The sequence below is a fragment of the Felis catus genome, chromosome X (assembly GCF_018350175.1).
Source record: "Felis catus isolate Fca126 chromosome X, F.catus_Fca126_mat1.0, whole genome shotgun sequence".
Lineage (NCBI taxonomy): Eukaryota > Metazoa > Chordata > Mammalia > Carnivora > Felidae > Felis > Felis catus.
Genome location: NC_058386.1, coordinates 94,896,289 through 95,040,467, shown reverse-complemented (window position 1 = coordinate 95,040,467; position 144,179 = coordinate 94,896,289). Strand labels below are relative to the sequence as shown.

The window sequence follows — 144,179 nt, the reverse complement described above, 5'->3', positions numbered from 1 at the left end:
GGCCACGCTTCTTAGGTTTAGAATTCTGCGTGAGAAGAGTTTCTGCATTTTTAACGATGTTATTGCATTGGCCCTTGGCTCTCATAGTTTCTACTGAGATGTCATTTTTCCATCTTTCTGTTCTTCTGAAGGTCTTCTTTTCTCCAAGTTCGTTGAAGATTGTACCTTCATCACTGGTTCTCAGCAGTATGACTGGGATAAACCTAAGTTTTTTATTTGCATTTATCCTGCTCCGCGTTTGCAGAGTGTTAGAAATCTGGAGAGTGAGGCTTCTCGTCATCTTTGGAAAATTTGGGGCCGCGATCTCCACAAATACCGTTCCTTTCTTATCTCTTCGGTCTCCTCTGTAGGACAATCATACGTATTTTGACAATGTGATTATCTTCTACCTGCCCTGTGTCCTTCCCCCACTCCTCATTCTTTGTTTGTTTCCTTGATTCTGTTCAAATGTAGTATGCTGTGAAACTATCTAATCATTTCCTAATTTAGACATTTTTTTTCACTTCTAGTATGTCCATTTGATTTTTTTTATATAGATTCCCATTCTCTGTGTAATTATCCATCTTTTCTTCCCTTTCCATCTCTTCCCCTCCCCCCCCATCTGCTTTAACCATTCACTCATAGTTACTTTAAAGTGCTTGTCCACTGAAACTAACATCTGGAGCCTCTGCAGTTCTGCTGTAATTGCCATGTAATTTTCTCTGTTTGCAGAAATAACAAAACATTTTGAGCGCCATTAAAGAAGACTTCAAAAATAGCTATATCGTGCTGATGGGTATATTGAGAATCATCAACATTTCAGTTCTCCTGAATTTGATCTATAGATTCCGTCCGACCCTGTTTAAAATTCCATTAACAATTTTAGTGGCGCTTACTGAGTTACTTCATGTGCCTCGGTGCATATACAAGGCCATGAATGAAAGGCTAAAGATAGCGAAGACATTTGAAAAAAAGGAACGAGATGGAAAATCGTGCACAGTGCGAAGAAATAAAACACTAACAGATTAGAGAAACCAGGTTATAATAATTGGTGTTCTACCCAGAAACATGAAATTGGATCCTTCCTTACATCGTTCACAAAAATCAGTTTCAGATCGACTAATGACTCAAACGTGAATGCCAGCATGTAAAAGTAGTTAGAAGAAAATCTAGGAGAATAAATTTCTCAACGCAATACAACCCGCTGATGGTTCCTTTCAAAAAATGATAAACTTGATCGCATCAAAGTAAGAACATTAGGGGTGCCTGGGTGGCTCAGTCGGTGAGGCATCTGACTTCGGGTCAGGTCATGATCTCGTGATTCATGAGTTGGAGCCCCGCAGCAGGCTGTCGGCTGTCACTACAGAGCCTGCTTCGGATCTCTCTGCCCCTCCCCGGCTCACGTGCTCTCTCTCTCAAAAATAAACATTAGAGGGGCGCCTGGGTGGCGCAGTCGGTTAAGCGTCCGACTTCAGCCAGGTCACGATCTCGCGGTCCGTGAGTTCGAGCCCCACGTCGGGCTCTGGGCTGATGGCTCAGAGCCTGGAGCCTGTTTCCGATTCTGTGTCTCCCTCTCTCTCTGCCCCTCCCCCGTTCATGCTCTGTCTCTCTCTGTCCCAAAAATAAATAAACGTTGAAAAAAAAAAATTTAAAAAAAAAAAAATAAAAAAAAAATAAAAAAAAAAATAAACATTAGAAAAATAATTAATTAATCATGAACATTAGTGTATTTTGGTACATCGAAGTTAATTTTATTTATCAAATTGCGTCCTAAAAAGAGTGAGAAAACAAGCCACTACCCGAGAGAAGATATATGCTACGTAGCTTGTAAAAATCAACGTAGAAAAGAAAGAACAACACAGTAGAACGCAGGAAAAGATATTAGCGTGCATTTCGCAGATCAAGAAACAGAATGACAGATTGACATGTGAAGATACGCTCAACTGTATTAGTAAACAATGAGATACAAATTAAGACCATTACACCTACTAGACTGGTAAAAAATGAAAGAAAGTATGACAATACTTTGGAGAAACGCTTGCACGTGTGCACCTAAAGAAATGTACAATTGTGCTTCCAACACTCCTGTTCCTAAAAGCAAAAAATAAAAACCTAGAGTAGCCCTGATATCTCTCTTTTTCAATGTTCTTTTTTATTTTCGAGAGAGAGAAAGCAGGCAAGGGAGGGGCAGAAAGAGAGGAAGACAGAGGGTCCAAAGCGGGTTCTTCACTGACAGCAGAGAGTGCGATGCGGGGCTCGGGTTCTTCACTGACAGCAGAGAGTGCGATGCGGGGCTCAGACTCACGAACCACCAGATCACGAATTGAGCCGAAGTCGGATTCTCAACCTACTCAGCCACCCAGGTGCCCCTGACCGTGATATCTCTTAACAATAGACTAGACAAAGACATTGTAGCATATTAATAATTAAGTGTTGTGCAGCAGAAAAAAAATAAATGAAGAATTACTACACACAAAAGCATAGATAGAACTTAGAAATATCCTACTTCATGAAAAAAAGAAGGCACAGCATAAATTATTTCAAACACTGAAACATATGCAAAACTACATATTTGGGGCATGAATGCAAAGTGGGCAGGAGAATATGAAGTGAAAATTCAGGATCATGGTTCTTTCTTTTTTTTTTTTAATGTTTATTTTTGGCAGAGAGAGAGAGAGAGAGAGAGAGACAGAGCACGCGCGGGGGAGGAGCAGAGAGAGAGGGAGACACACACTGGGAAGCAGGCTCCAGGCTCTGAGCTGTCAGCACGGAGCCCGACGCGGGGCTCGAACTCGCGGACCTCGAGATCATGACCTGAGCCGAAGTCGGACGCCCAACCGACTGAGCCGCCCAGGCGCCCCGATCATGGTTATTTCTTATGGCGGAAGCAAGGGAAAAAGGTGGAGGAGGAATCATAGGTAGCCATGTTGATAATACATTCTAGTTCTTAGAATGGGGCTAGCTCTTAGTGGAGGGCACAAGGGTTTTCATTTTATTGTGCTTTATAACTTACATGTGTTTATATGTACATATTTTGTACGAAGTACTATGTCAAAACAGTCATTTAAAAAGTCAAACCCTGGGGCGCCTGGGTGGCACAGTCGGTTAAGCGTCCGACTTCAGCCAGGTCACGATCTCGCAGTCCGTGAGTTCGAGCCCCGCGTCGGGCTCTGGGCTGATGGCTCAGAGCCTGGAGCCTGTTTCCGATTCTGTGTCTCCCTCTCTCTCTGCCCCTCCCCCGTTCATGCTCTGTCTCTCTCTGTCCCAAAAATAAATAAACGTTGAAAAAAAAAATTAAAAAAAAAATAAAAAGTCAAACCCTTAAAAAAAAAACCAATCTGCAGATACTCATACGTTTGAATGTGGGCTTCCTTAAAAGACAGCTAAGGGGCGCCTGGGTGGCGCAGTCAGTTAAGCGTCCGACTTCAGCCAGGTCACGATCTCGCGGTCCGGGAGTTCGAGCCCCGCGTCGGGCTCTGGGCTGATGATGGCTCAGAGCCTGGAGCCTGTTTCCGATTCTGTGTCTCCCTCTCTCTCTGCCCCTCCCCGTTCATGCTCTGTCTCTCTCTGTCCCAAAAATAAATAAAAATGTTGAAAAAAAAATTAAAAAAAAAAGACAGCTAAGAATAAGGTCTTTGCTGGAAGGGAGCAAAGGACGTTATATAGAGGTAGCTAGCTAGCTGGTAAAGGGGTCCATCACAGCCCCCCCCCCCCCAGGCTACACCTCCTTGTTATGCGGACTCTTTTGAGCTGAAGGCAATCAAGACCCTGTGAGCTCCAGCGAAACTTTGCCCTTTCCTTAACTACCTCGAAGAATCTACAGTGGGGGTCTGTCCCCAAATAAAGGTTATTACCAGTGATCTGGTTCGTCTGAGGGACCCATCTGCATGATATCTGATAGGACAAACGTTTAATGACCAAGCATTTGCTCTTTATTGCCCCGTGAATTGCCCTCTTCCCCTTTGAAACTCCAAGCCCCTAACCCGTTCCGTAGCTCAGGATGGCATATATACCTCATTTTACCTGTCTGTCTTGGAACCTCTCACGTATGCGGAGTGCTCATCTGTACAAAATTAAATTTAATTCCCTCCGGTTCATCTGTCTCACGTCAGTTTCATTCTTAGGCCAGCCGGTACAACTTTGGAAGGGTAGAGGAAAGTCTTTCCTCCCCAACACTAGATAGAGAGGTAGAGAGAGAGTGATAGAGAGATAAGAAACAGGAGGGAAGGAAGACGAATAGAAAGGGTAATAGGGGACCAATAAAAAGCACTGAGTAAAGAATTTGGAAGGCACCAAGGCCAATTTGCCTCCCATTCCAACCTCCAGTAAGAGCATTATAATTAATTATAATTAATAATTCCACAATTATTAATGGCAAATGAGAACAGTGAGATGCCAGCAAAGAAGATGCATTGTTCAAGAATATAATTAGAAAGAGCTAAATTTAAGGAGATGGAGGAAGACGGCAATGTCGAGCTGTCTTGAATTTTCAATCTGTTGAAACTTCTGAAAATGTGCTTAAGCTCCCAAATGACTTTAATTAGTGAAATGCCAAACTCGATTAGCCTGAAACGAGTGAACAGCAGAGTGTCTTCTAAACTAGACAGAAATCTGTTTTACAAAACTCGTTTCTTAATCAGAAGTTCTTAAAAATCAATCCTGCTGACTTTTCAGAGCTTCTCAGGATGTTGAAATTCTATGTCTTCAAACGTATCTGGGCTTATTTTAGGCCGGGCATAATAGCAGCACACCCACGCACAGATTGCTTTGTGCTATCACGCAGCTCAGCTCTGTCTTCCTCTTTCTCTTGATTTCTGTGTGTGTGTGTGTGTGTGTGTGTGCACGCACCTCTCTCTCCTGATGTACCATAGGGATTTTAAAAACTGACTATAATCGGTAACGGAGCAGTGGGGAGAATCGATCTACGCAGTCAATGCTGGTTTAGCCTGCTATTATTCATAACGCCCTGTTGAGAGTAGCATGTATAAATCTAAGACAAGGTAATGGGTCTCTTTATATTTCTATATTCCCTGAAGACCCACGAATGTGAAGGGAAACTGCCTGGTTAAATATTCAACCTACGAAGGACACCTCTTGGTTAACTTCTGTCCTTTGAACAGTCCCAAATCATTGCTTTCTCTCCCAGCAGTTGTCACAATCAGGACTCATTCAAATGAGCAGGCGCATGTTTTGGGGTGGCAACTTTTGCCAACTGTTTTCGGCTGATCGGTATATTTTTTAATGTCTATTTATTTTGAGAGAGAGAGAGAGAGAGAGAAAGCAAGGAGGGGAGGGGCAGAGCGAGAGAGGGAGACAGAGAATCCCAAGCAGGCTCTGCACTGTCAGTGTGGAGCCAGGGGCGGGGCCGGAACTCGCGAACTGTGAGATCGTGACCTGAGCCGAAGTCGGACACTTAACCGACTGAGCCACTCAGGTGCCCCTGAGCCGATTATTTTTAAGAAATGGTGGACAAAGGAGAAATTCCAGAAAGTGAGTAGAAGTGACCTTTTGTAGGAGACATTTACTCTTACAAGGGCAATCTCCATTTGTAAGGGTGTCCTTCCAGTTGTACCGGGAAGAGGAGAAAGACTCTAAGTCTCTAGAAACTCCTATCAGTGGAGAAGACAATTGGCTTAAGTCCGCCTAACAACCTTACCCTTGTTTACTGTCTTTTCCTGACGGAAGGCTCTCAGCCAAGAACCTAGAAGGGTAGAGGGAAAACCATGTTTCCTTCCTAAGCAACATGGGCAGATTTCCGGGATCTGCCTCTTGTCCCGTCACACATGTGCAAAGGTGCTCCTGTCACTGTCCGGAAAAAGGCCAGATTGCATCATTTCAGGGTCCGCTTGTGTTTTTCTCTACCCTTTTGCAAGATCTGTTTCCAGCTCTGGGTTCAGTTTTCTGCTGCGGAGGGTCTCATCTCATTCCCGTGGAACTTCGAGGCAAATCAATAAAATGTCATATCCACAGAAAAAAGAAAAAAAGGCTTTTCCATGCAAACGGATTATAAATGACTTATACGTTGAGGAGAAATGCCATAAGAAAAAATCGCCATTCTGAATACGTAACAATATGTTGCCTTCATCAGACACAGCAACAACATATGATATTTACAAGGCCTTTTTCCTTCCCTTTCGGCATTGGAAAGTCAGCAAACCCAGGTCAGTTCGTTCCTTCTCCTTTTCATTCATTTGGATGCTATCAATTCTGTATCTATTGCAAAATAACAACTGTTAAGTCTCTGTGTGCATTTGCTATCAAGAAACTAAATCATGCATATGTATCAGAAATATTACACCCGGGAAGATTAATTGGATCATTTGGCTCTTTTTTGTGTTTGGGGTCAGCAGCTACTAGGCTGTATAGAAAGGACACAAACTGCATTTATGCGTCCCTAGTGATCTCTGCTGTAGTGGGAGATAAGCAGTTAGTTAGAAGAGTGTTCTCTGTCTCCACCCAATTTTATCAGTTTCTGTTTCTCCGCTGGTTCCTTCCTCCTTCAAACATATCCAAGCTTCCTCATTCTGTAATTTGTTTCCTTGACCCTAATCTCCCACCTGGGGATTGTTCTAGTTTTCTACCGTAAATTGTTCTAGTTTTCTACGATAAATCTTGCGATACATGTGCCCTTGCTTCATTTCGTCATGATCTATTCCTTTTCAAAAATTGAAACGTGGGGTGCCTGGGTGGCTCCGTCGACCTCGGCTCAGGTCGTGATCTCGCGGTTCGCGAGTTCCAGCCCCACATCGGGCTCTGTGCCGACAGCTCGGAGCCCGGCGCCTGCTTCGGATTCTGCGTCTCCCTCTCTCTCTGCCCCTCCCCAGCTTGTACTCTGTCTGTCTCTCTCTCAAAATAAACAGACACTAAAAAAATTTTTTTAAATAAACATTGAGATGTCATTTATTATAACGTTTGCCATTTTAAAGCGTACAATTCAATGGTATAATTCTGGATGTTTCGAGTACGTGGAATCACACAATATGTGGCCTTCTGTGTTTGGCTCCTTTGACTTAGCATAGTGTTTTCAAGGTTCACCCCTGTTGTAACACCAATCAATACTTCATTCCTTTCACGGTTGAATAATATTCCATCTTACGCATGCACGGTATTTTGTTTGTATGTTTATCAGCTGATGACGGTAGGATTGTTTCCACATTTTGGCTGTTGTGCGTAATGCTACTATGAATCTTTGTGGACATGTTTTTGGGTGGACATGTTTTCAATTCTCTTGGCTGTCATGTGCTAACCAGGTTGAAAATTTAAGGAACGGCCAAACTGTTTTCCTAAGTGTTTGCACATTTTTACCTCCCCATCAGCTATATATATATGAGAGTTCCAATGTCTCCACATCCTTGGCAGTGTTTTTTATTTGTCATTTTGACAGACGTGCCTGGTAGGTGTGAAGTGAATCCCGTGGTGGTTTTGATTTACATTTTTCTGATGACTAAGGATATTGAGCATCTTTTTGTGTGTTTATTGGGTATTTGTATAATCTGCTTTGGAGAAATGTCTACTTGAATCCTATGCCCATTGTCAGATCGGGTTATTTGCCTTATCATTATTGAGTTGTAAGAGTTCTTTATATACTCTGGATACTAGATTCTTACTGGATATATGATTTGCAAATATTTTCTACCACCCTGGGGGTTGCCTTTTCACTTTTGTAATAGTGTCCTTCGAAGCACAAAACTTTTAACTTTGAGAAATCCCAATTTATCTATTTTTTTCTTCTGTTATTTGTGCTTTTGGTGTCGAATCTAAGAATTCATTGCCAAAGAAATACATTGCTAAGTCCAAGTTCATGATGATTTCTACTTACGTTTTTTAAATTTTTTAAATGTTTAATGTTTGTTTATTTATTTATTGTTTATTTATTTATTGTTTGTTTGTTTATTTATTGGGAGAGAAAGAGAGCACAAGTGGGAGAGGGGCAGAGAGAGAGGGAGACACGAAATCCGAAGCAGGCTCCAGGCTCTGAGCTGTCAGCACAGAGCCCGACGTGGGGCTCGAACTCATGAACTGTGAGATCATGACCTGAGCTGAAGTCGGATGTTTAACTGACTGAGCCCTCCAGGCACCCCGACCCTTATGTTTTCTCATAGTTTTAACTCTTACATTTAGATCTTTGATGCAAATTGAGTCAATTATTGTATATTGTATGGTAATTAATTTTTTAATTTTTTTAACGTTTATTTATTTTTGAGAGCGAGGGAGCACACCCACATGCAAGTGGAGGAGGGGCAGAGAGAGAGGAGGGCAGACAGAGGATCCGAAGAGGGCTCTGCCTTGACAGTAGAGAGCCCGATGCAGGGCTCGAACTAGAGAACTATGAGATCATGACCTGAAGTGGAATCTGACACCCAACTGACTGAGCCACTCAGGAGCCCCGAGAATATTGTAATTTTTTTTAAAATTTTTTTTGACGTTTATTTATTTTTGAGACAGAGAGAGATAGAGCATGAACGGGGTGGGTCAGAGAGAGAGGGAGACACAGAATCGGAAACAGGTTCCAGGCTCTGAGCTGTCAGCACAGAGCCCGACGTGGGGCTCGGACCTACGAACTGTGAGATCGTGACCTGAGCTGAAGTCGGGCGCTTAGCCGACTGAGCCACCCAGGCGCCCCCCGAGAATATTGTAATTTTAACAGTATTAGTCTTTTAGTCCTTGATTCACAAGCTGTTTTTACATTTACATGTTTCTTTAATTTATCTCAATGATGTATTACTGTGTAAGTTTTACATCTCCTTAGTTAAATTCATTTCAAGTATTTCACGCTTTTTGATTTCTTAAAAATTTTTAATGTTTATTTATTTTTGAGAGAGAGAGAGAGAGAGAGAGACAGAGCATGAGGGGGGAGGGGCAGAGAGAGAGAGGGAGACACAGAATCGGAAGCAGGCTCCAGGCTCCCAGCTGTCAGCACAGAGCCCGACGCGGGGCTTGAACTCAGGAACTGTGAGATCATGACCTGAGACGAGGTCAGACACTTAACTGACTGAGCCACCTAGGCGCCCCCTTTTTGATATTTTTAAATAGAATTTTCATTGTATAGGACTCACACTGGAATACAGTATCGTTGCATACAATTGTATATAGTTGCATAATTTTTTTGTGTATATTGATCTCGTGTCTTGACACTTTGCTGAACTTGTTTATGAGTTCTAATAGATTTTTGTGTGGATTTTTTTTTTTTTTGGATACGAGTTCCTGTAATCTATGAACAGAGATAGTTTTACTTTTCTCTGTCCAATTTGGATGCTTTTTATTTTTTTTTATTTCCTAATTCTTTCCAATGTGGATGCCTTTCATTTATTTTTATCTCCTAATGCTCTGGCTGGAGCCTCCAGGACAATGTTGAATAGAAGCGTGAAGAATGGGCACCCTTGTCTTTTCTCTGATCTTGGGGGGGACGCTTTTGGCCCTTCACCATTAATTGTGATGGTATCTCTGGGTTTTCCATAGATGCCTTGTATCAGGTTGAAGAAGTTTTCCTTTTATTCCTAGTTTGTCGAATGTTTTTATGACAAAAGAACGTTGGATTTTGTTAAATGCAGTTTCTGAGTTTGCATTACTGAATGGAATAGATCCTGTGTGGCTGTGGTATATAGTCCTTTTTTTTTTTTTTATTTTGCGTGTTGCATAATTCGGTTTTCTAGAATTTTGTTTAGGATTTTTATGTCTATATTCATAGCGGATATTGGTCTAGAGTTTGCTTTTTTTTCTACTGTGATGTCTTTGTTTGGTTTTGGTACATTCATTCTCTTTTAACCTTCCACTAATAGGTATCAAAGTTCACCTTTCCATTGAAATTGCTCTAGCAAAGATGATCAAGTTGAATGTCCACATCCTTTGTCACTGTCTCCGAAGCATGTGTCCTTATGAAACACTATTCGTTTTCACCTCCTCAGAACCTTCTCTTCCATCAGCATTTACCCCGTGGAGAACTTAGCGCAGGGATGCTTCTTACTTGTTCCTCCTCACAAGGAAGGGAGTGGGGGGGCGTTGGTATTTAGGGTTAGGAAGGCTTTTTGCGGACCTCCAACCAAATCAAAGGGTCTCTGCAACTATTCTGACCATCAGAACCAAACAGAAAACAAAACGAAAGATGCTTTTATTAGGCAATGACTTCTGCTCCTTCCGCACCATGCTATGGAATCGAATTGCCTGGATTCACACCCCGCTTCCGTATGTCTGGGCCGTGTCGCAAGTTATTTGACCTTCGAGTCTTCATCTCTCATTGGTGAAACGGGAATGATGATAGTGCGTATGTTATAGTGCTGGAAATGTCTTACAAGATGATGCACGCAAGGTCCCCATCGCGCACCCAACACTTCATAAATGACGGCTACCGTTCTCGTAAACACAATCTAAGAGAGACGCGCCCGTGTGTGTGGCGCAAATGATGCGATTCGAATGTTCCGCCGTTGCTTCGGTTGCTTCTCCAGCACTGAGTCTCTTCCAGTCTTCTTGTTCAGGCTTCATGACTTAGGTGTCTCAAAAATGTAGGATCACTGTAGTTTTTGCCAGCATGGAGAGAGAGAGAGAGAGAGAGAGAGAGAGAGACTGCACGCCTTCACGTGCTCAGGGTAGCCTTCATTCACTCATTCGTTCAACCGATATTTATCGAGCATCAATTACGTCCCAGACATTGTGTGAAGGGGAGGGAATACAGGGATGGACGAGATGTATATGGTCCGTGCTGCCATGCCACTGACTTTCTGGAGGGGCAGGACAAGGGTATTATCACGTAGTGTGGAGACAAGGAAGGAAAATATTTTCAGTGTTGCCGGCTAGACGGTCTCTGTCCCAACTACTAAAAAAACCACGCGGTTGTGGAGCCAAAGCAGCCAGAAAGAATGCGTAAGTGAACGGCATGGCTGTGTTCCGATAAAACTTTACGCAAACAGGTGGTGGGCTGGATTTCGCCTGGGCTGTAGTTTGCCGATCCTGGCCTAAATACATAATCGTTAAGTAAAGGGAATGGCAGGGAAACAAAATAGAGCTTTTTTTTTTTTTCTTTTCTTTTCTCCATTACGAAAGCAGGCTTACCTTTACCTCATCCTTCGCTCTCTATCTCAAAACCAGAATGGGCCTGCAAAGTCTAGTTCCTTCAGGGCTCTGAATCTTGCGCGGTGGTCGCAAATATAAAACCGCATGCTTTTTCAGGATTTAGGGAATGATTTGTGACTAAGGTGTGTAAAGCTGGTCACAGAAGATTTACTTTTGTGTTCTTACTACCAAACAAATCGGTCTCGAACTTTTAATAGTCTGAGTCAAAATACTGGTGGCTTTTCACCTTTGCCTTTATGTAGCAAAGTATTATAATGTCTACTCCCGGGGTGCCTGGGTGGCTCAGTGGGTTAAGCATCCGACTTCCGCTCAGGTCATGATTTCACGGTCCAAGAGTTCGAGCCCCGTGTGGGGCTCTGTGCGGACAGCTGGGAGCCTGGAGCCTGCTTCGGATTCTGGGTCTCCCTTCCTCTCTGCCCCTCCCCTGCTTGCTCTCTCTCTCTCTCAAAAAAAATAAAAATAAAAATAAAAACATAAAAAATTTATAATGTCTACTCCCCACCCTAAAACTGGCCTCTGCCTTTTTGTTCCTTTGTGGGCCAGCGGAGACAAAACTCATGTTACATCCAGGGTTAGCTTCGAGAGTAGATAAAGTTTAGATTTGCTTTTATTTTTTCCCACTGGTTATATAAAATACATTATTTGAGTACAGCCGGGAAGAAACAAGCTACCTGACACTTCGGAGATTTTTTGGAAACACTAAAAGTCGCTCTTTGGCCAGAACTGTTGCAGACGATGTGGAGTGTCTGTAAAGGGACATTTTAAGTAAGGGGACCGCAATCATAATCGTAAGATAATTTCATCTTCAGGGCTTTCTTCTAGATGCTGTCCTTTTGAAGCCACGTGCTTTGTTCTCTGGTAGCTCCTTTCCACACACAGGTCCTACTAGCATGCACAAGTTTCGAAGCATTGCACTTCGTTCTTTAAGGCACGATCGTCTTTGTTGATCTGTTCTCATTCTTGTTAAAGGTTTGGCTCTCCAGCTGTAGGAGGTTTTCTTCCCCCCCCCCCCCCCCCCCGTCTCGTTTTCTCTTTTGGTTGTCCTCTTTGAGATGAGCATAAAGTATCTGAATTTTCTTGTTTGATATATTGTGTGATGTAGGGTGGTTTTCTGTAGTGGTTTGACCTTTTCAGTGTTCGGTCTGTTGGTAAAGGTGGGAGCTGCCTACCTTTCAGGGTCCCGAGGAATTAGTTTGTGGAAAGGGTGCCACCTTCAGGTAATGGTGAGGAATAGAAAGAAAGCCTTCCTATCCTAACAGCACACGGGGAGCAGGGGGGCTTTCTATCTGCAGCAAACTTTGATATGAATTCAGGGTTTGTTTTAAGTAATGGTGGTGACCCTAGGCTCCCCATCCTCCAGGCTGCGATGAAAACTTTTTTATTTCTAAAGAAAAGATTGATCTTCCAGTGAAGAAGTATTTGTGCCTGTGCTTGGCACATGATGTAAATTGAGGAGACCGTAGACAGGTCTACCCACAGCTACACCCACGTAAGTATGAATAATGAACCGCTGAATTTTCTACGCTGTGCCCACTGCCAACGTATTAAGAGAGGAAGAATTCAGAAAGTGATTCCAATTGCTTCCCTCCACCTCCTCTGATATTTACCCTCAGAAGAATCCTAGTTTTAAATTCCTTATCTGAGACCAGTAATCAGCAGGGAGAGTCCCAGGAAGGCAGACACGAGCAGTGTGATTAACGAGAAAAAAAAGGTCACGTTGCCTACAATGGACAGCAGAGAAAACAATGTCTAATTAGCCATACGTAGTAGGTGGACTAAAGACAAACGAATGGGTCCGGGAGGGACCAGACATGGAAGATGGAGAGAGTGCGGGCTCATAGAGCACATGGAAAGGCCCTGTGTGTATAAGGAAGAGGGGAAAGAATTTCCCTCCCACTACAGACCTCACTGTAAACAGTGGCAATCCCAATGGAATTTCCTTCTGAGCAACCTGTCCGCACTTTCTCTTGCTAAACCAGAGGGAATGGAGAAGGAGGGAAATGATCCGTTTTCAGGTCACAGGTGTCCAAATACGAAATGAGTTCCTTCTAAAAGTGGTTGAATCGCCTGTTACCAGTGGGTCCAGCTGTAGGTCGGTGAGAAGCCACTTGGGGGTGGTAAGAGCACATGGCCCGATCAAGCTCACCTCTAGTCTCAGCAACATGAGGGAGAAGCAACACATCGGCTACAATCAGAAAGTGGTGGGAGTGAAGTCTTTTCTTAATAGCGACAGGCACTGGATAAATTTAAGACTGAATTTAGTTGGTTGGTCCCGAGTAATTTCCTCATGTTCTTTAAGATAGTGGATCGTGAAAAACAAAGAAAAAAAAGTGTCCTGCTCCATATAGATTCAGTCTTCTCCTGGGTTAAAAATGAATTTGGGGCCACCTGGGTGGCTCGCTCAGTTGAGCGTCCCACTCGGCTCAGCTCATGATATCGGGGTTCATGAGTTCGAGCCCCACGTCGGGCTGGCTGCTATCAACTCAGAGCCTGCTTCGGACCCTCTGTCTCCTTCTCTCTGCCCCTTCCCGGTTCACATTCTCTCTCTCTGTCAAGAATCAATAAAACCTTAAAAAACAGAAAAATGAATTTGATTTAGAAAACCAACCAGTTTTTAAAATTTACTTTCTAATTTAAATTCACGATAAAATCTAATGCACTTTCTAGTTCAGAAGTCTACAAATAAATAAACTGATGCTGCTTTCTATCTAGATAACATAAATAAAGAGATCTTAACATCAGCAGACAAATATAATTAGGAATGTAGGATGTAAGAGAGGATGTTTTCCAGTGATCTCACAGGGTATCTCTGATAAGGTTTCGTCTGTACAGAGAGAATCTCAGAATGCAGTAAACAGAAAGATGTGATGCACTTAGCGTTTTATTTTTCAAGTATTTTCCAGGTATCTTTTCACCCGTGGCTACCGACAATAAATACCATACCATGTAAAAATTCTCTTCTGCTGACATGAAAAGACAATGCTCCAGGGCAGATGCATAAATGGCCAAGAAACGCACCAAAAGATGCTCAACATCACTAGTCATCGGGGAAATGCAAACCGAAGGTACAATGAGTTAGCACTTCACACGCGCTAAAGACGTGGTGAATTTAGAACAAAAGACAAAAAGACAGACGGAAAGAAAGGAAGAAAGAAAGAAAGGAGGGAAGGAAGGAAGGAAGGAAGGAAGGAAGGAAGGAAGGAAGGAAGAAAAAATAACAAATGTTGGCGAAGTTGTGGAGAAATTGATAACCTCTTACCTTGCTGGTGGGGATGTAAATTAGCGAGGCCACTGTCAAAAACAGTTTGGCAGGTCCTCAAAGTTAACTGTAAAGTTGCCGTGTGACCCAGCAGTTCCATTCTTTGTAGATTTTGGATACTAACCCTTTTTCCGATATGTCATTTGCAAATATCTTCTCCCATTCCATTGGTTGCCTTTTAGTCTTGTGGACTGTCTCCTTTTCTGGGCAGAAGCTTTGTATCTTGGTGAGGTCCCAATAGTTCATTTTTGCTTTTGCTTCCCTTGCCTTCGGAGACGTGTCAAGTAAGAAGTTGCTGCGGCTGAGGTCGAAGAGGTCGTTGCCTGTTTTCTCCTCGAGGATTTTGATGGCTTCCCGTCTCACATTTAGGTCTTTCATCCATTTTGAGCTTCTCTTCGGGTATGGTGTAAGAAAGTGGTCCAGGTTCATTCTTCATGTTGCTGGCTAGTTCTCCCAGCACCATTTGCTAGAGACTGCTTTTTTTCCTTTGGATACTTTCTGGTTTGTCGAAGATTACTTGGCCATATATTTGTGGGTCCATTTCTGGGTTCTCTATTCTATTCCATTGGTCTGTGTGTCTGTTTTTGTGTCAATGCCATACTGTCTTGATGATTAAACCTTTGTAGTACAAGATACAGTCCGAGATTGTGATGCCTTCAGTTTTGGTTTTCTTTTCCAACATTACTTTGGCTTTTTGGGTCTTCTGTGGTTCCATAGAAATTTTAGGATTGTTTGTTTGGGCTCTGTGGAGAATGCTGGTGCTATTTTTAACTTTTTTTAATGTTTTTATTTTGTTTTTGAGAGAGACAGAGAAAGGGAGAGAGACAGAGAGAGAGAAAGAGAGCGAGCCTGAGCAGGAGAGGGACAGAGAGAGAATGAGGCACAGAATCTGAAGCAGGTGCCAGGCTCCAAGCTGTCAGCACTGAGCTGGCCCAGGGCTCAAACCCACGAACCGTGATCATGACCTGAGCTGAAGTCGGACGCTTAACCAACTGAGCCACCCAGGCACCCCGGGAGTAGACATTATAATACTTTGCTACATAAAGGCAAAGGTGAAAAGCCACCAGTATTTTGACTCAGGGCATGGCATGTTTTTCCATTTCTTTGCGTCGTCATCAATTTCTTTCATAAGCTTTCTATAATTTTCAGTGTACAGATCTTTTACCTCTTTGGTTAGGTTTATTCCTGGGTATTTTATAGTTCTTGGTGCAATTGTAAACAAGATCAATTCTTTGATATCTCTTTCGGTTGCCTCATTGTTGGTGCATGGATATGCCACTGATTTCTGTACATTGATTTTATATCTTGTGACTTTGCTGAATTCATGGATTAGTTCTGGCAGCCTTTTGGTGGAGTCTTTCGGGTTTTCCACGTATTGTATCATCTGTGAAGAGTGAAAGTTTGACTTCTTCTTTGCCAAGTTGGATGCCTTTTATTTCATTTTATTGTCCGACTGCTGATGCTAGAACTTCCAACACCATGTTGAACAACAGTGGTGAGAGTGGACACCCCTGTCATGTTCCTGATCTCGGGGGAAAACTCTCAGTTTTTCCCCTTGAGGATGATATTAGCTGTGTGCCTTTCATGTGTGGCTTTTATGATGTTAAGTTATGTTCCTTCTATCCCGACTTTCTTGAGGGTTTTTATTAAGAAAGGATGCTGTATTTTGTCAAATGTTTCTTCTGCATCCATTGACGGGATCATATGGTTCTTGTCCTTTCTTCTATTAATGTGATGTATCACATTGATTGATTTGCGAATATTGAACCAGCCCTGCAGCCCAGGAATGAATCCCACTTGATCATGGTGAATAATTCTTTTTATATGCTGTTGAATTCGATTTGCTAGTATCTTATTGAGAATTTTTGCACCCGTGTTCATCAGGGAAATTGGCCTGTAATTCTCCTTTTTTTGTGGGGTCTCTGTCTGGTTTGGGAATCAAGGTAATGCTGGCTTCATAGAATGAGTCCAGAAACTTGCCTTCCGTATCTATCTTTTGGAACAGCTTGAGAAGAATAGGTATTAACTCTGCTTTGAATGTCAGGTAGAATTGCCCTGGGAAGCCGTCTTGCCCACGACTCTTAATTGTTGGGAGATTTTTGATAACCGATGTAATTTCTTTGCCGGTTATGGGTCTATTCAAATTTTCTACCTCTTCCCTTTTGAGTTTTGGTAGTGTGTGGGTGTCTAGGAATTTGTCCATTTCTTCCAGGCTGTCCAGCTTGTTGGCATATAATTTTCCATAGTATTCTCTAGTAATTGTATTTCTGTGGGGTTGGTTGTGATCTCTCCTCTTTCATTCATGGTTTTATCGATTTAGGTCCTCTCTGATCAAGTTTTTTTCAAATTTTACTGGGATGATTAGGGATGACTTAGCAACCAATTGACCCATAATTATTTTCTTTTAATTTTTTTTTTGTTTGTTTAGAGAGAGAGAGCACTAGTGGAGGAGAGGGGTGGAGGGGGGAGAAAGGGAGAGAGCGAGAGAGCGAGAGCGAGAGCGAGAGCGAGAGCGAGAGCGAGAGAGAGAGAGAGAATCTCAAGCAGGCTTCATGCTCAGCGCAAAGCCTGACTTGGAGCTTGATCCCATGACCCTGGGACCAGGACCTGAACTGGAAATCGAGTTGATCAATCAACTGACTGAGCCACTCAGGTGCCCCCCCATCATTTTTTTCTAATTTGGCATAGACATCAATAAAGGTACAGATTATATAGATAAACAGTTTCCATTCATTCTTCTTTCAGTTACACATGGACGTATTTTAGTTTCGCAAAACATAAATATTTTCAGTCCGGTATCACAAGGTCCCTTCATTGTTATTGTATTTTTTTCCCTCTCATTATCATCTTCAAAATGATCTTAGCAACGCAACGAAATTAGCACTTAGAGATAATATTTATAACCTGCTCGTCACATTCTCTTCCTGTCAAACAATGTCATACATCTTTTTATTTACTAAGCATTTTCTCTTTTATTTACCAAAAATAAAGTTTGATGGTTTACAGAGATCCTGCACAGTTTCCCAAGTTATTCTGAGGTATTTTGTAATTTTTGTTGCTGGCGTAGTTATTTTTTAAAACTATGTCCTTTTCTGGGGCGCCTGGGTGGCGCAGTCGGTTAAGCGTCCGACTTCAGCCAGGTCACGATCTCGCGGTCCGTGAGTTCGAGCCCCGCGTCGGGCTCTGGGCTGATGGCTCAGAGCCTGGAGCCTGTTTCCGATTCTGTGTCTCCCTCTCTCTCTGCCCCTCCCCCGTTCATGCTCTGTCTCTCTCTGTCCCAAAAATAAATAAACGTTGAAAAAAAAATATGTCCTTTTCTGTTGATATTTAATATTTGAACAGAATATGCGTTTTCTGGGACAATATTGTATATTTTAGAACAAGGCGATTAAATTAATTTTCTAAAAGCACAAAAATCTTACGCATTTTTGGTTACCTTGATGTGTTCAATTCTAAGAAAAAAAATCTATCCCCTGATGTAGCTTTTTCTGCTGTTTCTTCTTGCACATCTTATGAACTTGAAATACGGCTTTTGGCCCAGTTTACTCTTTGACTTTTTTGGATACTAACATCACAACACCTGCTTTCTTTGTGTTGTCAATTTGTTTGTATTTTTCTCACCCCTTTATTTTAAAACTTTTTGTTTATCATGCTTTAAGTATTTATTCTTTATTAAAGAAGAGAAGGAGATCGATTCACTGTGCCATTCGAGAGAAAGATATTGATAAAAATGACTTTGGATTTTTAGACCGACTAATTGGGTTAACGCGACGCCAGTTACTAAGCGAGGGGACACTTCTAGAACAATAGGTTTTGGAAGGCCGGGTATAAGACCATTTGGGACACCCTAAGCTGGCGGCAGAGATGTTGAGTAGACAATTAAATCAATCTGGTGTTCGAGGTTAGAGGTTAGGGCAGGAGATATAATGTTGAGAGTAGCCAGTTTAGGGATAGTATTTGAACCCACGAGACTTCGTGTGATCACCTGAGGTAAGGTATAGAGTGAAAGGAACAGAGGTTTTGGGATTAAGCTATAAGACATTCTAACATTTTTATGATGGAAAGAAAAGACTCCACCAGCAGAGACCATGAACAGGCAGCAGTAAAGTAAGAAGAAAACCAGGAAAGTATATTTTCGTAGAAGCGAGGAGGGGAGGCTTTCTTTTATTTTTATTTAATGTATTTATTTTAAAATTAATTCATTCATTATTATTTTCCTTTTTTTATTTTTTTAAATTTTTTTTTCAACGTTTATTTATTTTTGGGACAGAGAGAGACAGAGCATGAGCGGGGGAGGGGCAGAGAGAGAGGGAGACACAGAATCGGAAACAGGCTTCAGGCTCCGAGCCATCAGCCCAGAGCCTGACGCGGGGCTCGAACTCCCGGACCGCGAGATCGTGACCTGGCTGAAGTCGGACGCTTCACCGACTGCGCCACCCAGGCGCCCCTAAAGCTCTCCATTTTCTAATAGCATAGAAAAGTACAGAAATGCCGAAAAAGAGATATAATATACTAAAAATCAACAGGGGTTATGTTATCTCTGAGCAGCGGGATAATGCTTGATTTCTATTTTCTTCTTCACACAATTTTCATATTTTCTACATTTTTACAACAGTTATGTGTTATTTGTGTCACTCTGAAAATGCAATAAATAGTATTTGAGATGCAAATCTCAGACATTGAACAATTTGAACGAATTATTTCATGTTCGATGAAATTGAGGTATTTGAATATGATTATGTCAATGATCCTAAATGTATTAGGCCAACACATTATGCTTTTAGAAAAGAGAACTAGAGAGAAATTCAAACACATGGTAAGATCTTTGACCCGTCATTAAATCATTAGCTGAACAGAATATGAATCTTTCTGAAGTGAAAAGGCTATTAACGGACATTTTTGTACATAGATTCAGTATAATTAAATTTTGTAGTTCGCCTGACAATTTTTTTTTTAATTTTTTTTTCAACGTTTTATTTTATTTTTGGGACAGAGAGAGACAGAGCATGAACGGGGAAGGGGCAGAGAGAGAGGGAGACACAGAATCGGAAACAGGCTCCAGGCTCCGAGCCATCAGCCCAGAGCCTGACGCGGGGCTTGAACTCATGGACCACGAGATCGTGACCTGGCTGAAGTCGGACGCTTAACCGACTGCGCCACCCAGGCGCCCCTCGCCTGACAATTTTTACTCTAGATCTAACTTGTGGTGGTTTTGTTTTTCTTTTTCTTTTCTTTCTTTCTTTCTTTCTTTCTTTCTTTCTTTCTTTTTCTTTTTCTTTCTTTCTCTCTTTTTTTTTTCTTTTTTTACAAATATGATGGTTTAGGAACTGATCCCATATTTCAATGTATTTAAATATAATTACAATTTTCAATTCCTGAGAATTCTTGACGACTCTTAAATATGAAGTAAGGTTAATATCCCCATAAATTATGGAAGCTCTTTTTAAACAAGACTACAGCTGATTAGCAGTTATCGCCAGAGACCAAAAATGTCTAAATACCGTAAGACTGGTATTCTATACACAGACGTTACTGTTGATTAAACTCTAATCTCTTCCTACTTTTTTTTTTCAGTTTTATATTTGTCTCCATTTCCCTGAGCACTGGTATACTTTTATACGAACTGTAATATTGCTTTATTGCCTATGATATGAAAAGGAAAAAACTGAGATTTGATTAATTTTGTGGCCTTTTCCTTTGTGAATCTGCCATAGGGGTTGTTCTGAGATTGTGGGCAAAAGATGTTTGGCGTCTGAATATTCCGAAAGATTTTGGTTTCAAAGCCATTGAATTCATTTTCTCTTTTTTACATGCTTATTTATTTATTTTGAGAGAGAGAGAGAGAGAGAGAGAGAGAGAGAGAGAATCCCAAGCAGACTCCACAGTATCAATGCAGAGCCCAACAAGGAGCTCGAACTCACGAACTGTGAGATCATGACCTGAGCTGAAATCAAGAGTCGGACGCTTAACCGACTGAGCCACTCGGGCCCCCCTCATTTTCTGTTCATGGTCATTTTAAGCAGAAATGAGAGAATGGTATCAATTCGGGTCCGATAAAGGAAAAGTTTAGACCACTTCGTTGTGCTTGTGCACAGCATTGCAAACGTAAGTTAACTTTGTCTCTCATCATTCTTCACATTCAAACTCCAGAATTCTCACTGCTACTCTGGCCAGAAGCATAGGACCAACACCCAGCTTGATCCTAAACTGCACAGGAAGGGGGAGTGTGCTGTCCATGACTTCTCAAGAGAAGTCTTCTCACAGATTGTCAGATGTGAGATAGAAGAAAGAGCATCATCCTAGGGGTAAGAATACCCAGATTATGTTACTGTGTTTCAGCTTGCTTCAAGTGTATGTGACGATGGGCACATGATTAGATCTCTTGGCATTTTGGTTTCGTCATAGAAATATATGTGCCTGTGAAACGGAGGCCATAATGTTTCTTACTTCACGAACCACAGTGATGATGAAATTTGGAGACGATTTTGTAATACACCTAACAAGAGTTTCTAACTGGGGCACCTGGCTGGCTCAATCAGTTAAGAGTCCAACTCTTGGGGCGCCTGGGTGGCTCAGTCGGTCAAGCGTCCGACTTCGGCTCGGGTCATGATCCTGTGGTTCGTGAGTTCGAGCCCCGCGTCGGGCTCTGTGCTGACGGCTCGGAGCCTGGAGCCTGCTTCGGGTTCTGTGTCTCCCTCTCTCTCTGCCCCTCCCCCCCCCAAATAAATAAATATTTTAAAAGTTAAAAATAAAAAGAGTCCAACTCTTGATTTTGGCTCAGGTCATGATCTCACGGATCAGATCATGGGACCAAGCCCCACGTTGGGCTCTGCACTGACAGCATGGAGCCCGCTTGGGATTCTCTCTCTCTCTCTCTCTCTCTCTCTCTCTCTCTTCGCCCCTTCCCTCCCTTGGCCCTGCTCACACACACTCTCTCTCTCTCAAAATAAATAAACTTAAAAAAAAAGCCCAGAGTTTCTAACTTATAAGAGGTGTTAAATAAACATCATCTCACTCCTGCGAGAAAGACCCATGGAGCTCATCAAATCCAGGATCCACTCCCACTGTGCCCCTTTCAGGTCCTGTGGTTGAGTAACTATTTAAGTAGAGCTATTTAGCTATTTACGTTGAGCTATTTAACTCCTCCAGCCCCAAGCATTCTGTTAAAAGAAGATAATACTATTTAACTCCTCCAGCCCCAAGCATTCTGTTAAAAGAAGATAATACGGTTACCTACCCATTGACACTCTCCTGAGGATTTCACCATAGTGTGGTATAACATATATATAACATGTATCGCCAAGTTTCTCGCAAGGCGATAAGTACAAAATATTATTATTAATGGTTTATCTAAAGCTTCCTTTAAATAGGTACCGACACTAATAGATGCAGGCTGTGAGCTACACAATTGTTCCCATTCCGCCTTCTTTGCTTTTTTCAGCAAACATTGTGAAGCCACCCAAACCTTCACAGAAAGGCACAAAAGAGCCGTCACAGTGTATCGATTTGGGCTGGATGGGGACAATACTTTATAGATGATTGTCATGATCCAAGGAGAGAAAGATACAGAAAATAAGTTTGCGATAGGAAACTCAGTAAAGTTTGCCAAAACCCTTCCTCTTCCTTTGAAAGATCAAATACGTTCCCATTTTGAGTGAATACAATGGGATGAATGGGTCAACTTCCTGGTTTATTCATATTCTATGACAAAGTGTTTCTCATAAAAGGCTGTGTGCCCCGGGGCACCTGGGTGACTCATTGGGTTAAGCCTTGGACTTTTGATTTCAGCTCGGGTCATGATCTCCCGGTTCCTGAGTTCAAGCCCCCATGTTGGGCTTGAAACAGCACAGAGCCTGTTTGGGATTCTCTCTCTCCCTTCTCTCTATGCCCCTCCTCCCCCACCTCTCTCTCAAAATAAATAAATGAACTTTAAAAAAGAAAAGTTGGGATGCCTGGGTGGCTCAGTCAGTTGACCGTCCGGCTCTTCATTTTGGCTCAGGTTGTGATCTCATGGGTTCATGAGTTCAAGCCCCGTGTTGTTTTCTGTGCTAACTGCAGAGCCTCTTTGGGATTCTCTCTCTCTCTCCCTCTCTCTCTGCCCCTCCCCACCTCTCACTCTCTCAAAATAAATAAACTTAAAGTAAGAAAAAGGGTATATGCCCACATATGTCACATATACAGTCAAGTGAAATGCTGAAGTACTTACATGGAGCATTCTGGCCCATTCTCTTACGTCATTAAAAAAAAATAAATATATAGCTACTAACTTAAAGGGAAATCTTTCAACCTGAACTTTGTACAAGTCTGCCTCAATTTTTTCTTTTAATTTGCACGTTCAGATACTTCATAATGACAAGTGGCTTTAAAATACTGACACTGCGGAATGACAGAGATTTTAAAAGGATGAGTTCGACAGCAAAATGAAAAAGAAATTCAGCAATTTGATTTTTCTCTAGCTTTACTGAGGTATAATTGACCCCCCAAAAAAGGTATTTATTTGAGGCGTCCAATGTAATGGTTTGATATGTGTATACACTGTGGAATGATCACTATAATCATGTTAACTGACACATTCATCACCTTACATAGTTACTGCTTGGGGTGTGTGTGTGTGTGTGTGTGTGTGTGTGTGGTGTGGTGAGAACACTTAAGAAGTACTCTCTTAGCAAATTTCAAGTATGCAATCGAGTATTGTTAATTACAATCACCATGCTGTAGATGAGATTTTCAGAACTTACTCATCTTATAACTGTAAATCTGTACCCTTTGACCAACATCTGTCCATTTCCCTGCCCCCAATCCCTGGTAACTACTGTTTTGCTCTCTGATTCAACATGGTTGACTTTTGCACCTCCCACCTATGAGATCATCCAGTATTTGTCTTTCTCCGTTTGACTTATTTAATTGAACTTAATGTCCCTGTATTTATCCATGTGGTCACAAATATATATATATATATATATGTATATATATATATATATATATATGAATATTTTTATCCATAAAAAAAGGAAAAAATCCTGCTATTTTTTATGCAGGATTATATTATTTTATATATATATACATATCACATTTTCTTTATTCAGACACGTAAGTTGATTCTGTATCTTGGCAGTTTTGCATAAGGCTGCAGCGAACGTAGAAAGGCAGTTATCACTCTGAGATATTGGTTCTATTTTCTTTAAATTTTTTTAATGTTTTATTTTATTTTTGAGAGACAGAGACAGAGACAGAGCATAAGCAGAGGAGGGGCAGAGAGAGAGCAAGAGACCCAGAATCGGAAGCAGGCTCCAGGCTCTGAGCTGTCCGCACAGAGCCCGACGTGGGGCTCGAACTCACGGACCGTGAGAACATGACCTGAGCCGAAGTCGGACACTTAACCGACTAAGTGATTTTATTTTCTTGAAATAAATACCCAGGAGCACTTGGGTGGCTCAGTCAGTCAGTTGAGCGTCTGGCTCTTGATTTGGGCTCAGGTCGGGATCCCATGGGTTCACGAGTTCGAGCCCCATGTCAGGCTCCCTGCTGACAGTGCAGAGCCTGCTTGGGATTCTCTCTCTCCCTCTGCCCCTCCTCCACACAAGTGCTCTCTTTTTCTCTCTCAAAATAAATAAATAAATCAACTTTAAAGACATACATACATACATACCCAGAAGTGAGACTGCTGAATCATATGGTAGTTCTGTTTGTAATTATTTGAGGAGCCTCCATATTGTTTTCCACCGTGGCTGCACCAATTTACCTTCCCACCAACAGTGCGCAAGGGGTCCCTCTGTTTCACATCCTCCCCAACATTTGTTATTACTTGTCTTTTTGATCATAGCCACCCTCACGGGTGTGAGGTCATATCTCATTGTGGTTTCTATTTGCATTTACCTGACGCTTGGCAATGTGGCGTACCTTTCCATGTACCTGTTGGTCATTTATATCTCTTCTTTGGAAAAATGGTCCGGTCCTTTGACCATTTTTAAATCAATTATTTGGTTATTATTAGTATTATTATTTGCTATCGAATTGTATGAGTTCCTTACCTATTTTGGGTATTAACCTCTTACCCGATGTATGGTTTGCAATTTTGTTTTTCCCATTTGGTAGGTTGCATTTTCATTTTGCTGATGAATTCCTTTGCTGTACAGAAGCTTTTTAGTTTGATACAGACCCATTTGTCTGTTTTTGCTACTGTTGCATTTGGTGGCATACCCCCCAAATTATCACCAAAACCAATGTCAGTGAGGCTTTTCTCTGTGTTTTCTTCCAAGAGTTTTGAAGTTTCCCATTTTACATTTAAGTCTTTAACCAAGCCTGAGTTGATTTTTGTATGTTATACGATAAGGGCCATATAACAAGGCTACAAAGGAATTTCCTTCCTCTGTATGTGGATATCCGTTTTCCCAGCACCATTAATGAGGAGACTATCCTTTCTTCCATCATATATTTTTGGTGCTTTCATCACAGATTAGTTGACTGCATATTCATGGGTTTATTTCTGGGTTCTCCATTCTGTTCTCATGGTCTATGTGTCGATTTTTATGTTTTGATTACAGTAGCTTCATAATACAGTTCGAAATCAGGAAGTGTGAGGCTTTCAACTTTGTTCTTCCTCAAGATTGCTTTGGCTATTCAGGGTCTTTTGTGGTTCAATGTGGAAAAGAGAATCTTTTCAAATAACGTTGCCTTGTTCTACTGTTTATACACACTCGGTGAAAAAAAAAATAGAAACTGAAGAGTGTGAATGGAAAACATCCCTGGCAAGTCAGTGATACCTACCATTAGCGTAAAATATGTTTAGAAAAATAAAAAAGCATTAGTTTGCATTTGTTGACAAGGCAACTATAATTGTAGTATGGATGATTCGACAAATTACTACACAGAACTCATTCAAATAGGCAGTGGTTGTGCATAAATTCCTCCTGAAGTTAATAAAAACAACTTTAGTGGTGCCTGGGTGGCTCAGTCAGTTAAGCATCTGACTCTTGATTTCAGCTCACGTCATGATCTCACCATTGGTGAGTTCGAGTCCCATGTCAGGTTCTGCACTGACAGTGTGGAGCCTGCTTGGGATTCTCTCTCTCTCTCTCTCTCTGCCCCTCCCCTGCTCATGCTGTCTCTCTCTTTCTCTCTCTCTCTTCTCCTCCCCCTTCTCCAAAAACAAATAAACATTAAAAAAAAAGGGGCCAGCAGGAATATTCTAAGGATGTTGAATTTTTTGATTTGTTACTGTCTTGATTCTGGTGATGGCTTTATGGATGTGAACATATGGCAAAACTTACCAAACTGAACACTTTAGAAGCCAACATTGCAGTTTATTACCTATCAATTATACCTCAATAAAGCTATTAAGAAAAGAACGTGTTCTATGTCCTGTCTATATTAGTGAACCATAGCAACACGGACCCCAGATGGTATGGTTCACACTTGATAGACAGGATTTCCTTAATGTCCCTTAAAATAAGGCACCAGAATTCTATTTTCAGGGAGTCATTATTTCAGAGTTCAATAACTCCTCCATCTCCTAACACAATCTAAGCCTAGAAATATCTGAAGAGCAAAGGAATAATTTGTGGAGTGAAATTTTCAAGTAATTGTGTATCTGTCGTTGGCCACAATCTATGTGTGAGAAATTTGTACATATTTGGGGAAGTGATAGGTAGGAGCAAGCCGTCGTAGGAACAAATGCACCTATTTAAGAGCAAAGTATTAGTTACTCATGCATGACTGTTTCAACAAGTGTTTGGTCAGCACCTACTATGCTCCAGCCTGTTCAAAGCACTGGGGATTCAAAGTTGCAAGAAACAGGCTAAAACTTGGTTCGTTATAGGGGATTTTTTAAAATGTTTATTTTTTTATTTCTTTATTTATTTAGAGAGAAAGTATGAGCAGGGGAGGGTCGGGGAAAGAGGGAGACAGAATCCCAAGCAAGCTCCACGCTCTCAGTGTGGAGCCCAAAGTGGGGCTCCAACTCACGGGCTATGAGATCACGACCTGAGCGGAAATCAAGGGTCGGTTGCTTGACCGACTCAGCCACCCGAGCGCCCCCAAAATCGGGGATTTTGAATACATCCCGTTTTCCTCAGAATTTTAAGCTAGGAAAAATTAAATAAGAAACCAACCCCATAAGAGGCGAGGTCTTGAGGATAATCAGAAAGGCAAGGGTTGCAGAGCCCGAACAACCCGAGTTTGAAATCGGCCTCCATTCGCTACTTGTGTGACTTTGGGCAAGTTAGTTAACCCATAGAAGTTAGTTAGGTGCTTTCTCTAAAGCATCGACTTCCTTACCCATCAATCAGAACTGCTAATGACGACTTGGAAACGTTATTGTGAGCGTGTAATGAAGGAACGTCCGCATGTCATCCTTTCCTTACGGAAATAGCAGAGGCGGCCATACTTCTGGTGCTTTGGCACAGGCCCTCTATCCTGTTACCTTGGCTCTGAACTGGCCACCTCTTTCCCTCTGAGTTTGCTGAATTCGTTGTCACTGCGTTTTTAGGCCTCCAAATGCAGTGTCCCTCACAGGTATTTATTGAGCATCTACTCTCTCCCAGGACACATGCTAAATTTCGAAAAACACACACGTAAAAAGCTCATTTCTTCCCCCAGGTTCCTCACGGTCTAGGAAGAGAAGCAGGCAAAACAAAACAAGACTAAACTAAAAGCACCTCGCCCCAATCCTGTGCGATATGGTACCTGCCGTGGTACACAGAAACGCAGAGTGCTGTGATGAAACACGGGAGGGGCATCTAAGCAAGACTGCAAAGCAGGAGGTTCAGTGATGGCTTTCCGAAGCAGACGATATGAAGAACGACCAGTAATTTTCTACAAAATATGGAGATTCATGAAGCCGGAAGTCGTCTCGTTGTAAGCCAATGGCTGACCATTTCATGTCTGGGACAGCCCCCCAACATTCTTTTTATCACCATTCCATTTGGTAGCAACCCCTCCAACATACTTAATCAAGAGAAGGTCTTCTTGGATTCGTTCAAGAGAATAGGCATTTCCATTGTAGCCTCAAAGTCAGGGATTTACGTTTACACTTTTAGAGAGGCGCCATCACCTATTTTGGTGGCTCTCATTCTTGGCTGCACACAATTGCCTGCGTGAGGGGCTTAACACTACAAATTCCTTGCTCTCACCCCAGACAGATGAAATCAGATTCTGAGGGGATGAGGCCCAGACATCCGTATTTTGAAGAGCTCCCCAAGCAATCCCAATGCACAATGGATGTTAAAAATAAATGCTATAGTAGGATAAACAGCTTTCACAGGACATGTGTTCTCTTCTCATGGTTCAGTCCTTGAACTGGCCCTGTGACTGGAGTGAATCATTGCATTTTCCTTGTCCTTAATTTCCTTGCCTGCAGGACGAGACGATCTCCAAGGTCTAACATCCTCATACCATGGCTCTCTTACTTTATTTCTGGACAGTGTTTCTTCTGCTTGTTTACCAGAGTACAAACTTTGGTATTTTGATTGCTGTTCTATTTACTTCATACAAACACATGGAGATTCTCAAATTGATTTATGCTGTGGATGAAAATTAACATTCTCGAGGAAAAGATTGGGCCAAAGAAAATTTTTCAAAGGCTTATGTAATGAAATCAAATAGAATAACACTTGAGAGAACAGTTTTTCATGTAGTGAGAGAATCCAGATTGTGATATATTGGAAGGGGTTACTCTCTAAGGGGCAGCACGGTGATAGATGGGGGAGCATTAGAACAGCCAGACTCACTACCTATTTCGAACTTAAGCTAAAGGAAAACTGAACTTCTCAGGTGCTACATATGCTTTGTGTTTATATCTCTGGAAAGGTCAACTGACAGACCCCGAGAGGACTTGTTGGTGAGGACCAATTTCAGTTTTCCTTCTCATAAAAATACACCTGAAATAGATGCAGCGTATCACAGACAGGTCATTGTGGCTACAATTCCGTAGAAGAAGTTAGAATGATCTGAAAACCGGAACCTCTGTGGCCTATAAAGTGCCGTCAGTGTTACGAACATCATCACCTGTACTAAAACTTTTCACAAGACAATCGAATGCCCTGAAATGGCTAGATCATCGTGAATATGATCCCAAGGAAAGTATGGCTGATGAGTCAGAATGCCTGTCAGTCATTCTAGTCTTTGAGGTCAATAGTCAGTGAGGTTCATACACTGATCGCGGGGGAAATCATGGATGGGACCTGCAGCATGACTGGAAAGAAAGAAGAAATGTCCAATCCCTTAATTTGCCTTGGTCCCCTCGTTCAACGTTATCCACACTGGAAAAAGCACAAGAAACAATGGAACCGAAATCCAGGATAATTGAGGACATAGGAAGTACCTGGCTTCTTGAAGGGAACTCGAGTTTCCAGGCCCAGATAAATTGGTTCCCAGCTTGAGAGACCAGCTTATGGACTCCGCAAGACAGGTGTAGATGCTGAAGGCCATCTCCAAGTTCAGAGGGTTGAAAAAGAGTGAATACATGTTCTCATTCTCTCCTGCCGCAGGGGAAAGAAAACATCCAAAGCTCTACACACTTAGGAAAAAGTTGCCCAGTAGAGTAAGAAAGGACTTTGGAATGGCTTCAAATCTCCGCCGCATCACGGCGGCCTGGAGGGGATCTTTGCTCTGCGAGTCACAGTTTTCTCGATTGCAAAATAAAGATAAAACATCAATCTTACGGTTTTGTGGTGAAGATGGAGGGTGCTGTATGAATGGCTCATCAGAAAGCTGGGTGCCTCATAGGTGTTCAATAAATAACAGCCCCTCTATTACTCAAACAGATTGTGCCTGAGGCTTGATTATCTTGACACTCATTCTTGGGTTTCTGGGAGCCTTGAAGAATAGCTTTATTGTGAAGATACGTTGTATCATCACCAATGCTGATGCCGTCCCGGGATAGGTAGATTTTCACCGTCTGGGGACAGACGTTTTGAGAGAGGTATTTTTTTTTTTATTAATAATGCTAAGCGATGTAATGTTTTGGATTCTGTCTGTAGTGAAAAAAACCAAAACCCTCCCAAGCTGCCTGTTTAAAAGAAAACAAGAGTTAGCGTTTGTTTCATCTTGTTTCGTTTTCTAGGTGACCTCACAACTTCTTTTGCCGTCCTTTTTGGCCGGTTTTTTTGGACACCTGTGCGTCCTCTATCCCGTGAGGATGGCACTCAACGGTGGTGATAAGTGCGTGTATTTTGGAAACGGAGCTGGGAGGAAATGGGCAATAAAGATGCAAAATATTGCTCACAGTAATCTCATTCTGAAGCTGTAAGGCACACAGGTCTTAATGACACAGTACACGAAGAGGGTTCACAGCGCCAAAATAGAGGTGATGGGAAACAGACTGTGTTTTTTGTTCTCTAAAGTTTAGCTCTGTAACTTGGGCCGAGGGCTAGAAAACTCCTTCCTTCTGAAGTGTAGGTAACTTGTTATTGAACAAAACAGGCAGGCACCCCAAATAAATATGCATTTAATATATACATGAATGAATGAAGAATATATTTCATAATCTGGTGCAAACATACACAGCGTGTACAACAGGGTAGGAGATCATCGTTGACTTAAGTTAAAGGCACGATTTAGTGCCCAAACCTAGTAAACGCTCAACATACTTTGACGTAAGGATATTGATAATCTAGATAAGTTGCCCCTGAATTAAGGTAAGCAAAACAAATTATTCGAAACATTTGTTGGGATGCATCTGAATTCAAGACATGAGCACCTGGCATTCGTGTCTCGAAAAAGACAAACTACCAATAGTCCTGGCCTTTGCCAACAACTGGCTTTGTAGCGATTCACTCGATATCTGAGCCTCAGAGTTCCTATCTATAAAATTAGGGACTTTCCCTAAATCATCCTTAAATTCCTTTCTGGCATTCTTTGCAAGTCTATAATTCTATGTAAATAACACATAGGCTTAAATGTTATATAATTTATATATGCAACCCCCTCAAAGCAATACAATGTCAGCCAACTTTTCTTAAAAATAAATTTTACGTATATATGTGTGTGTGCATGTATCTATATGTGTAGATATAGATATAGATGTAGTTATATCTACACTATACAGATATAGATCTATATCTACACATACAGATATAGGTATGTTATAATTCTGTAATACCACGAGGTAAGTGTTGTGTACTTGTTTGCATGTCATCAAAAATGAAAGCTAAGGGGTGTCTGGGTGGCTCAATCGGTTAAGTATCTGACTTCGGCTCAGGTCATGGTCTCACAGTTCGTGAGTTCGAGCCCCGCGCCGGGCTCTGTGCTGACAACTCAGAGCCTGGAGCCTGCTTCGGATTCTGTGTCTCCGTCTCTCTCTGCCCCTCCCCAACTTGCGCACGCTCACATGCTCTCTCTTTCTCTCTCTCTCTCGCAAAAATATTTAATTTTTTTTAATTAAGAATTAAAAAAAATGAGAGGTAAAGTTTCTGGTGATTCGGCCTGTCTGCTGCCTTCCAGTGAGTACGGTGTGCCCACATTTATGGTGATGGGACTACATTGGCCTCAGGAGTCTAAAACTGAATAAAGTCCAGAAGCCTGCTTTTTTGGCTCCTTCCAAACAAGGCTAAATTCGATGTTTCATCTTATAACTCTAATGTGAGGAAGTGAGAGGCAGAAGTACCACCTGCCGTCTGCCCACGCCTTCTTAAACCAAGGTAACAGACCAGAATTAGGGGTTCTGATGGCTCTGAACCGTCTACCCTTTGTAAATGTGGACAGGACACAAGTGGGCACTATGCTGATAGATGAGTCCGCCGACGGATATGGAATTTTCCTAGTACATAAAGTACAACAGAGAGGACACCTTTTGATAGAGTCCCGTGACAGTTCATACAAGTCTGATGAAAGCAGTTACAAACAACGCTGCTTTTGCAAAAGTATTCTCTTTGCTGAATCAGTATAGAAGTTGGAAAATGGTTTGGGGTCCATTTCGTTGAGTGTTGGCTCTTAACAACGGTCCTGGGTTCATAATAACAATGGTATTCTGGGGTGCTTGGGTGGCTTAATCTGTTGAGCTTCTGGCTCTTGGTTTGGCTCAGTTCATGATCTCAAGGTTCGGTTCGTGAGTTCGAGCCTCGCATCTGGTTCCGCGGGAGCCTACTTAGGATTCTGTCTCTATCTCTCTCTCTCTCTCTCTGCTCCTCCCCCGCTTATTCTCTCTGTCTCTCTCAAAATAAATAAATAAACTTAAAAAAAATAAAGAAACCACAACGGTATCCTAATAAAACATTGGACATATCCGTTAGTTATAGAACGTTTGTCGTTTTTAAAGAAAAAAATATCGAGCTTAAAGAATCGTATGCTTTGAAAATACAAAAGCAGAGTAACCAAATATTGTTTAAATCTTCCATTTTACCAAGGAAGAGACTGAGGTCTAGAGCCCTTTAGTGATACATGTGAGACCATATGGGAAAATACTTTATGGGGATTTTTTTTTTTTTCATTACGCATATAATGGACATGGCTCTCATTCAAGGAAACAATACATCTCAAGTCATCGCTTGGGGAACACAAACATCTTAGACGTCCGAACCTTTTATTTATTTATTTTTTATTTATTTATTTTTTCAACGTTTATTTATTTTTTGGGACAGAGAGAGAGAGCATGAATGGGGGAGGGGCAGAGAGAGAGGGAGACACAGAATCGGAAACAGGCTCCAGGCTCCGAGCCATCAGCCCAGAGCCCGACGCGGGGCTCGAACTCAGGGACCGCGAGATCGTGACCTGGCTGAAGTCGGACGCCCAACCGACTGCGCCACCCAGGCGCCCCTGACGTCCGAACCTTTTAATTTAACATGCAAAGGCATTAACTATACTTACATTCCAAAAGCTTTTATTTTTGATGTTCTAATTTATGTGTTGTGTACAATGCGACCGTATATGATTCGACAATCGTCACAAAGATTCAAGCTCGCAGCTTACTCAAGTCATATTTCTCCCTATGATGAGATCAGTGTGGTAGGCTTTCAGGCAGATATTTTCAATTCTTGACTCTATCTGAAATATATAATCAGAAACATAAGGGTTTCATCCGTCCACTGCTCTGAAACGTGTATAGTTTCACATACAAAATGACAAGGAAGTTGTTGTTTCTATGCTCAGTTTTACTTACACCTTTATCTTTTCCTATCCACCATTTCGTCTTTTTTTCCTCATCAACAAGCCCACAATAAACACGGGTATTTGGAAGCTGGGTTTTTCTATCTTCTCTATATTACTCATTTCTAATTAAAGTGTCTCCTTTTATTGACACATGCATTAATCTCACATGCTAGCCAATCACAGAACTATACCCACGGAGACGGTTCACGAAGAGGTGGCTTTTCCCCTGAAATATACCTGTGAAATACTCAGCCCTCTCTTATTTTTCTTTTAGAATCACATACAAAATAATCTTTGGGGAGACGCAAATTAGCTCAGGTACGGAGAGCGAGCACCTCATTAAAATGTTCCTGGGTAATAAGCATGCTGAAATGCCTCATGTGTAAGTGGGTGGCACAGATGGGTAATTTGAATATGCATATATTCCTGCCTTGATGTTGCTCTGCCCTACTTAAACTACCATTCATTTGAGTTAACGCCGCAGCGTATCTATCCTTCTCTACACTGCATCCAGAGTTCAGGCGGAAATTATTCCTCTGTGCTGTATTATGGATGAAAGATTTGAGCAGGATTTTTTTTTTTTTTTCGGTGCCAGTCTTAATAACATGCAACGGAAGCATCCACACTCACCATTACACCTAGGGAGCGTGGGTGTTCTCAGATCATCTCAACACCGCCTGGTATCTCTTTTTAGCCCATAAAACATCTGGCCTGGCTGTTGATTACCATGGTTCCAAACCCACAAACAAACCTGATGAATTCTCTGCATGCTAGATCATGTCAGATTTCAGTAAATTATCATCTTGTGACACGTAGGCATTTCCGGCTACCCAGCAGCGATTAAATCCCAAATGAACCAGCGCACGGAAGGAAATTAGCTGAACTCTTACAACATGCTGAATTCCTCAAAGTCGTACAATTCTTTCTAAAACAAACAGACACAGGACGATGGCATGAGTGTACAATAACGAAACTTGATGTGAGTCTAAATCCATTTGCTCATTTAGCTCATCCCATGTCTTTTCTTTTTTAAAAAAAAATTTTTTTTTCAACGTTTATTTATTTTGGGGACAGAGAGAGACAGAGCATGAACGGGGGAGGGGCAGAGAGAGAGGGAGACACAGAATCAGAAACAGGCTCCAGGGTCTGAGCCATCAGCCCAGAGCCCGACGCGGGGCTCGAACTCAGCGACGGCGAGATCGTGACCTGGCTGAAGTCGGACGCTTAACCGACTGCGCCACCCAGGCGCCCCCCATGTCTTTTCTTAATAAGAAATAGAAAAAGTTGGGGGAGCACCTATCCCTATATAACAAATTACGGAGTACCTTTTCTTTGTCTTTCCTTTTCACAACACGAAGAGAAAAGAACATTGCCCTGGCTCTTCTCGACATTTGTTTTTCCTTGCGATTTCTAGAATTCCTACTGTGAACCAGAATGGTGAAACAATTAGCGTGCACACTTTTGTTGTACACGGTCTCACGTTTCATTAAATCAGTGTTATTATCACATTGCGGGATTTGTCTTTCTGGAAAATTTCTGTCTTTTCCTCCTGTTCTCCTCTGTCTTTTATACTTTTCCTAATGCTGATACACGTTTCTACTTAGGTCTCAGGTTTTAATCCAAGGTTGAACAGGTGTTGGTGAAGATTGTTGTTTTGTTGGGGCCCCTGGGTGGCTCAGTCGGTTAAGCGTCCCACTCTCGATTTCGGCTCTGGTCATGATCTTGCGGTTCCTGAGTCCCAGCCTCACATTGGGCTCTGTGCTGACAGTGCAGAGCCTGCTTGGAATTCCTTCTCCCTCTCTATGTCCCTCTCCCACTCCTGCTCTCTCTCTCTCTCCTTTCTCAAAATAGATAAGTAAACTTAAAAAAAGATTGTTGGGGCGCCTGGGTGGCTCAGTCGGTTGAGCGTCCGACTTCAGCTCAGGTCATGATCTCACACTCTGTGAGTTCGAGCCCCGTGTCGGGCTCCGCGCTGACAGCTCGGAGCCTGGAGCCTGCTTCGGATTCTGTGTCTCCCTCTCTCTCCGCCCCCTCCCCTACTCATGCTCTGCCTCTCTCTGTCTCAAAAATAAAACATAAAAAATAAAACATTAAAAAAAAGATTGTCGTTTTGTTGGTATTTTTAAAAAATTTACATTTTTTTAAAGTTTATTTATTTATTTTGAGAGAGAAAGAGAGAGGCAGAGGGAGAGGGAGACACAGAATCGGAAACAGGCTCCAGGCTCCGAGCCATCAGCCCAGAGCCTGACGCGGGGCTCGAACTCACGGGCCGCGAGATCCTGACCTGGCTGAAGTCGGACGCTTAACCGACTGCGCCACCCAGGCGCCCCTAGAAATTCAGTTTTCAATAAGAATGCAGTGATAACTTAGTTCTTCTTTCAAGTGTGGGAGGTTGGGTTCACTAGGAAATGGAGTTGGAGATGTACATGTGCTGTTGAAAGTTAGGGATAGAACGCACATTTGGCGGGGGCAGGGGGCAGGACTGGGAAAAGGGAGAAATTGGATCGTGATGACGTCACAGCCAAGGCGTCAGCCGATCTCCCAGGGAGCTCTGGGGCAGGAATGGCTTTTCAGAACGTTCTCAAGTTGACACAAGACGGCATGGCCCTTGGCCCTTGGACCTTCACACTGACCAGTCATTGGATGCCAGCTGACCTTGGGGAGAGGGTGTGACTTGGGTGAAATGACCTTGCCCAAGACCCAATCCCAAAGAGGGACTTACTTGGAAGCCAGCTGGCTGTTCCATCCTGCCAGAGCTGGGGGAAATGAGTGCTTCAGTATTAAAAGGGAAGTGATCTAGGGGCGCCTGGGTGGCGCAGTCGGTTGGGCGTCCGACTTCAGCCAGGTCACGATCTCGCGGTCCGGGAGTTCGGGCCCCGCGTCGGGATCTGGGCTGATGGCTCGGAGCCTGGAGCCTGCTTCCGATTCTGTGTCTCCCTCTCTCTCTGCCCCTCCCCCGTTCGTGCTCTGTCTCTCTCTGTCCCAAAAATAAATAAACGTTGAAAAAAAAATTAAAAAAAAAAATAAAATGGAGGTGATCTGAGCTGCTGACCCACAGCATCCACTATACGAACCCACAGGAGTCTATTTCATCCTTAATATACTTAATATACTTGCACTATGGTACAAATGATACTGTCCCTCCCCTCTCGTTGACACCTGGTGACTCCTTCCTCAGAGAGTAGATTCTTTTAAAGTCTGAGACTACTCTCTGGTACCTCCACGTCACAAACACCCCACAGCGTTCCACTCTTGCAGGCTCTATCTCCTCCCGGGCTCCAACTCGCCAACTTCCATTTCACCCTCAACCTTGCCAAGTCTCGGACAGGCAGCGCAACGGAGTTCAAAGGGAAAGCGATTCTACTGATGACATCCACTAGAAGGTAGGTACACTGGCGAGTGTTCCTTCCTCTCACAAACATTTCCACTTTTATTTACTTATTCCTAAAGTATAATTTGTTGCCGGGGCGCCTGAGTGGCTCAGTCGCTTAAGCGTCCCACGCCGGCTCAGGTCGTGATCCCGCAGTTGGGGAGTTCGAGCCCCGCGTGGGGCTCTGTGCTGACAGCGCAGAGCCCGGCGCCTGCTGCGGATTCTGCGTCTCCCTCTCGCTCTGCCCCTCTCCACTTGCACTCCGTCTCTCTGCCTCAAAACTAAACATTAAAAACTGAAAAACATATATATAATTTATTGTGAAGTTAGCTAATGTGTTGGATAAACCAGACTGAGTCCGTAACTGGTGGAATCTAAGGCAGTATAATTAAGTGAAATGAAGATCATAGAGATTTAGTTTAAAAGTACCTTCAGAGATCTTTTTTAAAATTTTTTTTTAACATTTATTTATTTTTTGAGAGAGAGAGAGAGAGACAGCATGAGCAGGGGAGGGGGAGAGAGAGAGAAAGGGAGACACAGAATCCGAAGCAGAATCCAGGCTCTGAGCTGTTTGTTAGCGCAGAGCCCGACGCAGGGTTTGAACTCACAAACTGCCAGACCATGACCTGAGCTGAAGTCGGACGCTCAACCGACTGAGCCACCCAGGTTCCCCAAGAGATCTTCTTAAGAAGACTTCACTCAAGGGGCGCCTGGGTGGCGCAGTCGGCTGAGCGTCCGACTTCAGCCGGGTCACGATCTCGCGGTCCGGGAGTTCGAGCCCCACGTCGGGCTCTGGGCTGATGGCTCGGAGCCTGGAGCCTGTTTCCGATTCTGTGTCTCCCTCTCTCTCTGCCCCTCCCCCGTTCATGCTCTGTCTCTCTCTGTCCCAAAAATAAATAAAAACGTTGAAAAAAAAATTAAAAAAAAAAAAAGAAGACTTCACTCAAATCTCTGCAGAAATATGGCTGAACTGGGATGCCTGGCTGGCTCATTCGGTTGAGCCTCGCCCAACACTTGATTTCGGCTCAGGTCATGCGTTCGTGGGATCGAGCCCCACGTTGGGCTCCTTGCTGAGTGAGGAGTCTGCTTAAGATTCTCTCTCTCCAGGTGCCTGAGTGACTCAGTTGGGTGAGGGTCCGACTTCAGTGAGTTCCAGCCCCACATAGGGCTTGCTGCTGTCAGCCCAGAGCCAACTTCAGACCTTCTGTCCCCCTCTATCTGCCCCTCACCCGCTTGCACGCTCTTAAAAATAAACATTAGAAAAAAAGATTCTCTCTCTCTCTCTCTTTCTCCCCCTCTGCCCACCCTCCCGGCTTGTGCTCTCACTCTCTCTAAAATAATAAAAAAAGAAATATGGCTGACCTTTCTCTCAAATTCTTAAAACATAATTCTTCAGTTTTATAGACTGGTAGTTAAGAATCACAATAGCTTTTCTCTTTTTTTAAATTCCATTTAGTTAACATACAGTGTCACATTAGTTTCAGGTGTACTGCTTGTTCATTTTGATTCGTAAATGACACTGATGTGACATTGGGTGTCAGCTCTATCTCAATTTTTTTTTTAACGTATATTTATTTTTGAGACAGAGAGAGACGGAGCATGAACAGGGGAAGGGCAGAGGGAGAGGGAGACACAGAAGCTGAAGCAGGCTCCAGGCTCTGAGCCATCAGCCCAGAGCCCCACGCTGGGCTCGAACCCACGGACCGCGAGATCGTGACCTGAGCCGAAGTCAGACGCTCAACCGACTGAGCCACCCAGGCACCCCAGCTGTATCTCAATTTTAAAAAATACTACCAAGGGGCGCCTGGGTAGGCTCAGTTGGTTAAGCGTCTGACTCTTGATTTCGGCTCAGGTCATGATCTCACGGTTGGGGAGTTCAAGACCCGCCTGGGGCTCCGCGCTGATAGCGTGGAACCTGCTGGGGATTCTCTTTCTCCCTCTCTGTCCACACCCACCCCCCCCTTCCCCGGCTGCTCACCCTCTCTCAAAATAAACATGAAAAAAAAAAAGAAAAAAAATACTACCAATAGCTATTTTTTAAATGTTTATTTATTTATTTTGAGAGAGAGAGAAAGCCTGAGCAGGGGAGAGGGGCAGAAGGAGAGACAGAGAATCCCAAGGGGGCCCCACGCCCAGCATAGAGTCCAAGGCAGGGCTCGATCCCCTGAGCCCACGACCTGAACCGAAATCAAGAGTCGGATGCTGAACCACTGAGCCACTCGGGTGCCCCTCTATAGCCATTTTTTTTCTCGTTGAGGTATACTTGGGTGTGCAACATGGTGATTCAACGAGCTTATACCTAGTGCTCCGCTCACCACACACGTAGGTACCATCTGCCCCCCATACGACACTGTTGTAATATCATGGACCGTATTCCCTATGTTGCACCTTTATCCCCATGACTTAATTCATTCCATAAGTGGAAGCCTGCACCTCTTCACCCGTTTCGTCTTTCCCCTACTCCTCTGGCCTTGGGCAACCATCAATTTGCTCTCTGTACTTATGACTCTGTTTCTGCTTTTGTGTTTGTTTACTCATTTGTTCTGTGATATTGACAGTATTTCGGTTTCGACACACAACTCTGTGGTTTTAGTTACAAAAGTATTTTCTAGCAAGTTCGGTGTTAAAGACTGCCCTCAGCCAGTGGTAGTAGTTCATCTACAATGAGAAGTCAGGTGACAATTCTGCTGTGGACCTAATTAAAAATGTTGTTGGGGAAATTGATTTTTAAAAGCCTAACCTTGCCCCTCGCCTCTTCAATTTTTAAACACATGAAAATATGATAAGAGATTAATTTCCAGTGTTCCACATATGCCATTCTGTTAATAAATTTCAGTGAGCCTATGATTCAATCTCATATATAAGAGAATTATGAAATCAACCAAAAAAAAAAACCATACCCGCGATTTTAATTAATATTCGCCCGCAGGGTCTTTATGCTCACACCTTTCTGCACCATCACGTACCTTTTTGGTTTAAAAATAATTGCACAACCTTACGTCTTCTGAGGATACTGCAAGAGTAGCAAAATCTCGCGGTAAAATTCATTCATTGTTTAATGTAACACACATTTATTGAGTGCTTATGTATTCTTTTGGGGGAGGCTGTGGATATTAGAATAACCCTATACTAGACATAATTACAGCATCATTTGGGTAGCTGGGATCACTAGGTGAAGATCGCACTCAGCACCTTAGAAAAACACCCAAATATCTAAGCAAAACTGAGGCACGTAGCTATATACGAGCTTTTATTGTAGAGGAATAACTATACAACACAATAACCATCATTCCAAAGGTTCTATGAGTATGGTCAATAGAAATCACTTTTTCTCTAGCATACAGTCAAAACCATAAACCTGCTTCTCTGTCACCTGTCCTTCGTCTTACTTATAAACATTTATAAACGTAGTTTGCATACAGGATAATTGCATTCATCAGTCACTATAGGCAAAGGACCCAGGCCCTACTAGTTTTTAAAGAACTCCTCAAATTCATTTGCAACATTAAAGATAAAAACTGTTGGCACCCAATGAAGAAGGAAAAACTTCACATCAAGATGATCAAATGCTTAATTAAAGCGTTCACAAAATAAAGAATTAAGTCAGCTTTATTAATTGTTAAATTTAGTATTCATAAAAATTTAATTGTGTTTGAAAAAAACCTTATGGGTTAGATCTTCTCTAACCCATTTGCGAGTGTGGATAATGATTGCAGAGAAATCATAGTCAATAAATAAATGCATCATTTGCAGGTAAATAATTTCCATGCAAAATTAGTTAAAAATTCTTTTAAAATTTAGAGTGTTTGGGCTCCACAAAAGTATTAAAATTATCCCGTATGCGTGTGCAAACCTGTTCTAGATAGCTTACATAGATTATCTCATTTGGTCGTAACACTTCAATTTAGTTCAGTTTGAGGAAACTTTTTGGGACACCCATTAGAATTGCAAAACAAGCTCCCCAGGTGTATACGTTATCTCAACTGAACTTCATAAATTCTTTTTAATTCAATTGAACAGCAATGTATTATCTACTCTGTGTCTGGCACTGTGTTAGTTACTCCGGGTACAGAAACAAAATGGTTATACACCCTGCTCTCAAGGAGCTCAAAGATCAACAAGAAATGAAAGCAAGGAAGTAGACATGTACATGAGCATGTGATAAGTGCTATTGTCTAGGTAAGCATGGTGGTCTGTGCCATCATCTAGGAAGGAAACTTATTCCAGATTCGGAGGAACAGAATAAGCTTCATGGAGGAAGTCCCCTCTACAATTGAAGCCAGTAGGATAAACTGACGGTAGTCAAGGAAAGGGAGTCAGAACAGCTCGAAATTTCCAGGAAGAAGCAGGGAGAACATGTGCCAGCCACAGACCAGAGAGAAAAGGGCACACGGAGATAACAGAATGATCAGTAATAAGGTGTGCTCCTGTGTCCTCTAAATAGATACAAGGGGTGCTGACCATGTGACCAAAGGCAAACAGAAATCCCTGACAACCCATCAAAAGATTTTTGCATCAAAAACTGCCTTCGATGCAGCAGAACCAAGCCCGTGAGAAGAAAACCTGTCAAGATCGGCATCGGGCAAATAGATTTTCGTAGCAAGAAACTAATGTCTCCACCCATGTATCCAAATTTGTGCCTTCTCACAATGTCAGCTGTTATGTAAACTTGACCTTTGGAAGAAGTGATTTGACTAAGGATTTCAAAATCATTCAGTGAAACCATGATACAGCTGCATCATTGGAATGAAAGTGAATGGCCCATGCAGAGCCACTAATATAAGCCATTAGCCATATTGTGCCTTCAGGAGAATTATGTGACCTTCCAAAGTCAATCCAAGTGTTTAAATGTTCTAGGTGCCCATCATGTAAAGCGTTACTGACAAACAGCTTGTCTAAGGCTCACATTCTTAAAAAAACATACTCAGATGGTGATATCTGATACGAACCAAGTTGTTTACATTACGATGTCAAGCTTTAAAATAGCAACTTGAAATAAATATGATTAACAAATGACCGCCGGAAGACAATTCTTCATGGGTCCGTTGCATTTCTGCACATTTTGAGAACCGAGGAACGATTGCCTTTGATCTATCTATACTATCCTTTTAGATACGTTTGTTTAGCAAATATCTTTAGAAGATAGTTTCTCCCTCCAGAGAAAAGGGCAGGTTTGTTTACTCTCCAGTAGCATAAAGAAAATGTCTTTCTCTAAAGCAAGTTGGAGCAGGTTTGCCTGCAGCCAATTATAAATGATAAGGGCTTCCTAAGCTTGAGGTTCCTCTGGTGTGAAGGAAAATCACTATGTGGGCCACCCTGTGTTCACTCCTGTGGGCCTCGGGGGGAGGGCAATGGGCAGTGAGGTGAACAAGATGCTCATGCTGCCTCCGGTACGGTGACTTAAAAAGTCCTTTGTCTCGGGGCACCTGGGTGGCTCAGTTGGTTGAGCATCCAACCTGGCTCAGGTCATGATCTCGCAGTTCGTGAGTTCGAGCCCCACAGTGAGCTCGCTGCTGTCAGCCTGTCAGTGCAGAGCCCGCTTCAGATCCTCTGTCCCCCTTCCCTGCTCTCTGCCCCTTCCCTGCTTACACTCTCCCAAAAATAAACTTTAAAAAAAAAGTCCCTTGTCTCTGACCCAGGAATCTCATGTCTTCTATCAGCATCAGTGAGACGGTAGCAGGCTAACTTGTTAGCTTGCGTGCAGGGTAAAATCTCCGACCCTTCACCATTTTCAATAATAACCCTTTCATTTTGCATGGGTTTGTTAACAAATCCATATCGATAGGATTCATACATGTTGATTAAAACTCGTGCTCGGTTTAAATAGGTTAAACCTTTGCCTGAGCTGAACTTTATGACGTCACAGTTTGCAAATGAGCCTTATCTAAGATGATTAGATATTCATTATAATTGGACAAATTTATTTCTGCATGGAGATAAATCATAATTAGTAGCAGTATCGTGAAGTAATGGTTTACCAAGATCAAGTTGTAATTTAAGGAAGAATTCTTGCTTTCTCTCCTGCCATGGAAGGATTCTTGGTGTCACATATCAGAATGATTCAGAAAATACTTCTTGAAATTTAATTTCTACCCTTAAGTCAGGTTGTACCACGACTGTAATCAAGTTCTAAAATTTTATGGGATTTTTTTTTTCCCCTGGGGTAAATCATGGGCTTCTGAAAAACAAAACCAAATTAGCCCAGGCTCTGAGTTTTTTCCCCAAATTTCCAGTCACTACTTATTTTCTAATACGAAGTATCCAGTCAGTTAGCTTATTTTCCAAGTTGACTTTAATACCTTAAATCTACGCATAAAGCAGTGACCGATCTGAGGGATCTTGTTGCATTCCGGAGCGTATATCCATCCTATAATGGGTCCTAGCAATGGTATGAGACTCTAGTTTCTGTTATAGGGTAGCTGCATACCAAAACTTCCGCATTGTATGAATCGTATATCAAGCAAGATGCACAGTCATAGAGGAGCGGCCAATATCCTATGGGAGAATAAAATCTTCACACAGGAGTCAAAACGTGTGTCTCAGGCTACTGGCTCGGGAGCCAATAAGCACCCTCGCAACTTTGATCCTGACCTTCTTTCAGAGAACTGAGTTTCAACCTAATTTTGAAAATGACATGAAGTGGACTGAGTACATATCGATGTTAAATACCTAAAGCCAATGAGGTGTTCATTATTTCATATCCAACAAGGTGCTGATAAAAAGAACTCCAGCCCAATCATTTTATGACAAAGCCTGAAATGTTTAACTTCCAAGAGTTTACTCATTAAATACGTCTGCCTGCCTTTCTCACATCGCAAATAGCTTTGTTTTAATTAGTTACCTTGAAAAAGTCTATATAGACCAAAGCTGAAATCGTTTTTAAATAACTTTTCAATTGAGAACACAATTATGGTATTTTGAATTGAAACACAATTTCTCATCTCATTACCTTTATTTAAAAGAGATATGGTGGGATCTCTGGGACGATAACTACTGAGTTTTTTTTGACACGAGTAGCTTGCATTTAAAATTGGCCCAAGAGTATGACAAACTTTGAGGTTAGGTAAGCTTACCAAATTTATTCTCTGAACAACTGGTCCAACATTCATATAAACATGCAAAATGTACAACTTCTGGGCCAATAGCACATTCTAAGCTTTCACAAATCGGTATATGGTGATGGTATGAGTTAAAATTTTTAAAAAATATGGGGCCCCTGGGTGGCTCAGTCGGTTAAGCTTCCAGTCGGCTCAGGTCGTGATCTCGCGGGTCCTGAGTTTGAGCCCCGCATCGGGCTCTGTGCTGACAGCTCAGAGCCCGGAGCCTGTTTCGGATTCTGTGTCTCCCTCTCTCTCTCTCTGCCCCTCCCCTGCTCATGCTCTGTCTGTGTCTCTGTCTCTCTCTCTCAAAAATGAATCAACATTAAATTTTTTTTTAATTTAAAAAATACAACTCAAGTCGCTGAATTCTATGGGGTAATATATTTTATTTGCAATGCAAAATAATATCTTTTTAATTCATTCAACAGCTATTTATCGGATATCTGCTATGTGCCGGAAACTATACAAAGTTTTAAAGATCTAGACATGAGCAAGGCACTGAAGATACTCTCTTGTCCTCAAGGAGCTTGTAGAGATTAGGACAACGAGAGAGGTATGATCATTTTTTTTAGATGTTTATTCATCTTTTAGAGAGAGAGGCAGAGCGTAAGCGGGGGAGGGGCAGAGAGAGAGGGAGACACAGAATCCAAAGCAGGCTCCAGGCTCAGAGCTGTTCGCGCAGAGCCCGACGCGGGGCTTGAATTCACACACTGGGAGACCACGACCCGAGCCAAAGCCAGATGCTCGGCCGACTGAGCCACCCAGGTGCCCCAAGAGAGGTATGATAAAACGCGCTTAGGAAAGCATGAAGTAGGGTCACCCAACTCGGCCTGGGGTAATCAAATGAATGGTTTTTGTGGCTCTGAGTCTTTAAGGATGAGTTGTCCGGCAGGCAAAAATGGACAAGGAAGCATAAAGGAGTATCCGTGCAAGAAAGCAGTTGAATCTGTTTTCAGTTAACAGCCTAGCTTACCTCGGTAAAGTAGGGGTGAAGTTAACTCCTAAGAAGTAGGAGGCAGTGTGTTGTCTAGTGGGGTCCTCTGAGGAATGGCGTTGGCTAGGGTCTTCAAAGACCTATTAGTCCCTTACCGAAAGAAACGTGGTTGCAGAGTATATCTGCCAATACGTCTTGTACCTGGTTCTGTTTTAAAATATCGTCGGTTTAAAATAAAGCCGGCCTCGCTCATAGAGTTGGGAGAAATGAACTCTGCAAAGAGAAGGGCTCTTGCAATATTAAGTAATTAAAATGCCCGTAATGTTTCCAGGTTTGCCTCCATCTAAATTGATGTGTGCCCTTGCACAGATCATTTAACCTCGCTGCTACAGATGTCATCGGTAATTTGGGAGTAATATCACAAATGTTACAAAAATGTGAGGCTTCATAAAGCACTCTGAGAGACTCCCGTGAAGGGATTATATATGCATAAAGTGCATTATGATTACGAGAACTAATAATAAATCGTTGCTTGGCACTTTGCACACTAATTAGAAGTGCAACCTGTTCCAGAGTATTAGAAGAGTAGAAACTAAGTTGAGAATTCTGTTTCTCATCCCCTTGTGGCTTATAAGTAGGGCGATCACATAATTTCTGCCCGAATTGGGACATTGTTGGTAGTGCAAGGGTACCCGAAGCAGGTAGGGCGCTCAGACGACAGGCAGGAATTAGGGCTGTCCCAGGCAAATCAGGGTGTAGAGTCAGCCTACTTAGCGATTTGTCCCTTCGTCGTTTGGACATGTGTAGCATCTCTTCTAAAGCTCCAGGTGCTCCCCGGGAAATTCCAAATGGGATGGTTGCCATTTATGGAAGCGTCCATGATGGTGTCAAAGCCAGGGCAAGGCAACTACGGACACAAGTGGCGGAGGCGTATTATCGCCCTCCCCACCCTTAGCCCAAGCTTTGAAATGGAGCTCTAACAACGAGACAGTCTCTAATCATGCATTCAGCTCACCCTCGTTTTCGGAAAAGTCCCTTGACCTAACAGAGGCATTCAGCGCATTGACATAATGCATCCGCTCCACCCTCGGCATATAAAATCGTGGCATATTTGAGCTTCGGTCACCCCATGTGAGAGCCCACATGTTTTCTAAGCCTCCTAATGGCTGCGACAATGCTGGATTTTGTGTGTATCTATTTATTTTGAGAGAGAGAGAGAGCGCGTGCACGCACACGCATAGGGGAGGGGCAGAGAGAGAGAGGTAGAGAGAGAACACTGGGCTGTCAGCGCAGACCCCCCCACTCAGGGCTCAGTCCCTCAAACTATGAGATCATGAGCTGAGCCGAAATCAACAGCCGGTTGCTCCACTGACCGAGCCCTCCAGGCGCCCCTGTGATAATGTTGGATTTTATGTTTTCTTTATATGTAAGGATGAGAAAAAATATAAATAAGGAGATATATATATATATATATATATATATATATATATATATATATTCTGTTTAGCTTGCAAATTCCTAGAGGCTGAAGACCTTGTTTTTCTCACTGGTTTTCCTCTCCCCCCCAACAGACACGCACACACACACACACACACACACACTCACCATATTTAGAAGCAGCAGCAAGGCGAAAAAGCAAGATGGTGAATGTGCTCTATAAAAATGGAGGGAGGAAAAGAAGATTGGGAGGGAAGGAGAGGGAAGCAGAGTCACGCACAGTACAGCGGGACGCCTGCATTGTCACGCACATTCACGATTGCTGGTCACGGTCATGGGCTGTGAAGGCAAGAAAAAAGAAATGCCATTAAAAGTCCTTTCCATTTTATACTCTCAATCTGTCCAAAAAAAAAAAAAAGTTTAATGATGTGCAATCAGTCAATAATTTGCAAGATCATTAAACTCCTACAACGGAAGGAAAGAAGTCGTTAAGTCTCACAGATCCTCTTAGCGGCAATTCTCCAAAGAACCAGCAATAGAAGGTGGTTACGAGGTGCGGCCAGCAAACCCTGAACTCAAGTTCAGAAGACAGCTCTCACCAGGGTTCTTCCAGGGTAACAATTGCCGAGTCATGGGCTCGTTCAAAGTAGAATGACCTGATTTCTGTTCCAGAAGCACAGCTTTCACGTAAAGCTAAATCGCCAGACGTGGAAAATGGCATATAATGATATGATTTGATCAAAGAGATAAGCATGTCTCATTCACTTGTTTCCAGGCTAACCATTCACTATTGTTTGAATAGAGCTGGTAATCACAGACTAATGAGCCTTGAACTGAAGACCCAAAGGCAGAGAACTGTTTTGGCGTTGACGCTTGCTAATTAAGAAGCAAGACAGAGTAGGAAAGAAAAAAAAACAATACATACAGCAGCAAACGATGCTTTGAACTAAGTATCAGGGTACCTCTGCGTTATACTTGGTTCCTTAACTTAAGTCAAGAAGCGCTTCTTCAACACCTAATGTGTGCCGGACACGATGTTTCGTGTGAGGGAGATAAAAAGTGATGGGATTTGGCTAAAGCATAGAACGGATGGGATGGGGGTGGGGAAGGGAAAGGAAAAAGCTGGCAAGGGTACGAGTTGGTGGCACATGCCTTCGTAAAGCCATTTAAGGGGTTGAGGGTTTATTCCGAGAGGATCAGGGTGTTGCCGGATGGTTTGTAAGCAGGTAAGCAGCAATTCTTTTTGCAGATTTGAAGGTATTTCTCCAGCTAGAGTATAGAGGAGGTATGGAGGGATAGAGTCTGATATTGTACGGCAGGAGGCCAATCAGTAGGGGATTGCAGTGGTACCGGCAAGAGATGATGATGGTGCTGAAGTAGTTCCCACAGATCTTGCTGAACAGTTGGACGTTTGGGGAGGGTGGGAGCAGTAAGAGAGAAGAAGGGGTCAGAAATGATTCCCGGGTTTGCAGTTTGGTCAGCTGGGTTCAGTACGTGAAGCCGTGTACCGAGACGGGGGTACGGAGGACAAAGAGAAGCTTCTTGGTGGCCCAGTGAATTCAGTATTGGAGCCACTGACACTCAGGTGTCTGTGGGACCCTGAGGTGGAGCTGTTGAGTAGACATTTGGACATAAGGAAAAAGCTCGCAACCTAAAATTTAAGCCATTAAGGGGTAGTTCAGGTGACCAAGGAACCGCACGTAGAGTGAGAAGAGAAAACAGGCTAAGTCACAATCTGGCGGACACCAGCGTTTAAGAGATGCGCAGAGGAAAACAAACCTACAAAAGAAACCGAGAAGGAACTAGAGGAGAACCAGGTGGGTGTGGTGTCGTGGAAATCCAGAGAAAGGACCGCTTCAAAAAGAAGCTAATCCAACTTTTCCGTCCACCACTTTCCTTTCTTGACCTCGCTATCATCTCCGTACAATAAAAACATTGGACTAGATGTACGTCAAAAGTCATCCCAGAATCATCTCCCGTTTTTTCATAGGAAACCTGAAATGTTTCCCCTTAGTTTGGCTAATTCTTTTGTTTTTCAATGTTTATTTAGTATTGAGAGACAGAGAGAAACAGAGCATGAGCAGGGGAGGGGCAGACAGGAGGAGACACAGAATCCGAAGCAGGCTCCAGGCTCCGAGCTGTCCGCACAGAGTCCAATGCGGGGCTCGAATCCACCAACCGTGAGCTCATGACCTGAGCTGAGGTCGGACGCTCAACCGACTGAGCCACCGTGGGCGCCCCTGAAAGCCTCACCTCGATTTCGTTTTGTAGTGGGCAACTCTCGGGGTGTCGACCTCTCTACTCTAAGGACTCTCCCTCCACACGGGGGAGGGAGAATGTTTGCAACTTCTACTCTGTGGCTCTGTCCCCCCCCCCACCTCTGACCATAGCAAGTGGTCCAGGGTGGACACAGGATCCAGGGGATCGTGATGAATTCCTCTCTCCTGATCCTTTGAAGTTGGTATTCAAAGATATTCATCTCTATTGATTGCTCGAACTGAGGAAGCAACAGCCTGTAAGCGGTAGGTTGGTCATCTTATGCAGGAAGGTGGAGCAAAGGTAAATCTGCCGAAAGAGCATGAAGCAGGCGAAAGGGCAGAACTTAAAAAAGAGCCCATGAGATGTGGGGAAACGTCTTAAAGAGACACAGCGGCCCGAGAGTGAGTGCAAGGTCGACTACCCTGGTTCCTAAGAGCAGGCTCCTTCTTGGTTCCCATCTCTCTTAAGGCTGAAATGCATCCTCGACCTTGGTTCCTTGTAATAATGTTCCTCATTTTTGCTTACACTCGTTTGGTTTCACTTCTGCCACTTTTTTTTTTTAATTTTTTTTTCAACGTTTACTTATTTTGGGGACAGAGAGAGACAGAGCATGAACGGGGGAGGGGCAGAGAGAGAGGGAGACACAGAATCGGAAACAGGCTCCAGGCTCCGAGCCATCAGCCCAGAGCCCGACGCGGGGCTCGAACTCCCGGACCGCGAGATCGTGACCTGGCTGAAGTCGGACGCTTAACCGACTGCGCCACCCAGGCGCCCCTACTTCTGCCACTTTTGATCTGCAGTCTCCTGGCTTAAGGTAATGAATTATAACTTTTCTGCCTGGTCTGCACTGGAACAGCAACAATGTGGATTCAAATGAAGGATGACACACCAGGGATATCTTAAAGTTGTAACTGCAGGAACTGATCTCAGGTTTAGAATCTCCTCAGCACCCTGTGGCCCTTTCACAATGTGTATGTATTTATACTGTTGTGTGTTTAACAGTGGTCTTTGGCCATTTCTCCTCTCGGCTTGTTGAGGAGAAGGATTACGTCTGTGGACTGTATTCTACATATAAATCCTGTTCCTAGAAGGAGGGGGTCAGTGAATGCCTAAACATCCCTATCTGGTATGTGCATTTCCACAAACCTGGGAACTCTATTTTGTGGCTATATCAGAGCATCCTAGAGGATACGGAAGACTGGAACTTCTCTCTTCATGGCCAAGAGAACCCATGAAATCGCAGTTGAAAGAAAGAAAGAAAGAATGAAGGAAAGAAAGAAAGAAAAGAAGAAAGAAAAGAAAGAAAAAAGGAAGAAAAGAAGCAAAGAAAGAAAGAATGAAGGAAAGAAAGAAAGAAAGAAAAGAAGAAAGAAAGAAGAAAGAAAAGAAAGAAAAAAGGAAGAAAAGAAGCAAAGAAAGAAAGAACGAAAGGAAGAAAGAAAGAAAAAAGAAAGAAAAGAAAGAAGGAAGGAAAGAAGGGAGGAAGGAAAGAAGCAAAGAAAGAAAGAATGAAAGAAAGAGAAAGAAAGAAAAGAAAGAAGGAAGGAAAGAAGAAAGAAAGAAAAAGAAAAGGAGGGGGAGGAAGAAGAGGAGGGAGGGGGAAAGGGAGAGGGAGGACAAGGAGGAGAAAAAGAAGAAGATTCAGATGGATTGCCTAGGTCAATGCTTAACTTGATTTATGTACCTCATCATTACAAGTGAGTTCTGACCCAGTGACCATGCTAGCCATGAGGTAAGGGCCTGCCCCAAATGCGGTGTCCGCCTGTGTCTGAATCCTAACCTGTTAAGGCTTTTGGAAACAGAAAGCGAGTTTTCTCAAATATAAATACTAGTACGAGCATCTCTTCCAACGTCTCTCACTCACTTGAGATGCTGTTTTGTGCTGACTGGGCTTTCAGTGAATACCGTGTCATGATGTCGATGTCCTGTGTATGCCAACAACAAAATTAAAGAAAGAAAAGTGAAAATAATCCCCGGAATAAAAAAAAAAAAAAAAAAAAGGAGTGACAAAGTAATAAAGTTCACTATGTCCCAGAGCCAGATTGGCTTTGGACTTCCTGCCCTTCACATCTTTTTCATCGCCATGGGCCTTCACTGAATATAGAAGCCATTAATCGGACCTTAGTTCCAGGCACCAGGGACCAGGCAGGTTGGGCCCCACGCCAGACAGAATACGATCTGACCTATAGCGGCTGATCCGTCTACTTGCCACCCGACGTGCTGGAAATTATGGGGTCAGGTTGATGGGTGACACAGGGGGCGATCCCATTGAAATCGGCAATGGGGCAAAAGGAACCACTTCTGCCTCCTTTGCCTTTCCCGGAAGCCTGGACGCGGGGCACAAAGAATATAACGGGAAGAATTCAGGGTCGCAAGGGGAAACTGAGCAGACCCCCACGGTGTCCACCGGAGGGTGCCTCCTTTGTGGCAGAGTCCGTCAGGTGTGTTAGAAGCAAGTGCGTGAAATGATCTTCACTTTGTCTTTCCAGCTCCCCCTCCGTGGGAGATGATCCCGTTTGCCAGGTCCCCGGCCTTAATTTCCACAGCCACGTCCTTCGGTCAGGCTGTCATCCCCTGCCTCTATTATTCTAGCAGCCTTCTGCTGGGTCTCCCTGCCTCGTGTCGATCTCTCTCTCTCTCTCTCTGCCCCAGTCAATCTTGTTTCCTGTTCCTATATTCAGTCTTTCCGAATGCCATTTTCTTTACGTTTATCCCATCTGAAGTAGCCGACAGCAGACTCTTCTTATCCACTGAATCAAATTGAAAGTCTCCCCCCTGCTTCCTTTGCCTGGGGCCCTGTCCTACCCACACCCCATCACTGCTTTTCTCATCTCGTCTTTTATAATGTCACAACCAGCCCTCCCCTTTACAGTGAGGCAGGCGCCCTGTTTGTAGCAGACGTTGCGCAGGTGTGTACAATAGGATCTATACGAGGCAGTTCCGTTATTTTTTTAAAATCACTGCCTTTAAAATAGAGGCCGAGTGGAAGCAAAGTGTGAGGAGAAGGGACGTGGAAGGAGGCAAAGCACCAAGACAGATCCTGACTCACCTTGAAGCCACGTTCGAGACCTCCCACTGATGAGGTCTGAAGGATTGGGGTTCGGAGCCAAAAGCCAAGCAATAACTCTTGAGACGTCTTTGGGTCAAAAAGGTGGCTTTTTGCTTGTTTGTTTGTTTTAAGTTGATTTATTTGTTTCGAGAGAGTGAGAGAGAGACACAGAACATGGACCGGGGGGAGGGGCAGAGAGCGAGAGCGAGAGCAAGAGTGAGAGCGAGAGCAAGAGCGAGAGCGAGAGAGAGAATCCCAAGCAGGCTCCACACAGCCAGCACAGAGCCCAACTCCGGGCTCGAACTCACGAACCGTGAGATCATGACCTGAGCCTAAGTCAAAAGCCAGATGCTTAACAAATGAGCCACCCAGGCACCCCCAAAATGGTGGTTTTATTAAAGCACAGGGGAGGGCATGTGGGCAGAAAGAGCTGCAATTGGGCTATGAGGAGTGCCTGATTATAGAAGATTTTCTATCCCATGGAGGGGAGGGTGATGTTAGGGCTTCAGGAAATTGAGTGTATAGGCTCCTGGAAGTTTGGGTATTGACAAAATTGCTTTCCTCCTTGTAAATCATTAAGACCAGTTGTAAACTGTTAGAGACCCATGTCCTACATGTGATCTCCATCAGTTAACTATTTTTTAAAATGTTTTAATGCTTATTTATTTCTGAGAGAGACAGAGACAGAGAGAGACACAGAGAGACAGTGTAAGCAGGGGAGGGGCAGAGAGAGAGAGGGAGACAAAGAATCCCAAGCAGGCCCCAGGCTCCAAGCTGTCAGCACAGAGCCTGACACGGGGCTGGAACTCGTGAACTGCGAGATCATGACCTGAGTCGAAGTTGGACACTTAACCAACTGAACTACCCAGGACCCCCTCAGTTAACTTTTTTTTTAAATGTTAATGTTTCTTTTTTTTTTTGTTTTTTTTGTTAATGTTTCTTTTTGAGAGAAAGAGACAGAGCGGGAGCGGAGGAGGGGTAGAGAGAAGGTGAGACACAGAATCCGAAGCAGGCTCCAGGCTCTGAGCTGTCAGCACAGAGCCCGACACGGGGCTCGACCCCACGAACCGCAAGATCATGACCTGAGCTGAAGGAAGTCAAATGCTTCACCGACTGAGCCACCCAGGCGCCCGTTACCAGCTGACCATCTGGTTTTCCCTTTCCTTTGCTCTTGGGCAGCCAGGAGTGTCTGAGAAATGTCGCGCATCTCTCACCCGGTGGGGGGGAAGCGGGAGTTGCTGGGGGTTAGCCTGTACTTTGCCCTCAGCTTACCTTTTGCTTCCTCATCACTATTGCCACCAGGCGATTGTCACCCACCCTTTACAGTGTTGTTGTGGCCACTAAGCAAAGACAGTGTTTGTTAAATGCCAACTATAATCCATACTTCAGATGTTCCATCTCATGGACGTCTAGTGGCCTTGGGGGCACGTACTGAAGCCCTCCACCTTGCAGAGGAGGAAACTAAGTCTCAGAAGGGAGATAAGCAAGTGAGCCAGGACTGTCTCCGAACCCAGCACCCTTCCTTTTCTTGTGCTGTCTCTCTTTAGTTGAGGTAACGTGAAAGTGATCTATATAGATTAGATCCTCTCCCCAACCCACCTTCCTCTTTAGGGAAACGGTCAAGGGAAGGTCATGAATGTAATCGTCTCCCTTTGACCAGTGCCTATAGAGGTCCCTTCCATAGATCCAAAATCGGGAAACCCTTGAGCTCACGAATTCTCACCAGTAGCAACCTGGACCTCACAAACACCCCTGCGAAGTAAGATCAAACTAGAATGATTCTTCTTAAGATCGAACATGCAAATGAATTTCCTTCAGGTTTAATTATTTTAAAACCTAAGTCTAAAATGTAATGCATTAATAGCAAAAGAGACTGAACAGGGCTATTGGAGGCTCTTTGATCTTTAACGCCCTGCGAAATGCTCCTGCCATTTCTGAGTGTGGCTGCTCTCGTCCATAGCAAATCCTACTTCCCCGCAAATTATTCAAGTGTGGCATCGAGAGCAGATTGAGCCCATCAGCTCCTCACTCTAGATTTTCTTCCGTTGATGCAGCTGAAGGAAGTGTTGCCTTCTCCAGCAGCCACATCCAACTACGGGTGCATACCGAATTTAAAAATCAGGCAAAAGCCCTAAAGAGATTGCTGTGTGTTCCTGCTAAGTCACGCCTCCCGCAAACGCGTGTGGACGGAGCTGGGTTGCTCTCTTGGGTTGGGTTTTGGGGCATCCTCGTGCAATATCTTATGGTTATCTCTGCTAAAAACATGTCTTTGTGGCATGCAGCCCGTCAAGACGCTAGTGAAGGACGACACCCAGTCTTCTGGCTTTGGTTGTTGACCTGGAGCTGTGCAAATCCAAATCTGGGGCTCGGAGACAGCTCTAGGAACCATTAGCTCATTGGTAGGAATTTAAGCAACAGGCATGGTTGAAGTCTTCCAGAAGATCAAAGGCTTGGGAATGCTACATCCAGGGTGCAGTTTGTATTGGTATAGGGGAACGAAACTAAAGGTTGCCAGGAGCTGTCGGAGGTGGAGAACGTGCGATGGAATCACGGAGCAAGAGTATTTCAAGAAGAAATGAACACGAAATCAATTGTGTCAAATGCCACAAAAGGCTAGTTGGAAAGAGGAGTGCCGGTACAGTCTCCCTTCTCTCCGTCATCAGGGAAAGGAATGGTCTGATGTAACTTTTCTTGGTGACCTCATGGTGGTTTCAAAGGATCATTGCTTTTGCTTTTTCTAATAAGAGCTTATAAACTACCCCTTTCTTTTCTTTTCTTTTCTTTTCTTTTTTAAAGCTTATTTATTTATTTTGAGGAAGAGAGAGAGTGAGCAGGAGAGAGAGAGAGATTGCTTACTACTATTGGAATGATAGTTCCCCCATTCGACTCTTTTGGTACATTCTCCCATTCTCAATAATCAACAGGCTTGTTGAACAATCTTACCTATAAAATCTCTCAGAACCCTGGTGTGTGATACGTCCAGAACAATGAGCTGTAAAGTTACTTAAGAAGAAAGAGGTGTCCTTCAAAAAAGATTTTCCCCACATTTCTTGGACTTCTGTTCCCCCTTCCCAATATCCCTTATACCATTTATAAATTTATTTTTGGGACAGAGAGAGACAGAGCATGAACGGGGGAGGGGCAGAGAGAGAGGGAGACACAGAATGTGAAACAGGCTCCAGGCTCCGAGCCATCAGCCCAGAGCCCGACGCGGGGCTCGAACTCACGAACCGCGAGATCGTGACCTGGCTGAAGTCGGACGCTTAACCGACTGTGCCACCCAGGCGCCCCATCTTCTACCATTTATATAAAAAGATTATTCCCTTCCACTAAAGGACATAAGCAAAATAGTTGGGCTTTTATTTTGTAGTGTTTATTTTGAGGGAGAGACAGAGACAGAGAGAGAGAGGTGGGGTGGGGTGGGGGGAGAATCACCAGTAGGCTCCGTGTTGTCAGCACAGAGCCCAACACGGGGCTCAAGTTCATGAATGGTGAGCTCATGACCTCAGCCAAAACCAAGAGTCAGACACTTAACCGACTGAGCCACCCAGGTGCCCCCAGATAGTTTGACCTGTAAAAACCTCAAATGCCATCAAAGTAATTTAGTTAACTTGCCAGTAGAATAATGCCAGTGGGTCTCAAAATTCTCAAGGCAAAGACATAGGCAAGTTCCTTCCTCATAGACTGCAAAGAACCATTGCTACTCGCGTTCTATTAGTATCATAGGGACACACACCTAATTCCATTCAGACTGCCTTGAAACTTTACTACCTCATGCCTTCAGACAGCAGACTTGTATCGTCACGCTTAATGCAATGAAATCTTTAAGCATTCTCAAAAATTATAAAATGGGTGACATTTCTGGTTTAGCCAGAACCAGAACTATGAGACATTTAAATTGCAGCTATGAATAGTACTGAGGTCAGAATTAAAAATGCAAGATCCCTCTCTGCCCCTCCCCTGTTCATGCTCTGTCTCTCTCTGTCCCAAAAATAAATAAAAACGTTGAAAAAAAAATTAAAAAAAAAAAATGGGGCGCCTGGGTGGCGCAGTCGGTGAAGCGTCCGACTTCAGCCAGGTCACGATCTCGCGGTCCGGGAGTTCGAGCCCCGCGTCGGGCTCTGGGCTGATGGCTCGGAGCCTGGAGCCTGCTTCCGATTCTGTGTCTCCCTCTCTCTCTGCCCCTCCCCCGTTCATGCTCTGTCTCTCTCTGTCCCAAAAATAAATAAAAAAGTTGAAAAACAAATTTAAAAAAAAATGCAAGATTGCACCTATTGACCTATATAAAGCCTCGAGAAACAGCAATCCTGTTTTAAGGCAAATTTGCAGATTAATACAGAACTCACAGATGTGAAGAAGAAGAGAAGCCAGTAGCTTTCCTGCCAGTTCCTTCTGGCTCTTAGCAGGAGATCTAGTTGCCACTTCTGAGAACTCCCTCCTTATTTCATACCCCTCTGCTTGTACCAGAAGAACTGTCTCTCCTCGTGCCAGAATTTTCTTCCATGTCAGGGGTCTAAAGTCCTTCTTCCTCCTCCCCTACATATGGTTGTCGGAAAATCACCCCAAAGAGATCCAGCTGGATGAATGAATCACCCTTTAGACACACAACGCTTCTCCGAGGCACAGATCGTTTGTGAGCGGATGGGGACATCCGTCTCCGCAGCAACTCAGGAGTTAATCCTCAACCAAACAGTCCTGTTAAGTAATTCAGAAGTACAGGGTTTGGTGGGTTGTTTTTTTTTTTTTTTTTTTCCTTCCAAAAACGGTAGGGAAAATGTGGAACTCAGCATCTACATATCACTCTATTGAAAACTCCAGAGATCCCCTCCAAGCAGATGGAGATCCCACTCTATCAAAGGTCTTGTCTGTTGCCTATTGTAATGTGGCTCTTGCTGCTGACTCTCACAGAGTGAAAAGGAGAAAGGTAAGAATTTTGCTGATTCACAGCTTTCTGGTGTTTCTGCCGCTCGGGGCCTCTTTTTTTAGAGGCTCCTATTTTGTTGAGTTTTATTTAGTTAGTCTCAAATGTAAGTAAATTTCTATTCTCTGAAGTGTGAGGTTCCATTCCCAGATGACTAACTCTTTGAAAGTCATTTTCGGGATCTTGAATGATAAAATGCCTGTCTCTCATGATGGCACCAAATCCCAGAAAAATCCACGCGAGTTGAAAAAGAGTTATAATATATACTTTGTTACAGATTCTATGGAAAGCAAGGAAAAAAAGGCTTTAAGTGAGGCTCAGCAGGGAATTTAAATAGTGTTTTAAAATTAATCACAGAAGATTGTTTACAGCCTTCGGATTGTTAAAAAGTTAAATAAGAACTGGACATTGCCCAAGTCATAAAAAATTCACCATTTTAATTCTAACTTCCAATATTTTCAGGAAAGAAGGTCCCAGATCAACCATTATATAAAAACATTCACCATGACTAGTATTTCTGGCCATTAAAGATCAAAATTATTTTCTCTAAAAATGTTCAAAAAATATTTCTGGTTTTGACTCGGGATCATTTTGATAATATATTTTTTTTTAATTTTTTTTTTCAACGTTTATTTATTTTTGGGACAGAGAGAGACAGAGCATGAGCGGGGGAGGGGCAGAGAGAGAGGGAGACACAGAATCGGAAACAGGCTCCAGGCTCCGAGCCATCAGCCCAGAGCCCGACGCGGGGCTCGAACTCCCAGACCGCGAGATCATGACCTGGCTGAAGTCGGACGCTTAACCGACTGCGCCACCCAGGCGCCCCAACTCGGGATCATTTTGTATAATAATTAAACCAACTTGCATTGTAAGCAAGCATTTGTAAAAGGCTTTCTTTTTTTCCCCATTTTCCATTTACATCTATACTTGTGCATAAGTGCAGATGCGGAAGTGAAAGCAGAGAGGAGAAGTGATTGTGCTTAAGGTCACGCCACAATTTCATAATATGGCAAGTTAAAAATTCATCCTGTTTGATTCTTCACGGCTTTTTCTCCCTTGCCACCTCTTAAAAAGAGGAATATGCCTCTTAGCTCCTTTCTTCTCTGCACCCTCCAAGGAGGGTCCGGTCTTGCCACGTAGGTCTTTGGGCTGTAGCAATGGAAGATCGGAAGTAAAGGAAGATGAAAGGAAAGCTGGAACTGGCATTTAGAGCTGAAGGTCAAAGCTAATTTGCACTGAGTGGGAGAGTTGCGAGGACATAGGGATGAGAGGAGCCAAGATAAAAGACACGTGTGTAGGACACGAACAGGCAAAGAGATTTTAAGATGCCTTTCTGGAGACTTTATGTCCCATCAATAAGATTCGGGAGCTACAAGTGAAGAGATGAATTGTTGGGGCACCTGGGTGGCTCAGTCGGTCAAGCATCCGACTTCGGCTCAGGTCATGATCTTGCAGTCCGCGGGTTCAAGCCCCGCATCGGGCTCTGCGCTGACAGCTCGGAGCCTGGAGCCTGCTTCGGATTCCGTGTCTCCCTCTCTCTCTGCCCCTCCCCTGCTCGTGCGCTGTCTCTGTCTCTCTCTCAAAAATAAATAAACATTAAAAAATTTTTTTTAACGAGATGAATTATTGTCAAGTTTCTCTTGGTCGAATGGACTGTGTTCCCTATGCCTTTAACATTGCTCCAAAATGATACCGTGTGGTTTTAATGCCTTCAAAAGCTTTTTAGTGACATACCTTTGGCCTTTACAATATTTTTTCCATTTTATCGTAATAACGCTCTATCATGGAGGAAATCCTCGAAGAATTTCCGTGTACATACAGGAAACCCTTACTCTTCTTTGTTGCCACAAGACAATGACATTTTTAAAAGTAGTTTTTAAAGTTTATTTATTTTGAGAGAGAGAGAGAATATGAGGGGACAGGGGCAGCGAGAGAGAGGGAGAGGGAGAGAATCCCATGCAGGATTCGTGCTGTCAGTGCGGAGCCCGACGTGGGGCTCCAACTCATGAACCGTGAGATCATGACCTGAGCCAAAATCAAGAGTCGGACGCTTCACTGACTGAGCCACCCAGGCGCCCTGGTAATGACATTTTTTACTCGAAGTGACTGATTAATTAGAAGTCCAGTGAGAGGGAATGAGAACTAGATTGGGAAGAGGTAAAGATTAAACTCATACTAGGTGTGTTAGTACATCTGAATAACCCGGCACCACCTGTTAGATGCAAGCAGTAAATTGATTAATGAAACACTATCGTTGGTTACTGACACGAATCCATTAATAAATACATTCATTTCTTTATGCGATTCTACAGCAGCTCAAAGTAACAATCCAGGTAAACTCGGTATGGTACTTGCATCTAGGAGTTCCAAATGGAAAGAGAAGAAGGTGGAGACAGAGACATCCATATAATTAAAATAATGGGATCTAATACACTTTCGGGTAGAATAACATATACGTAGATGCCATAGGAATTCAAAGCATGGAGACCTGAGCGAGGAAAATAAAGGAAAGCCTCACCCCCGATGTACGAGCTGGGTCCACAAAACCAAGGAGGTAAGAAAATGATGGAGCGAGTACACTCTAGAGAATAAAGGCTCTGCCTGGCTACGGCGGCATGGTGCGTTCGTAAAAAATTGCATAGGACCGGAGAGCGCGTGGGTTATGGAAAAGGGTGAGAAAAGCGAGGCTGGTGTTCATAATTTGCACGATACAAAGCTGGAAACGTGGATTGAGACCAGATCAAGAAGAGTTGCAAACTTTTGCAAGTATATGCAGAGGTACGTTGTCTTTAACGTGCATTCATAACTTCCGTGAATTCTCAAAGACCTCGTGACCACCCAAGGTTTACAGGTCACTGCCAAAGGAAAAGGAGAACTTGTATATTCTTCTTTAGCATATATATTTGTAAACTCCTTGTCTCGATGACTATGCCATTAACAACTTTTCAGATCGCACATACAATTTTAATCCTGCCTAGAATATGTGTCTCAATACGTATCTGGGTCATAGTTTGTCCACACTCCTAATGTTGAACATTATTATTCCCATTTTTCTGTAAGTACGAGACACATCCCTGCAGCTAAACTCTTCGAGAGCGTTTGTAACAATTTATTTAGAATAGACTCCTGGAAATGTAATTGTTTGATCGCATACTGTATGCCTTTTTAAGGTCACTTGCAAATGCGGCCAAACGTTTCCCCCATAAAGATGGCGCTGATTTGAACTATTATTCACAGTGTGTATGGTGTCTCTGTATATGCTGGACTGTAGTCAAAACAGGAAATTACACTTTCCTCTTTCACATTTTGATGTCCACTCGCGTTGTCATCGGTTGTGTCCCTGGCCCTTTTTAGATTGGGGGGCTTGTCTATTACCTAAGGAATTGTAGGAGCTTACTTCTGCCTCTACTAACGATGTGAATTATTTGTCGTTCATGTTTGTGAATATTCCCTCTATCACGGTTGCCTTTCTCTTTGTTTCTGCAGTGTTTGACTTGCAGAAGTTGTAAGATTTCACTTAGACAGATCTATCAGTGTTACCCTGGACGAATTACAACTAATATTTAGGAAGTCCAGAACCATCCCACGAGAGTTTAAATATCTACCCATATTTTCTTCTAGATTTTAAAAGAAGCATCAGTTTCCTGCGGAATTAGTGTGGTATGATTTTCCAGGTGTCCCACTGAGCTTATTTATTTATTTATAATTTATTGTCAAATTGGCTTCCATGCTCATCCCAACAAGTGCCCTCCTCAGTGCCCATCACACCGAGCTTCTTGAAACATCCAAACGGGACTCCCCAGCTTCAAATGTCACCTTATCTCTCAGGTCGATCTCTTACCACTTTTCGCTTGCTAACCACACCCGCATCCTCTCTAATCTTTGAATTTGCCAAGCTCAATCCCACCTAAGGACCTTAACGTGTGCTCTGTTACCTGGGCAGCGAAAACAGCTCACTCTTTTACTTAGGTCAGATCTCCACTTAAGTGTTATGCACTCATATAAGCCTTTCCCTGAACAATCCGTCTAAAACAAAACACCAGTCCAACCCATCACACTGTGTCTCCTTAGTCTGCTTTATTTTTTTTTATACTACGTAACCCTACCTAAAATGATATATTTACCCCCATACTCGTTTATTGTTCTGTTCAGCATCATATGCTTCACATGAGCAGATATTTTGTCTTCTTTTTCAATCTCTCTATCCCCAGTGCCTAAAGAGTGACAGGTGAACAGGAGGAGATCAATAAATACTTGCTAAATATAGAAATGAACAGCAAATATTCATACCTATTTGTACCTTTATGAAATGTCTAGTGTGTTCCTCTGATTTATCCGCCTATCTCAATACCCATGCCAACGTATGTAGCTTTATAATATATATTAAAATCTGTAAGGACAATCTTTATTTCTTTCTCAATATGTCCATCTCTAACCTACTGCATATATTCTCCCAAATGAATTTCATTTTTCCTATTTCCAAATAAACGATCTTTGAATTGGACTTTCACTAAATCAGGGATTTATAGGAGGAAAGTTGACAACTAATATTTCTAACCACGAGTAATTTGACATCTCTCCATTCAGTTGATTCTTCCTTTATGTCCCTCAGGAAAGTTACAGTGTTCTTCATGTAAATTTCACGCATTCCACCTTTGTTTTATTTCCAAGGAGTTGATAGTCTGGTTATCATAAAGGAGATCTTTCGTTCTCATTATTTCGTATCTGGTTAGAAAGGCAGTGTAAACATATCAACGGGTATGTTATATTTATGGCACAACTCACATGTATAATCTTAGGACTATTTCATCTACTAAATCTACCAATGACTAGAACTCATGAAACATATGCCATACTAATGCATTAGTTCCGTCTGTTTATCTTTTCATTTCTAATAACTTTGCTGGTTGTTTTTACATGTTTTATTTTGCCCACTGGTTGCAAAAGGTTAGTGGCTGGTATAAAACTACTTTGCCTTGTATAACTGGGAAGTCAGTACAACCGTATTGTTGGTTTCCTATATGATTTAAAGTACCAACGCATGAAACAATAATCATAAATCCGTGTTAATGGGCAAATGATGTAGCGAAGTATGATTGATAACAGCAGAAAGGGGAAGCAGCGATGTTTAGAAACAGAAGTAATGTATGAGGTTGAAGCTAAGTTCACATCAATTCAAAATAGATAGTTATAAGTTTAAAATGTTAGCTGTAATTCACTTGGTAACCAATAAGAAAATAACTAAAAAATGTACAGAAAAGGAAATTGGACGGAGTGAGAAAGGCACACCCGAGAAAACCAAACATGAAAAAAGGCATGACTAGAAGAACTGAGACCAAAAACTATACGAGGCATATTGAAAACAAATAGAAAAATGACAGAACTACGTTCTTCATTGTGAGTAATTACTTTAAATATAAATGAAATCAACTCACCAGTTAAGGACAGAGATTGGCAGATTGATCACAATAAAGTGATTTTTTTGTTGTTTTTTTGTCTTTTTTTGTTTGTTTGTTTTCTTTCAGCTCTAGGATTTCTTTCTGGTTCCTGTTTATAATTACTGTCTTGATTGATATTATTTATTTGTTCATACATTGTTCTCCTGGTTTCACTTAGCTCTATACCCATGATTTCTTTTAGTATTTAAGCCTACTTAAGACAAGTGAATTAAAGTCTTTGTCTAATAATTCCAATGTTTGGGTTTCTCTTAGAGCAATTTCTATTAATTTTTTTTTCTGTGGATGTGCCATACTTTCTTGTTTCTATGCACGCTGCATAATTCTTGTGTTGGAAACTGGGCACTTCGAATATTATAATGTGACAATTCTGGGTATCGAATTCTCCTTCCTCTCCGTGGTTTTTTATCGTTGCTGGTTTTCATTTTAGTTGTTTATGTAGTGAGTTTCCAGAATTAGTTCTATGAAGCATGTATTCTTTTTTGAGTGTGGCCTCTGAAGTCTCAGCTAATGGTTGGACAGAGATTTCCTTAAATGCCTAAAACCCGTAAGTCTCCACACTTTGTTTTGGAGATCATTGTATGTATTGATGCATGTTTATATATATATGTATATTTATGTATAAATATATATGTTTATAAATTTATATGTTACGTGTTTATACTTATTTTAAATTATTATAATTTATATATAGATATATAATTTATTGTCAGGTTGGCTAACATACAGCGCATACAGCGTGCTCTTGGTTTTGGGGGTAGATTCCCTTGATTCATCACTTACATACAACATCCGTGCTCATCCCAACAAGTGCCCTCCTCAATGCCCATCCCCCATTTCCCTCCCCCCCCCCCCGCCCCGCAATCAATCAACCTGCTTTTAGCACTCAGCCAGGCAGTTGACTCTTAGCCTCAACTCTTAGCCTTTACTCCCTGCTGGTGCAGAGCCTCAAGATCAGCAGACATGAGAGCTTAGGGCCTACAGAGATATTTCCTGAGCGTGCACGGCCTAGACACGCACACAGTCCTGCACATGTGTGTGGATTTCTAGAGCTCCAGGGAAAGTTGGAGATTTTTAAAGCCTCTCATGTTTCTCTCTCTCTTTTGAAAAGTTGTCGTTTGCCTCAGCTATTATCGCAGCCCCACGCAGCTGTGATTTTAATGTTTATTTATTTCTGAGAGACAGAGAGAGACACGGCACGAGCAGGGGAGGGGCAGAGAAAGAGGGAGACAGAATCGGAAGCAGGCTCCAGGCTCTGAGCTGTCAGCACACAGCCCGACCGCAGGGCTCGAACTCACGAACCCGGAGATCATGACCTGAGCTGAAGTAGGATGCTTAACCAACTGAGCCACCCAGGCACCCCAGAGGCAGCTGGGCTTTTAAGCGATTTGGACTTTTTGCTTTAGACAAATACTCCCAAGGTAAAGGCTATCGGCACCGGACTGTCTACGTACCCGATCACATAAAGATAAGCCTAGCATGTGAGATTTTCTAGAAAACTGTCAGGTCAAATAATGGCAATTCACTACAAATGGGGCTTTGGAAAATCTTAAACTCCCCTCTTACCACTCGAGGGACCATTAGGCTGCTGATTTCCACCGTGATTGTGGACCATTTTTCTTGACCCAGCCCTCTCGTGGTTGTTGCAAGCCTTTGGTTCATTCCTAGAGTTCTGAAAATCTTAAAATTTTTGATACGTTGAAATTTATTTCTCATTTAGCTCAAAATATTTTGAATTTATAGCTCTTTTTACCCTTTGTGTTTTTTTTTTTAAATAATTGTATTTCTTTTGTTTTTAAAGCTCGTGTATTTATCTTGAGCGAGAGAGAGAGGGCACACACGTGCTAGCAGGAGAGGGACAGAGAGAGAGGAGACAGAATCCCAAGCAGGCACGGAGCTCGATCTCACAGACCATGAGATCATGACCTGAGCAGAGATCAAGCGTCGGCTACTTAACTGACTGCACCAGCCAGGTGCCCCTATAATTGTATTTCTTAATTCTAAATGTACAAGTATTTCCTGATTATCTATTTGATTTTTAATATACCCAGCTCAACAGCACTTTGATCAGAGAATATACTTTTCCTAATTTCAAAATTTCATTGTTTCCTTGAGAATTCAGCTATCGTCTGATGTTCCTCTGGAGGCAATGTATCTTTATTTTCCTCTGGATTTAATATTTGCTATTTCTCTATTGTTCTCATCAGCTTTACAGAACCTAGCCGTGTTTCATTAGTATTTATCTTGTTTTGTGTTCATTGGGCTCCTTGAACAAAAAATATTCGACGAGCCTCAAAATCATGCTGAGAAAAAGATTACAGATGCAAAAGAGTACATAGCACATGATTCCATTTATATGAAACTTGAGGAAACACATATCCACTCTATGGAGATAGACTGAAGATCAGCGGTTATCTGGGGGCCAAAGATGGAGATTGGCCGCAAAAGGGAACAAGGTATCTTTTGGGGTGATGGAAATGTTCTCTCTCTCTCTCTCTCTTTCTCTCTCTTTTTTTTAATGTGGTGGAGGTCTCATAAAATGTTGTTTGAAGCCACTAAGCTTTGGGGTGGTTTGTTACTTTGCTATAGAAACTTGTTTGTAGAAGCATGGTGATGTAATAAAAACACTAAAAGATGTAACACTGTCTATGGGACCAGGAACCAGGCAGAGGCTAGAAATTCAGTGGGGAGTCTATTAGCAAAGGCTTGAAGAATGTCAAACAGCTAATGAAAACTGGAAAGGCAATGAAGAACTGTTAGGTGAATCTGGGAAAAAGAGAATCCACTTTGTATCACAGCAAAACAAATAGCAAACTGTCACCTGAGTAGTCTTGGAGAATAGAAAATACACATAAATGAGCTTACAGCTGGGGCTAAAGACATGTCTCAGCAGAATGTTGAGGGTGACAATTGGCTTCTAGCTATGTAGAGCGAAATACAGGAAACAAAAGATGAATTTGTTGATGAGTTGCAACAGTTTTTGGTGGAGCCTTTTGGGGTTTTCCATATATAATATCAGGTCGTCTGCAAATAGAGATAATTTTCCTTCTTCCTTTTTGATTTGAATAACTTTTCCTTCCCCGCTCCCCTCTCTCTTTCACTGTCTTTCTCGCTCTCTCCTAATTGCTCTGGCTAGGACTTCTGGCACTATGTTGAATAAAAGTGGCAATAATGGGCATCCTTGTTTTTTTCCTGATCTTAGAGGAAAGCTGTCCACCACTGAGTATGATATTAGCTGTGGGCTTGTCATATATAACCTTTCTTATGTTGAGGTACGCTCCCTCTATACCCAATTTATTCCCTCTATACCCAGTTTGTTGAATGATTTTTTTTTTTTATCGTGAACGGATGTTGGATTTTGTCAGATGCTTGTTTCTGTTGAGATAATCATAGAATTTTTATCCTTCCTTTTCTTAACACGGCGCACCACATTGATTGATGAGCATATGTTAAACCACCCTTGCGTCCCTGGAATAAATCCCACTTATTCGTGATATAGGATCCTTTTAATGTACTGTTCAATTGGATTTGTCAATATTTTGTTGAGGATTTTTGCCCCTGTGTTTATCAGGGATATTGGACTATAATTTTCTTATAGCATTGGTTTCTGGCTTTTGTATCAAGTTACTGTTGGGTTTGTAAAGTGAGTTTGGGAGTGTTCCTTACTCTTTATTTTTTTGGAAGAGTTTAAGGAGAACTGGAATTAATTCTTCTCTAAGTGTTTGGTAAAATTCACTAGCGAAGCTATCTGGTCCCAGGCTTTTATTTGCTGGGAATTTTGGATTATTGATTCAATCCCTTTAGTAGTAATCGGTCTGTTCTCATGTTCTATTTCTTCATGATTCATTCTTAGTAGGTTATATGTTTCTAGAAATTTATCCAGTTCTTCTAGAGTGTCCAATCTGTTGACACATAATGGTTCATATTTGTCTCATGATCCTTCGTATTTGTGTGGTATTAATTGTAATGTCTCCTCTTTTGTTTATGATTTTTTAAAGTTTATTTGTTTATTTTTGAAAGAGAGAGAGACAGATCAAGTGGGGGAGGGGCAGAGAGAGAGGGAGAGAGAGGATCCCAAGCAGGCTCCACACCGTCAGCCCAGAGCCCAACGCAGGGCTTGAACTCAGGAACCATGAGATCATGACCTGAGCCAAAATCAGGAGTTGGAGGCTTAACCGACTGAGCCACCCAGGTGCCCCTCATTTATAATTTTATTTATTTGAGTCTTCTTTCTTTTTTACATGGTTAAGGGTAGCTGAAGATTTGTCTATTTTGTTTATCTTTGGAACTCCTTTTTTTTCAGGTTTATTTTTGAGGGAGAGAGAGCAGGCAGGCGAGCAAGTGGGAAAAGAGCAGAGAGAGAGGGAGGCAGAGAATCCCAAGCAGGATCTGCGCTGTCAGCACAGAGCCCGACGCAGAGCTTGAACTCACAAACTGTGAGATCATGACCTGAGCCCAAATCAAAAGTTGGACACTCAACCGACTGAGCTATCCAGGAACCCCTGGACCTCCCTTTTTCAAAATGAAAGTGCCTATTGTAGGTATCCTAGCCTTATCTTACCTTTGGATATGTCTGAGGAAGGCAAATAGCATGACCTTTTATCTGACAAGTCTTAGGATCCAGAAGAGCTGCCCCTCCAGAAATATATTGGATGAACTACATGTAATGAGTCTAATCTACGTCTAGATCAGCCTTAGATAATGACATTAGGACTTTGAGCCTGAGCCAAATGTCATAATGAGATTTGAATTTGGGAAGAAAGGATAAACCGTCTTACACAAGGTGGGACTACAAATAATTGTGCCAAGGTAGATTGAAAACTATTGCCGTAATACTTGACGGCTCCTGCTATCGACAGGTAGTGTGTTTTGCCCGAGCGCTTTGAGTTTCATCTTCCTTTGTGAGTTATTTTGACTAATAGGACATAATAAGTATGGCATTATATGAATCCAGAGCCAAAAGCTAAAGAGAAGTCCTTGAAAATTTTGCTTTCAATCACTTAAAATGCCGCCCTGAAATTGACATGCTCTTGAAAAAGACCAGCGTTAAAGACTGAAGAGAAAGGTCCAGCCATCCCAGATGTTCCAAATGACTCAAGCCCCCTGACACCTTGTCGGCTGAATGCAGCCACTTGAGTGAGCCTCAGCTGATCGGAACAGCCCAGCCACTGCACAGGGTCATAAAATAATAAATAAGGCCTCGTTGTGCGAATAATAAATAAGTTTCGGGATAGTGTTATACAATGCTTATGTTATGTATAATTGTTACACAATACTTAAAATAGCAAACATTTATCGTATGACACAGTTTCTGAGAGGCAAGAGGCTTGGAGGAGCTTAGCTGAGTTTTCTGGCTCAAGGTCTCCCATGAGGTTGGAATCAAGCTGTCGGCCAGGGTTGCAATCAATTCAGATCTTGGCTGGGATTGGAAAATCTGCTTCCAAACTCACTCACATGGTTGTTGGCGGGTCCCTGCTCCTTTCCGGCCGTTAGCCAGAGGCTTTAGTCCCACACCCTGTGGGCCTCTCCACGGGCTAGTTCACAGCATGGTAGCTTTTGCTTTCCCCAGAGTGAGTGACCCAAGATGGAGAGAATGTGTACATGAGAGAACACGCAAAATAAAAGCCACAGTCCTTTTTTTTTTTTGAACCTAATCTTGAAGTGACATATCGTCAGTTCTGCTGTATGCTATTGGTCGCACAGACTAATTTGGAGGCAATATGGGAGGATACTATACAAGAGTTTGAATACCAGAAGGTGGCGATCATTTGGGGACATTTTGGGGGCCAACTGTCACACACAGCCATAGGGAACTGGAATAGATTTCACAGAATCATTCTTAGTTTGGCCAGCGATGAGAATTACATTGTGATTTTCTTTTTTTTTTTTTTTTTTTAATTTTTTCATGTTTATTTGTTTTGCGAGAGAGAGAGCACGAGAGAGCGTGCGCACATGAGCAGGGGTAGGGGCAGAGAGAGAGAGGGAGACAGAGAATCCCAAGCAGGCTCTGTGCTGTCTGTGTAGAGCCTGACTCAAGACTTGATCTCACGAATGATGAAATCATGACCTGACCTGAGATCAAGAGTCGGATGCTTAACCAACTGAGCCACCCCACGCGCCCCGCATTGTGGTTTTCTTCTATAAAGTTCATACTTTTAGAAATGCATAGTGAAGATGGGGTACGTAGTGATATGGCTTATAAGATTTATTTAAAATACTTCAGGGGCGCCTGGGTGGCTCAGTCGGTTGGGCGTCCGACTTCGGCTCAGGTCATGATCTCTCGGTCCGTGAGTTCGAGCCCCGCATTGGGCTCTGTGCTGACAGCTCAGAACCTGGAGCCTGTTTCAGATTCTGTGTCTCCCTGTCTCTCTGACCTTCCCCCATTCATGCTCTGTCTCTCTCTGTCTCAAAAATGAATAAACCTTAAAAAAATAATAAATAAAATAAAATAAAATAAAATAAAATAAAATAAAATACTTCAGCAAAAACAGTAATAACAGAAGGAATAGATAAAGCAATATCTTAAAAATGTTGAGGGTGCCTGGGTGGCTCAGTCAATTAAGCGGCCGTCTTCACCTCAGGTCACGATCTCACAGTTGGTGGCTTCCAGCCCTGAGTCGGGCTCTCTGCTGTCAGCGGGGAGCCCGCTTAGGATCCTCTGTCCCCCTCTCTCTGCCCCTCCCCCACTCGCACGTGCGCACGCACACATGCTCACTCTCTAAAATAAAAGATATTTTCAAAAAATCGGTGAATATGGGTTATAGGCAGAGGGAGTGCATTATCTTATTCCTGGGGGCCCGAAATAGTTCCCGTAAAATTTTAAAACCAACATTTACAATGCACAGGACCTGGAACCCTTGGCAACTTTTTGAACTTGGGGAAATTTTAGACAGCAACTTAAAAACGCCCGAGGGAGAATGCCTCCTTCTTTCAAATTTCTTTTAAGTTATGCAAGCAAAATACAAATAAACTGAGACCCCTGACATTGGAGCTTACTGAGGATGACTTTTAACTTTTGCCTTTGAATTAGTATCCGCAGCCCGCAGCTGAGAACAAGGAATGGTTAAACTCTTCGCGTTCTGAAGCGGCCTCCAAGGCCCAATCAATAATCGGCTCCAGACCTCTCTCTCTCTCTCTCTCTCTCTGTCTCTCGGTTATTATAAAGAAACTGCTGAACTGACTCGAGTAGCCTCAAGTATCTCTGCAGGCCACTCCCAAAGTCTATGGAAGCAGAAGGCTACCGAGAGGGCAGGCAAGCCATTGCATTTAGTAAACACCCTAATGGCAAGTTACGGCGGGCTCTTTTCTCTGCTTCGTCGGCAGGATTAGGAGATAAGAATCTCACTGTTGGCGTGATGCTTGTTAAGACCTGCTTGTGGCACTCACAGGCGTGTAGTAGTTAGTGGGTAGCGAGGGAGCCTTCGGGAGACCTTGACATGTACCTCCCCGGGGCTTCTTGTGGTTCTACGCAGACATAGCCACTGTCGCCTGGTTCTCCGCTTAGAAATGTCTGAAGGCAAAGGACTTTGCTGGTCCGGCCAGCGGAGGCAGGTCAAGGAAGGAACGCTCGAGCAAAACAGTCCCCAGGACTCCACAGCGTGGGAATGGGCAGGAAAGAACCTCAGCCATTCCCTTAAATCCACGTGAAAGGGTGTGCGGTATAGGAGGGACAGGTGCGGTAGGCTCGTATAAGGCAGGCAAAAATCGAGGACGCATTTTACCTTGGGGGGGGGGGGATGACTCTAACATATCAGTCAATATCAGGAGGATCACTGAAGATTACTCTGTACGGTCCCTCCCCGCCCCCCCCCGCCCCCCAAACAAACAAGACGTCTCTGGTAGGTACTGCCCTCCTTCTTCCATATCCAAACTCTTTCTACCTTTCAATAGTTTCCCACTGAAGCCATGTGATGCGGCCATGTGGTGCGATCTGACCAATAAAATGTGGCCAAAGTAGCGGGTATTAATTCCATAGGGAAGTATTTAATCACCAACGCGTGGTGCTCCAGCCTACGCTTTCCCACGGCTTTCCCAATGCTGGGCCAACATATGGAAAAATATGAATGGAAGAGTCACCGAGATCCCAGAAGACATTGGAAGGTTGAATCTTGAAAAGTTCTTTTTGGAGGCCGCGGAGATTTTGGAGCTGTTTATTACTGGTCGAAAAAAAGGTCAGGTTTTCCGTCCGTGGTGGGGAGGTAGCTCCTGATATCACTCTGAGGAAAGCTTTGAATCCCAAATGAGATTGAATATTGAACTCTTTAAATTATACGATTTGTGGGGCGCCTGGGTGGCGCAGTCGGTTAAGCGTCCGACTTCAGCCAGGTCACGATCTCGCGGTCCGTGAGTTCGAGCCCCGCGTCGGGCTCTGGGCTGATGATGGCTCGGAGCCTGGAGCCTGTTTCCGATTCTGTGTCTCCCTCTCTCTCTGCCCCTCCCCCGTTCATGCTCTGTCTCTCTCTGTCCCAAAAATAAATAAACGTTGAAAAAAAATTTTAAAAATAAATTATACGATTTGTTTAAGAATGAAATCTTGTCATTTGCAATCACAGGATGGAGTTAGAGAGTATTATGCTCCTAGAAAAATAAGTCAGTCAGAGAAAGACAAACACCAAGCAATCATACAGGGAAAAAAAGAGAGAGGCAGACCAAGAAACAGACTCTTTTTTTTTTTACGTTTATTTATTTTGAGAGAGAGAGAGAGAGAGAGAGTACAATCAGGTGAGGGGCAGAGAGAAGGAGAGACGGAATCCCAAGCAGGCTCCACGCCATCAGCACAGAACCCAATGTGGGGCTTAAACTCACAAACTGTGAGATCATGACCTGGGCCAAGATCAAGAGTGGGTCATTTAATGGACTGAGCCACCCAGGTGCCCTGAAACAGACTCTTAACTATAGAGAACAAACTGATGGTTACCATAGGGGAGGGAGGTGGGGGGGGGGGTTGGGTGGAATAGGTGATGGGGATCAAGCAGGGTACTTGTTGTGATGAGCGCCGGGTGATGTATGTAAGTGTTGTTCAATCAGTATATTGTACACCTGAAACTAATATTACACTGTACGTTAACTAACTGGAAATTAAATAAAAACTTAGAAAAGTAAAACACTTATATATGAATGAATGAATGAATGAATGAATGAATGAATGAATAAGACTTTTTTAATAACTAAAAGTAACCAGCGGCCAGGAAGCCATGGCATCTGGTCCAGATAGTTTTAAGATATTGGTTACCTAGGGGCTCCTGGGTAGCTCAGTCATTGAGCATCCAACTTTTGGTTTCAGCTCCAGTCATGATCTCATGGTTCATGGGTTCGAGCCTGGCGTCGGGCTCTGTGCTGACAGCCCGGAGCCTGAAGCCTCCTTCGGATTCTGTCCCCCCCCCCCAACCCCACCCCCCCGTCTCCTACCTTTCCCTTTGCTACTTTCTCAAGTATTACAACAATACAGCCACTAGTGAAGACCTTTTCTGTTGAAAGTCCACATACCCAACGTAGTGTTTTGTACGTCGTGCCTACTTACATAAATGTTTGTGGCATATTTTACCCGAGGACAAGGGGGTCTCAGGGTACAAGCCATCTACGGAATTAGACAAATTATAGACACAGCATCTCACTTACTACGCACGCTGGACTGACTTCATGTAAACCCTCACTCCATGTTTTCCGCTTTCTTTCTTTTTTTTTTTAATGTTTATTTTATTATTTTTGAGACAGAGAGAGACAGAGCATGAACGGGGGAGGGGCAGAGAGAGAGGGAGACACAGAATCGGAAGCAGGCTCCAGGCTCTGAGCCATCAGCCCAGAGCCCGACGCGGGGCTCGATCTCGCAGACCGCAAGATCGTGACCTGAGCCGAAGTCGGACGCTTAACCGACTGAGCCACCCAGGCGCCCCTGTTTTCTGCTTTCAATACTTGGTTCTCGTTCCAGATTTTCCTTTCGGCCTCATCTGTGGGTTTCCACTGTCCTCTCTTGATCATGGAATCTTATTTGTATTTACGGAGCTATTTACCTCCTCTCCTAGGAACCACGAGCAACGGTTGTCTTTCCTGAGTGTCTGCCCCTCACCGCTGCCACCGTTTCAGGAAAACTCCTCTGGACTCAGTATGGAATATCCCTGAACTTGCCTCTTTGCCTTGAGACCAATCTCAGCTCCCCTGGACTGTCTCTTTTCCATACATCTATGTATCTCTTCTCCCTCTCTAGCAATCTTCCCAGCTAGCAATTCTGCGGCTACCTCAGATACACGCATACACACGTGCTCTGGTCCTATCCCAGCTGAGGTTGCTCGCAAAATGACATGCGCTTTTAGGGCAATAGTTTATGGATCCCAGCTGATAATAAAAATCGCTCATTATAGCTAATCAAAAATGGTATGGAAATTTTCAATTTGCTCTGTCGTTTCACAGTCCCGTAGTTTTATTTATTCATAGAGATTACAGCATATTCTGGAAGCTGGTGTATACCCTTTGAAAAGACTCCAGCTGTAACATGAAATATATCTAGACTAAGTATTCGCTTCCAGATACTCGCGTTGGTCATTTCACTCTGAGTCTCCCTGTATTTGTACTTTAGAAAACCATTCTAAATCATTTGTAAATATTCGTTGTGGTCTCCACGCAGTTTTAGTCGGCTTACTTTCAGAGTTACTCACATAGCTTTACTAAGAAGTCACTGGCTTATGGGCAACCTGGGTGGCTCAGTCAGTTGAGGGTCTGACTTTGGCTCAGGTCATGGTCTCACAGTTCGTGGGTTCGCGCCCCACATCGGGCTGTCTGCTGTCAGTGCAGAGCCCGCTTTGATCCTCTGTCCCCCTCTCTCTGCCCTTCCCTCACTCGTTCTATCTCTCTCAAAAATAAATAAAACACTTAAAAAAAGAAGTCACTGACCTAAAAAATGGCAAATATAGACAATTTTATATCTGATTTGTTCGTTTGTTTTCCTTCCTACGTGTGTGGTCACTTATTCATTTCAGTGCGTTGTTTTCTCTCTATTCATCTCTTTCCCTCTCTCTCTCTCTCTCTCTCTCTCCTTGAGAGGCAGAGAAAGAGTGTGAGCAGGTTGGCAAATACAAATATGATTCCATGATCAAGAGAGGACAGTATAAACCCACAGATGAGGCCGAAAGGAAAATCTGGAACGAGAACCAAGTATTGAAAGCAGAAAACATGGAGTGAGGGTTTACATGAAGTCAGTCCAGCATGAGAAGTAAGTGAGATGCTGTGCCTATAATTTGTCTAATTCCATAGATGGCTTGTATCCTGAGATTCCCTTGTGATATTTCATAAACTTAATCAGAACTATTTAGAAGCCTCCTCTGAAGTTTCTTAATATCCTTGCTAATGACGCCTACAACTTACACATGTGAATACATATATCAAGTGCACTTTTTAAATGCTGATCTAAGAGTGTAGGGGCGCCTGGCTGGCTCGGTCAGTGGAGCACGTGACTCTTGGTCTCAGGGTCACGAGTTCCAGACCCACATTGGGCCCAGAGATTACTTAAAAAAAGAAAGAAAAACATTAAGAGAACCAAAACGCAGTTGCAGGAACGTGAATTCTCCATGGCCTACTTAAAACTTTTCAACTTTGAGCGTCTCCTTGGGTCTCCTTCATTTTCCAGATAGCTACAGGACTCACTTTGTCATCTCATTCAAGTCCCAGCTCAATGTTATGATCCTGCTGAAGCCTTCAGGGACACCCCTATGTAAAATAGCACCTTGATCCCTCAACTTGCTTTATTTTTTTATAGCACTTATTACCAATCGATAGATTTATTTGTACCTTCACTAACCAGAATCCAAACTGAATGAAAGACTTGATTTTGTTTATATATCTATTTCTTTTTTTTTTTTAATTTTTTTTTCAACATTTATTTATTTTTGGGACAGAGAGAGACAGAGCGTGAACGGGCGAGGGGCAGAGAGAGAGAGGGAGACGCAGAATCGGAAACAGGCTCCAGGCTCTGAGCCATCAACCCAGATCCTGACGCGGGGCTCGAACTCACGGACTGCGAGATCGTGACCTGGCTGAAGTCGGATGCTTAACCGACTGCGCCACCCAGGCGCCCCTAACTATTTCTAATAGTAAGACTTAACGATTTTAAACGTTGCCTAAGTATTTAAGGGGATTGACGCCAATGTCCAAAGTGGTTACTTTGGTTTTTTTTCAGGTAGATAATTTTTTTATTTTCATTTTTACAGATGAGGAAACTAAGGCAGAAAAGCATTCATTATCTTGGCAGTCTGGTTCCAGAGACTCTGCTTTTTTTTTTTTAATTTTATATCTTATTTTTTAAAATTTACAATGGAGTATTACTCGGCAATCAAAAAGAATGAAATCTTGCCATTTGCAACTACGTGGATGGAACTGCAAAGCGGTTACTTTTCAAAGTTTTGCTAATCAATATAGCTTCATACTATCAATAGCTAATAGCTCAAGACACAATATACATTTAGAGTGGGACCCATTCATTGTTAATGATAGCGGAGGTACATCTGCATTTCACGTCGTTTCCGGAAAAATTTCAAAGTATATCTTGGCCACCTTCCCACCAGATCTCTTTGTACCTTCATTTTTACTCTGTTTTTGGTTAAAAAGAAAACCAGCAAACTGGTTCCAGAACTGTCAGCCTCATCTTTTCTTATTGGCTTGCGCTCACATTTTAGTATCACCTATAACCGGTCCCCTTAAATAAATAAGCAACTTGCCCACTGAAAACTGCATGACGTAATCCACAAATGCACTCCGATGAGCACACAGAGATTGCAACGGGTGGCAACATGACAAAAGCAGCAGGGCCCCCCCACCCCCCCACGTGGTATGACGCCCAGGCCTCCCGGAGACAGGTCATGCACTCAGTGTGGTATCTGATCATCTCACGTGTCCATCTCGTGAGAGTGCCTGTGTCAATCTAGAATACTATAAATCTTGGCACACTTTAGCTTTCACTTAAATATATAATATTAAAAAATTGTAATGTGTATTGATTTTTGAGAGCGAAAGAGAAAGAGCATGAGTGGGGGAGGGGCAGAGAGAGAGGGAGACACAGAATCCGAAGCAGGCTCCAGGCTCCGAGCTGTCAGCACAGAGCCCGACGCGGGGCTCGAATTCCTGAACCGCAAGATCATGACCTGGGCCGAAATCGGATGCCCAACCGACTGAACCACCCAGGCGCCCCTTAAATATATAATTTATTATTAACTTCCAGAACCCAAATGAATCTTCTTACACACTTGCCGCACGCATGTATCCACTTAAAAAAAAAAATTAATTAACGAATTACTTAATTTTTTAGTAATCTCCACACCCAACATGGGGCTCGAAGTCACGACCCTGACATCAAGAGTTGTGTTCTCCTCCAGCCGAGTCAGCCAGGTGCCCCATGCATGTATCCACTCTTAAGATCATGACTTTGGAGCATGGGTTTACTCCGGCAGATCTGGGTTTCTATCCGTGTTCCACCACTTACCAGCTCCATGACCTTGGGCAGATGCAACTTCACTAAGTCTCATTTTTGTCATCTATAAAATGAAGATGCTAAAGTGTGTGTTTATTTCGCAGGGTTGCAGGAATTAAATTTTTTTTTCAACCTTTTTTATTTATTTTTGGGACAGAGGGAGACAGAGCATGAACGGGCGAGGGGCAGAGAGAGAGAGAGACACAGAATCGGAAACAGGCTCCAGGCTCCGAGCCATCAGCCCAGAGCCCGACGCGGGGCTCAAACTCACGGACCGCGAGATCGTGACCTGGCTGAAGTCGGCCGCTTGACCGACTGCGCCACCCAGGCGCCCCGAGGGTTGCAGGAATTAAATGAGATCATGTGTGTAAGACGATCGCAGTCAAACTCCGCATATAATGAATACGCGGTATATCTTGTCCGTTATTAGCAGGGTTACTTTTCTAGGCTCAGAAGCTCCAGAAATGCATCACTGAGAAGAGAAGGGAAATGCCTACTAGGTGATAGAATTGTCTCAGAGGACAGCCATTGGTGATGAGACTCTCTCCACCATTGGCCATGCCTAAGGAAATCAGTGAGCTCACGGTGAAAAAATCCATTGGGTCTTGGCGACAAAATTTTCATTAGTGTGCGCTTTCTGGGATAGCCTACATTTCTCCAGCATGTTCATTGTCTGGTTGATGCTTCTCAGAGAGGCAAATTTACACTTACTCGCTTAATCTCGTTCCTCATCTATGCTTTCTATTTGCAACCAAAGTTTTAGAGATGTGGCAAGGGTTAGGACACTAAGTACGGGAATTTCAATCGTTTTTTTCTATATATCCGTTATAACTGATTACCCATGTTTTTTCTCGATAAACTTTCAAGCTGTGTGGCTCAGTATCATATGTAACACCAGTGGAATCGGGGTTGCTGTCGCAATTTAATTTTTAAAGTGCTGATATTCCTGTTGCCGATTTATGACTTTCCCCGGTGCATTTCGCAAAGATCACCCCGATGGAGAAAACACGACTCTGTTTTACGCAAGATGTATGTTAAATTATCCTGTCATCCTACAGTGTATTATCGTCAAACGCTGCGTACGCTGTTTTTGTACTGCTGCTGATTCACTGGGATTTAGTCAGACAAAAAAGCGAGCATCTCACTCTCGTGAATTGTTAAATTCATTTTGAAAACTAGGGGATTTTTGAAAAATTAGAGGGTATAAGTTTATTTATTTTATTTTTGAGATAGAGACAGCGTGAGTGGAGGAGGGGGAGAGACGCTTAACCGGCTGAGCCACCCAGGTGCCCTTAGTGTCTCCCCTTTAAGACACCTACCTTTCGGGGCACCTGGGTGGCTCAGTCTGTTAAGCATCTATCTGACTCTTGATTTTGGCTCAAGCCATGAGCCGGTTTGTGAGTTCAAAGCCTGCGTCGGGCTCTGCGCTGATGCACGGAACTTGCTTGGGATTCTCTCTCTCCTTCTCTCTCTGCCGTCCCCTGCTTGCACGTGCGTGCTCTCTCTCTGTCTCTCTCAAGATAAATAAAAACCTTATATATAAAGAAAAATTTCAAGACCCCTCTCTTGTAATTCAGGATTGTTCTGTCCGTCCCTTCCTCATCAACCTTGACATTGGTATTCATCACCAATGCTGCCTCAGGTATCACTATGCCACTGTACAAAGTTGTGGGGTTTTGAATACACAAGGAAGAAAAAAAAGAAAGAAAGAATCAGAAACATTTTAGGGAAAATATCTCGAGAGAGCTAACCATTCAGGAATAGCTAACCTGTTCGGTGGCCTCCAGCTCCGAAAACAATTTGCCTGCACTGGTTGAATACGCTTACCTCATGTTATTAACACGAATGAAGCCTGCTGATTAGCGAGATCTTTGGATTAACAAGAATTCTCTTTAAATAATTCAAACACCGATGCCAACAAAAGAGGGATTATCAGTCATCCATGCCTCGAGAGGGATTTAAACCAGGTTGTTTCCTTCTTGACATTGGGGTATGAGATGAATTATCTGAAAGGAACGCATGACAATGTTATTGTAGGCAAAGAAAATAGATAATTTTGGATTCTGTAGCACTTTAAGAAGCAGGTCAGGCCTGCTTGGAATCCCACAGTACTGGGCGGGGGTGCATTTAGGGCAGCCTGAGGGCATTGAGTGTTACGTGACTCTGAGGACCTTGGTATGTGTCCCAAATCAAAGACCCACCTTGCTTGTCTTAAATATTTACCTTGCTAGAACCGACCATTCACCCTGGAAAGAGGGTGAAAAATAAGACATCCATGACCCTTTATTTCATGACCCAAAAGCAGGATGTAAGACTGAGTTTAACATTACATTCTGGGCTTGGAGAGCGACCTGGCCACTCATTCTGTAGATGGTCTTTAAAGGAAAACGTACGATGAATGCTAACCAACCGGCATACATTTTCTTGTGCCGAGGACTACCTCAATTCCTACATCGTGATCTATATTCTATATATATATATATATATACTCTCTGTTGGTATTCTAAAGGTGAATATTTAAGGTTATTTTAGCCATTAAAAAACTGTACTGAGGCCATTAAAGTCACAATTGCTCCCAATTCCGCCTACTGAAATTTTCCAACAAGTGTATGCGGAGTGGTTGAATAATTCCTTTCAAATGTTTCAGCCGCTTGCCTCAGATTGCTAGTGGCCTCGTTCTCCCTTCTAATGAACTGTGACCCGAGAGGCTGGGGAGATTGACTCTGTTCCCTTTCTGGGCACAAGCTAAGAAAGCCTGCTGAGAGCCTTCGGGACTGTGTATCCTTTTGATGTTTGAGGTAAAATATCAAAATAAATTGGTTCCCAAAAGAAAGATATCAAGCGCATACTAAAAAACTCTTGCCGTCTGCCATTCCCATCAGACCCCAAGCAACAGGGCAATAAAAGTGACTGATCTGCATTCCCTTGGATCCTCTTGGCGTCTTCTCCCTCTCCGCTTAGACCATCTGGTGGGTTCCTGCAGACAATACCCTGCATGGTTACTGCGAATGGAGCCTGGCCCGTTGGGGAAGAAAATCAATTATCAGCTTCTTTTTCGCTTTCGATTAAACCTTCCAGTAGATTACGTTGTAGCTTTCACTGCGTTAAGCCTTTTGTAAGACCTAGCCTATAATGCGTCTGGTTTCCTCATTCAATTTGGTCCTCATTCCCATTGTTCTCTCTCTCTCTCTTTTTTTGTCCCCCTGGTATACTCCTAGACAATATTTCTGCAATATCGTAGGCGCTGTCTCTCTGTCTTTCTGTCTAGAAACGCTAAACCACGTGGTAGCATCGTAGCACCACCTTCTTTTTTTCCCCTCTTACGTAACGACCGCAAGAGATTCTTCCCCACCCCACTCGCACACACCAGGTTTTGTTGGTTTTTCTGTGCGTGGGTGGTAACGTCTTAATGACCAAAGCACATTATCCCCACGGAGTCTTCTATCACGTTTTCAATGGTATTCTTTGTTCACGACAAGAATGGGTGTTTAGCTAACTTGGTTTATGAAATGCCAGCGCTCGGTGAGTCCGCGCCTATAGACTTTGATTAGGGGCTGGATTTAAAGAGATAGTTCCACCCTGAACATTTCAGCAGAAGGGAGAAACTGAATGACTGGGAACCTTGGGGGAAGAGTCGTGATTTTTTTTTTTTCAGCAAGAAGCTTACCATTTTACAGCCACATTTTCTTTTTAATTTTTTTTTCAACGTTTTTTATTTATTTTTGGGACAGAGGGAGACAGAGCATGAACGGGGGAGGGGCAGAGAGAGAGGGAGACACAGAATCGGAAACAGGCTCCAGGCTCTGAGCCATCAGCCCAGAGCCCGACGCGGGGCTCGAACTCCCGGACCGCGAGATCGTGACCTGGCTGAAGTCGGACGCTTAACCGACTGCGCCACCCAGGCGCCCCTTACAGCTACATGTTTTATCGCAGCCAGAACTGCTGCTCTCTCACTTGACTTAAAAAAAAAAAAAAAAAAAAAAAAAAAAAAGGAAGCTGTGCTTAATGGGGATAATTTTTCCCTTGTAGATGCTCAAGTTCTAGAACTAGACAGCAGTGATGCTCGTACAACATTGCAAATGCACTAAATACCATTGAATTGCATGCTTTGAAATGGTGAATTTCATGTTCCGTCTATTTTGCAACAATGAAGAAGAAAAGAATGTGGGGAAAAAGAAGAGGACAAAAATTGCAACGAAGACCAGGTCCTCCTAGGTGACTCCCAATTGCCCTTTTCCTATTCGTCTGCCAACCTCTAGCCCTCCTTTCCCCTAAGTGCGTGATAATCCTTGCTGTACTCGGTCTCTCCCGGGCTGCTTTTTTCTGCTTCTTTTAGGTCTGCCTTTCTGAGTCAGGGCTGTAGGTTGCTCAAAGCAGATCTACATGGTCTCTTCAGCCTTGCCAGTAATCACATAAATTCTCATTCTGTTTACAGTGTAGACACCTACCCCTATTTTGGATGAAAATGTTTCCACTGAAATTGCTCTGTCTTTCCCAGAAAGTTATCAGCATGGAACGCAGTAGTGGAAACTAGGAGGATTATGGTACAGCTCACTGTCATTAAAGAAGCATGGGGTTTGGAATCAAAGAAATCAACCTGACAACTTAGTATATGATATAGGAAAGGTGAATCACCATGAGCCTCAATCTTTTATCTATAAAAATGGGATAACACCTATGGCACAGGGGGAGTTGGGACATTTAAGTATGGATATGTTTAAAATGGTGTTACACACAAGACGCGTTCGATAAATATTAGCTCTATCTCCTGTATTGTCTAGCTCTGTCACTAATTAAATGTAGAATCGTCACCGAGTTCTTTAACCTTTTTTGCTTCTATTTCCTCTGAGAGACCGAGGGAGAAGAACGATGGTTTAGCAGTAAGTCAGAAGATGAGTAGATCCTGAACAACAGGACCACATAAGACACAGTAGTGTGGAGACCCATATCCTTATCATTTCACGAAGAGCCGGTTCGTTATGTAATTCCATTCGATTTTATAGAAACGAACAGGGAAGGGGCAGAGAGCGAGGGAGACCCAGAATCCGAAGCGGGCTCCAGGCTCCGGGCTGTCAGCACAGAGCCCGACGCGGGGCTCGAACCCACGAACCATGAGATCATGACCCGACCCAAAGTGGGACGCTTAACCAACCGAGCCACCCAGGAGCCCCCAGAGAGTCTTTCATCAAACTAGCCTACTCAATTTTTTTTTTTTTTTTGTCCCACTAGGTTGACAGAAAGTGCATAATTTCACCACGACATATTTTGAAGTACTCGGAATAAGAACGTATGTGGTTGCCATTGAGCGTCTCTCGTGTAGGTATTTTTTGTGCCAGTAACGTGCACTGATTGCTCCCAGTGAGTTACTTAAAAAAATCATTCTTTTATCTACTCAACCCAACCACTCGTATGGAGAAATCAAACCAACAAAAAAATACGCATTGAGTGCTTGTGATTTGCCAGGCATCGTGTTTCTCTGCCCTCATGGACTTTGTGGTCTAACGGGGCACATAGAGATGAAAGTATCATACAAATTAATGTAAAGTTACACCCTATGATATGCCACAAGTAAAGGTCCACGGTGCTATGAAACTGTATAATACGGAGATGAACCTAAAGCCATGGGTGTTGGCAAAGGATTATATTAGGTTATTTTGGCACAATGACGCACAGAAATCGTCTCTTGATTTGTGTACTCTAACTTGGATAATGGTACCCCTGTTCACTCAGTCACCTAGATGTGAATTTCACAATCATCGTTGAGCTGGCCTTCTTCCTAGACTTTGGCTACATTCAATCACTGTATCCTATCCTCCTTCCGAGCAATATCTCACACATCTGAGCCTCTCTTCACATTTCCATTGTTGGTACCCACAATCATTGGCCATTGCCTCCTTGTTGGACTACAGGCAAGGTGTTCAATTTTAGTGGGCCCCCTTAGACCATTTTCACTATCCAGCAGTAATCACTGAGGCCGGAGTAATCTTTCTGAAATCACCTCAGTGTCTGCCTTAGCAACCTGTCCCAAACTCGGTCTCAACACGCCTTTCCGGTCCCAGTTCCCTCTGCTTCCCCACGCATCAACAGCACTAGAGCAATTTCTTAAATACCATCTGCCTTTTCCGTTTCTTTGGACATAGGCTGTACTGTTCTTTCTGCTTAGAATGCCTTCTCCTCACTTGTCGGCCAATTACAACCCTTGTTTGTGAAGGATTCATTCCAGGGCCACTTCTTCCGTTGTACTTTTGGGACTTCTCCCAAGCTGGAACTGATTTCTCGCTCTCTTGAGAACTCCAGGAACATTTTGTTTATAACACTTATGTGTTCTATTAGAATGTCTTGTCTCCCTTACTAGACCATAATCACATTAAGGCGTTTTCTTAGATTCTTTAAACCCACTGTAATGCTCCATTTAGTTCTCTGGGCAAAGTAGGTGATACAAGACATATTTGCGAAGAGAATGAAACAAATTTCACTATTCTGCAAAGAGCAAAATTGCCTGTGAATGTACTGCTATCAGGACATCTCCCCCCTTAACTCCAAAAGTTCTTGAAGTATCCGTCGGCAATCTAGGCTTTCCGTAAATGTAAATTTAGCTATAGATATTAGATATATAGGTATAGGAACTCATATGGCTTCAATATACACTATTTTCATGAATGGAAAATCTATACTATTTTTTGTCATTCACTCAATCTTACTTCCCAGGCTGACTTTTAATCCACCCATTTTCAAATAGTAAAGGAGAATGATATAACTTCTCTAGAGACAGTGCTGATCATGCCATGCTGTGAATCACTGAGAACACAGCATTGGAGCAGGGACTTCTTGGGATTTCTTCAAGTAGACTTTCCAAGGGTCACTTCTAAAGTTTGATGATTTTTAACTGGTTCTCAGCCAGTGAATTCACCGACACTGTGGATGAAAATTCAAAGAAGAAAACAAATGGTCCTGCTTTACAATTAGCGGTATGATTATTAAAACTTCAAAAATATTTTGGTTTATGCAAAGACCTATGTTTCGTTGACCGGATGCAATCAAGCACCTTTTGACAAATAGAACGCGAAGCCAGTTTTCAGGAATAAGGCTTTCAAAGCAACATATGTCCCAGATTTATAGATAGGTCTAGATTATTATAGATTTATTTTGTCCTAGAAATGATCAGGTATTTTATGCTTTGTAGGACGAACGTGAGCTAACATGTGCATTTGCTTATGGTTCCAAAGCCTCTAGGAAGTTTTATTAGCCTAGAAGTTTTTCTTTTGAATTAATAAAGATTTAAATAAAAAGGAAAAAAAGTGCTTATAGCATTGAAGCTCTCTGTTGCTCTGTTTGTTTGTTTGTTTGTTTGCTTTGTCTGATTACCAATTGTCCTTGTCATGAAGGATACATCTCTTTAGGGATTGTGAAATAAGTTGCATGTCTCCTCTGGAACCTTCTTTCTGCCTTGTCTCCTTGGTGTGTTTGTCTTCCTGCTATCATCTGATGTACAAGGTCCTCTACCATGGTCATCTTTTTTTTTTTTTTAACGTTTATTTATTTTTGAGACAGAGAGAGACAGAGCATGAACAGGGGAGGGGCAGAGAGAGGGAGACACAGAATCGGAAACAGGCTCCAGGCTCTGAGCCGTCAGCACAGAGCCCGACACGGGGCTCGAACTCACAGACCTCGAGATCGTGACCTGAGCCACCCAGGCTCCCCTACCATGATCATCTTTTTCTCTCCTGTGCAGACTTAAGCAAGCCGCTTTCCCACTTTAAAAGTTATCCCATTTCTTCAGGAGTCATAAAGATGAGCGCTTCCCAACCTTATTTATTTATTTATTCATTTATTTTGAGAGAGAGGGAGAAAACGCGTGCATGCACAAGTTGGGGAGGGGCGGGGGGGGGGGAGAATCCCAAGCAGGTTCCATGCCCAGTGCAGAGCCTGACGTGGGCCTCGGTCCCAGCCCCGTGAGATCATGACCTGAGCTGAAATCAAGAGTCGGACGCTTAACCGACGGAGCCACCCAGGTGCCCCAGGGCTCCTCGACCTGTAATGTGCATACGTCTCACTGGTTTCTTATTAAAATGCTTACTGTCATTCAGTAGGACTCGTTTGCAGCCTGCGGTTCTGCATTTCTTTCTTTTTTTTTTTTTTTTAATTTTTTTAACGTTTATTTTTGAGACAGAGAGAGACAGAGCATGAATGGGGGAGGGGCAGAGAGAGAGGGAGACACAGAATCGGAAGCAGGCTCCAGGCTCTGAACCATCAGCCCAGAGCCCGACGCGGGGCTCGAACTCACGGATCGCGAGATCGTGACCTGAGCTGAAGTCGGACGCTTAACCGACTGCGCCACCCAGGCGCCCCAACGGTTCTGCATTTCTAACAAGCTCCTTAGCGATACTCACACCTGCTAGTGTGGAGACAGCACTTTGAATATCAGGGTGTTAAGTGACAGAAAAACATTTCAATCAATTTAACTTTGACGATCTAATCATGGCTTCAAAAGTTTTTCTCTGCTCAGAAAAACCTATGGGTTTAAATAAACCTTCAGTAACCCATATGGAAACACGACAGGGAATTTTTAAATTCTACAGTAATACTTAGGGGACAATCATCGCTGAATCTCTCAAATCATGCAGCAGAGTAGACAGAGGCTTGCCTTAAAGAAACAGCAAGGCTTACCAATTAGAGGACTCAGGAAGTGGATGTTCATTCCCCCACTTTACGGATGGGGAAACTGAGTTCTAGTGATATTAAAAAACTGGTCTGAGCTCATGAAGACTGTCATTGAACCCAAGAGGCTTTGAGTACTGATTCTCTGGCTGGAAAGATCTATGCTTTTTCGACCATGTAACTGTGCCTACGTGGTAACTAAAGAAATATGCCAGAGTCATAGACAGACTGAAAAATCCTTCAGGGGATTTAAGACTTAAAATTTGACCAAGTTCGTTCATGTTGTAATCATACACACATGCACCCACCCACGTGCGCATAATATTCCTACAACCAAAAGGGTGAAACTTTGTATTCACATACATCTCTAAACTTTCCATGCGGTAAAGTTGATTCAAAAAAAAGGTAGCAATGGGCATTCAATCACTGTAACTCATAGCTGAATTCAAGTGAAGAACTTGCTGGAAAGATAGTTTTGTTACCGTTTGTGGAGTGTTATGAATTTTTGCCCAACATTTACTTTCACCAGATTTTCTTATCAATTTGTAGAATTTCATTGTTTATTTATTTATGTATGTATTTACTTATTTAAAGCTTGACTGCTCTCCTCCGCGTGTAAATTTCATATCCTCTCTGCTGAATGTGTACAATGTAATTTGGAATAAAATTCAAGGAGCACTAACAACGGTAGGATGCCAAGCTATAGGCCGATCTTCAAATAGAGGCCAGAATAATAGTCCCCATTATCAGCTTTTGGACTGAAAGCGACCAAGAAGTAAATAGGATGTAATGGGACGAAAAAAATCTAGTTCGTCTTACGGTGTGGTTCCTACTTCTCTGCATCCAGCCAGCCACCGCCGTTTCTTAAACCTGAAGAAATAAAGCGAAACATAAGAATTAGCACCTGATCGCACGTACAAAATTCAGTAATAATCCTAAGCAGGAATATTCTTTCAAGGGGAATGACTGTAATTTTGTTGAAATGGGTTTTTCTCCGAGGTTGAAAGTACCCATACTTTAACCACTTTTCACATTCGGTCTGTTCTCCTATGATTCCAAGGCTACATTCGCTCCACCTTTGTCGGGTTCTGCTATCCAGAGCAGGCTCTCATGGAGGACCGCTGAATCATGTCAGACCTGGAGAACTTAACGCGTGTGAAGCATGATCTGATATTTTGTAGAGACCGTGCTTTCCAAACAATGGGAACGCTGGGCTCGCCCTCATCCTCGCACCTCAAGATTGCTTGGGGCAGTGTCAGTTCCATCTGAGACAGAATCCAAAGTCCTTTGGGGCGCCTGGGTGGCTCAGTTGGTTAAGCATCCGACTTCAGCTCAGGTCATGATCTCCCAGCTTGTGAGTTCGAGCCCCACATCGGGTTCTGTGCTGACAGCTCAGAGCCTGGAGCCTGCTTGGGATTCTGCGTCTCCCTCTCTTTCTTCCCCTTCCCCACTTGCACTCTGTCTCTCTCTCTCTCTCAAAAATAAATCAACAACAACAAGAACAAAAAACTAAAAAAAAGAATTCACAATCTTTTGATGAACGAATCACCCGTACTGGGTCTCCTTGATTTCTCCAACTTGCAAGGGTGCCTGGTTTGACACACCAATGATTTTAAATCTCCAGGCCATTGAGTGGAGATGAACAATCTCAGAAAGTTTGTTTGTTTGTTTGTTTTGAGAGACAGAGAGAAAGCAGAAGGGCAGAGAGAGAGAGGGAGAGAGGGAATCCCAAGCAGGCTCCGCGCTGCCCGCGCAGAGCCCAATGCAGCGCTCGAACACGTGTACTGTGAGATCAAGACCTGTGCTGAAATGCAGAGTCCGATGCCCAACCAACTGAGCCACCCAGGCGGCCGGCCAGGCGTAATTTGAACTAAATTAGCTCCCCCCCCCCGGGGAAAATAAATGGCCTACGCTTGAGAAATGTGAAAGCAAATCACAGGTTATCTCACTCAAACAAAGATACACATGCTGTGTGACATTTGTTCATTATAGGAAAGTGATATGAGGAATGTAGCCAAACATGCCCTCTGCTGGTCTGAATACTAGATCCCTAAAAGCCATAAGGTTTATCTGCAGTGTTTGTAGTGGAGTATACATTTGTAGGTTCATATGTTTCAGACTGAATCAGAAAGGGCTCCTTTTATTTTCTGTGAAATGGTAAAACAGACACATCTCCTAGTAAATGATCATTAAAGCAAGAAGAAACGCCTACCAAACATGCCTTCCCAGTGTTGCATGGAATCATCGTTATCTGAAATACTTGAGAACAGTGGCCTCTTCAACTACAAAAAGGAACGTATGCAGTAGCTTCGTCAGCATAACAAACTGACCTAACACCAAACTCTGTTCCAAGGACATAAAAACCCTGAATAAAAATATAGCTATTTTTAATTTTTTTTTCAACGTTTTTTATTTATTTTTGGGACAGAGAGAGACAGAGCATGAACGGGGGAGGGGCAGAGAGAGAGGGAGACACAGAATCGGAAACAGGCTCCAGGCTCCGAGCCATCAGCCCAGAGCCTGACGCAGGGCTCGAACTCACGGACCGCGAGATCGTGACCTGGCTGAAGTCGGACGCTTAACCGACTGCGCCACCCAGGTGCCCCAAAGATATAGCTATTTTAATAATCATAATGGATCTTGAAAGAAAAGTTCCCAGCTGACAGAAGTATAAAAAGAACTCAAGCTCTCTGCTTCTCCCTGTACAACAGAAGCCGCATTCTCTGGAATGGTGCCAGCTCGTCCCGAGACGCGATGGCAAAGGTTGGACTAAACCGATTTGGCCATATTGGGCACCTGGTAGCCAGGGCTGCTTTTAACTCTGGCAAAGTGGATATTGTCCCCATCGATGACCCCTTCATTGACTTCAACTACATGGTCTATATTCTCCAATATGATTCTACCCGCGGCACAGTCAAGGCTGAGAACAGGAGACTCGTCATCAATGGAAAGCCCATCTCCATCTTCTAGCGGCTAGATCCCATCAACGTCAAATGGGGTGACGCTGGTGCTGAGTATGTTGTGGAGTCCACTGGGGTCTTCACCACCATGGAGAAGGCTGGGGCTCACTTGAAGGATGGGACCAAGAGGGTCATCATCTCTGCCCCTTCTGTTGATGTTTGTGATGGGCGTGAACCATGAGAAGTATGACAGCTCCCTGAAGATTGTCAGCAATGCCTCCTATACCACCAAGCGCTTGGGCCCTCTGGCCAGGGTCATCCATGATGACTTTGGCATCATGGACCACAGTCCGTGCCATCACTGTACCCCAGAAGACCGTGGATGGCCCCTCTGGGAAACTGTGGCATGATGTCTGAGGAGCCACCCAGAACATCATCCCTGCTTCTACTGGCACCACCAAGGCTCTAGGCAAGATCATCTCTGAGCTAAATGGGAAGCTCATTGGCATGACTTTCTCTGTCCCCACCCCCAGCGTGTCAGTTGTGGATCTCACTTGCCACCTGAAGCTGCAAACTTCAGCGACATCAAGAAGGTGGTGAAGGGGCGCCTGGGTGGTGCAGTCGGTTAAGCGTCCGACTTCAGCCAGGTCACGATCTCGCGGTCCGTGAGTTCGAGCCCCGCGTCGGGCTCTGGGCTGATGGCTCGGAGCCTGGAGCCTGTTTCCGATTCTGTGTCTCCCTCTCTCTCTGCCCCTCCCCCGTTCATGCTCTGTCTCTCTCTGTCCCAAAAATAAATAAACGTTGAAAGAAAACTTTAAAAATAAAAGAAGGTGGTGAAGCAGGCATTGGAGGGCGCCTTCAAGGGCATCCTAGGCTATACTGAGGACCAGGTTGTCTCCTGTGACTTTAACAGTGACACCCACTCTTCCGTCTTCGACACTGGGGTTTGCATTGCCTCCAATGACTACTTTGTCAAGCTCATTTCCTTGTATGACAATGAATTTTGGCTACAGGGACCAGGTGGTGAACCTGATAGTCCACAGGGCCTCCAAGGAGTAAGGGCCCCCTAGGCCACCAGCCCCCACAAGAGCAAGAGGAAAAGAGAGTCCCTCAGCTGCTGGGGAGTCTTTGCCCCAAATCATCCCCCAACACACTGAGAATCTCCAGACCTCTACACAGTTTCCATCCCAGAGCCCCTGAAGAAGGGGAGGGGCTTGGAGAGCCCCATCTTGTCATGTACCATCAATAAAGCATACCGTACCCAGCCAAAAAAAAAAAAAAAAACCCAAGAAAAGAACTCAAAACAAAAATGATAAGTAAATTAGCTGGTATTATGGAGACCTAAGGGCTATCTGAACTAGTCATACACCTTGATAACTTTGGATTAGGCTTTTAAGGCCCTTGCAGGAAAGGGAATCATGACCTTGTACTTGCCTAAGGCAGGTAGCTCCAACTGAGGAAAAGCGATAAGTAAGCTGCACCTTGTGACTAGAGAGGACTGGGGAAAACATACCTCTACCAGATGGCCCAGGGAAGCTTCAAGGAAACACGGCTCTCCCTTCGTCTCTGGGTGGGGAACAGGCAAAATCGGTATACCATGAGAAATAAAAGCCTTAAGTTTGTGACAAATGCCCCTATACCACCTGAGTCTATAGTACACACGTAGTGCCGGAATGCAAAGGAAAACTTAACATCGAAAACTGTTTCCCGTTATGTGAAATCCCTCGCGTCTCTAGCAGATGCAAACGCAAAAATTATTTTTAGAGCTACCTTCAGAAACTAGGGAGCCAGGGACTCCTACAGGAAAAAACAAATCCTGCCTCAATAGGAGGCAGGCATGTGTGCGTGCACACTCGAAGAGTAGACACATCATACAAATCACAGAAGTATACAACCTACCCTTTTTTAAACAATGTTTATTTATTTACTTTTGAGAAGAGGGGAAGGACAGAGAGAGAGAGAGAAAGAGAGAGACAGAGAATCCCAAAGCAGGCTCCAGCACAGAGCCTGACCTGGGGTTCAATCTCACGAACCCGAGATCATGACCTGAGCTGAGATCATGACCTGAGCCGAAATCAAGAGTCTGATGCTTAACCAACTGTGCCACCCAAGCGCCCCATAGGTAACCTATCCTTAAGAAGTTCTGCATGTATAACACACAGTAAACCAGGGATAAAAGAACAATACCAAAAGAAAGAACCCTAAAAATAAATATATTTAAAATGATTAATGACATTAAAGGGAATAGAGCCACGGGGGGTGGGAGTGGGGGAATAAAAAAAAAAGGCATCAGAATCATCCAATAAAAATTCTAGACATGAAAGTAAGGTCACAGAATTAAAAAACTAAGCTGATTCAGAATTTAGGTAGAAAATCTTACGGAGAGATTAAGAAACATAGAAGTGTGAATGACATATCTGACAAGCATTCCAAAGGAAGGAAGTAGGAAGTGGAGAGGAACAATAGTGAAAAAAGAGGAGAATTTAAGGAAGACATGAATACTTAGATTGAAAGAGCAAAGCTGCCATCAAGATAAATCGAATTAAAGTGACATGTTGGAGGGGCGCCTGGGTGGCTCGGTTGCTTAAGCATCCCACTCTTGATTTTGGCACAAAGCCTGCATGGGATTCTCTCTCTCTCTGTCTCTCCCTCCACCCCTCCCCTGCTTGTGCACTCTCTCAAAATAGATAAGTAAATATTCCAAAAAATGCTTACGATCCTCTCTTTCTCTCCCTCTTCCTCTGCCCCTCCCCACTTACGTGCTCTCTCTCTCAAAAATAAATAAGTAAAGTTAAAAAAAATAAAGTGGCGTGTGGAAACAAGGGAGGAAAGCTATAGAATGACAAACGCAAAGAAAAAGACTACAAGTAATCCGAGGAAAGATCTATATTCGGCCCCCCCCCCAATAAAATGGCGATCACGCGGACAACAGATTTCATACCAACAACGCGGGCCAGAAGACAGCGAACATCTATCATCCAACAGCTAAGGGAAAATAGCTGCCTACCTAGGGCAGCTAAATATCCAAGAGTGAATGTGAAAAAAGACATTTTCAGACAAACATTGGAAGAGTTTACCACTCATGAATGCTTACTGAAAGTGTGACCCAAGACTATACTAAAATGAGGAAAAGGCTGAACCTTGAAGGAAGTAATGGAAACGCAAAAGGCAATGATGAACGAAGAAGTGGGCATATATGTGAGTAGAGCTGAAGAGGCATTGCTGGTGGAATGTATGCTACAAGGAACACTTTGGGGAAGTTTAAAAACAAGTTGGGGGAGGGGGGCGGCGTCTGGGTGGCTCTGTTGCTTAAGCTTCCCACTCTTGACCTCAGCTCAGGTCTTGATTTCCGAGACGTGAGTTCACGCCCCACATTGGGCTCCATGCTAGGTGTGGACCCCACCGAAAACAAACCAACAACAAGCTGGGACTTCTACTTCCTGGAAGATGGAGATGTGTTTTCCCTATTCTTCCTGCTAAGTAAAACCAAAAATACTGGGCGTTATATATAAAAAACAGACGTAGAAAGACCCTGCAAGGTGGAAAAGAAGGCAAATCAGCTATGGACTTTTGGGACCAAGGAATGATACATTGGTGAGTTCCCAGACAGGGAACTGTCTGAAGAAAATATATCTTCATCCCACGAATAGCAACAGGAGAAGACAAAAAAAAAAAAAAAAAAAAAAAAAAAAAGCAAGCAAGCTTCAACAAGACTTATCCTCTCTAGCCAAAGAACCAGGAAGGGGAGAGCTTAACAAGACAAAAACCAGTCCACTGCACTCAGACAGCACAGAAAGAGCTGTAACCTGACTCCTACCCATGAAAGAAAAGCCAAAGGGGCAACTTAGACATCCACTCTCACAAAGCGGCAACAAGGTTCTCTAACAGCCCCGATTATTAGGTGGTTCAGAGGAAACCAAATTAAAAGCAGGAACTTTCATCCCCGCTCCTTGCTAATGAGCCCCACCCCCCTTGGGATCAGAGGATACCACGGGGGGGGGGGGGGGGGAAGTGACCCCCCTCCCCCACCCATGGTATCCGTGGAGACCACATGGAGAGCTGGAAGTCCATTTCTTTCCAACAGAAATGAGTTCGCCCCACTCCAAAACTCTGGTGTCAGTGGAAACCAAGCTGGGAACCTTTATTTCTCCTCCACCTTGCGGGAATGAGGCAGCTCATTCTGAGTAGTGTCAGAAAAGAAGAGAACGTAAGCAAGCAAAACCAAACAAAACATGAAGATTTCAACAAGATCCAGAGTCTCATGAGATAATATGGAAATATCCAGCTTTCAATAGACAATCATTCAAACAATCAGATTGTCAATAGACAATCAGATCTCAAACAGAATGAGAAAAGGCAATCCAGTAGATGTCAATGTCCAGACGAGAGAGATGTTAGAATTATCTGAAAGGAAAAAATTGGCATCCCCTTGAATGTATACCCACCAAAAGTACCCTTCAGGAACAAAGAGAAAATCCAGCATTCTCAGATGAAAGACAAACTGAGAGAATTTGTTGCTAAGAAACACACCCTAAAAAAATGGCCAAAAGAAGTTCTCTAAACAAAAAGGAAGTGATAAAAGGGAGAACTTGGAAATGCCAAGAAAGGAGAAAGAAGGTGGCCAGCAAAAGTATGGGTAAATACAAACGGGCTTTTTTTCTGAGTTTTCCAAATTACATTTGCTGGTTTAAGAAAGGTATACCACTGTCTGATGTGGTTTTAAATGTATGCAGTAGAAGGGCGTCTGGGTGGCTCAGTGGGTTAAGCGTCTGACTTCGGCTCAGGTCGTGATATCACAATTTGTGAGTTCAAGCCCCACATCAAGCTCTCTGCTGTCAGCACAAAGCCCGCTTCAGACCCTCTCTGTCCCTCTCTCTCTTTCTCTCTTCCTCTCCCTGGCTGGTGCTCTCTCTCTCTCTCTCACTCATAAACAAACATTAAAAACAAAAAACTAAATGTACGCGTAGAAATATTTAAGACAACTATATTGTAAAATGGAGACAGAACTGGGACATAAAGTGAGGTGAGATTTCTTTTTTATTTAAAATTTTTTTTAACATTTATTCATTTTTGAGAGTGAGAGAGACAGAGCATGAGTAGGGGAGGGGCAGAAAGAGGGGGAGACACAGAATCTGAAGCAGGCTCCAGGCTCTGAGCTGTCAGCACAGAGCACGACGCGGGGCTCAAACTCACGGACCTCAAGATCACGACCAAACTGAAGTTGGATGTTCAACTGACTGAGCCACCCAGGCACCTCAAATGAGGTGAGATTTCTACACTTCCCTCAGAATGGTAACAGAAGAGAGTACCTGGGTAGCTCAGTCAGTTAAGCATCTGACTCTTGGTTTGGGCTCAGATCATGATCTTACAGTTCACGGGTTCAAGCTCCCCATCAGGCTGTGTGCTGAGAGCAAAGAGCCTGGTTGGGATTCTCTCTCTCCTTTTTCTGCCCCTCCCCTACTCGTGCTCACTCTCTCACTCTCCTTCTCTCAAAAAATAAATAAGTAAAAACTCCAAAATTAATAAATAAAATGAAAAGTTTCCTTTAAAGGGGCGCCTGGGTGGCTCAGTCTGTTAAGCGTCTGACTTCGGCTCAGGTCGTATCTCGCAGTTCGTGAGTTCAAGGCCCGCATTGGGTTCTGTACCTGGAACCTGCTTGGGATTCTGTGTCTCCCTCTCTCTGACCCTCCCCCGTTCATGCTCTGTCTCTCTCTGTTATAAAAAATAAATACATAAACATTAAAAAAATTAAAAAAAAATAAATTGCCTTGGTATCAATTGAGTATATATAGGAAGAAAAATAAAATTGGATCTCTACATCACCAAATTATAAAAACCAATTCCAGATGGATTTAAAGACCTAAATGTGCTACATTGTATGTTAACTAGCTTGGATTTAAATAAAACCTTGGAAGAAGGAAGGAAGGAAGGAAGGAAGGGAGGAAGGGAGGAAGAAAGGAAGGAAGAAAGGAGGGGAGGAAGACTGAAATATGGAAAATAACAAAACTTTTAGACAAAATGTAGGAGAATATCTTTATGACTTGGAGATGTCAATGGCTTTCTAATACAAGAAACCAAAGCTAAAAGTATAAAGTAAAAGACCAAAATTTGAATATGTAATAATTTACATTTTTCTGTATGACCAAAGGCAAGGGTAAATTAGAATGTATGACTGGGAGAAGACATTTCCAACACATATAAGCCAAAATCACATAGGGGATCAAGAATCCATAAAGAACTCCTATGTATTTGTTTTTGGAAAAAAGCAGTGAAAAGGTGGTCAAAGAATATGGACAAATAATTCACAGAGCAGAAATATGAAGAATCAATAAACATATGAAAGGGTGTTCAATCTCAATAATAATCAAGAAATACAAATTAAAAAAAAAATTTTTTTTCAACGTTTTTATTTATTTTTGGGACAGAGAGAGACAGAGCATGAACGGGGGAGGGGCAGAGAGAGAGGGAGACACAGAATCGGAAACAGGCTCCAGGCTCCGAGCCATCAGCCCAGAGCCTGACGCAGGGCTCGAACTCACGGACCGCTAGATCGTGACCTGGCTGAAGTCGGACGCTTAACCGACTGCGCCACCCAGGTGCCCCAAGAAATACAAATTTAAATAAATATCCTTCACAGCCAACAAGTTGACAAAACTCTAAATATGACAGCATAAATTTAAGCAAGGATGTAGAAAAACAGGTTCTCTCAAATGCTGGGCAGTTGGAATGCAGTTGTTGAAACAATTCTGGAAAGAAATTTATGTACGTAATGGAATTCTATTCAACAGTAAAATAAATGAACGAGGCCAATATGGATCCATCCCTAATCAAAATGAATAATAAAGCAAGTTACGAAAGAATTCATATATAATAGTAAAATGTTTGTAAGTTTTAAGAACCACACAACAGAGTATCAATCTTAAAAAGAAAATACGCAGTTATTGAACTGGCAAAAGTGAGTTTATTTGGCAATAACATGGGAATTGCTGTCTTGGGCATGCACATTAAGGCAAACCATAGTCAAGTTCAAAGAGCCAAGGAGGAGAGCTTGTTTTCATAGAGTAAAGGTGGAAGTTGAGGGGTTATTTTGAACAAAAGCTCATTGGAGGAGATGGAAAGTTCAGGGTTGTGGTGATTTCTCATTAGCTACCTTGTTGCTAGGCAAAGAGAAAAATCTTTCTTCTTCCTGCTGGGTACGTAAAGAAAGTTGTGCGGAATGGTATAGGAGTGAGAAAACTTCTTTCATTGCTTCCCAACTCCATTTTGAATTAGGTTAGCTTTATTAATTTTCACAACAGTAATACACTATAAATGGTATATGGGAACATTTTGCTGTATTAACATAAAATGAGACATGGAAGAAACTAACTTTAAGATAGTGGTTATTCTAGGAAAGGAAAGCATATTGGAATAGGTTCAGGGTAAAAACTGGGCTGCAACTGCATCTGTAAGCTTTATTCTTTAAAAAAGACTCAAGGGGCACCTGGGTGGCTCAATGGGTTAAGGGTCCAACTTCGGCTCAGGTCATGATCTCGCGGTTAGTGGGGTTGAGCCCCGCGTAGGGCTCTGTGATGACAGCTCGGAGCCTGGAGCCTGCTTTGGATTCTGTGTCTCCCTCTCTCTCTGCTCCTCCCCTGCTCATGCTCTGCCTCTCTCTGTCTCTCAACAATAAATAAATGTTTAAAAAAAAAAAAGACTCAAGCAGATATGGCAAAATCTTAGTATCTGTGAAAGTGGAGGCGCCTGGGTGGCTCAGTCGGTTAAGCGTCTGACTCTTGATGTGGCTCGGGTTGTGATCTCACAGTTCTTGGTTTCCAGCCCCTCATCGGGGTCTAGGCTGACAGCTGGGAACCTGCTTGGGTTCCTCTCTTTCTCTCTCTCTGCCCCTCCCCCGCTCACACTCTCTCAAAATAATAAACACTAAAAAAAAAGAAACTGGGTGGTGGGTTTTCAGGGTCCAGATTATTGGAAAGAACATAAAATCTCTCCTAATCCCATCATCCAGAGTTTACCATTGTTAAGCTTGTAACACATTTCTTAGAGTCCCTCTGTTTTTCTCCCTTGGGTTCTTATTGTCTATCCTGTGTGTGTTTGTGTGTGTGTGTGTGTGTGTGTGTACCAAATCGGGATCATGAAGTTTTACCTACTAATTTCTTCACGTAACATCATATAGTAAGCATGTGGGCATTTGATATATAGACATTTCAATTCCTTCCAATTTTTTCGCTACTTATTTATTCACTATTATATCACTATTATTATTATTTATTTCTTATAAACAAGAAATGGAGGCCATTTCTGATGTGCATCTTTGGCCCCATCTCTGAATAGTCTAGTTTTTTAAAAAAGCTTTTATTTTAAGTGATCTCTGCACCCAACATGGGGCTCAAACTCACAACCGTGAGATCAAGAGTTACATGCTCGACCAACCGAGCCAACTAGGCACCCCTAAATAGCTTCTTAGGATAGATTTCTGGTGTGGAATTACAATTATATTAATATTTTAAGGCTTTTGATACATATTTTGCCATATTGCCTTTCAGAACATTTGGGTTAATTTGCATTCATGTCAGTAAAGTGAGTAGCCACACTCATCACTGAGGATTGGTATCTTAAAAATATTGGTCAAACATATATACCTCATTTTAAGTTTTGTTTCTTTGATTGCTAATTAGGTTGGGCATTACTATTATTACAAAATTTTGGTCAATTGTTTCTCTTCTTTTTTACGTCCTTATCAATTTTCTATCAAAATATTCATCTTTGTTCAGAGTTTCCCAGTTCTCTTTCCTTGTCGACATCTTCCCGTTCGAACATCACGTTGTTTTCAAAGTGTTTCTTTGATACATTTTTATGTAAGCAAATATCCTTTCTTTATTTTTGTTGTTCAAAACTTTCTTGGCTGTCTCATGTTTTAAAACTTCCAGATGAGTGTTAAAATCCTTTTCTCAAGTTTCAAAAATCCTATTGGGATTTTGATCTGAATTACAATAAACTTACATCTGAATTTTGGAAAACTTGGCGTGTTTATACTGTTTAGTCTTCCTATCCAGGAACATGTTATTCTTCCACGTTTACGTAAATCTTGTATCTTTCCCAGTGCAGTTTTCTAATTCTCTCCAGCCAACTTTTAATTGTTTGTTTCTGGTTATTTTGCATATGATGTTGCCATTTTAAGTGGTTTTCTGTCCCTACTATATTTTCTAACTAGTTATTAGCAATATGTGAGAAAGCTCTTCAGTCTGTTCATTTCCTTTGTATTCAAGCATTTGACTAACCTCTCTCATGAGTTTTAAGAGTTTTAATGCAGAATCTTCTAGATTTTCTCCGCAGATATTTCTAACTGCATTCACTGGAATTTCTATGCCATTACTAAACAATTGTAATGATGAAGCATACTTGTCTTGTTCTTATTTTTTAGTATAAAGCCTCTAGTATGTCACTGTGTTACTCCAGAAATGGGCGTTGAAATTTAGCAAATGCCCCTTTGGGCCATATATTGAGATAGTTTAGTAACTTAGTTTTCTTTTGCCCGATGGATATGACATAGTAAGAGATTTCCTGATGTTGTCACCCTGACCTTCAGGAATAAACTGTACTTGATGATAGTATTTTCTTTTCAATACTGTCCATATTTTGTTGGCCTAGTGCTTTATGTTAGTTTTTTTTTTTTTTTAAGTAAATCGGTCTTTAATTTCTATGTGCTATATATCTGGTAAGATTTTGTATCAGGGTTAGATTAGCTTCAAAAAATGTGTTCAGGAGACTTCTCTCTTTTACCAGGATGTGATTTTTTTTTTTTTTAACAAAACGATTGGCTATTCCATAAAAATATGAAAAGAAAACATAAATAATGAGTCTGGGATTTGGAATATAGCTTCCCAATAGAATATAAGCTGCAAGAAGGATTTTTGTCTGTTTTGTTCATGACCGGATTTCTACTGTCTAGAATGGTCCCTGGCATAGAGTAGATATTCAGTAAATGTTTGCTGAATAAATGTAACAAACAGTACCCTCTTACCTATTATAGTATTGTTTGGAAAGTTTCTTTTTTTCTGATTTCTGATTTTCTGATTCTGTATTTTGCTCAATAAAGCTCTTCTAGAGTGTCACTTAACACACACACACACACACACACACACCTCAAAAAAACTGGTCTATTTTAGACAACTGAAGCGTAGGTGTGACTAGAAAGATAGTGTGTTGTACTTAAATCCCCCACTGATATTAAGAACAATTATCAAAAATGTCCACCCTTTTCTAACACCACAAGTTATAACGAGGCTGCAAATTATTAAGAAAATTTTCAAGTGGGCATTTCAACGTTTCAGCGATAGACATAATGAATCGTTAGTCTCAATTCGAGATAGACGTGTAGCTCATTCTCTTAGTAAAAAAGCTCAAAGCAATTTCTCTTCCAAGTCCCTTAATACTTTCCAGAACATATTACAGATCTAAAGGTCACTCACAATAAGCTCTAAATGTCACTTAAAGTAAAACGATGTCACTGAAAATTAAATACCAAATTTCAGCATCGCCGCTCAGATTATGTAATCTTTTTATTTTGCCTATATTAGAACAACAGGGGTGGTCTAATACTTTTAGCTCAAATATGATTAATTTTCAAAACCGTGACTTAGCAAAATATATTCTGGTAATTTTTATGTAGTGACTTCTGGATTACGGTGTCATAGCTCAATGATCTGTGGGATATTTCGCAAATACCACATTCCACCTATTTCTTTGACCCTGGATATTATGGTGCATTTCCAAATGAAAAGAAGCCGTGATTGAAAAGTATAGAGCAACCAAAAAATGAAATGAATCTACAATGCCCTCTGTTGATGAAATGTGTGATTAGAAAATGCATGATCAGAAAGGAAAAATTCAGCGTATGTTTCTTGGTTCATGTTTGCATCAGTTTAAATTAGTTTCTCTAAAGTGTGTCTTAATTTCATCACATGAATGTTCTGCTTTTATAGCAGTGAGCACAGAATTATATATATTAGTAAGGAAAAAAAATCAGGGGCGCCTGGGTGCTTTAGCTGGTTCAGCGTCCAACTCTTGATTTGGGCTCAGGTCACAGTCTCACAGGTCATGAGTTCGAGCCCCGAGTCAGGCCCTCTGCTGACGGTGCAGAGCCTGCTTGGGATTCTCTCTGCCTCTCTCTCTCTCTCTCTCTCTCACACACAATAAAATAAATAACTTCAAAAAATCAAAATAGTTAATGCAGTAGGTTCCAGTCACGTGGCCTTGTTCCAGGAGAACGAGAGAGAAGGAAGAGCCATTTCTAGACAATCAAGGCAAAGTGGATGGGTGGTATTCTGGACAAGTCAGATTGTTATTCTCCCCTTCATTTTGCCTGGTCTTCAAACATCAGCCAAGTCCTCACATACGATGGAGTTCATTTGTGGCTCATGGGTGCAAGGATGGGTTGGTACCTTGGAACAAAATCTAAATCCCCTCTTCTAGAAGGTTCTTCAGAGACTGAGAGACATCCTTTGATAGCTCTTCTCCCTCTCTTTAGTAACATAATCATAAATTTTGGTTGAGTATATTGGTAGCCAACATAAATACTATATTTTTTTAGCCACCTTTGCAGCGAGATTTGGCCATGTATCCACATTCTGGCCAGTCAAATGAAAGTGGCAGTAACACGTGTAACTTCTGGGAAAATGTCTTTTTTTTTTTAAACGTTTATTTTTGAGAGAAGGAGAGAGAGAGAGAGAGAGACAGAGAAAGAGAGAGAGAGCGCACGCATGAGCGGGGGAGGGGCAGAAAGTGGGGGGGGGGGGGACAGAGGATCCAAAGCAGGTTCCACGCTGACAGTAGCTTTAGCATGGCCAGCCCAATGCGGGGCTCGAACTCACGAACCACAAAATCATGACCTGAGCCGAAGTTGGACTCTCAACGAACTGAGTCACCCAGGTGCCCCTGGGAAAATGTCTTTAAAAGAGAGGACGCATGTCTTGCCACACCTTTTCCACCAGCCTGGTAAATCAGAGCAGTTCGGCAACCATCTTGGATCATAATGTAGAAAATACATGTTGAAGATGACAAATCAACAGAATATAAAAAACTTGGGTTCCCAAGACATTTATGAATCCCCAACTCATGCTGGACTGCCTGCCTCTTTTTTAAAATTTCTTTTTAATGTTTTTATTTCTTTTTGAGACAGAGAGAGACAGAGCATGAGCAGGGGAGGGGCAGAGAGAGAGGGAGACACAGAATCCGAAACAGGCTCCGGGCTCCGAGCCGTCAGCACAGAGCCCGACGTGGGGCTCGAACTCACGGACAGTGAGATCTGACCCGAGCTGAAGGCGGACGCGTAACCAACTGAGCCACCCAGGTGCCCCTGGACTGCCTGCCTCTTAATCAACTATTTTATTTTTGCTAAGTTATTATTTTGGATCTCAGCTACACCTGAATCTAAACCTAAATGAAGGGGCGCCTGGGGGGCTCAGTGGGTTAAGCCTCTGACTTCAGCTCAGATCATGATCTCGTGGTTGGTGAGTTCGAGCTCCTCGTTGGACTCTGCTGACAACTTGGGGCCCGAAGCCTGTTTCAGATTCTGTGTCTCCCTCTCTCTCTCTCTCTGTCCCTCCCCTGCTCTCTCTCTCTCTCTCTCTGAAAAATAAATAGAAAAAAAATCAAAATCAAAAAATAAACCTAAATGATAAAGAAGGAATATTGGGTGAAATTTTTCAGAGACTATGACACCGTCAAGCATTATGACAACTTTTACCACATATTCAAATGCGTTTGCATTAAACTTTCACTGAATGCGTTAGAGATACATTATATAAACCTAGGGTGAATTTTATTGTCATACAATGAAAAATATTGTAATGCTTTCTGGATATGAAGTACCTTCCTCCTGTGGTCATGTTGACTCATTTGTTAAGGAGAGTCTCGCTGATAGTTCAGGTTGAAGATAGGGATTATTTTGAGAAAACTAGGGTTTTCATTCTGCACTCATATACTTTTCCTTCAAAATCAAACCAAAATGGGCTTCCATCTCCCACACACCAGGAGCTGCTATACTTTGAGCTTAAGATGTATGACATTGTTGGGGTGCCCAGGTGGCTCAGTCAGTTAAGCCTCCAACTCTTCACCAGCTCGGGTCATGATCTCACGGTTTGTGAGTTCAAGCCCCGCGTGGGGCTCTGTGCTGACAGTGTGGGGTCTGCTTGGGATTCTCTCTCTCCCTCTCTCTGCTCCTTCCCTGCTCTCTTTGTCTCTCTCTCTCTCTCTTTCTCAAAAAAAAAAAAAAGTATGACATTGTTACAGAGGTAGTTAAATATGGCAGCATACCCAAGAGAAACTCCTGAGCGATGACAGAATGTCCATCCATAGTACAACTAAAAAGGGGCAAACACTTAAATTATATAAACAATGTCTTAGTATCATTTGATATTCCCTCTGTCAATTTCACAGCTAGAGAGATAATGAATTATCTGTCATTCGACCTGACATTATATATATTATACAGATTTAACGTATATAGTAAACAGCTGCCAATATATCACCATTTGTTAATCTTTTCTTTTTTTTTAATTTTTTTTTCAACGTTTATTTATTTTTGGGACAGAGAGAGACAGAGCATGAACGGGGGAGGGGCAGAGAGAGAGGGAGACACAGAATCGGAAACAGGCTCCAGGCTCCGAGCCGTCAGCCCAGAGCCTGACGCGGGGCTCGAACTCCCGGACCGCGAGATTGTGACCTGGCTGAAGTCAGACGCTTAACCGACTGCGCCACCCAGGCGCCCCTTGTTAATCTTTTCAATGCAGGAACAGAAAATTCATACCATAGACTATCTAACTCGTGATTCTTCTCCATTTGGGGATAAGCAAATGAGAGGACCCCAAATCAGGAGACCTGGTTCCCAGCGAACCAATTCTGAGACCTTAAGCAAAGCAGTTAAATGATACCAGCTTCCCCTGTCAATGATCGAACGAAAAATCGCATACATTCAAACACCGGACGAAAAATCGCATACATTCAAACACCGGCCGTGGAAACACTCACCAAGTTGCCCACAGATATTTCACAATAACATCCAAGTGGCCAAGGAATCTGGTATTTTCAAGTTTAATGTTGTATGATGTATATGTCAAGACTTGGGGATAATTGTAATAAAATTTACACGTAATGTCCTCAGTATCCTTTTTTCCCCCCTCATTCTCTCCTACTCCTTTACCCTCACACAACTCTATTAAACCTATTTTCTCATTTTACCCCCTTCCACCTGCAGAACCCCATCAAGTAACTAACGTAATCCAGGTATTACAAAATCGATGTCGAGTACATCTTAGCATAAAGTCAAGTCTCAGGAGGGAGAAGACTTTTAAGTCTTCTCTCTAAACTGCGGAGTAAACAAAAGCTTTCACAACCTCCTTCCCTACGGGTTTCAGCTCATTGGTCGGGGGATTAATCTTCTCCTATGTAGAAATGAAGTGGCAAAGGACCAGCCCATGGACTTTAAAACCACAGTAAGTCGGTCAGAGAAAAATATCATATGATTTCACTCATATGTGGGATTTGAGAAACACAACAGGTGAACACAGGGGAAGGGAAGGAAAAATAAGGTAAAAACAGAGAGGGAGACAAACCAGAAGAGACTCTTAAAGACAGAAAACAAACTGAGGGTTGCTGGAGGGGCGGCGGGTGGGGAGATGAGCTAAATGAGTGATGGGCATTAAGGAGGACACTTTTCGGGATGAGCACTGGGTGTCTTACGTAAGCGATGAATTGCTGGGTTCCTCCTAAAGCCAGGATTACACTGTATGTTAGCTAACTTGAATATAAATAACATTAAAAATAAATAAATAAATAACCGCCTTCTGTAAGCATACGAGATAAGCCTCATTCTGATGGGAAATCAAGATCGAAACGCACTTTTTCCCATCCTATCCCAACAATAAGATAGCCCTCTGTAATTCCTATCTGAACCACGTAGCTTTACAAAATAGAACTTATAAGGCTGCACCAGGTTAGCTTGTTAATAGTAATTAACTAAGAAGCAGAGTATTGTTGTTCATTTCCTATCTTTCCCTTAATTGGGACAATTTGAGCTGCCTCTCTCTCTCTCTCTCTCTCTCTCACACACACACCCACAAAACCTCTCATCTCTCAACCATCCTTCTAAACCACACTTACTTGACTTGTTCCCTCCTAAAGGGTTTAATTTTTCCCATTGCACCAAGAGGCAGTTATCCCATTATTGAAACCATATATGTATAATGCATTTCTATCAATGCCAACAACCTGCCTGTCTAATGCCTACCATCACACTTCATAATATCAAACGTATCCTTTCTGATTTATTTTCACAAGTACTAACAGGACTAAAATATCAGTAACCTTTCGTGTTTCCTAAAATCCAGCAAATCAAGAATATTTCACATGTCACCAAGTTTCTGGTAGTCAGAGTACTTAAACAATAGCCAAAAGGGTGAGATCTTCATTATAAAGGAATAGCTACTTGGAAACGCATATGTTCTACACAGTGTCAAGCTGAACTCATGTTGTTAGGGACCCAGAGAAGGAATAGTCGTTAGCAAACAGAAAGACCTGGAAGGCACCTTTCTGTACTGTTTATAATACCCTTCTTGCCTCTATAAATAGGAAAAGGCACAAACAGGCAAATACAAATTTTTATTTTCATCCACAGTTGTTCTCAAAGATAACAGGATAGTCAGAAACATCATTCCATAGCACAAACCAAGAGTTTTTTTGGGGGGTGGATTGGGGTGGATTTTCATTTATGCTAGCATAAAAAGTAAAATGCTTACAAGGGGAGAGAAGTCATCGTATAGATATATGACCATTAAGTTAAATAAATTTGCAACAGAGACCGTTGCATAAGCACATTCCTGCCAATGGCCAAGATGTACAAATCTTGAAACATTTGTAGCGAATATTTTGGAAACAGTAATAATCAACAATAATTATTAGGAACTTAACTTTTTTCCCCAAATAAGGAACTTTTAAAAAAATGATTTAGTTATTTAGTTATTATTATGATTTAGTTATTTTCTGTATATTTTAATGTAATAATTTCCAGTAAAGGACTCATAAACCACCTTTATTTCTAATCCTAACAGAGCATTATACGAATGTGTTTATACCTATATAAATGTATAGTTACATGATAATGCGAAACTTCTGATCTTATTTTTAAAATCTAATTAACTTTACAAGCATATTAAATAAAACACTGTGCAAGGAATGTTGAATTTATCATCTTAATAAAACTGTAATCATTTTTCTAATAAATAAATAAATTATATACATGATCTCATATGTGTTCATTCCTCTCTAGCCACGATACCTAGTCTAAACTCAACCATTTATCTTTACTAGAATCAACCATTAAAACTTCTTTCTGGGGAGCCTGGGTGGCTCAGTCAGTCATGCGTCCAACTGTTGATTTGGACTCACGGCCATGAGATCAAGCCCCATGTCGGGCTCTGCTGGGTGTGGAGACTGCTTGAGAGATTCTCTCTCTCCCTTTGCCCCTCCCCATGTTGTCTCTCTCTTTATCTCTCTCTCTCTCTCTCTCTCTTTCTCAAAAACAAAAACAAAAACTTCTTTCCTTACAGAGAAAACTAGAAGCCAGGAAGTCAAGAACTGTCTAGTTCTTTTTATCACCATCATACATCTCATATTACTTATAAAATTTTAAAGTAACAATGAACATATATATTAATACTATCCAAAGACTTTCTTTATCCTATTAATTTATAGCTGTTATAGAAATAAGGAACAAGAGCAAATGAAAAATTCTGTTTACTGACCAATGCTTTATGCACTTTTCTTGCTTACAAATTGTTCAGATAGCCAAAGAATATTTACTAATTAGCTCAATTTAACATGAATGTAAGGGCATAAAGTTCACTAAAGACATGGAATTTATAATTTAAGCCAACACATTAAGTCTTGATAATTTGTGGCATCATAAAAACTCACAAGAATATGCTTTTTAAAATATACGCATCATTAGAAATTCATTCAGTTCACAAAATTTTATATATTAGTAATTTAAAAGTATTTGTGGAGACAATAATAACAATTTATTTGATCTATAAAACAAAGCAGCAAATGTAAATATTTTAAACCTTCAAAAATTACATTCTTGAACTATCTAGAATATCACATCTTTATTATTTTTACATAATGGTGAAATCAGGGAGAGGACAAAAAATTGTCGTTAAACTGAAAAGAACTGACTGCGATTTGTCCAAAGTGTCATCTACTTATTTATTTGAAGTCACAGTTAATTTTTTTCATCTGACTTACAGTTTTAGCGAGAAGAAAGGAAACTCCAGAAGCCAACATACTCAATGGAACAAAACACATACGCTTAAATTTACATTTTGTTTGGAGGTTCTTGATTGTTTATCTCCAGATAAACATATTTCTGTAGTGTTCACATAATGACAGAACAAATTTTTGATCAATTAAACATCAGTATTTCCCAAAAGGGAAAAAGAGAAGAGGAAGAAAAAAAAGAGAGAAGTGAGTGAACGCCCGCTCCAGATATGTATAAAATTATCACAGTAAAAATCTAACAGGGTTGGGAAAGGGTAAAAAGTCAGGAAACCTCAATTTGATGCATACATACAAAAAAATGACCATAGCTGGTTGAAACAGTAAGTCAGATGAGTGACAATTCTAAGTTCATACCTTAGAAAAATAGTTGTTTCCTGAAGTATGGAAACAAAGGAGGTGGTTTTTAAGTTACTAATGATGAATGGAAAAGGAAAGAAAAGAAAATTTGGCATGTCATGAATAGGGGGTAACAAAATTGAAAGTTAATAATACATGTGGCATTCTTTCCATTATTTGAGTTTGTTTTTGCCAGTGTCTCACAGGTGGAGAGGCTCTATACTTTTCATTATTTCTACCGGTTGTCATATTTTAAAAATCAATTGTTGGGGCACCTGGGTGGCTCAGTCAGTTGGGCGTCCGACTTCGGCTCAGGTCACGATCTCACGGTCCGTGAGTTCAAGCCCCGCGTCAGGCTCTGTGCTGACAGCTCAGAGCCTGGAGCCTGCTTCGGATTCTGTGTCTCCCTCTCTCTCTGCCCCTCCCCTGCTCATGCTCTGTCTCTCTCTGTCTCAAAAAAAAAAAAAAAAAATTTAAAAAAATTTAAAAAAAATTAAAAAAAATCAATTGTTAGTGCGTGATATCAACAAGATGGCGGACTAGGAAATTCCAGACTTCTACCCTCTTTTCCGCATGGAACTATCAAACAATGATAGCTTGGCTAAAATAGCTTTATAGAAGCTCTATAAGCCAGTGAAAGATCGATACCAACCAAGTAATTGTCCAATCAAGAAAAAAGCATGATAAAAACAGGGGGAAATTCTGCAGCCTTTTGCAACCTTTTGGCTCACTCTTGCTTCACCCCTCCCTGGTGGGGGCATGGTTGAAAAATAGCAGACCGATTCCTGTTACAACGGGAACAGTAGAAAATTTTGGATCTCAGTCTGGAAGTCATACAAGACAATGGAGAGTATCTATCTCGGCACGTGAACACTACAGGGGGACCGCAGACCTGTCGGTGCCTGGGAGCAAGAGATCGTAAGTAGAGGAATACAGTGGAACTTCTAAGGCCTCAACGAGAAGCTAGAATGAGACAGCTTGGAAACCTGAGACATTTAAAAGCAGCTGGGAAGGGGCGCCTGGGTGACATCCACCTCTTGGTTTTCGGCTCGGGTCATGATCTCACGATGATTCATGAGTTTGAGCCGTGTTAGGTTCTGCCCCTCCCCCCTCTTAAAATAAATAAATAAACTTTATAAATAAATAAACAAACTAAATAAATAAATAATAAAAGCAGTTGGGAAATAAAAACCAAAAATTAAAACAGCACACACACAGACCCACAAAAGAACACATGCCCAGAAAAGACCCTGAGCTGATCCTAAGACTCGGGGAGGGGGGGGGGGGGCTCTAAATGGTGAAGGTCCTCTATGTCGGTCTTTAAAGATGAGAAGTGGTGGGCATTTTTCTCAAACGCCGGATTTTCCACAAGGTATCAAAAAGCATACAAAGAAACAAGAAAACATGGCCAATTCAAAGAAACAAAGTAAATCCACAGTAATCATTCCTGAAGGAGCATCTACACAAAGACTTTTAAAAAACTATCTTAACTATGTTCAAAGAGCTAAAGAGAAACATGGACAAAAACTACAGGAATGCAGGGAAAAGATATAAACAAAATGAGAATATCAACAAAGATGGAAATAATAAACTATCAGGTTCTGAGACTGTAAAAGACAATAACTGAATTGAAAAACTTACTGGGGGGGGGGGTTCAAAAAAAGACTCTATCTTTTCTGAAAGAAATCTTTATGTTTTCTGAAAGAAATGAACTGTCAACTGAGAATTCCACATCCAGCAAAGATGTCTGTCAATAATAAGGGACAAAACAAACAAACAAACAAAACACAAAACAAAAAAACGGGTGGCTCAGTCGGTTAAGCATCCAACTTTGGCTCAGGTCCTGATCTCACGGTTCATGAGTTTGAGCCCCGACACCAGGCTTTCTGCTTTTAGCACAGAGCCCACTTCAGATTCTGTGCTCCTCGTCTCTCTGCCCCTCCCCCGGCCATGCTCTATCTCCCTCGAAAAACAAAATAAACGTGTTTTTTTTTTTAAACAAAGAATAAGGGAGAAATGAAAACATATCGAAACAAAATCCGAAAGAGTTCATCACCAATAGTAACGTTAAAAAGAAATACCAAAAGGAATCCTTAAGTTGAAATAAAAGGACACTAGATGGTAACTCAAAGCCACGTGAAAATATAAAGATTTCTGGTGAAAGCAGATGCATGGGCAAATGTAAACACACACACACACACACACACACACACACACACACACACCAAAACAGTATTATAGCAATTTTGGTTTGTAATTCCACTTTGCTATTTTCTACAGGATTTACACAGGCACAATCGTGAAAAGTAATTATACACCTATGTAAGTGGGTATCCAACATCTAAAGATGTAATTTGTGACATCGATAACATAAAGCGGAAGCAGGAAGCAGAGTTATAAAAGAGTGAAGCTTGTGTATGCAATTGAAATTAATTTTGGTATCAATTTAAGACAGATGATCATAACTTTAGGATGTTCTATGTGGTTATATATAACCACAATAAAATACCTATTGAATATCTACAAAAGGAAATAAGAAAACAATCGAAATGTGTCGCTACAAAAAAATGAACTGAAGATAAGTCGGCAATAATGGAGAAAAGGAGGGGCAGAAAAAGCTTTAAGAGGTACAGAAAACAAAAAAAATAAAGTGTTAGAAGTAAGTGCTTACACCTGTAATTACTTCAAATGTAAATACACACCCCAATCAAAAGCTATATATTGGCAGAATGGATTAAAAACAGAATCCAAGTATATGTTGCCCAAAAGGGAGCAGTTTTATTTTATTAATTTGCTTAGATGTTTATTTATTTTTGAGAGAGACAGAGACAGAACGCGAGTGAGTTGGGGCAGAGAGAGAGAGGGAGACAGAATCCGAAGCAGGCTCCAGGCTCCGAGCTGTCAGCGCAGAGCCCGACGCGGGGCTCGAACTCACAGACCGCGAGATCACGACCTGAGCCGAAGTCGGAAGCTGGACCGACGGAGCCACCCAGGCGCCCCAAAGGGAGGAATTTTAGATATAAGCACATGCAGAGATTGACAGTAAAAAGATGGAAAAAGGTATCTCATGCAGCTAGTAATCAAAAGGGAGTGTAAAGTTAAGTTGTTGATTTAAATCTTTTTAAAATGTATTTTAAATCTGTTTTTCTAATATTTATTTATTTTGGGGAGAGAGCAAGTGGGGAAGGGGCAGAGAGAAGGGAACAGAGGATCTGGAGTGGGCTCTGCACTGACAGGCAGACAGCAGCGAGCCCGAGGCCGGGTTCCCATTCACGAGCCACAAGATCGTGAACTGAGCCATCCAGGTGCCCCTAAGTCCTTTTTTAAAAAGGAAGCACTAGGGGCGCCTTGGTGGCTCAGTCGGTTAAGCGGCCGACTTCGGCTCAGGTCATGATCTCGCTGTCTGTGAGTTCGAGCCCCGCGTCGGGCTCTGTGCTGACAGCTCAGAACCTGGAGCCTGTTTCAGATTCTGTGTCTCCCTCTCTCTGACGCTCCCCTGTTCATGCTCTCTCTCTGTCTCAAAAATAAATAAATGTTAAAAAAAAAAAAAAAAGGAAGCACTAAAGCCCATAAATTTCCTGCTCAGCACTGATTTCGCTGCATCTCGCAAACTTTGGTATACTGTATTTTCATGTGCATTTGCACCAAGATATTTCCTAATTTCCTTTCTAATTTCGTCTTTGAGCCATTGGTTGTTTAACAGCCTGTCGTTTAATTGCCACGTGTTTGTGAATTTGCCGGTTTTCCTTCTGCTGTTAATTTCCGGTTTCACCCACTGTGGTTAGAAAAGATACTTTGTATGATTCGGTGTTTTTACATTTATTAAGGCGTGTTTTGTGACCTGACATATATGGCCTAGCCGAAGAATGTTTCACGTGAACTTGAGAGAAACACGCCATCACCTATTCTTAGGAACAATAACAGAGCGAGAAAAAGAACAGGCTAAATTCAATGTTGGCAGAAAGATGAAAATAATAGATATTAGAGCAGAAATGAAGGCAGTAGAGAATATCAAAATAGGGGGAAAAAACCTAAACCAAGGATTGTGAATTTGAAGAGATCTAGATGACCCTGGATTCGGTGATGACTTTTTAGATTTAACTCCAAAGGCCCTACTCATGAAAGAAAGAATTGATAAGCTGGATTTCCTTACTACTAAACATTTCTGTTCTGTGAAAGACCTTGTCAAAAAAAAAAAGGGAAAATACAAGTCATTTGACCGGGGGCGGATATTTGCAAAAGCCGTATCTGAGGAAGGACTGTTATCTAAAACATACAAATAACCCATGTTAATAGCAGCATTATTTACAAGGACCAAAAGGTGGAGGCGACATAGTGTCCATCAGTGGATAAATGGGTAAACAAACTGTGAAACATTCGCCAGCCTTAAATGGAAAGAAATTCTGACACATGCCCCAACATGGATGGAACTTGAGGACATTGTGTTAAGTGAAATAACCCAGGCACAACATGACGAATGTTGTGTCACTCTACTCGTCTACTCACTCTACTCCCATGTGGTAGCTATGCTACCTAAATTTGGAGGGACAGAAGGTAAAATGGTGATTTCGAGGGGCTGGATGGAGGGGACAATAGGCAATTAGTGTTTAATGAGTATAGATTTTCAGTTGGGGAAGATGAAAAAGAGATGGTGGGGATCGAGTGTACTTACAGCCACAGAAGTGCACGCTGAAAATTGTTTAAAATGCGGGGCACGTGGGTGGCTCAGTCGGTTGAGCGTCTGACTTCGGCTCAGGTCATGGTCTCACGGTTTGTGAGTTCGAGTCCCGCGTCGGGCTCTGTGCTGACGGCTTGGAGTCTGGAGCCTGCTTCGGATTCTGTGTCTCCCTGTCTCTCTCTGCTCCTCCCCTGCTCATGCTCTTGTCTTTCTGTCTCTCAAGAATAAGTAAACATTTAAAAAATAAAGAATTAAAAAAGTTCGTTAAAACGTGAAATTCTCTGTTTTGTATATTTTACCGCAATACAAAATAAATGAAAAAAAAAATCAATGATTAGCAACAGGACTGTAATGTGCTTTATGAGAATATTTTGTAAGTGCTTCGAAGTGTTCCCTTGGATTCCAGTAGGATCAAAATTGAAAATGCTTTGGTCAGAGACAATGTTACTGGGCTACACTCCATTTCATTTGATGAAACGAAGGTGAACAGAGACCTTATTTTTGCTCATATTCGTTTCCCCAGAATACATCACGGGGCCCACCCTTGACATGGGCGTTGAACAAGTAAAGCTTTGAAACCATAACTGGGAAATACGTTGAAGGTGAAAAGTGTATATAGTTCCTCTCCTTCCTATCGATATGAAGATGTGAGTTATTCCCCAAGCAGCTAGGGGTTGGAGGGTGACACTCATCTTGAGACGACCCTGGCTATTGCCTTTAGCTCTGAGTGTTTCGTTCGTTGTCATCTTGTACATCTACCCGAATTTCTTGTGCATTTCTTGTCAGGTACAGTGATTTCTCTCCCTATCGGCTCGCACTAATATCAATCGGAATATACTGTTCAATTCCTTGAGTGGGAAATATGAAATACTTGATGCTCACAAGTCAGCAAGTACCGGCAGAGGTCCTGAGCATCCGGACGAGGGCAAGCGAATGGGGGTGGTTATCTCAGGACTCAGCTCTATGGATTCAAGTCCTGCTTTCGCTCCTGGTTCCCAATGAGTTTACTTCATGCCTGAACCTGCTTCTGCACTTCTGAAGTGCGCACAGTCAGAAAAAATTCCTGTAGCACGAAGTTATTGTAAGAATTGCATGGGAAGATGTCCCTGGAATTACTTTTTAGACGGTACAGTAACACAAGGGCACATAATTAGCCCAATGCGGCTAGGGTTGGAACGACTCCTAAAATAGCAATGGGAATGTGGAGGAGGTTTCTGGCAAAGACTTACACAGTTTGTGGGTAACTGCTTCTCCCAGTACCTCCAAACCTTTCTGGACTTGCTTTTGAAATGAACGGAGTGGCTTGCAGCAAAGGCAAACCTGTCTTAAGCGAGAAAGAAAAGGAGGGACGAGCACTGTTTAAAACTCGTGTTTCATCAGTCCGTTTGGCGTCTGTGTTTCTACCCTGTTTCAGCTGCCCGGAAATCCCAAACGCCCCCGTTGCCTCTCGCGGCCCCCGCCAACAACCTGACGCAGCACCCAGGTAGGCCATGGCAGGTGCCGCCTGCTTCCGGGTTCGACGTCATCAGATTGTGACGTAGCGCCCTCGCGGAAGCGCTCAATTGTGAGGGCGGCACGCGCCGGTTAGACTATGTGAAGCCAAAGGCTGAGGCGACTCCCAGTTGCACCGAGCGGTGCGGGACGCTTAGCATCGTGGCCCGTGGCTTCCATACTCGGGGGGACGACTAGGGTCCCCTGCTTCCCAACTGCCAGTCTTGTGCCTCCGTGGCCTAGAGGGGAGGAGAGGCCGAAGAGAAAACATGATAATGCTGTTGCTACTACTGGGTTTTATCGTGTTCACTTTCCTGCTTGTCGTCTGGAAGAGCTGCTTTCAGGTAAAGTGTGTAAGAGAAATTGGTATTGGAAGCAGTCAGGTGGTCCGTGGAGGGGGAGGGAGGTGTTTGTGACTAGAAAGATACTGAAACAGTAAACTAAGAGTAAGGGGAGGTCGCCTCATTCTTCTCTTCGAAGAGCCCCGGATGTTTACCCCGCACTTCCCTCTTCTTGACCAACCATTCGACAGTCGCGGTCTGTTGGAAAAAGCCCCAGGTCACTAAGTAACGTGGTCAGCGTTTCATCCACTTGAAAAGGAGAGCTGAAAGGGCCCACGCTCCGCCGTCGCCTCCTGTTTTAAGAATCTATTCCTTCTCTAGCTTCTACTACCCCTTAGGTTGGTTTGCGTCTTTCTCCCCTGGTTTCAGCCATCTTTATGACAGGTTTTTGGGCATTGGCAAATAATTCAGTTCAAACTGTGGGTTTCCTGGTGATATTTAAAGTTGCAAATGACTTTAGGGCTTTAGTGGTCCCCTGAGATAAGGATCAGGGTCCAAGTATAAACCTACTGGACTGTCCGGGAAATGTAAGCCCAAAATACAACATTTTGATATTAAGAGGCTACTTTATACAATTTTTTTTTTTCAGTCTTTGGGAAGAGCGTATTTCCAAATCAGTGTTGTTGTTCAACGGATTTTCAATCACTTCCTTACTATTTTCTTTTTTTGAATTTTTTTTAAAGTTTTCTGTTTATTTTTGAGAGAGCAGATGCACGCGAGCAAGCAGAGGAGGGGCAGAAAGAGAGGGGGACACAGGATCCACTGGGGGCTCTGCCCCGACAGCAGAGAGCTGGATGTGGGGCTCCAACTCACGGACCGTGAGATCATGACCTGAGCCGAAGGCAGATGCTTAACTGACTGAGTCACCCAGGCGCCCCCCCCACAATTTCTTAATAACATTTTCTTTTCTCTAGCTTACTTTATTGTAAAAATACAGTATGTAATACAGACACAAAATAAGTGTTAATCGACTATGTTGTCTGTAAGGCTTCTGGTCAACAATAGGCTATTAGTAGTTAAGTTTGGGGGGAGTCAAAAGTTCCATATGGGTTTTTGACTGCCCAGGGAATCAATGTCTTTAACCTCCCACCGTGTTCAAACATCAGCTGTATTTGGAAATTGCTAGACTCAGTAACCTACATATGTATAATTTCCTTCCCTTACAGAGCAGCGTTGGTGAAATGTCATCCAGTTCGACCTCTCTTGCACTAGTAAGAGCAACCTCTTCTACTGGATCAACTAAGAGCAATACTGATAAGAATCTTTCAGTCGACAGCATCTCTCGTGGTATCTTAATTAATTCCCCACACACGATAGCCATGCAGAAGCGAATATTGATAAACCTCAGGATCGTGGAAGACAAGCTGGCTGAATTGGAACATTTCCTAATTATCATGCGTTTAAATGCTACATTAGCTAACTGTAAATCCACCGACAGGCTTAGAGAATGTAATGAGAGTGAAAGCAGTCATTAAAAGCACTTTGAGTGAATTCATTTGATTATACGTATTCATACCAAATGAATTGTTGTTTAGAAGGGGAGGGATTGCCAAGTCAGGTACAAAATCCAGACATTTATAAATTCGCTTTTACTGACATTTAAAGAATTGATTACATGTTTTATATATGTTTACATCTATATATATATATTATATATATGTAAATATGTTATTTAATATGTATAAATGTTTATTATATATTTATATAAAATATATAAATGTTGTACTGGGCAAGGAATGAAAGCACAATAGAGAATAACAGTTCCAAAGGTTTGCTTTAAAGAAAATAAGCTACAGTAAAAATATAGTTAAGATATAGTGATTTTAATTTCATTCATGTGTGAAAAAGAGTTTTGGTGTACAATAAAATATTGCAAATGTCTTTTTGCACTAAAGAAAACGGGATCTTGGGGCGCCTGGGTGGCTCAGTTGGTTAAGCCTCGGACTTCAGCTCAGGTCATTACCTTGTGGTTCGTGAGTTCAAGCCCCGTGTTGGGTTCTGTGCTGGCAGCTCAGAGCCTGGAGCCTGCTTCGGATTCTGTCCCTCTCCCTCTGCCCCACCCCTGCTCGCACTCTGTCTCTCTCAAAAATAAATAAACATTAAAAAAAATTAAAACCAAAAAGGAAGTAGGATCTGATGGAACTCTATCCTATGGGATACTCCCTCACCACTGTTGAATCTGTGTTAACAGGCGCTGTCATGGAGCACCCTAAAATTTGTCAGGCACTGTTAAGATCTCGTTCTATACACTTACCAAGATAGTCACACAAACTCTTTACTCCTCGCAGTCAGCTCTTGAAAGGGACTGCCTCCCCATCACTCTCTCCCCCACCAATTTGGTATCATTTCCTTAGAAATGTGCCTAACGCTTCCCTGAATTGCAAGATTCACCTATAGAAAATGGCACGCGTTTTTCTATTTGGTGAAAAATCGACGCCTCCGATGGCACTAAAATGATGGGTTGCATGTAGTGTAATATGGACTAAGAATCAGAAAAAGTATTTCTAAACTCTCATCAGCCATCTATTTCCAATATTTCATAAAATCCAGTGTAAGTGAGGAATTAACTTGTTGAAGTTCACTAACAGCATTTGACTTACCCTCAAAGAAAATCCTTAAAATACCGAACACGAGTTTATGTTATATATTTGTACATAGCTCCCTGAGACTTTTCAATCGTAAGCCTATCTGTTTACCTACTTCCTGGCCCTTCCCCCCAAATAAGTTACCAGTCGAAATTTAATACCTTAATCTCTTCCTCCCTTAATCTTCAGTAGAAAAGAAGAGGAAAAGGAATTTAAAATGTATCCGAAATTAAGGCGTCCAACGATTCCTTTCCTTCTTCACTTGCCAACAACAAAAAGCCAGAAGAAATAGTGATGCGGTTCTTAAACTTTTTTGAACCACAGATCCCTTTGGTATTCTGTTGAAAGCTGTAGATTCTCTCCCCAGAAAAATGCATGTACACATACACATAGAAAGATACTGTGTATAATGTCAGTTTTAAATGTTCTCTGAAGCCCTAGTTAAGAACCTTTAAGAATAGCTGAAAAGTTTCTTGCATATTTCAGCAATGTTCCTCATCCCAGGCTGTGAGGTTCAAACCAGTGGTCAGTAATACCTAATCGATGTATGAACCTGCCAATGATATGTTTTCATTATCTTCTGTAAGGAAACTGGGACATAGGACTTTCTAATTGCCTTCCTTCATTCTTGACAAGTTTGACAGATTTATCTCCTATAAGTATGTAAATAAGTTGCCACGTGTACATAGTAACTTACTCAAATAAGACAAACATCATTTTGCTTCATCTCTTAACTATATATTACAATCACAAGATCTTAGATTTGATCGAAGCCATTGTATTAAACTACAGTGCTCATATACACAGTCCATTTTCCGCATATATGTGTAGCATTTATAGTTAAATAAGGCCTGCAACTTTAATACTTTCTTTTAAATATACTGATTTTATTTTCCCCAGCTTTATGGAAAAGAAAGCTTGTATACTCAGAAAATATAGCAAACAATTTTTTAAAACTTGTATAATAGAAAATATACCAATTTTCTAAATAACCGGCTCAAAATAAAGTCTTCAGCACATTAGAAAAATATTATGGTAATATTTACAAAAGTGCTATTGTGAAAAAGAGACAGCTGCGTATGTGTTATACAGATAGATGATCTAAAAAGAAATATAAGAATCACATTGTTAAGTATTCGTAGATTCACATTATATCACATTCCTGCTTAAATGGGAAAACAAGTTTATACTATTATGGACATAGTATATACATTTTTCTACTCAATTAACCTACAAATAAATAAAATTTTCCTTGATTCTAAAGTCATCACTTTACATGACCACATCTGTTTAAAACATTAGATGTCATTCTGGTTTGCTACTGCCGCTGACAGTAGGTATTTCATGGTCAGTCTCTTTTTTAGGATCTATCATGTCTTTGTATCTCTCCCCACGATGTCGTTCCAGGTACGGACCCCAGTTAGAAGCTGGTCTACAACAGCTTACGATGCGCTGAAAAGAAAAAAAAAAAAAGCATGTTTTAGAGCATATCAAATATCAAACCGTATTTCCTTTGCAGAATATTAAGTTTCCTCGCTAAGCAAAATGACCTAGGAACCACAGAAAAGTCCAAAGTGATCATCAAAATTCTTAATATAGTGTGCTAAAAAAAATGATACTCAAAGTTAACTAGTTGTTAATAGAATTACATTGACTACAAGACAAAAATCACCGAGCCTACAAATGATTTTAAGAGGAAGTGTGTGAGCCCATTACTCCACGTCTTTTCACTGAATTCTCCGACATTGCTGTCCTTCCCTGAGAGTGAGAGTCAGGTGAGGATTTAATCCAGTGTATGCCTGCGAGGTTTCGAGAACCAAAGAAAGAGAACCCCGGGGTCAAACCATCGATCTGGATGGGAATAATTTGGGAAATTATTTAAAAACCTGACTCCTGACATTTGTCCCAGTCATTGTCCTAGTGAGATGTCATAATCAACTCCATCCCCCTGGGCCTCCGTGCAAGAGGGATCACTCAGGGTCTAGATGGGGCGCGAGATCATTTACCAGGCTTTTTCAAGTCTGCACACGCTATTAGGACATGCGTTATAACCGGACAATGCTTTTAAAGTGAAGATCGTAGATCTAAAGCAAAAAGGTCATTTGCCTTGTGTCCTCTTCAGGGACAACTCAGCACAAGTATAAATGGCATAACTTGTACGTGCCGAACACTCTTAATAGGGCCTGAGGATACGGCAGCAAGCAACATAGGACTCCTCCCTAAAGGAGCTTATAATCTAGTACAAGACACACAGATATATAAATATAAAGCAATGTTATGTACACAGTAGTCAGATGATGGTATCAGGCATAGAAGTAGCCTAAAGGCTCATAATCCCCTTACCACCGTATGAGTAATCTTCATGCGGATCGTAAGTACTCTATTTAAAGAATAAATAATATAAATGTGCTTACTTGGAAGATAGTTCCTTCAGCTTGAATTATTTTTACGACGGCCATAATTGGAATCCAAATAATGCAGAAAATAATCATACACCAGCCTAGAGCAACTCCCCAGTCAGGGTACGGAATTTTGGCATAATTAGGCCTATGAAATTTCACCAATGACCAGATCAAAATTGCCTGTGAAAATAAAGTATGAAAAAACAATGCTAAAGATTAGACTTTATTGCATTAGTGATTTCTGTTGCACCAACGGTGAGGCATTTGATCCCCTTCCTTGGAAATAATCCATCAAAAGCAATTACAATGAAGATACACTCAAGCGACTAAAATAACCCAGTGACCAGCCAGAAGATAATTCTAAATGAACCAATCTAAGTAACTTGCATTTGACTTTGAATAGATTCTTCCAAAATGAGCACCTCCATATCTGTGCAAAAGGTGCAAATAAATACTTGTGCCACATGTGTTTCAATGCCCAGGAAATATATCAGGCTGAAAGTTAAATAATACCTGAAAATTTCTGTCCTTGACCTTTTTTTTCTTTTTAATTTTTTTTTCAACGTTTTTATTTATTTTTGGGACAGAGAGAGACAGAGCATGAATGGGGGAGGGGCAGAGAGAGAGGGAGACACAGAATCGGAAACAGGCTCCAGGCTCCGAGCCATCAGCCCAGAGCCTGACGCGGGGCTCGAACTCACAGACTGAGAGATCGTGACCTGGCTGAAGTCGGACGCTTAACCGACTGCGCCACCCAGGCGCCCCTGTCCTTGACCTTTTAACTTTAATTTATAATAGTATGGTTTTATTCTGTGCCATAAGCTAGCCAGCGTATAGGAGAATGTAAAGTACCCTTTAGTGAAGAGGCTTTGCTCCCTTGCTTAGCAATTGTTTCTATTATCTCCCACTGCACAGGGCAGTCCTAACGCCACACCTGAAACACACACGCGTTCACACACATTTGGTACATATTTACCAAAGCACACGTCACCTCCAGCCTCTCTGGCAGAGAAAAACAAGCTCAATGTACGTATGGGCAAAACAGTGAAATAGGAATCTTAACAGTGAAAAGACTGAAGTTGAGGTCAAGTTAAAAAAAAAAAATCTTTAAAAAAATCTAGACATGTTGCCACATTAAATCTAACTCTTTAGAAATCTGTAAAGCAAACAAAACTAAATAAACAAAAGCCAGAGTCACCTCCTAGCTTCTCTAGATTTAGCTGTCTTTTGTTTTACTAAAACCAGTGGAGAAATAGAATGTAAGAATCTTTATCAAATAGCTATTCAAGTTTACTATTAAAATTAAATAGGTTAATTCCATTCGTTTAAGTAATTTAAATGTATTTCCCAATTGCCATAATTTTTTACATAACTACAAGAGAATGGATGAGGGATCCGGGAGAGTATCCATGACCTCACATGACTTTATACAAAGTAGATGGTAATGTATAACCCTTAATATTTAATACTTTTGCATTTGAAATTAAATCCCATTGTCAAAGCTGTGTAATCGATGAAAACTAGCTGGCCAAAAAGTGTAGTGAGGTCTTCTAAATTGATAAAGGGCTTATTTGATTATGGAGACTTGTCAAATGAGGAAAACAATATTTAGTAGCACAGTCAAAATCGTTTAGCTAGAATATGGGGCGTCTGAAATATTTTGATTGAGTACATCCAGTCCCAAACTGCTCGCTACTTGAAACTGACCTTATGAAATGTAAATAAATAAGTAAGTAAATAAATAAATAAATCTTAACACCCTCTAAAACAAACATAATATTTCGGATGTGAAGCAAATTCTGGATCAAATTATTTAATGCATGAAGACAGTGAGAACCAACAGATGTCCCCTTATGAATTTTTGCCACCTCCCCGTCTCTACCAAGACAGTAATCCTCCATCCTGTGAAATGTTTTTGTCAATCATTTACTGCGCCGAACTGTTCTTTAAAGGTTTCCTGTTTATATGCCGTGTCTGTCCAGTAAGATCTCTTTTGCTTTCCCTCGGTTCTTAAATAGTACCCATTGTTGAATTTAACATGAACCATTGCCTCTGTTGACAGCGGTGAGTTTCTTTTAGCCATTTCGGATCGTAAATACCTTCCCATACAGAGAAAAATTATGCATTAAAATCTGAGTGTTGCTTCTTGGCAATTTGTATATTTAGATCGCATTCCTTGAAGACAAGAGCCTGCGTCTTAGCAGAGAGGTTAGGAACATTGTAGATGACTCGGCGTATTTTTAGGGAACGGGCAAATGAACCATTTCTACTTATTCTATTGAGAATTTTTAAATATGTAAGATCTGTAAGTCTATAGGAGCCTGTTCTTTTTCTCAAATGGTAAATGTTTAAACCTATAGCCTCAAAAGCAATATTGCAAAGGCGTTTTAATTCAGGCCACTTGCAGGTGCCAGCCATAAAGCAAAAGTTGGAAGCCATTAATTTATGACATTAGTTTGCTTTATTGTCTCCGATATGAATTATTCTTCAAGTTTATATTAGAAATGTTATATATATATATAAAGCATTTATATAGATAATAATATATATATTATTGATACCAAATTCATGGCATATTAATACTTACAATCAGAAGAAGTGGTGTAATGACAAACCAGCAAGCTCTCCACCAAAGCCAGAATATCCACCTTTTTGCTCCAATCATCATTTCTATGTCTTCAATGAATCTGTTCCCACCTTAAAAAAAAAAAAAAGTGCGTTCAGCCCTTGCTCACATTTTCTTCCTTTAATCATTGTGGCCCCGAATTATCTTTCTCTCTAAACATTTTCCTATACTGCAGCAATGGAGTATACGCTTTTAACTACAGTAGCTTCATTATCAATTTTCCCAGTTATATTATACTCTACTATTACGGTAAACATAATGAAAGGGAACCAAACTAAATTACTGTAATGAAATGTGTAGGTAATTCTGTAGTGACTGTTTACCGTAAATCCAGATGATTCCTATTATTTCCAGTATAGCCGCAATCAAAATGCCCCATCCAGCACAGAAGTGGTCAATCAGATGAACCCAGTAAATTCCAGCCTACAAAAAGAATACCAAATCACCTCTAAGTATATTTTAATCATTTTTATGACTGACGAAGTCTTTAAAGTGAATCTATTCATTTGATTTTCACAAATGCTCCTTGGTTTCACCTGTGCTAAGATGTGAAACAAGAACATTTTCAAATGTAAAGACCAAATGTGGCTTTAAATATCTCAAAAGGGATATGTGACTTCATTGTAATTGGGGAAGTTGTCCATTATTGGGTCTCCTCCCCTCTTCAAAATAGACTGCCCATTGAAATTGTGCTGTAATGGGGGAAAAAAACTGGGCTAAAACTCAGAAACCCTTGATCCAAGGCAGACTTAGACTTGTCACGGAACATCCTCTTAAACCTTTGTTTCCTCATGTAGATTATGAAGTACGTTCCAACGGATGATTTGTCTGTGTAAAAATACTATAGTATACCTGAGTCACACAGACGAGACCAAGGAGAAACAGCACCAAGCAGCAACCCAAAGTTATAGGAACCCTCATTTTCTTCATCGCTTTGGGAAATAAATCTTGGATCGTTGTGGTAATCGTTTCTTCAGAAGGGGAGAAAAATGGCGGGTTAATGTCAACTCACTTGCCGATAGTTTTAATCCAAGAATTCCACTTCTATTAATCACATTTACAAATATATGAAGAGAATATACTCTGGGTCCTACTCCCGGCTTTTAAAAATCCATAGTGTCCTTTCTCTTTGCGGTCACCCCTTGGTTCTGATAAGAAACCGAACGCGGCCCTCTTCATTTGTTGGTTCTAGTCTGTTTTTTAAGGCTTTTCGTTGGTGGTAACTACGAGGTAACAGATCTCTGGGGCTGAAGTAGTTTGCAAGAGGGTTATGGGGAAGGAAGAATTCTAGAACTTTTAAATAAGGTGAATATTTGAATAAATACCATGGAGACAGAAAGGCCTTCCAGGTTTAAGAAATAAACGGGTTCGCGAAACAATCCTGGCTAAAAATAGAAGGTTGTATGACCGAAAGGATTAAGATGCAGGTTTAAAATATTCAAGGGCTTTGAAAGTCAACTAGAGAAAGCCAGACTTTACACTGTACAGAGGTAACTATTAAAATATTTTACGTAAGAGTGATACGATGAAGAATGTTCCAGAATCTCTAGCTGTGTACGCAGAGCCATGTGCCAGGGTAAGCACTGCAGTAGCGTGCGTGAGTTTTAAAAGTGGAAATGATCCAGGGGCGCCTGGGTGGCGCAGTCGGTTAAGCGTCCGACTTCAGCCAGGTCACGACCTCGCGGTCCGTGAGTTCGAGCCCCGCGTCGGGCTCTGGGCTGATGGCTCGGAGCCTGGAGCCTGCTTCCGATTCTGTGTCTCCCTCTCTCTCTGCCCCTCCCCCGTTCATGCTCTCTCTCTCTCTCTCTCTCTCTGTCCCAAAAATAAATAAAAGTTGAAAAAAAAAAATTAAAAAAAAAAAAGTGGAAATGATCCAAATGGCCATCATTATGGGGACAGATTGTGAATTAACTAGATCTACATGAGCACGTGTCAACAAAGGTTCACAATACATGTAAAAAAAAAAAACAACCGTCAGGGTGACATGTATGCTATGAGACTTCACGTTTATGTGACAAAATTTTATTTAGGTGTTATTTATGGATACATACGTAGCGTCTACAAACATGGACTGAGTGCCACACATAATCCGTGGTGACAGTTGCTGCTAGGCAGGAAGAAATGTGAATCGTATTCGGGACAGAAACACAGGGAGCTTCAATTTCATTTCTGAAGCAAATATAAAGTATTAAACGCCTGTTCCTTTCGGGTGTCTACGGCGTGAGTACTTTGCATTTTTCTGTATTTAAAATCAAGTTAAAAAGAATTTGCAGACCCTAAGAGTAAAAGCTGACGAGGACAACAAGGATAGGAAAGGGATATTTTCAAGCAGGGGAAACATGAGGAAAATATAAGAGGGATATGTTAACCCTGGAAGGATTACTTACCAATGGATGCAAACTGAGAGTCGAGACCCAAAGTCAAAAGCATGAAGAAAAATAATATGGACCAAAATGGCCCACCTGGGAGTTGGGCTAGAGCTTCTGGATAAGCAATGAACGCCAGATCAAAACCTAAGAAAAATGTATGACACGGAATTTAAATTAGTTGCCAAAGAGTTCACGTATTTGGACAGTTTCAACATAAGATACTAGAAAACTTCCATTTTAATGTGGCAACCCGATCCATGGTATACATTCTTGAGCAGCTATTTCATTTCCACTTTTAAAAATATTTGACTTGGTTGTTCAGTCGATGCGATAACGCGAGCACGTGACAAGAATTACGCCAGTGAGAAAAATTTTCTAAGCGGCACGTCTCACATAAGAAATCTTAACTATTTCAACGATTTTGTTTAACCAAATTTCATGTTTTTAAAGATTCGTGAAGAATAACAACGGTCTTACACTCCAGGAATCTAAAGGAAGTCGCCTTAGCCTAGAAAGTCTGAAAGAATTACGCTATCGAGAAAGATATGTTTATGGAACTACCTTTCTAGTCTTCGGCCGTCTCTCCAAACGTTCACCCGGAATCACTATTTGTAGCGGCATTTTAATTAGTATACGGACACTTGCAAGATTGTATGTAACTAAACTAGAAACTGACTCTTATTTCATATTTGATGTATATTAATTTTAGAGGTGCTTTTGAATTTTTTCCAAGTAGGTGGTACTTAGTTTTAAGTATGTTGAGTTTCTCCAGACTCCCAGAGGACTGGCCTTGCATTCAGGAGAATTAGCTGCGAGCCTGTACTGTGCCACTATCCGTCCCTCCTCTGGAAGTGAGGAGCTGGACATTGGATTATCCATAAGGTCCCTTCTAGTCCTAACATTCTATTCTCCTGCATTGGTCTCTCCATCAAGTGCTAGCCATAAATAAGAATTTAAGGAGGAATTCCTACTACTAAGGACCCTAGAATTCTTCTCCTGAGAATCTCAGCCAGATAATTAAGCATCCCTAGCTAATGGCTTTAAAGTTAGGAAGTTCATTAATCAGGTTCCTTTAAAGCTGGACACTCAAAGTCACTTGGGTTTCTATCTATACGAGATCTGATGTGTCTTAAAAGTTCAGACACAATACTGTACTTGCACTCATATAGTCATATATATATGAACACACACATGTATATATACACACACATACATGAAGATAACGCCGGTAAAGGCACGCACGATGCCTGATACTTGTAATTGTACAATAAGTAGTTCATGTTAAGGACTAAACAGAATTCAATAAAAATATCTTCTTCAACAATTGTTCCCTAATACAGTCCTGTTTTCCGAGATCATCCGAGAAGTACCACATCATTAAAACAATCAAATTACCTAAGATGAAATGAGAAAGAAAATGCAACGCCCTAAATCCTGCTTGAGTGCTTTCAGTAAATTGCTATCAAATGTATTAGTGTTTCCTAAGTGAGCTGCACTGAATTAATCAAAGTTATTAATATATAGCGTTACATACCTGATTTTACAACTTGAGAGACCTCCTTTCCCGATATATGAGCCATGTGTCCCAATATAGAAAAAATAGCAAATCCGGCGAACACGCTCGTGAGGCAGTTTGTCAAACAAACTACAATAGCATCTGAGAAGCAGTTGTTATTGAACTTATTGTAAGATGATAGAGCAACTAAGCCGCCCCAAGCCACCGATAGGGAGTAAAATATTTGAGTGGCCGCGTCTTTCCAAACCTATAAGAAAAGGCAATTTAGTATTTCAAAACATGCACTTTAAATGTTATACTTCTGTAAAATATGTTTATATATACAAATGAGTGAATATGAGTAGTAAGGAAGTAAACGCCACCTACCCACTGCTCAGCTTAAAAAGGAAAAAGTTTCCAGTGTTCGAAAGCCTCCAAGCACCCTTTTCTGACATCACCCTTCAACTTCCAGTGGTAACTGCTATCCTGACGTGTGTGTATGACTTCCTTGTTCTCCTTTAAATTTTTAAACTAGATAAATGTGTCTACCCAAACAACACGGCATTTAGCGGAGTTTACAGAAAAGTTTTCTTAATGCCTTGGAAACTTGCACAACTTGCCTTTTTTCATTCAGTGTTGTATGAGATTTCTCCATTATCAATTTGAACCAAATGCAATTGCAATTTTGTGAGTCAAAACTGAAAACATATTGACAGATTCATATGGTTTAGTTAAAGATACATGGTTTTGAACACTTGTAAACATATTTTAAATGTTTATTTTTGAGAGAGAGAGAGAGAGAGAGAGAGAGAGAGACAGAGTGCAAGCGGGGGAGGGGCAGAGAGAGAGGGAGACACCGAATCCGAAGCGGGCTCCAGGCTCTGAGCTGTCAGCACAGAGCCCGACGTGGGGCTCGAACTCACAGACTGTGAGATCATGACCTGAGCTGAAGTCGGACGCTTAACCGACTGAGCCACCCAGGCGCCCCTGTTCATGAATCTATTTCTGAGACTACTGTCCCAACTGGTCAGAAAGAATGTGACCAGAAACTATGGAACAGCACGTTGTTTCAATTCCTATAGCGTTATGATATTGTTTCATATCTGGTAGAACAGGTGTTCTTTACTTCTTCAAAAACACCTTTCTTCTTTTGCCTTTTTCTCCTTCACATACGCTTTACTATCGGCTTTCCAGGTCTAAGGAAGACCGTGCTGCAAACCTGATGAAAATTCTACTGACTCTACACATCAATTTGGGGACAACAGAAACATATCAATTCTTAACAAGGCATCCCTTAGATCACCAATTCCCTTATCCTGTGTTTGTTTGATTAGAGCCTCATGTAGCCGGCCTCAAGTCTTTAACAGCCTCTCCCTCATGTCATCTAATCCTACCCCTTTACCAATCTGCCTTTCACAGTGTACCCCTCCTAGATCATTGCTAAAGGACAATAATTAATCATAGAAATGAATCGAAGTGAATCCATTTTAACAGTGAAATTCTGTAGATCTAACACGACCCAAAGGAAAAAAAAAAACCCTAATTGTGTAGATTTCAAATAATAAGACTGGACAAGATTTAGGCAAAAGTGGGGTTTTTTTTAGTCCATCTAAACACAGGACTGCTCAGTGAAAGGCAGGCACTAGAATATGGTGATGAAGAGCCATAGCCCTGTAGTCACGAAGAATGAAGTTTATATCCAATATCTCTCACTCTCCTTGACTTCACTTTATATAATGTTTTTTTTTAATTTTTTTAACGTTTATTTATTATTGAGAGACAGAGACAGAGAGAGAGAGAGAGCACAAGCAGGGGAGGGGCAGAGAGAGGAGGAGACACAGAATCCGAAGCAGGCCCAGGCTCCGAGCCATCAGCACAGAGCCTGACGCGGGGCTCGAACCCACAAACTGTGAGATCGTGACCTGAGCCGAAGTCGGACGCTCAACCGACTGAGCCACCCAGGCGCCCCTATATGACGTTTTTAAGCCTGTTTGTTCATCTGTAAAATGGAGATGGTGATGAAGATGATGATGATGATGATGATGATAAAATAAATCAAAAGAACAAAATATATACAATTATTACTATTGATGTCCTAGGGATGATGTGTGAGAATTTACTAAGATAGTATCTGTAAAGCAATTAGGATGCTCAATGGTAGCTATGATTGCTATTAAGGAAAATAATCATAAATTGATACTTGGTTTCTTTTATGGAAATTAAAAACTCTAATTCCCCCCTTGAAAAGTATGTAATCTATTTCCAGTTTCAATAGGAATAAAAGTTGTCAGGGAGCAAAATATTACTAGGTCTTCAGAATAGAGCTTGCTGTTAGATTATTATTATAATTACTTTATAATGGCAGGAAGCCAGTAGAAAGCAAAATGGATGGATGGATGGACGGACGGATAGATGGATGGATAGACAGGATAAGATAGATAGATGATAGATGGATACATACACGTATAGATAGATACATAGAAACATAGATGGTAGATAATGGTTATTTCACTTATTCTAACAAAATCATTAGAAATGAAATACTCATTTCTTAGGCAGCTGTACATTTTAAGAGATGAACAACGTGGTTATGTTGATCTCTCAGCTGCTTTTACTTGACACATTTTGTATGCATATGTGAGTTAAGGGGACCTTAGCAATGAGTGTGGCAGGTCTGGGTTCTATGAAAATGCTAGACGTGTACCTAAGGTTGCAAATAAGAGTGAAGCAAAGTTCCAAACGCAGTTATAATCTCCATATCTATCAATCTCATAGCTATCTACAAAATTATTGATTTGGGGATTCGAAAACCTTAGTTCAAGATGCACCAGCTGGCTGTGTAAACTTAACTAAATGTGACTCTTTCTGGTTTTAATTTCATCACTATAAAATGAAGGAGTTAGCAAAATCATCCCTGAAGACCAGAAGAGTCTTCTAGCTATGAACGTGTGTGGTCCTCTGCTCTCCTAAAGGCTGTAACAGAGTTCAGATAGCCAAAGAAAAGGAAAAAATGTATATACTTGTGATCCCAGGCTCAGAATACAGATTATGAGAAATAAAAAAAAAACATCTAAGAAATAATTCTCATTACCAGCAAACCCAAAGAAAGAGTGAAGGTACTGTTTGTACGGGGGAGGTGAGGAAGAAGGGGGGTTCAATTGTATGTTTCACAAGGAGCTTTAGGTTTAGGTCTGATATTTTAAAGGTAATAGAGACAATGAAACACAGACCAATATGAAATAATCACATACATTTTTCAGGTTTGTAAACGCCTCTTAAAGAATATCAAAGGGGCTTTTCATCGGTGCTCAAAGTTATGAAGTTTAAGGAAAATGGAGGGTCCACTTCTTAGGGAAAATGTTGCCATCTGTAATAGTACAATGTAACCTAACAGCAGTGATTAAAATCATTGCCGATATTTAGATAGCAGTTTACCATTTTGAAAGCGCCTTAATTAATATTTTATCTTGTCTAACAACCTAACAGAGAGATGATGAGTACCAACTTCCATTTTATTTGTTTTTTATTCATCATCAAAAATGTCCCTTGAGTTGGGAAGATATTAACAAACAAGGTTAAAAGACGTGAGACTCAAGATAAATGAAGAAATAAACAAGTGGCCTGCGGACACATCAAGCTACATCTCCAAGACTAAAACAATAAAAGTTCATAATTCTAAAAGAACGTAAGGCCGTTGTGGTTCATTATTGAGGGAAAATTATTTGGGCACAGGAAACCAAAGGCCAGAGACTGACATCTCAATTTTCGAAAAAGGCAAAGGATACATAGATTTCCATGACTAAAAACTGATCAATTTGACTGGATTACCAGAAAGATTCTACAGCAAATAATTAAATATCCAGATTGGAAGTATTTAGAAAATAGCAAACTGCTATCTGGCAATGGACGAGAGCTAAAAGAGGGTTTACCCAATTCACATTCATGGCACGTGGTTAGGTAACAGCATAATCCATTAGGTGCACTTTGATTTTAATTTGGGGATATTCACTTGGAAGACAATTAAAATGCACATTAGACCATTAAACTCGTGGCTGTAGTCTTGAAATCTAGTGTATCCAAGAAGTCTCACGGTCTCACGGTCCTACTCGGCAACTCGTAGGCATTATGACACTCCTGTTCAGTGTTTGCTTTTAAGGTTTACCTCCTCGGATAATTTGAAATCCAAATGGAGTCTTACCTCAGCTTCCCGGAGTTTGGTAAAGTTTGACTGTGCTCCAATATAGTATGAAATGCCTTTCGACGCACCCTCCAGGGTCGCACCTCGAATTAACAGGATGAGTAGGACGACATAGGGGAAAATCGCTGTAAAATATACCACCTACCAAGAAAAACAACCAGAGGTTAAGAAGTTAGGTTTTTCAGCCGTGGTATTGAATTGTATGCAAACAAAGTTATTAGCCAGTCGAGATCAGCAAAATACAGTATCAAAGACTTCATAAGTTACTAATGAATCTGGCGACACCCCTACCAAAGTTGTCATCGTTTTGTCTTTCTGTTCTCCCCGCTCTCAAATGATCCATTTTCAAAACACTCCGATGTATGAAGCAATATTTCCTGGGTTCACGTTGTGAATACACGAGACCTCAGCAGTAGCAACTTGGAATCTAGATAGACTGCTTTCCTAAATATGTCTTTTTCAATGTCTGAGGAGACAGACTATTGCTTCTTGGTAAATTACTACATTGAGATGGGAAGGGAAATGGTCTTAAACCCTGCGATGGTTTGTATATATTCACTCCCCAAGGAGAAGGAACATAATCTCCCACGAGATGGCCAAATCTCATGAAGGCTGATTAGAGCGAATACCGAGCCCTTGATATTATTATCCTTAAAGCTGCCATTAAGAGATTTGATAGCACAGATACAAGTGCGCTGCTCGTAGTCTAGATAACACATGGTTCCAGATGAGCAGATTGCCTCTGAGGCTGGCTTTTCATCAATGTGGATGATTTCTTCGATCCATAGATGTCCTATGTTTGACGATAGGCCCAAGGAGACGATTTAAAGCCAGCCAGAGACCAATAACAATTAACTGCCTAGGCAAATGGCCTTTCAGGGATTATTTCAATATTAACGTCAAAAGGGAGCCACAGGTTTCAAACATGTGCAACTGAAACATTATTTTCGAAGGTTTCCACGGACTTTCTGAGGGGCACAGTACTTGTGTGATCTCGTAGCATCTCATTATAATTTTACGTTAACTGAATGTGCTAGATATTCTACCGGGAATTCATAGAGAGAGTCCACAGTTATGCCTGTCCTCCATCTTTAGGAGATTTCGGCCTAGCAGTTACAAACACATAAATATTCACTTCTTTGGGTGCTGCACAACTGTTCGTGGAGAAAATTTCACGTTGTTCCCGGAAATTGCCAAGATGCTCTCTGAAAGTTTAAAACATAAAACCATACAGAGGGACAATACTAATGGTTTTCCAGAAGAGGACAAAAAGAGGGTTCTGAGTCGTTCTGGGGAAGCTGTAGAACTGCGTCTTTGATTTTTTTCTCTCTCTCTCCAACTGAAGGATTCCTGACGCTAATGCTATATAACAAGGATCTAGACTTTTCCAAACCCAACACTGCAATACATAATTCCATTCAAGATGCTTATTTATATAATAGGACAGACAATTTAAAAATATATGCCCAAGCCTCAGAATGCTGTCTTGACTAGCAGGGTCCAACTTCTGGGTACAGCTGACCCTTGAACAACACAGGTTTGAACTGCACGGGTCCACTTATATGAGGATGGTTTTCGATAAATCCAGTACCGTGAATGTATTTTCTCTTGCAATTTTCTTAATAACACTTTCTTTTCTCTAGCTTACTTTATTGTACGAATACAGTATATAGTATATGTAACAGGGCGCCCGGGTGGCTCAGTCGGTGAAGTGTCCAACTTCAGCTCCGGTCATGATCTTGCCGTTGGTGAGTTCGAGCCCCGCGTCGGGCTCTGTGCTGACAGCTCAGAGCCTGGAGCCTGTTTCAGATTCTGTGTCTCCCTCTCTCTGCCCCTCCCCAACTCACGCTCTGTCTCTCTCTCTCTCTCTCTCAAAAATAAATGAACGAACATTAAAAATATGCACATAACGTACAAAAATAGGTGTTAATTGACTATGCTATCAGTAAGGCTTCTGGTCAACAATAGTAGGATTTTCAACTGCACGGGGTGGGGGTGTTGGCGCCCCCCACCCCAGACTTGTTCAAGGGTCAGCTGTCATTGTCAAACTCTAGTACTAGTTTTTGCTTGTTTTATTTATACCAATAGCGGGGATCTTATGTATTTTCTTACAGCCAAGCCGCCTCCTTAGAAAGCTTTTCACGCATTTAAATTGTTCCCGTTATAGAAAAAACATGCATTTGATTATGCTTGCCACTGAACTTCAACGAAGTTGGAAAAGAGCTACATCACTATCTAATGTGTTTTCCGAATTACCTTGCCAGAAGACTTGATTCCTTTAAATAGCGCTGCTCCGACTATGAGCCAAGCCAGAAGAAGACAAAGTGCTAAATACCACACAATTACCCCAGTCTCATCCATTCCACTTGACCGCTGGAGCGCCACTTTGCTGAAAGCACACAAGTCCTTCTTATGAACACAGGATCGCTGGTCCTACTACATCGAATTCTGCAACATCCGTCATCCAGGAGGATGTTCCATCTATCTCAATACATCAACGTCATGGGACGTTTTTATTGATACCATTGTAAAGAGGGGCAAACGTAGTTCAATGAAAAGCTAGGCTATGCACGTGAGCGTTAACCGTGGCCAGTGCAGAGTTCCAAACCCTCGAATAAAACATCTACTAGTTCCTGTAGCTATGGTTTCCCCCCTCGTATTTCAAAGCTACTTTATGTAAAAATAATAATTAATAATAATAATAATAATAACCTTACATCAGGTTATTTCTTTCATTTGTCACCGTATTTTTTCTCCAAGTAAAATGATGAAGAAAACCCCGAACATTATATTCAATTATTCATCACGCTTTTAGTTAGCATCAAACCTAGACTGGTCCCCATTTGTATGCCTTTTTCAAAGGCTTTCTGTAACATTCAATGATTTCTGTTAGAGACGTGTGTGGATCTGGGATTTTAATTCTTCGTTTTATGTTTGGGAACATTTTAAGATCCAAATTTTAAAAGGGCCACAGAGCATTAGCACATCGGTGAGGAAGAACTCATTACAGCGTTATTCAAGGAAGTCTGGTAAGGGTCAAAGGTAGGTAGAAGTAAGAAGAGTAAGAAGAGATCATTTAAAATGAATACAAGTAAATATATATATATACCTCTATAATATATACATAACATATATATAATAATATATATAATCTCACATATCTATTTTTACCATGTAATGACAATTATAAGTAAAATAGACAATGAAGAATTTCAGCCTTAAATAAATAGCAATTTTACTCCAAATATTACTCATCACCCAGCTGTTTATTATTAGAATTTGCTCACTGTAGTCCAAAATGTGAGTATTTTTTTCTTCAAAGCAATGCCCTAACTTAGGCCTAAAAAGCAATGAATAAACCACTGCTGACAGTGTTCTGCCCATTTAATAAGGAATTTTTAAATGACCATTTATTGACTATGAGCTGATTTTGCAGGTTACTGCTACTCACACAGGCTGGGTAAGCATTTGAGTCAAATGCAGCATAATTTGTTCCGATTCCCCTTTTTGTCCCACTAACACGAGGTAAGGAAAGAGCTGATCACTATTTTACTGTTATTTACAAAAATTTTACATCACCTCTGTTTAAGAAGCAGATCATCTGGGGCACCTGGGTGACCCCGTCGGTGAAGCGTCTGGCCCTTGGTTTTGGCTCAGGTCACCGTCTCATGGTTTGCAAGTTCAAGCCCCGCGTCGGGCTCTGAGCCGGCGGCACGGAGCCTGCTTGGGATTCTCTCTCCCTCTCTCTCCGCCCCTCCCCTGCTCATGCTCACTCTCTCTCTCTCTCAAAATAAATCAACACTGAAAAAAAAAAAAAAGTAGATCGTCTAACATACTTACTTCCAATATTGTTCACTGGGAAGCTGTCCTGGCTGATAAGCCTCACTTCCGTTGATGCAGGTCAAATTGTGGGTGCTTAACCAGCTTTTATTTACTCGGATGATGTCCCCCATCATTGTACTCACATTACAATGAGTAACTAAAAATTATAAAGAAGAGCACACACAAAGACACGTACTTAGTTTTAGAAAAGTATTTTCCTCGAAAAGAAAGTATGAATGGTAAAATAAACTGTTTAGATTGTTACTTGGTGAGGGCAGAGGAGAAATCTTACAAATGGAATAAACCCTGAGTGCTCGGCATCTTAAGTCTTCTCTAATACTAGGCTTGGGGTGAGTATGAAAATGTCTGCCCCTTTACTAGGATTGTGTTTATAGCAATAACCGCGATAAAGTGACAATCATTTCAGATGGGATTTAGTGCTCTAAGGAATTTTTAGGATGTGGACTTATTGAACCTATATAGATAAGTGATACCTTTAAATGGCTAAGAAGCATGAAAGCTTTATCACTTTATTCTTTGACAGACATAGGCAATCCCAGTAGTGATAGCCTACAGTCTCAATATCACGTGATCCCAAAGACCAGCAACGTATGATGGAGACAACGGACATTCTCCAGCTGCTGAAACACAATACAAACCTTGGTTTGCGAGCAGCACTCGTTCCGGAAACATGCTTGTAATCCCAAGCACTCGTATATCAAAGCGAATTTCGAGAACCGTTGGCTCAGTTGTGATCACGTGACACTCGGTGCCACGTACAACTCATATGGCAAGACGTCGCTCGTTTATCACGTTAAAACTTATCGGAAACGTTTGCTGGTCTTGTGGAACGCCCGCAGGACAAGTTACTCGCAATCCAAGGCTTCACTATAGTACTATCATGGATAGAGCTTTTCTCTACCACTTTCCCATTTTCTTCCTTCTCTCCTGCCTACTCCAAATGATGGCTTAGTTTTTACTGGCTGCCCTCAGAAATGAACGGATTGCACTAATCAATTTTCAAGTTATCCAGGCTTTATTCTGCTTTCATCAATAACCCATGGCTCACTTTGAATTGCACCTAAATTCGTTAGAAAATAATGTAACCCTTTAAGCTTATTAGAAAATATAGAAGAACAATGCTCAGTTCACAAATTTTTAAAAAAATAAATGTAGCTTACCTATAGGCGACCTGCTACAGTTATCATCTGCCCAAACCGAACAATTTTTCCATGGTAGCTCACTTTGAAAAGAAGCAAACATGTAGAAAAGACTATAGGCAATTATGACATTGTAATAGATTGTCACAAAAATGGATATCAGGACCATCGTAATTCCCACACCTGGAAAAGAGAACAATTAAAATTCTTTTAAAAAGTGAAATTTCTTTTGCTAATTCGTTAAGAAAACTGCATCTCAATTTCCCCAAATCTATTTTATTTATTTTATTTTATTTTATTTAACATTTTTTTTAACGTTTATTCATTTTTGAGAGACAGAGCATGGCGGGGATGGGGCAGAGAGGGGGAGACCCAGAATCTGAAACAGGCTCCAGCCTCTGAGCTGTCAGCACAGAGCCCGATGCGGGACTCGAACTCACAGACCGTGAGATCATGACCTGAGCTGAAGTCAGACACTCAACCGACTGAGCCACCCAGGCGCCCCTCCCCAAATCTATTTTAAAATGAGAAGTCTGGTTCAGACATTTTCTTTGCCTTTCCTTGTTTTGAGCAGGAGTGGGGAGGCAGTCTAACTACTGTCTAAATAGCTTTCTTCTCAAATTTAAAATTACGTTGGTGATTGGCTTTCTCAGACCGGTTTTTCAGTTAATTAGAAAATGGTACTAAGATCAAGGGCAGAAAACCTCTATTCATCCATCAAGTTCACATGAGCAATCACCCATGGCCATTACTCTCTTAGTCAGAAAATTCTTGTCACCGTGGGTCCTATTCTTAAAAACAAACAGAGGCGCCTGGGTGGCTGGGTTAAGCGTCTGACTGTTGATTTCAGCTCAGGTCATGATCTCACGGTTCGTGGGTTCAAGCCCCACATCGGGCTCTGGGCTGACAGCGCGGAGCCTGCTTGGGATTCTGTCTCCCTGTCTCTCCACCCCTCCCCTGCTCATTCTCTCTCTCTCAAAAATAAATAAATAAATAAATAAGCATTCAAAACCAACCGACAAACACTAGTTATGGCTCTACTTACTTCATCTATAAACCAGTATTTTAATAAGTGGAAGACAAAGCCTCCAAACGAGTGCACAGGATTTCTCCAAGTACATGTAAAGAACATCCAACAACTCCGTACCCATCTGAATTTAAACTTCCGAAGTTTCTTGAACTCTCCGGTGTCAAACTGCAGTGTAACATTGAATAGAACTCGAACGCTCAAGGCTAGCCTCTGCGGTGGCTTCCTCAATATTCCAGCACAACTGTTCTACGCACCTCACTATCAATTTATTTTTGACGCTGCATTGAGGCTTTTGCAAATAGTTCGCAGCCGTTGAAACTAATCTTCGGGCAGGAGGGCTGTTTGATGTTTAATGACAATCAAGGCACTTTGAAAAACTTCCCGGGAAGTTAATACGCAACACGACTACAATTGTGCGCCAGAGGAATTTAAAAGGTGAAAATAGGAGAATAATGACACCCTTAAACACCCTCTAGCATCCTCCCCACCCCCCCCACCCCACCCCCCGCCCGGTCCCTTCCATACCATCAGCCCGAGAGAAACAGAACTCCAAATTAACATTTGGTCTGTAAATTCTATGCTGGCAAACGTTCAGAGGAAAAAAAAAACGGATGCCTCTTTTGCCTTTCCCATGTCCAAATTGGAAACGTTTTAACGCCACATAGTGGGGACAGCTCTATACGCCAAATAGGCCAATAAGCACCATAGGGAAAACGTTGTGATACCAACCTTGAAACAATGGAAGAATCCTCCAAACTGAAACTGGACCTAAGCTAGCAAATTGTCCCAGTGAACACTCCAGAAAGAACAAGGGTAAACCAGCCAGCGCGAGCATGATCGCATAAGGTATCAAGAAGGCACCTGAAACATGCAAAATAGAACCAAAGCGCCATTATGTCACGAAACCTCGATGACCGTTTGACAACCAACATAACGCTCTGAAAGCATTCTGATACAGTGGGTCCTGTATCGGTCCTGACGGGGTTTAGTCCCCAGATTTACTACTCTCTGTGAGAGAGTAGTTGATGCTCTAAACCTTGACCTCCTCATCTGCGAAATGGGAGTCCAGTGTTACCTAAAGACGCTGCTGGGGTCATCCAAAACAATAGCCTAAAGGGGCGCCTGGGTGGCTCAGGGGGTTGAGCATCCACACTTCTTGATTTCTGCTCAGGTCATGATGTCACTGCTGGGGATCGAGCCCCTCTGCCCCTCCCCCCACCCCCAGCTTGCTCTCTCTATCTCTAAAAATAAAAATAAATAAAAATACAAAACTATAGCCTATAAAAAGCGATCCAGAGGAGGTGAATGATCACAGGCTTTGGAGCCAGATACACCTTGGTTTATACCCTGACTCCACCATGTGCTAGTTATGAGACCTGGGGCAATTTACCTAACCTCCGGACCTTGGGTTCCTCATATATGGGGAGGACAAGAGTAACTCATCAGTATGTGGCAAGGGTTCGGTTACAGAGCCTATGTGAAAACACTTGGCAAGATGGCACACACATCGTAGATGTTCAAAGTTAGTTTCCCTCCTTTGTCCTTTCTAAATAAGTAGTTTATTTTTTTTTTAAGACTTTGGTGCAAATGCTAAATGTGTTTTAGAGCAGAAGTGTTTGCAACTAAGGATATTATTCCCCAAAGAGTCCGTAAGAGTCGTTCCTCAATAAGAAATGTCCTGTTTTTGGTAAAAGATTCTGAAGGTTTGAGGTCTACTCGTAGTTAACTTTTCTATTTTATTCTTATTTCTTTTAATGTTCATTCATTTTCGAGGGAGAGAGAGAGAGAGAGAGAATGAGCAGGGGAGGGCCAGAGAGAGGGGGACAGAGGATCAGAAGCAGGCTCAGAACTGTCAGCGCGGAGCCCAACGTGGGGCTCGAACAGACAAACTGTGGGATCATGAACTGAGCCAAAGTTGGATGCTCAACCGACTGAGCCACCCAGACGCCCCAACTTTTTTATTTTATACAGACTAAATCTCCTACCGTTAGAGTATCCAGTTCCCTTTTGGCACTGTAAGTTAAAACTTTTATTATTTTAGGGGCGCCTGGGTGGCTCAGTCGGTTAAGCGTCCGACTTCGGCTCAGGTCATGATCTCACGGTCCATGGGTTCGAGCCCCGTGTCGGGCTCTGTGCTGACAGCTCAGAGCCTGGAGCCTGCTTTGGATTCTGTGTCTCCCTCTCTTTCTGACCCTCCCCTGTCCATGCTCTGTCTCTCTGTCTCAAAAATAAATAAACATTAAAAAAAAATTTTTTTAATGAATAAAATAAAACTTTTATTCTTTTACTTTTTTTCTGCCCACACCTGGGGCATAATATTGCTCATTTGAACGTTTGCCAGATTGTAGGCTGAAGCAGGGACAAAGTATTAAATTTATTGATCAAGCACTCTAGAAGTCTTAACAAAGTTTAATAAGAAAACATGGGGATCAGTGAATAAAAAAATGGGTTTTTGAATTATGTACGTTTCATGCACCCATGTTACACTGTTTTCCTCATGTATCTTTCATATTACGATATTGTAACATCATACCTGGGGATTACATTTTCCCAACCCTCAAAATTTATTCTATTAAAAATAATGAGACAATAAAATACTTGTTATGTACAAGTCACTAGTCACTAGAACATAGAGACAAATATGTTTTTATAGATGTTGCAATGCACATGGCATCATTACTATGACTAATAGAAGTTTAAGTCCCACCAATGATAAATATAAAGAGAAGTAATACAATATATCCCTGTCCAAATACAATAATAAGGTAAATTTTACTAGCCCATTATATTTTTTTTCAAAAAAACAAAAGGATTATTTTCCTCAGTGGTATATATAGCTTTTTACTTATTATATTATTTTTTTTTATTAATAACAACCGCAACTGGTAAATTATGAATAACATACGGTGGCCACAAATTGTTAACGCTGCTGACCTAGACCCTACGGTCGTATGATACCTCTTTTTCATAAACTGGTAAGAAGAATCTACAGATAACAATGAGTCGAGATTTTAGCAATGGTTTTCCAAACCTGACCATAATTAAAACTCTGATCATTAATACTTGACAAATCTGAATTTCCTGTTCCTCTCCTACCCTTGGACGGAAGAGCAAAAAAGCAGTCGAAAGAGCCTAGATCCCCGTTACCCAAATGATACGATCTTTAAAAACTGAGAGCTGCTGTGATATGTTAATATTTGGAAGAAATGAGGGCGAAGACGATAATAGCATTTGGGGGCCTACGTTTAAAACTCTCTATTTGACCTTGTTTAACATAGTTCCTGGAAATGCATGGCAACCACTGGGTTTATATATGACATCAAGTCACAGGGAATTTCTGAACCTGAACACCAGAGGCTAGTCGGGAGTCTGCACGCTCTTCACCACGTGTGACCTGAGGACTTAGACGCCAAAATGATTGTATTCCTAACTCATTTTCAAGTTCAAACTTAGACCAAGCCCATGACTGAACAACGTAGGCTCCAGAGAGGGGAGTTTATGCCACCAACACTTGAAGTGTTTGATAAACAGACCTTGCTTCTTGAGGCTCCAACGGCCCATATGAATGTTCTAATGCAACCAATTAACAAGGAATATGAGATTGAAACATCACCACACAAAATCCTATTGTACCAAGAAAAATAATTATAGTGGCACAGTTTCACTGGTTCCCAATTATGAAATCTAAGGGCATGGAACCTCTACACTTCTAATAGAACCTGTAATTACAAGTAAATAAAATATGGTGTAAGTGAAAAGTTGTTTCGACATTACTAGAGAATTGTGCAATTCATTTTGTTTCCTTCTGTGTGTCACCTCAGAGTTATTTTATTCTCTTGGTTCTAATTGAGTCTTCCCTAATGATCTATAGGTATAAACAGTATCATTTGGCAGAAATTGAACACCTGGTCTTGAACTAAATTCTCATTGCATTTTGGAAGGATCTTCTACATGGCCCATCCGGTCTGGAATACATGTAACTGAATATTGCAGCTTAAAATACTAAACCTTTATTTTTTAATCAACTCCTTCCACACTCGTGTTTCCAGAATGGAAGGCCTTACGCTATTCAAGCAAACAGCGTATTTGAACTTCGCTTTAGAATGAGAATTCCCCGTCTTTCGTCTAGATTCAGCCTTACATTAAGCCAAACAAATTTAAATCAGAAACTCAGAAGTTGCCACCTGCCCAACTTGAGCTAGCAACTCGTAGTCTGATGATGAATGAAGTATGCTTACTCCCCATCTTCCCACTAACTCAAACTATCACCTGCCTTTCCTCAGTTCTCAAAACAGCCTCTGAGGCCACACGGCACCCCATTTAAACTAGAAGGGAAAGAAGTTGGGGGTGGGGGTGAGAAATACCTCCGCCATTGTTGTAGGTCAAATAGGGGAATCTCCACACATTTCCCAGGCCCACTGCATATCCAACCATAGATAGAAGATAATCCGATTTTTTGGACCAGTTACCACGGTCCTGATTCTCATCATTTTCACCAACATGGAAATTCTCAGATGAAGCTGTCACTTTCTGGTAGAAGAGACGATATCAAGAGTTTGTCTTTATGCTATTAAAAGTCCACAGAAGCATAATTACACACACACACACACACACACACACACACACACACACACTCAAAGACAGACAGACAGACAGACAGACAGACAGAGGATGAACCCAGAAAGCCACAGCCGAGGGAAACACTTTTCAAAGGTTGAGGACATTTCTGCTAATGGCTGTTTTTACTTTACAACATTTACCTCTTAAAATGAAAAAAAAAAACCTCTTTAGGTGGAGATGTTTACTCCTTTTGGGGGTAAGATCATCCAAATGTTGATGGAAAGGTTACACGGGGTACCCAGCACGAAGGGCAAAAGAGGGTGGACGAATCAATAAGGTTTCAAATACAAAAGGCTTAAAGATGAATTAGGTAAAATGAACACCCTGGAGATTGCATGGGATCTTTGAGAAGAAGGATCCAATTTAGCTTCCACTAAAACAGACAAACGAAAAGAATTTACAGACTCTCTTTCCCATGAGCTGATAGTTTGGGATGTTTGGAGTTAAGGGAAGTTTAACTTCTCTCCTTGTCTTGGAGAGTAAAATCAGTGCTTTTCTGAAAGCCCCAGTATAATATTCCTAGACCAATTCTCCCAACCTGTTAGCTGCTCTAGGGTATAGAAGTTTCCTCAGGTCAGATAAGGACAGTGCATTTCCTCATTTCCCTCCAGCGTATGGGCACAGTCCGGAGAGGGACAGAAAACAGGATTCTGTGGGCGTGCCCAAAGCACAGGTTGAGGTGATCCTAAGTCTTCAGGCGACCCCAGTAAGACCTGTTCTATTTTTCCCGTACTCTATGGGGACATCTCGGGCACACTTGAAGGCAGTTGAAGAGAAACGTGGAGAATAAGGAACAGCCACAGACGGCAAATACAGGGACTGCTTCCCCTGAAGTTTTTCCTTCCCCGGCCCCCCACACCTCCCGCCGCTTCCAGACTCCTACCTCCTTCCCTCTGCACTTGAAGAAGCTCGGGCACTTCAACTTGTCCATGGTTGACTCACTCCCTCTGCTCGCTCCACCTCGTCCCGCAGTGCGGCTGAGCTTGACTGCTGACAGGTGCACACTCCCCCGTTGCTACCTGCCTGAGCGAGCCACCTTGCCCAGGGGTGGGACCATTTATGGAGGGAGCTCTCCCCTCCCCTTTCAGGGCGCCCTGTCGTGTCAATTACCGGAAGGGACCAAAGTGAGGCTCTGGTTTTTCCCCAGGTAAGCTGGCGTGTAGCAATCCCCTGCCCTGGCCCGGGGAAAGGGCTGGGCTGTGAGCGAGCGGCGGCGGAGCGGGGAGCAGCCTGAGCCCAAGTGACTGACAGCCTTTGACTCAGAGCCCAGCAGGTGCCTTCGCAATCTCACCTCCTTTCCCGGGTTCCCTGCTTCCTCCTAGCCTCCTCTCTTAGTCTGGTCTCTGTCCCGATGCCACATGCTGATCTCCACTGGCGTGCGGGGGGCGGGGGGGTGGGTAGAGAAGGGGAAGAAGGACACCGTCTGGGGGCCCATTCTGTTCCCCAAGATTCTTCTGAACAGACCATATCGTCCTGGGCCCTGGGATTTCTCAAAGTTTCCCCCCTCACTAGAAAGCAGTTGATCTCCTGGGGCGAACGCTGCTCCCGGAGGCAAAGGCTCCTGAATCGGGCACCTTGAAAAGCAGCCACCCTGAGCGAGATAAGATTACTCAGCTGGCTCTGCCTGAAAAGGGCAACCTGGAGCCGAAGTCTCGGGGACCTTTCTCAGCCTTCGGGACAGCGTTGCCCTTTACAGGGATGGCTTTGTGTAGTATTTCAAAGAGGCCAAACAAAAACAAATGATCGAGCAGGTTTCTGGGAAATTCTAGCCCCAACAAAGGACTCCACTCTGCAAGAGCGGGGCCTTAGAAAGTAAACTATGAGGAAGCATCCCAGCTTGGCCAGGGAGGAAAAGAATTACATAGGGCTGTTTACCAGCGTGGCACCTCGTCATCAAAACGCGCAGAGCTATTTCATCGGACTCGGGTTACAAGATGGTGGCAGTTGCATGGAACAGTGTGAATCGGTGCCCTCAGAGGAACCAGCAAAGGGTCAGATTCTGTACGGTGTGTGCGGCTCCTTTGTTCTTTGTCCTCCGTTGACCGACATGAATTTCCCATTTGCAGCAGAAATATACCCTGAGGAGTCTGGGCAGGTAAAGCAGAGGGAAGCCCACGAGGGAAGCGAGAAGGTAGTAATGAGAAGCCATCAATGAATTCCACCTGACTTTGTCTTGAACATGGCACAGGCTGGTGTGTGTGTGTGTGTGCATGCGCGTGTGCGCACACCTATTAGTATTATATACTACCTATTATATGCACGCTACTAGGTGTGACCTAAAGGCTAAAATGAAGGGATTATTCTCCCGTCTCAGATATAGAAGAGAGGAGAGGGAAAGGGACGTATAACCCTCTCTGTAAAAGGATGAACTGAAAGGCAAATCTAATAGCATTTCCCAAACGATCAACATCTCGTAGAAATTAAAGGCACCCAGCAAGGGACAATGAAACAGATGGCGACTGTGGGAAGAGAAGGAGAATAGGAGTCTTAAGGATAGATACATTATGGGGATATTGAGGCAGGAGTAGGGGGGAGGCAGAGGAAGTAGCCCCCAATGCTCCCTGCCTCTTATGCAGTAGAGGAGCTTCTAACGACAGTTTAGAGCATCAAGGCATAAACTTTAAAATAGAAGGTATTTAAAAAAAAGGGGGGGGGGCGACTGGGTGGCTCAGATTCTGTCTCGATCTCTCTCTCTCTGTCCCTCCCCCACTCGCTCTCTCTCTCTCTCTCTCTCTCTCTCTCAAAAATAAACATTACAATAAAATAAAATAAAATAAAATAAAATAAAATAAAATAAAATAAAGTATTTTAGGGGCGCCTGGGTGGCTCAGTCGGTTAAGTGTCTGACCTCGTCTCAGGTCATGATCTCACAGTTCGTGAGTTTGAGCCCCGCGTCGGGCTCTGTGCTGACAGCTCAGAGCCTGGAACCTGCTTCGGATTCTGTGTGTCCCTCTCTCTCTGCCCCTCCCCCACTCATGCTCTCTCTCTCTCTCTCTCTCTCTCTCTCTCTCACACACACACACACACACACACAAATAAATAAAACAAACATTACAAAAATAAAACAGAAGGTATTTTGGAGAATGTATCGTTTGTTTTTTGTTTGTTTGTTTGGGGGAAATGTTTCCCTTGTCGTGCATCTCTTGCCATCCACCGCCCCAGACTGTTAAGCTTGTGTGTCCTTTCCTGTGCGTACGCATGCATGTTGTTTCACACCTCTGTGCCTTTGCTCATGCTACTTCTCCTTCTGGAAATTCCCGCCCTCCTCATTTGGCTAACTACTACTCATCCTTTGAGACTCTGCTTAGATGTCACTTCCTCCAGATCTTTCCACAATGGTTGCACCTCTGTTATGGCGGACCGGGTTTGGGTGCCTCTCGGTAGGCCTACGCTACCTACCGTATACTCCGTTTACGCTGTGAGGAATTATTTGCCTACAGCCTTTGAGACTGCCACTTCTCTGAGGAAGGTCAAAGAACCTGTCTTAAGCATCCCTGTATTCCCAACACCTAGCACAAAACCTGACACAGACAGGCAACTCAGTAGATGCTTATTAGAACATTTGACTCAGGGAGGCCACGGAATAACTCCGTGGTCAAAAAAAAAAGGGAAAGGACAAGTGGCCCACAACCCATCCCCGAGAGAGCGTGAAATATCGGGACTGCATTTCCTTGTCTTTGGGTTCTGCTTTATGAACTGATAACTTGTGTTTATGATTTTTTTATTCCAGCATTCATGGGAGAATATGGGAAGACTCTGTTCATTGATAGGATAATAAGAAAGAGGGTTGGAGAGAGAAAGTGTGGCCATTTATGTGCCTTGAAATCTAGGCCAAAGCCATGATCTAGTAGGCAATAGTAAAGTGATTGTTAACTTGCAAATGACACATAGTACACTCTACTTTAGTTGTGCAAAACACCTCAAAATTATACTTAACTATCTCCACGCACCGAGGTGTGCAATGCTGGACTTGTAACTGTGGGTCATCCCTTCCAAGGATACCCACACTGCGGCCACGAATCTGCTTAGCTTTAAAAAAACAAAAACAGCATTGACAGCAATTTTTTTTATTTATTTATTTTTTTAATTTTTTTTCAACGTTTATTTATTTTTGGGACAGAGAGAGACAGAGCATGAACGGGGGAGGGGCAGAGAGAGAGAGGGAGACACAGAATCAGAAACAGGCTCCAGGCTCTGAGCCATCAGCCCAGAGCCCGACGTGGGGCTCGAACTCATGGACCGCGAGATCATGACCTGGCTGAAGTCGGACGCTTAACCGACTGCGCCACCCAGGCGCCCCGACAGCAATTTTTTTTAAATTTTTTTTAACTTTAATTTATTTTGGGGAGACAGAGACAGAGCACAAGCAGGGGAGGGCCAGAGAGAGGGGGAAACACTGAATCCGAAGCAGGCTCCAGGCTCCGAGCTGTCATCACAGAGCCCGACGCGGGGCTTGAACCCACGAACCCTGAGATCATGACCTGAGCTGAAGTCAGGCGCTCAACTGACTGAACGGCCCAGGCGCCCCGAGAGCAATTTAAAGATTTATTTAGTAAGTCACCAGCAACTAAAGATCATCTTATAACTGATTTGTCCAGGAAAAAAAAAAAATTAAATAAAAACCAATCCAGTAGTTATGACTAAGACTCAATTTATGTCATTATTCATGGAAGTCCCTTCAATATTGTTTTTCGTCACGGAGAACAAAGGAGACTCATTACCTAAAGCCTTCTTCTAGCTATCTGGATGTGAAAAATTCGCACTGTTCACAAGGCCTTTGAACGATCTCACCAACCCAATGCCTTATTGAGCAACCACACATTGAACTTCACCAGCTGAAAGTCGAAGAAAAGGAACCCTACCAGCCTATTGACGGCAAAAAGAAATAAATGAAACTGTATTTTAAAAAATCCTATCATAGTAAATGCGTGCACATGAGTTATCCCTTTAAAGTCTACAGTTTCAGACATTAACCATGTCATGAAAAAAAATCAGACTCTGTCGTCGAAACAAATTAAAAAATAATTAATAACTTACTTCTTTGAAAAGCGTCTTTTCAATTCTAGGAAGCAAGACTTACTTAGGAAAGACAACTGGACAGACGTCCTTGCTGCCAGCCAAGGGGATAATGATTCTCGAGCTGGAGAAACCAGTGGAGGGACAGAGAAAATACGCATTCTGTTCCTACAGAATATTAGAGGGTGCCGTGCCCGAGGACCTTGAAAGGAAACAACAGCTCTTATGTGTAATTTCCTATGAGTGCTTTCTTTTTTTAATGTTTATTTATAATTGAGAGAGAGGGACAGGGCACGAGCGGGGGAGGGGCAGAGAGAGAGAGGGAGACCCAGAATCCAAAACAGGCTCCAGGCTCCGAGCCGTCAGCACAGAGCCCGACGCGGGGCTCGAACTCACGGACCGCGAGATCGTGCCCTGAGCCGAAGTTGTGCTGACAGCTCAGAGCCTGGGGCCTGCTTCGGATTCTGGGTCTTCCTCTCTCTCTCTCTCTCTGCTCCTCCCCTGCTCTCTCTCTCTCAAAAATAAATGAAGATTGAAAAAAAGAAGGTCCTCGTCAAAGTCACACAGCTACTAAGTGACGGGTCTGATATTTGAACCCAGACTCTCCGACTCTGATGTCTGTGCTCCCAAACGACCTTACCACAGGAGCACGACCACTAGACGTTAGACGATGCTTTATCCGTGGGGCTCCTGCCACGTCGGACCACGTACTGCATTAGCATGAATGATGATGTTGTACAATCAGGCATCATTTGACCCTGGTCGAGCGGTCCACAGAGAAGGAAACTTTTTAACGCCATCTTCGGTAAGATTGAATGAGCTTTTCCCGTATGGCCTCCTTGAAAGAGAAGTCTGACTTAGACACTGGTGACGCCTTCCCAAGTGAGTCTCACATTGTCAATTTGCACGAGTCACCATCGGGACACTTGCATTCAACTGACTCACAGTGCGGCTAATCAGTTCTGAGTGTGCAGGGCTGAGGGCTGGATTTCAGTAGCTAGAACTTCGAGACAAAGAAAGACATTCAATGCTCTCGCTGTCACAAACACACAGGATTTGGAGCCTGGGGAACCAATGCCGCTTTTTAAAAAGATGTATCTTTAGGGGCGCCTGGGTGGCTCAGTCGGTTGAGCGTCCGACTTCGGCTCAGGTCAGGATCTCACGGTCCGTGAGTTCGAGCCTCGCGTCAGGCTCTGTGCTGACAGCTCGGAGCCCGGAGCCTGCTTCAGATTCTGCGTCTCCCTCTCTCTCTGACCCTCCCCAGTTCACGCTTTGTCTCTCTCTGTCTCAAAAATAAATCAACATTAAAAAAAAAAAAAGATGTATCTTTACCCAAACCAATCCTTAATGTAAGAGATACGTGAATCAAACTAGGCAATAGAGCTAATGTGAATTGTTTTAATTTTAACATTCTCATTTTATACGATGTATTCATTCTTTCTATCACCCTGAAACATTGACTGTAGCCGCCAGAGGTACTCTTTACACTGTTAGCAACCGTGAACAAACATTTTAATTTGAGCCACTTCTCTGATACTATTGTAATGAAGCGTTAAAGGAGCGAAATATTTAGGCTTGCTCTCGGTTTGCACTTACAAGGATAAACTGTATTATTACAATAATAAACTGTGCTATAACTCTTACACATGCAGGCCCTTTATAAAAAGATCCACGTGCCCGATCTTTTGCTTTCCCATGTAAGGAAATCGTTCCCTTCATTTAAGCCACAGAACAATTCCTCTTGTTAACTTCTTAAATAAAAGCAAGCCTTAAAAAAAAAAAATCACTTCACGGGGCGCCTGGGTGGCTCAGCCTGTGCTCAGGTCACCATCTCGCCGTTCCCGAGTTCGAGCCCAGACGCGGGCTCTGTGCTAACAGCTCAGAAGCTGGAGCCTGCTTCGGATTCTGTGTCTCCCTCTCTGCTCCTCCCCGCTCTCGCACTCGGTCTCTATCTCTTAAAAATAAACGTTAAAAAAAATTAAAAATAAATAAACATTAAAACATCATTTTAAAAAGCGACGTGCGATAGAATGTCTCATATGTGAACAACATAATGCCATTCTCTCCCTCCCTCGCCAACACAGTGATGTTCTAGCTTCTTTTGCTAAAACTGACATCTGGAGAGCCAGCTGAGGTCCTCTTCGTCTCTGCACTCTCTTTTATCTTTGTAAATGTGTATGTATTTATTTTTCGAGTGAGACAGAGAGCAAGCCGCTGAGGGGCAGAGAGAGAGAGAGAGAGAGAGGGAGAGAGCAATCCCAAGCAGGCTCGGAGCTTTTAGCGCAGAGCCCGATGCGGGGCTCGAGCTCACGGACTGTGAGATCGTGACCAGAGCCCCAAACCCAGAGTCAGCCGCTGAACTGACTGAGCCACGCAGGCGCCCCTGTGCACTCTCTTTTATTGATGAATAGCATGGCAACTGATCTGTTTGTGTTGTATTACCGTCCGATAATACCGCCACTAACAACGTCACCGCCTCTAAGAATAACAACAATAACCACCTACAACGGTAATAATATCAGCTACCCCGTGTTTGAGCAGCTGCCATACGCCATGCACTTTGCGAACGCGCTTTTCAATCTTTGTAACAACTCTACCCAATAGGTGCTACTCTTATCCCCACTTTTATTATAGATTCATAAACGGGCACAGAGGGGTGAAATCACTTGTCCAGGGTCGCGGAGCCGGGAAACGCCAGTTCTGTTAACCAAATCCGAGCTGTCCCCCACCGATCCTTCTTTGAGGCT

General features: G+C 42.3%; 2 protein-coding genes, 1 long non-coding RNA gene and 1 pseudogene across 4 annotated transcripts; 2 read left to right on the top strand and 2 right to left on the bottom strand.

Annotated features, from left to right (window-relative positions):
* Positions 1-32,103: 32,103 nt before the first annotated feature.
* On the bottom strand, positions 32,104-33,308 carry LOC123383269. Its single transcript, XR_006592843.1, has 2 exons — positions 33,141-33,308; positions 32,104-32,284 (listed from the first exon to the last, which is right to left on the bottom strand). It is a non-coding gene; the product is annotated as an uncharacterized LOC123383269 (long non-coding RNA).
* Positions 33,309-55,016: 21,708 nt separating this feature from the next.
* CT83 (cancer/testis antigen 83) lies at positions 55,017-111,600 on the top strand. 2 transcript variants are annotated; one of them, XM_045050932.1, is made up of 2 exons: positions 55,017-55,462; positions 111,276-111,600. In XM_045050932.1, exons 1-2 carry the CDS (start codon positions 55,313-55,315, stop codon positions 111,582-111,584), a joined length of 459 nt encoding a protein of 152 aa, XP_044906867.1. In that variant the 5' UTR covers positions 55,017-55,312; the 3' UTR covers positions 111,585-111,600. The 2 variants fall into 2 exon arrangements, with proteins under 2 accessions (XP_044906867.1, XP_006944010.1); XM_006943948.4 differs by lacking the exon at positions 55,017-55,462 and adding an exon at positions 109,814-110,112.
* On the top strand, positions 85,677-87,902 carry LOC101081028 (annotated as a pseudogene).
* Positions 111,601-113,557: 1,957 nt separating the features above from the next.
* On the bottom strand, positions 113,558-137,551 carry SLC6A14 (solute carrier family 6 member 14). Its single transcript, XM_011279449.3, has 14 exons — positions 137,300-137,551; positions 136,161-136,326; positions 132,526-132,657; positions 130,788-130,949; positions 129,625-129,763; positions 128,041-128,173; positions 125,785-125,925; positions 121,626-121,854; positions 120,110-120,235; positions 118,575-118,693; positions 118,046-118,145; positions 117,684-117,793; positions 115,109-115,276; positions 113,558-114,146 (listed from the first exon to the last, which is right to left on the bottom strand). Exons 1-14 carry the CDS (start codon positions 137,345-137,347, stop codon positions 114,000-114,002), a joined length of 1,920 nt encoding a protein of 639 aa, XP_011277751.2. The 5' UTR covers positions 137,348-137,551; the 3' UTR covers positions 113,558-113,999.
* Between the last annotated feature and the right edge of the window lie 6,628 nt (positions 137,552-144,179).

Excerpts from the sequence above, each read along its gene's own strand:
- CT83 (XM_045050932.1), top strand. The coding sequence starts at position 55,313 with ATGTGGAACTCAGCATCTACATATCACTCTATTGAAAACTCCAGAGAT. Across the intron at positions 55,463-111,275 it reads ACAGAGTGAAAAGGAGAAAG|AGCAGCGTTGGTGAAATGTC; the intron begins GTAAGAATTTTG and ends CTTCCCTTACAG.
- SLC6A14 (XM_011279449.3), bottom strand. The coding sequence starts at position 137,347 with ATGGACAAGTTGAAGTGCCCGAGCTTCTTCAAGTGCAGAGGGAAGGAG. Across the intron at positions 130,950-132,525 it reads GATTCTTCCATTGTTTCAAG|GTGTGGGAATTACGATGGTC; the intron begins GTTGGTATCACA and ends TCTCTTTTCCAG. Across the intron at positions 125,926-128,040 it reads GAATCAAGTCTTCTGGCAAG|GTGGTATATTTTACAGCGAT; the intron begins GTAATTCGGAAA and ends TTTTCTTGGTAG.